The 144,179-nt window shown below is 32.4% G+C and overlaps 4 protein-coding genes across 6 annotated transcripts; 2 read left to right on the forward strand and 2 right to left on the reverse strand.

Annotated features, from left to right (window-relative positions):
* Positions 1–34,878: 34,878 nt before the first annotated feature.
* Positions 34,879–44,760, forward strand: LOC134714530 (F-box only protein 7-like). 2 transcript variants are annotated; one of them, XM_063575845.1, is made up of 10 exons: positions 34,879–35,039; positions 39,361–39,901; positions 40,132–40,297; positions 40,731–40,802; positions 41,485–41,574; positions 41,978–42,030; positions 42,827–42,950; positions 43,398–43,435; positions 44,021–44,207; positions 44,485–44,760. In XM_063575845.1, the coding sequence occupies exons 1-10, from the start codon at positions 34,921–34,923 to the stop codon at positions 44,664–44,666; spliced, it is 1,572 nt and encodes a 523-aa protein (XP_063431915.1). In that variant the 5' UTR covers positions 34,879–34,920; the 3' UTR covers positions 44,667–44,760. The 2 variants fall into 2 exon arrangements, with proteins under 2 accessions (XP_063431915.1, XP_063431925.1); XM_063575855.1 differs by having other exon boundaries at positions 34,879–34,981.
* Positions 44,761–49,325: 4,565 nt separating this feature from the next.
* On the reverse strand, positions 49,326–59,253 carry LOC134714555 (pre-rRNA-processing protein TSR2 homolog). The gene is made up of 6 exons (XM_063575905.1): positions 59,011–59,253; positions 53,556–53,646; positions 53,053–53,144; positions 51,369–51,506; positions 50,711–50,843; positions 49,326–50,003 (listed from the first exon to the last, which is right to left on the reverse strand). Exons 1-6 carry the CDS (start codon positions 59,083–59,085, stop codon positions 49,939–49,941), a joined length of 594 nt encoding a protein of 197 aa, XP_063431975.1. The 5' UTR covers positions 59,086–59,253; the 3' UTR covers positions 49,326–49,938.
* On the forward strand, positions 59,105–71,805 carry LOC134714539 (kelch-like protein 12). Of its 2 annotated transcripts, none has more exons than XM_063575868.1 (10): positions 59,105–59,196; positions 61,143–61,269; positions 61,668–61,851; positions 62,166–62,282; positions 62,661–62,822; positions 63,324–63,494; positions 66,198–66,306; positions 68,541–69,157; positions 70,744–70,905; positions 71,434–71,805. In XM_063575868.1, the coding sequence occupies exons 1-10, from the start codon at positions 59,180–59,182 to the stop codon at positions 71,571–71,573; spliced, it is 1,806 nt and encodes a 601-aa protein (XP_063431938.1). In that variant the 5' UTR covers positions 59,105–59,179; the 3' UTR covers positions 71,574–71,805. The 2 variants fall into 2 exon arrangements, with proteins under 2 accessions (XP_063431938.1, XP_063431948.1); XM_063575878.1 differs by lacking the exon at positions 59,105–59,196 and adding an exon at positions 60,671–60,840.
* A 2,167-nt stretch (positions 71,806–73,972) lies between these two features.
* LOC134714548 (eukaryotic translation initiation factor 4E type 3-like) lies at positions 73,973–87,696 on the reverse strand. Its single transcript, XM_063575892.1, has 7 exons — positions 87,497–87,696; positions 86,325–86,397; positions 84,648–84,742; positions 83,765–83,825; positions 83,430–83,496; positions 81,718–81,873; positions 73,973–78,105 (listed from the first exon to the last, which is right to left on the reverse strand). Exons 1-7 carry the CDS (start codon positions 87,652–87,654, stop codon positions 78,047–78,049), a joined length of 669 nt encoding a protein of 222 aa, XP_063431962.1. The 5' UTR covers positions 87,655–87,696; the 3' UTR covers positions 73,973–78,046.
* Between the last annotated feature and the right edge of the window lie 56,483 nt (positions 87,697–144,179).

Consider the following 144,179-nt stretch of genomic DNA (forward strand, 5'->3'; position numbering starts at 1 on the left):
TCGATTGATGTGTTTGAACTTTTGATTTAGCCATTTAAAAAAAAAGAGTTTCCTTTGTGACCTTTTTTATTTCATTGATAAATTGAAAAAAAGCGATCTTGACCAAATGACCATTTTCAAATCGTATATTGCAGTCAATGTGTATTTATTGTCTTGTTATTTTAGTAAAAATGTCAGAACTTATCAAATATAAAAAACATAAACTAATTGTTAGGTTTGTATGTTCAAAAGGTATTAAAAAATAAATGAATTAAAACGATAACTTGTTTGATTTCTAAATGATCATTTACTGAATAAAAAGAAACATCACGAAACAAACGTCTTTACATTTTTATTTTCATGATAAGAAAATTCATCTTTCGTTACGTTTTTTCCAAAACTCATTTACTTTTCCATTTATAAATATTAAATGAAAACTAAAAAGAAAATTTAATGTAAACATCAAATACTAGCTGATTAACATCCCTTTTACTTAGTAGACATAAATACTTATTATCCTACTATTTTATTATTTTCTCTAATTTTTGCTTGTTTGAAGATTATATTGTATTAAATTTTATTGATTTCCTAATTTTATAACTGTTTATATCATAAAGCCACATCACCATTGCACCTGACCCTTTCAGAATTAGATGTTAGCACCACTTAAAAGATGAGAATATTTCTTATCAATTATAACCTATATTTACAGATATCAATCTGCGAATCTTTGATTTTAACATTTCCCACAATTAAGATATGTAAAAAGTCATCGCTGAAGAAAAGTCTCGAGGACGCCATAATTAAATGGTCATATACTACAAAGAGGATATGCACCTGTTTGAAGAACCCCTATAGTGGAGGAATATATTGAAAACTGGCAACGACTTTGTATATTTACATATGTACGCAACAACGTAAATATTTACATGGGAAGCCTCCCTCGTGTATATTTTCTCTCGGTAAGAACCTGTAGATTGAAATGTCATTAGTAAGGACAATTATGCTTACTACACGATTTAATAAGCATCAAACATCAATTAATTTACCAGATATGTATCTCACATTAATTTCCATTTTCTATATATCATGTTCAGATAAGCAAATTACTTAAAAATTGGTTGTGTCATGCTTAATTAGATTTGAATTTATTTTTCTTATGTCTTCGGATTTGCCTCTTTGTTTGACATATATGTAAGTCAAAGGGGGACAAATCGGTATATATTTATATACATAGATAATATTTCTCCTACAAGGTTAAAACAACAAGCGTCGATTTTAAATTTTAAAAATATGCAATATATACATAACACACAAAAAAAACACCGTTTCCTTTCTTGGAGACAGATTAAACTAAGTAAGGATGTTTTCCTTGAAAGTATTTATGTAGACTTTACTTTATGCGACTGTCATACAAATAAGAGGTTTTTCACACCTTTTCTACATAAAAATATGGCTGTACCAAGTCCGGAGTATGACATTTATTTTCATTCGTTGGCTGTGTTTGAGCTTTTGATATTGCCATTTGATTAAGAGCTTTCCCTTTTAAATTTTCATCGGAGTTCGGGATATTTGTTATTCTACTTTTTATTATATGCCATGTATATTGTCTGATTTAAATATTCTATTGTTAAACCAAACAAGCAAAAACAAACCAAACATGTATGATTGAGACACTTAATTGCAATTGTTTGGAATTTATTGTGGTATAAGTTTGATTTTCTCGAAAAATTGAAGATTTAAAAGGCAGACTTTTAACATCACACCAAGCCTTTTTGATGTGACTATATTTAACTGTATGTAACCTGGACTTCCTGTCCATGTTTTATTTTTTTTCCAGTTTTACAGAACAGTCAACTACTAGTTGTGGTAATGCTAATGAGTCTTAAATGGGAACTAGTAAAAGAAAAGAACCACAATGATCAAGAGGAAATAATTAAATACGTCAAAGTCTTGAGATTTGATTGTTATATTTTTATTTCACGATGATGACAAAGTAATTTACTTAACTAAGAAAAATAATACAGTTGACATCAGGTGTGTAAAATGTCAAAAATATCTCTAACGGTTTTATAATAGATAGCAGCAACGTCTTAACAAGACCTTTAAAAGGTAAATCCTAATAAAAAAGCATGGCTTAATTAATAAGGATTTAAACAATTAACAGATGAAGTAATCTAAATCTAAATGATGAGGGACTTTCCTCGGAGTTCAGTATTTTTGTGATTTTACTTTTTACTAACAAATGATAAATAATAAATAATAAACCATGTTACCAAATGTCAACATGATATTAATTGAGTTCGCAAGAAGTAAAAGATACATGGCTTCAAATAAATTATCCTATAACTTTCCTTTTCTTCCAACCTGCAACTGTTATCCAGCTCAAATTGAGATGATATTCAGATCGTCTCACAATTAAAAATTTTGATAAAGTCTTCAACAAAATCACCAAGATTATAAGTTGGTAAGTCAGACGCATGTTTCTGGTATCTTTACAGCTAGTGGTCAAACCAAATACAAAGTTGAAGACCATTTAAAACTGAAATTGCGAAAAAGTTGTGAAAAATAAGGCTGCGAATTATACCATAAGGTTATAGTGTTTCGAATAATTTATCAATTTATCAACAGCAAATAAGTTTACAGAAAATTAATATATCAAAGATATTTTATGTCATCACAAAGTGCTGACTTTCAGTCTGGAGATACCAACGGGAATAAAAAAAAATCCAACAGCACTGATATTGACCAAGTTATTATGAAAGCTCGTTAATGATACTAGGTTTATCATTTGGTGCTAACTTTACGTCTGCATCAGATTCATAAGTGGCGCTCGAATAAAACAAGTATGAGAACAACTTTTAACACGATGTTAAAAAGCATAAAAACTCGAAAACTTGCAAACTTGTGCTCAATCCAGCCTTACAAATTCATGCTACATACGAGAGGAAGGAAATCTTTTTAGAAAAACGCATACAAATACCAAGATTTATCATTTTATACGCGAGACACGTAGTTTGTCTTTAAAATTTTATCGAATAAAAAACAGTTAGAAAGGAAAAATAAAGTACGAAGTAATTAGTAATCAAAAGTATCAGGATTATAATTTTATACGCCAGACGCGCGTTTCGTCTACATAAGACTCATCAGTGACGCTCAGATCAATCTGTAAAAGATCAATCAAGTAAAAGATCAATCAAGGTCTTAAATTTCGAAAGTTTAAACTGAATACTGCAAGGTTATATATTCCTTGTGAAGAAAATGTATTCATAGTATTTTGTAAAATCAAAGATTTGTAAACATTTCATTTATGATTATAACCAGATCAATGCTAAATCATGCCAGAAGAAGGTGCTGACATTTCTTAGCTGGTCCCTCGAGGAGAAACCCCCTATTAGCAGTAATCGATTCAAAACTCTCTTTTTTTTAAATGAAGATATTAGAAATTGATATAGATATATCAAACAGAGAAATATATTTATATTCCACGACGTAAGTTGGAATACAATCGCACAAGACCATAGCATCATTAGTTGTATTACAAAGACTGTAAGGTTGGAAATGAACTGATGAAAAATCACACCTCTTTATGTCCAGTAGATACAAATTAAGATTAACACTAATTAAAAGCAGGACAAACTAGTATGAGTTCATAAGTTATCATCAAATTTTATAGTTTTCTAATTAACTATCATGATTATATGGATACCTATTTAATAGCTTTCAACATTTATATCGTAAGATGCCAACTTCAATGTTTTTGCAGTTCCAGCGTAGAACCGGCTGAAATACTCAAGATAATCAATAACACAGACATGGGAACCAAAATTTGATTAACACTAATAGAGGTATTCAAATTAATACAAAAGTGAGAAACATAAAAAAATCCTTTGCTATGAATTCAAATATCTTAAACATTTGAGAAACATCGAGATTCCACCCTTAACGCCTCCCCCCTAGATCACAGGAAAGACCAAACGTTTTTGTGGCATTATTTTTTCGTAATGTATCCTTATCCGATGTATGAAAAAAAAGGTGCACTGCACTGTGTTGCCATCCAAATGCCAGTATATATCATATATATAGTGTAACTATACATCAGCCCATCAAACATGACGTCATCTGATAAATAATGTAGTATGCCCTAGTCGGTCGTGGAGCTCTAATACCTTTCGTTTGCGTTTTTTTATTTTGATTTGCGCAGACTCATTTAACATTTTGTCGTGTTTACATGTCAACTTGAGGGAAATATCAGGGTAAATATGGTTTGAATGTATCAACCTTTGGAAAATTCAATATAAGGTGGCTCTCACATGTCTCGGCACTGATACTAATTGGCTTTTGAAGTTATTGGCTGTTACCATTCCTGGTGAAGGTCAATCTAGGAAAGCATGTTTGGCGTATTAAACTTACGAACGTTATGTGTATGTTAAGTTAATCACTAGGTCGATACCGTTACATATGAACTATTAGGTCCAAATGGTATCGTAGTTCTCTTAAATTTGATACGTATCCCTCAGTTTTAGCTTGTAACCCGGATTAATTTTTTCTCTATCGGTTTATGAATTTTGAACAACGGTATAGTTCTGTTGCCTTTGTTTATGTGTCATCAGCGTAATATGCAGTGCTTCTATACGGACTAATTATATAACATAGAATTCTAAAATTACCCGTTTGTGAATTAAAAAGTTACATCATCTGCATTCAAATAATTGAAACAAATGCGGCTGTGAACTTTCAAGATAGTATTAAGTTTTTCTTCTTTACGGCTGGCATATTTTAATTCCAGCATGCAAACGTTTTGAAAAAAGCTCTACCCCTTTACCTAAACAAAGGGTGGTTCTAAAGGATATATTCTGTTGACACAATTTTAAGTTTGGACATTCTGACATCTCATAATACAAGAAAGGTTTTCGAAATAACACTATATCTTACAAGACACTAAATACGCGTTCAAAAGTCGTTAAGTGTAATTTCGTTGAAGAATTATTTAAAACATTTGACAATGAATGAAAACATCAGACAAATCGGCGCAAAATATTTTGAAGCATTTTGAATTTAAAATACATTTTGTATACATACAAAAGAAATTACAACAAAATATGGTTAAAGTTGTGAGTTCAAACAGTAAAATGTCATTTCTAGCATTATTATCAAGAACAGACAATTTTTATGCTCAATGGTAATAACGTATACATATGAGATAAAGATATCGGTTACATCTCTCAAAGACGTATCAATTCAAAGGTTATAGGTCATCAGAACACTTTTGTTATCGTTTCTGTGCCGTCATTTTACATACTTATATCTGTAAATAAAACGTCAAGATATTTCAGTCTTTGTTTGAAGGGTGTCAAAATATGAAATTGCTGATATAGTTACTGAATGGTTAGGTTAAAGGTGATAATTTCCCGATCAGTGATAGGAAAACTCATATTTTAGACACTACGATTTACGACCACCCGTATAAAACGTGTCGTTCTTTATTAATCACGGTCCTTTTGTTTTCAGTTTTGGTATAGGAGTATTTTTTCAAGCGAATATCCAGACACTTCTTAAATATGACCTACCGTAATGTCACCTTGTTTTAAATTCAATTAAATATAAGCATATGGATTAACAGAGGGGTTAATTAGGTTGAAGTCGTTTCAATTCTTTATGTCTTTGTTTAGTCTTTATACGTCATAAATATGATCGTAATTGGTACTATTTGTAATTATTCACCGTTTTAACCCCTATGTTATATTAGGAAACATGCATTATTGGTTTTTCTGTACTTGTTTATACCCGTTTCTAAATATAAGCAAGAACGTGAATATTATTTGACAAACAATTCGTAAACATTGTTGTCACTGACAAAAGAAGACCTTATTTCTTTAAAGTGCAATTAAACAATATGGGAATGTAAATAAGAGAATGGAATTGTAATGTGTTAAATGGAGACATAAAATGTCGATAGTACATGTAACAACATAACATACAAAGCGACACACAAATTTAATAACATGCTCACACTTAAGCAATTGACAAAAATAAAACGAAAATGAAAATAAAATTATATATACTTCATTTGTCTGAATCTCCAGATTAACCTTCATTGAAAATGCTCCAAGTCAAAAGTTATTTACTTAAATACTTGTTACAGCACATGTTACGAAGAGCGGAACTTAAAATAATAAGTAGTTCACCTTAGTTTAACTTTGCATTAAGAACCTTAGTTTTCTGAAACTTTCTTACTAATTTATAAATGTATTATCAACGGAGAATAAAATCTAAAATAGATATGTAATGAATTATGCCAGTACCAAAACACAGACTATACTGAGGTATATCTTGGAGTATATATCAGTCAACCAACATCAACATCGCCAAGTCCTAGAAATCGAAAAGAAATTAACACGAAAGATTTATCGTTTACAAATTATGGTAACTAACAAAAAGGTGAATCGCTACTCCAAGAGAAATTAAAAGGGGTGCGTTGACAGGATAGGCATCTCCTGATATTCATGTATCATTCCCACTCGGTCAACTTATTTCTATATAAAACTACATTTCTCTTATAATGCCGACTACTTGAAATATGAAATAAAAACTATAATACAAAATCAACTCAAAACTGACCCCAACAAACACTGAAATAAAGAACCGAAGCCATGCTTTGATTATAAAACATTTGTTAAAAGATTTTTGATATTGAAGCGTGGTATCGCTTTTTATTATGTCGTCTGCCTGCAAATAAATCAGTTAAATCAAACGAACTGTATAATATCATTATAATTGACACCTACTGGTTAGTTAACTGGACATCAAATACATCTTGGTGCCAATGTTTGCAAATAATATGTGATCATAGGACTGACCAATTGATGTCAAACGGCGTGTTATTTATTACAGGAATATTAACATTTTTAAGTTAATAAGTTGTGTAAAATTTTTCAACCGACGAAACACAATTTTCACAGACGTATCTTTTGTATTAAAAAACAAACAAGAACAAGGCCAGAACGCGTATGACAAAGAGGCGGCGTATAAGTTTATCAAACTAATTACTACCAAGTTATTGTATAAAAATCTTGGATTTTTAAGAATACATTTTTTTATATTGAACTTATTTTAACTAACTAAGAAAGTACTCTGTAGCAGTATATATTCACGCTATGTTTGTATCATCTTTAAAGTTATATTTCTATATCACAGAAAACAACGAAATGTCATAACGTCGTAACTACAATATTCTTCCCTTTCATGAATGTGACCTACCGAATTAAGGATGTACTTAGGTGAGGTTAGGTGAAAATAAATAAATTAAGAAGTTAAAATTGATACTATAAGCTGGTAGAGGATCAACTAAGGATAAAAATAAGTTAAAAATATTGATAGGTCATGGACCTCCTTTTCGAGATATTCGAGATTTAAAATATGGCGGGAAAAGGCTGACTCTGACTTTTACCTTATATTTGCACTGGTATTCTTAGGTCTCAAAACTAAAGAAAGAGAATTAAAAATCTTCTAAAATTTTGGTAAATGACCTTTCATGAGCTTTTAAGTCTAATATGAAAATATAAATGGGTATTATGGGGCAAAATATTTTACATTGTATTGTATTGAAAAACACCAAGGAGTCCAAACATTTGACACCAATTCCAAAACCTCACCTAAGTACATCCTTAAGACTATTTACCGGATTTGTTATCAAATAAGCAACACGACTGGTGCCACATGTGGACCAGGATCTGCTCAACCTTCTGGAGTACCTGAGATCTCCCCCAGTTTTTGGTGGGGTTCGTGTTGATTATTCTTTATTTTTATATGTTATGTCATGTGAACTATTGTTTGTCTGTTTGTCTTTTTCATTTTTAGCCATGGCGTTGTCAGTTTAAGTATGATTTATGAGTTTGACTGTCTCTCTGGTATCTTTTGTCCCCCTTTCTTATACCGACAACCATAAATTATCTTTCCCCGAAACTTTACTTATCACCAAATTTGAACTTATATGAGCAACATGACATGAAAGGTGTAGGATCTTTTTATCCTTCCTTATCAACATGACATGAAAGGTGTCGGATGTTTTTTATCCTTCCTTATCAACATGACATGAAAGGTGTAGAATATTTTTATCCTTCCTTATCAACCGAGATCACCTTCAGATTTGGAGGAGTTCGTGTTGCTCCGTCATCAGATTTCTATGTGATTTGTGGACAGTAGTTTGTCTTTTGATGGATTGTGTATTGTGTTTGCAATGACATTTCAGTTCGTGTTCGACTTGTGAGTTTGAATATTCCTTTGGTATAGTCTGTCTCTTTTTTTTGTGTGTGGACACACAACAATCATACAGTTTCCGGGAGTTTGGGTTGACCTATATACATGTGTATAGAGGAGTACAAGTAATTGTTCTAATCATTTTGCCTAACTTTATGGTTTGGATTGAAATGGAATTACTTATTATCTTCCTTTTTGATGTGGTTTGCTAAAAGAAAATTTGACTTTTTACACAAAATACAAGTGAGAGGTTTGGCTAGCTTTAACACTAGGTCTTTGAACATAAGAAGTGTCTGTACCAAGTCAGACAGATGTTATCCATTCGTTTGATGAGTTTGAGCGTTTAATTTTGCCATTTGATTGTGGACTTTTCGTTTTGTATTTTCCTCGAGAGAGCGTTTTTTTGTTATTTTCCCTTTTCCTTCATTTATAAGTTAATAATTATTGCTGATTAATAACCTATTTTTTTATCTTAAGATTTCCTATACCAAGTCTGGAATATAACAGTTGTTTTCCAATAGAACATTTATATGTATGTTGAAGTTCCTCTTATATAATTGATGTGTTTCCTGCAGTTTTGATTTTTGCCCCGGATTTGTATCCGCTGAATCGATTTATGACTATTGAACAGCCGTATACTTCTATTGCCTTTATCTATATATTTAAAATTGTATTAATGGTCCACAAATTTCTCTTTAAAATTTTAATCCATGTAGTTTAAATGTTATATAATAGAACATTCAATAACTAGGACACTCTTATAACAAATAAGACGATATCAATATTACTGTTAAAAAAAAGTCAAAAGAATGACCCGCAACACTCTAGTTAAAAGAAAATTAGAAATACAAATTGATACTCCTATACCGCTCTCCATATGATACGGATAACAAATAAAATAGAAAATGAACAGTGGTATTCTATTGCGAGGAATTTGAGAAAGTTTGAATAAGGTTTTTTTTTTTATTGAGAAGGGGATACAAATGTCAATGAAAGTGTTTAGGTTTGATAAAGTCAATATCATGCCAAAGAACGCCCTCAAAGTTAAATAAGAGAGATGAAAAAGTGCATCATTGGATAACAATACTGTGAACATTTTACCAAATTCTGTGAAACTGTTCAGTGGTTACCGAAAAGACGAATGAATAAACCAAAACCAAATCTACCTAAACTATTCCATCTTTTGTCAGTTTTGTTTACCTGTTCTTTAGTAGAAGCTTTTAATTGAATACTATAGACTCATGTTTCAACTACAGATGACTTATTCATGTCGAAGCTAAACAGTTGTAATGCCATGGCAAATACGAAGTTGAACAGCACTGAAACCCAAAAGTACCAAAATTATGTCAAGTTGGATTTTGGGTTTCTCTATCTGAGATGGAAAAACCTGATGATTCTAAAAATCATCATTATATGGACTGAAAATTTGAGGACATGAAGTTGTCTAATAGTATGATATTGCATTTCAATCCAAAATTGTCAACTACTGTTATTGATACTCTCTAGGATGAAAATTCTACCAGTAGTGGCATCTACCGTTTAGCTGAGAAAAAAACAGTGCGTATTATTTCGTGTCCACATGCGTTTTACGTTACATAAGAAGCATCATTGGCTCTCGAATTTAAACAGTTAAAACAATTCTACAACAAAATCCAATACGAAAACAAGATTTTCGAAAATACGACTGAGGTTATGATTGGGGAAGAAAATCCTAAGTGGTTCGAATAATTCAACATTCGTTAATCAGCAAATTCGGTGAAAATAACTATTTCAATGTAATGATATTAAATGTCCATACAAACTGTAGAGACGAAACCGCCACCAGCAGTGGCATTAACCATATAGTTATAGGCCAATACCGCGCTCGTATCTAATCGGTTATACGTAAGTTAAAAAACAATGAAATTCAAAATTCCCAAAACTGTGTACAATCTGGTGAAGGACATTAATGCATAGGTGAAATAACTATGTGTTTTAAATAATCTGATATTGAATTAATCGTAAATTGTCAGAAATTAAACCTTTTATAGATATTTCTTGCAAATACAAAAATGCCTACTATATAGTCCATTGATGACATCCTCAGGTACGGAAGAACAGAACTTATAATAAAGTTCGGGCATCCCAGTTTTTTCCAATTATGTGTCTTTGTTTGTTCACAAATCGTTGTCAATGTAATGGAATTTGATGCGACTGTCATATAAGTGAGAGATTTAGAAAGTTTTAAAATCAGGATTAATCCTCCATTTTATACATAAGAACATGCCTGTACCAAGTCAATTAAAATATGACACTTGTTTTATATTCGTTTGAGCTTTAGCCATTTGTTTAATGACTTTCCGTTTTGAATTTCCATCGGAGTTCAGTAGTTTTGTTATTTTACTTTTCATTATAAAAGCAAATAGTCAACCATTCGCAGAAAGTATAAATCGAATTAGTATACGAGCACATGGATTACAAGGTTATAATTGCACTACTCTATTGACGTTCCTATGCACCAAAATGCAATCCAGTTTTCACAGAAGTTAGGTGTTATACGTTATGTATAATGATTTGAAAATCATTGCTCTTTTTAATTACGTCTTTAATGTATATTTGTCTCTCGAAAAATTTCTAACTATTTGCAGGTGGTAAATTCTGATGATTTTGGTCACCTGTTTTGCATATTTTAAAGAGAGGATTCATGAAAAATATCGACCACTATGACACTTGACCACAAGCAAAGTATTTTGTACCATAGTGAGAATATATATTTGAATAAATCTTTTTTTGCATATCGAATCAGAACGAAATGAGTGTTTCCATTAATAATTTATCTTTTAGTGATAAACATCATTGTATTTTTATTTATTCCTTAAAAGCACAAAAATATACTGATTTCCTATAGCACATATGTTTCAAGTCACAAACTGTTTACTTTAAGCTGTTTTAGAAGTGCTGATTTTGTTTAATGCATTCTCCATAAAATGTTTTGCTTGTAATATTTCTTCTTTTTAAGGTTTAGACAAACAATACATTAGACAATGCTATTAAATAATATCAACAGTGTCTTTGATAGTTAGTGAGAATCATTGCTTGGGATCATCAGTATAAAATATTAAGACATTTTAATTGTTACTAATGGTAGTTTGGAGTCTTCTGATGTTTGATGGAAAAAGAAATTGTACAAAATTGCCAACAAATGTCGATTTACTTTATGACATAATTTAATTGTCTAAAACGACTGGATATAAAAGCAAATTTCTATACTGCAAAATCTGTTAAGATCTGGAAAACAAAACCCCCAAACCCATATCATGATTGCATTATACATCAGTTAATAGGGAAAGTGATATAGTATTTTCCGGATAGGATGAGTTAAAAGATTACTAGCTTATCAGAAATCTATATCAAATATATTACTGCCATATGAATGGCTGAAAATGTGGGTTGGACGAATTATATTCGATGAAATATTGTTTCCTTGTTTTATGGGAGACACAGCATGCAGTGGCTAGAAGCATTTAGGGGATAGAAAACATTTGGATATCTTTGTAAAAATCTCAAATACGTTAATCGTCCGCCGTCCTGCCAGAACTTATTATAGTGCGACGACGCAGACAAGATGGCCGCCCGAACGGCATGATGTACAAATATGGTGACTTTGATCTTACATTCAATATCATGAAACTTGTCTAATTAAATTTTCTCTCCCTCTCTCATAACTAAGTATCACGAAGTTGGGCAGTAAATGTGATCATTTGTAATTGAGTTAATGCAATAGCCTCTTTTGGGAATTGAAATTTGTTTGCTTTCTCTTTTGTATAAACTAGATACAGCAAAATGATGATCATGGGAATCCCTATCAGGTCGGCTATTCATCTTAGTTGTCGCGCTTATGTACCATACAATTTTATTGTTTTTAAACAAATATGGACTTATGTGCATTAGAAATCATGATAAAGTGATGGATAGAATAACTAAGTATAAAGCTACTGTTTTACGTCCTCCGTTGGGATACTGACAACAGCTTCTTATGAACTAAGCTCTGATAGCTCTCTGATAAATTTCTAACTCTTTGATCTTTTAAGTAAAGCTAATTACAGTCAGTCATAAATTTAAAACGAAGAGATTGTGAAGCTATTTACTCGTTTTTGTTTTTTCTGAGGAAAGATAAATATTGGTGGCGACATAAAAATAAAAAATATAGGAGTTAACAAGATTTTGTTTCTGTAAAAAAACAATTGAAGTAAAGAGATCACGGGAGTATCTCGTTTAGAATATCGACGCCAACTAAATAATACACGGGGGCATCGTTTGATTTTATTAATATTTTCTAGAAATTTTATTACATATTTCTTAATGGTATAAAAGTGCTATTTTCTTAAAAATGTTATATTTCAAAATTGTAGAATATGTCTGCATTTGTCGCTTTTATGGTCCATACAAAAGTAGCCGTGACGTAAAACAAACATATAAAGTTGCATATCGATAGTCCTTTTACCCAGGGGACTTGAATCAAATATTGGCATGCGTACCGTACCTGCTCAGGGTCTAAACCAAAGTATCCATGACTTAAACAAATGCATAACGATTAAATATCAAAAGTTCTCTCACCTATAGAGTTATTTGAAAAAAATATCGGCATTCATATATATATTTATACTTATGCACTGTTGAATTATTTCGATCTGTTTGTTGTACACATGTATAGAAGACTATTATTTTATTGCCTCGACAAACTTATGTTTTATTAAGTTTGAAATCAATCTTTAGACATTTTTTTTTGTTCGAGCTGTCGTAAGAGTAAGTTGTAGACTCGACTCCATTAACGATTTTTACAGTACAAACTATACAAATCCTTGGCTGCATCAATAATCTTGGAACTAATTTTCAATATGTTTGATTGTTTTATTGAAAAAATACATACATAATGTTTGCTAGTTATATTTTCAACAAACAATCGGATTTCCAATGGAAACCAAGTGTGCTCCTCTAGTCTTTCTTTCCCAATTGTCTCGTTCTCGTTTCAGGCAGATTTTGTTTATACAGAAGCTTCATATCAAGATAAGAAAAAATGAAGTAAGCTAACAATATCCTTTAACTTCACTTTCCACTTTATGGATAGTTTTATAAAGTTTAAACGAAACGATTTCGAAGATTTTTACTTGTTTTTGCTTTTTCCAATAGAATTTATATAAAGTCGAATTTCGGTTTTGTCATTTTCAGTTATTACTTTATGACTATACTAGTAATTGTTTCATTTTCAGATTATAATGATAATATCAGCACTTGGCGCAAGGATTAAGCAGCGTAGGTATAGTTATAAGCTTTATTTATATAAGTTCATTATACAGGAAAAAGACTTACTTAACCTTGTTTGTCTTGCGTAAAATATTATCACAAACGGCTGATCTTCATATCAAAGTAACCAGTGTATACGTATACAATGAAGACGAGCTTTCTTTCGGTTTAATATATATTTCTGATCTAAAAATAGCAAACACTTTAAGGCTGTTGTCGCTTCAGTTACTAGTAATTTGTAATCTTTATTTTGGTATCTTCTGTTAATTTGTTGTTTAATAATAAAAAAAAAGGGATAAAGTAGATATTGCGTTGAAGAAAAATATAAAGGGTTACAAAATCCTTTGTTAGTTAATGCAGTGATTAATTCGGACCCACCACAGCAATAAATGCAACTTTCCTTTGCTGTATATTAAACACCCACTTCGTCTGAAAACTTATCTGATTTTAAATACCAATCCAAATTTAAGATTATGTACAATAGAATGCAATACTTTCTATTGTAAATTATTAAATCGTACAGACGTTGCAAATATATTTGAAATTAAAGGCCGATTCTTCTAACTGAATAATTCGGTGCAGTCACGACATTCTATATGAAAGTATAATATTAAATATAAAAAGCCTGAGTAATTATGTATTATTTCTCAACAACTTAAGATAGATTGCCTTTTTGCATGCCGAACAGTGACAGAACTATCTTCTTATTAAAAGTCGTTGGATATTACTCGTACCTAATCACGATACTAGAAAACCTCGGTCGAATGCTTCCATTCGGTGATTAGATTTTATCACACAACTTGTACAAATTAGTTTGATCCCATATTTCTCCTTTTATCATTGGATTTTCATCCACTTAGCAACACCTTCGATCACCTTCATCAAAATAAGCGTAATTACAAACCCGTTTATTTACCCGGGGTAGATGAAATCACGCGAGATTTGCAGTTGCAACATGGCGAACAAAGCTATTGATGTCGTATGTGTAACAATTTGACATTGTAAATCTTACAGATTTCTATCTCATTATTTCATTTGTTTGAACAACACACGTAATCAGATGATCGTTTCACCAGAACATCTAAGTAAATCTAGATAGTCAGCAAGTTAAATGTTTTCTTATATCATCATTTGTACAATATTAGACTTGACAATTTAGATAATAATTTGATAAAATATCTTGAAATTCGATACTTGTGGATGAAGAAGATAGGAATTTTTTGTAGATGATATTTTTTTAATTACTGTGAGAAATACTGCCATTCAAGCTATAGGACTGATATATAGTGTAATAGTCCCTGAGTGATTCAAGTCAAAGTAAAAGGCAAAATGTTTACAACTGAAATTGTACAAAAACATGATTTGCCCGACTGGCGTGAAATTTGAAATAGTCTGAAAGATGAATTTTATATTAAACCGATAATATAAAAGTAAAGTCCGTTGTAAATGTTTAAATGCATGACAAGTCTGTCGATTTATAAAAACGACCGGGTAGGAATCCATTTATGTGTATATCCATTGACATGACAAACTACTCAACGGGCGCAGTTAGCGTTAGTGCAGACACGGCATGCTTTGAAAAAAATATTTGGTGCTTTTTTTTCTTTTGGCCTCGGTTCTAATGTGTTTTGGTATTTTTATTGTTTCTTTTCTGTGTCGTCAAACTGCTGCTATTCAAAGTATTATTTTTTTTATATACAATTAGCATTTGATAATAATTTTACTTTATAATTCAATATATAGTGGTAAATATAACTATTTTTCATTTATACTCTGCCCACGTCAGATGTGGCTTTAAAACATTTTGTGATAATTCTTATAATGTTCAAATATATATATAACTTCAGAAGACTAATAATCCCTTTGTATATATATATTACTGCATTCATTTATGTATATGTAATGTACAACATTTTTTGAAATAAAATATTTTCTTAAAGTAATTATATGTTAAATAGTTGTATCGATAAATATTTTTCCTAAAAATAAAATTCTATTTCCGACGACAATTTATTTAAAATTGATGTGCTACAACTATTTCACAGCTATTTAAGGCGCTAACATTATTTCTTTATAGTTGGAAATTAACTGTTAAAAAATATTTTTTTTGTGAAGTGTGGTCATTTTAAGGAAAATGTAACTGACATAATGACAATCTTGACCTCATACAAAATAAAACGTTTTATAAAGATATCTTAGCATGCAGCCGATTAAAAACGAATTCAGAATTTATCAAAATTATATGGGCGTATTAAGAAATAGTTTAAGCGTGAAATTTTATGGTAATCTATTTGTAACAACAGAAACGATTCCTTTATAGAATAGTAAAATCTTCCGCAAGTTGCAATACATATCGAATAAATTGTTAAATGATTAAAGAAAATTGAGAGCGCTCTCATTGAAGTCCAATCGACTGGAAATCCAGGTTCTGTCCGAACCGTTACTTCTCTAGAAATACAGTATTGGTGACAAAACGTTGATGCCGATTTTCCGGATGGACACACTAACACTGATAAGTCATGATGGTGGATTTTCACCACTTTTGGAAAAGAGAATCCCGACAGAATTCAAGAAATAGCATTTAGATTCCGGGTATTACAGTATTATAAACACCGATGCCTATCGATAATACCGCCATCTGTACACCCTCGGATCCCATTCAAATGGACATGTAAATCGCATAATTATACATTTTATATTCGATAATAATTGTTTTCGAAAATAAGATTTTTATCACAATAAATGTTCATCCTTGTGATTTATGGAAGCAGGGGTAATTAAATACGCAAATAATTAGCACACGTAATGACCTTGAGTGGTGTGGGAAAAAATATTCATTTCAAATTGAGACAAAAAGGTATTGTTTCGAAATTAAAGTTTACAAATATAAAGAATCTCTTTTGTTTAAAATGACTCCGCCTAATCAAATTTTAAACGTTTTGAAAAATATATTTTTTATCTTTAAGTCAATCTTTCAAAAGAAAATACGTGTATATTTGTTTAACTGTTTTACACTTTATCGCTATCTATTGAATGAAACAATACCAAAATATTTGCTAAACAAATATATCTTTTGATAAAAGCAAATGATACCAAAAGATAAGATCAGCTTCAAAAACTGACATTCATGCGGAAAACCGAAGCTTGGATTTAATTTCTGCTACAAGTTTCAAGTTCCACAAGGGATTTTAAAGGAGCTCACTAAAATACCTCTTATTGTTACTAAAACGCCACCCAAGTAATCAAGTTGCATTTTAGAAATGACTTGTGTTATGATTACACATGATAAAATCGCTTTGATATTTATAAAAAGTTTAAAAAAATTAAAACGATTCTTTCTATGCATTGCACAAAAAATCGTTTTGAATTTTTAATCGGAAAATCAAAGTCTGTGCGTCTCAAAACTTTTATTAATTGTCTCGTATTTAAAAAAAAATACACTGTTTTATTCGCAAGAAATAGTTTGTTAATATATGTACGATAAAAAAAACCGAAAGGTTAAGGTCTTCATCGATTTTAATTGAACCCTTCAAATATCACAAAGCGTGTTATATGGTTCTCGGTGCGAGGAATACAACAATGTATACAAGCAAATAAACAGATGGATGTACATACAATATTTCATTAGCTAAAAGCATCCGTTTCAAATATGTTCTTACAACATTTACAGAAAGTGGAGAATCACCATCAATTTAATTTAATTTACAATTTATTGCATTGATTACCAGGTCATCATCATTTATCTTTGGCGACACAGTATTCTGAACATTTTGTTACTTTGATTAGAGATAAAATTGCATCTTTTATAGAACAATGAAATAATGATAATCAAAGTCATTAGCTTCCTATAAAGGTCACTATCACTACCCTGTCTCTGAATTAATTGTCGGCCTTGCAATGTACCCCGTTATGAACAGTGTCATAGCCAACAAAAGGAGTATCAATTTTCTAGAAGAACATTAGCACATCGTTATGCTAAGATTTAATTAACGTTCGTTGCAGGTGTAATAAAATCATTACTCTATAACATAATTATAAATTTCTATGTTTGGTTATTTACATTTTTATATCGTTAAAGTCAATTTTAAACAAGACTGGCACCATATAATATGGCGAATAATCATTGTCCCGTTCCGCACAAATAGTCAGTGTTTGAAAATACTATATGTAATGTCTGTGTGGAGGAAAAGTGATTGTATAAATAATTAATTAATTAATGAAATAAAAAGTAAAAAATGGTAAAGATTTGATTTTTTAAACGAACAATATAATTAAAGAATCACCGCATTATTTGAAGTCATGTTACTTAACCAGTATTGAATGCTATCTTCTTGGTATATTAAATTATATGTTCTTTTAATAGACAAAAATAATGATAGTAAAAACATATTCAAAACTATTAGGAGAAGATTTGTGTTTATATGCATGCTAATAAATTGAAAAACCCGTTTAGTTTTTTCGCATTAAAATAGCGGATTTGTAACTCTTTCTGTCAGAGAAACGTGTTAGGGGGATTTAATTGTTTGGTCTGTACGGTATAGGCGACGACTGCTCATTTATCAACACAGACCCCAAAGGGGATGTCAGCTAATAACCATTTAACAGTGGAGTGTAACGTACCATTCTGGGCTTATTTTACCGATGTTATAATTATGATGCTGTTGTGTCGATGACAGAACGTGTAATTAACAATGACTATTACGATGTAGGAGTCAACAGGAATAATACGACGCCACACTGCTTCCATCCCGCCCCTCCCATTAACTCGTTACACTTTTCTTTTATGTTCTGGTACGACTGACGACGTTAAGGGAGGACTGCTCTTTTACCGGAATGTCTTAACTAAAGTTTGCTGTAATAGTAACACGATACATTGAACAAGAAAAAAGAAAGTGTGGTCCGTCACCTCTAGGTACAACAAACAGCCCAAAGACTTTAATATGTTGTAATTTTATCGAAGAGTCTGTTTGTTTTTCATTTTGTAACTTCATTTCGTTGTTTGCCCATATGTCACTGTTATGCGCAAAGAAAATTGTAATTCATATAACTTTTGTTTTTTTTATGAAAAAAAAAAAAAAAAAAAAAAACACAGAAAAAAGTGTTTACTCATAGTATATAAAACAAGGCAATCAGAGTGCATAATTATAAATCTATTTTCATGGATATTAAAAGTTAGAAGAGTTGAATTAGAATTAGACATGAAAGTCCTTTCCTCAGATGACCATGATAACGTAACAATTCTCGTCAATCTCGTTATGGACGAGAAAGCATCATGGCTCCACGCTTAAGTTTGCATTTCCTTCATCCTTTTATCTTTTTCGTGATATTCAAAACGTATGGCAATTTTATTATTGATATAGTGCATGTTTATGTAATAGTCCGGCTATTAATCCTTTACATCCACGTTTTTAATAAGACTAAATTGCATTGTACATACGTCGCTATAAAATCTGTTTTGGAGATAGAATTTCTGTTAACACGCTTTGAAACCGTTAATTGGTGTAACAATGACGAGCTTAAAGTTGTCAGTTTTAAATTCATCCATGAAAACAGAAACCTATGGAGCAAGCTTTTATTTGGTCTGATGATGGCGCTATGGTTCTTGATCTCTGTCAATATTTCAACCTATAGTCCGTTTACACAGTGAGAAACCTGATGATAACGTCTTAATGTTCCCTCTAATATGCTTTAAATCGCCATCAGATTGTATAACCAGAAGCTATTCTATAAAATTACTTTACATAACGTACATTTACACGTAAATTCGTAATTTGTAGAAACATTAAGACACAAAAGACTTTACAATAGGGTAAAAACAGTTTATTGTTAAACATTTGAAATCCGAGAAAAGATGTCTCATTACAATTATTTCTATATTCGAATAAACATTCTTAAATCATACTTTTTTACAATTCCAAAAATATTCAAACATTGAACAGCATTTCATATAGCAATTAGAAAGAAGTATATATCCTACATTTTACAAGTCAAAAACTATTAGCAGTCAAGTTTTATATGAGCGGTAATATGAAAAATAGAATCACATGCATGCACTTTTTGTAAATTTATTATTTCATTTCAGTTTAGTATTAAGGTTCTAATGTACAAAACCAGGACAAGAAGGAAAATCTAAACGTTTTCAATTAATTTAATTTATTAAAATAACGATTTATCATATTCCGAAGGATTTTACCTTGGAACGGCGCGGTGCGATTGCGCTTTGTATTTCTACAAGATATTGGCGTTTTCTACAAGACTGTTTCACTCGGTTTTAGTTTGTTATCCCGATTTTGTTTTTTGTCCATGGATTTATGAGTTTTGAACAGCGGTATACTACTGTTGCCTTTATTTAAACAATACATTTTATTTTTTTCTGTTTAACTTCTCATGTTCCCTATTGTCCTCTCAGCGTTGCAGTCATTTTTTCCCTATCCAAACCACATCACATTTTTGTATTTATATAAAGTTTACATTATGCAGCTAAACTGAATTAAACGATTCTAAAGGCATATAGGACACTTTCGGCCAGCAATCAGTTTGTGCTGTATACCTATAGACAAAAAAATGAACAAATTAAGATCACACAAAAACACTTTACAATCAGCGATTTCTTCCACATCTCAAATAAATATTCCAACTTCTCTTGTATAATTGTTGACCGAATTGCCAGTTGGTCAATATATGCTTTTGTTTGGTTTAGTTGACGGATTGCTGTTTAAAGAAACGTTCAAGAAGACAACACGTTACAGATTTAGATGAGCAAATTTGTTCATTGCATTGGATAGGAAATGATTCTAGACCATTTGTGAGTGTGATGGTTGCTAGACCATTGTACTTGTGGATAACAATAGAAAATACATGGTTATGTTATTTCTGTCAGATGATCTGCAACTTCACAACGTATAAAATCCTTTCTAATTGACATGTATACACTATCTAGTCAGACTCTTTAACTTTGAAATCCATATTTCGTGACTTTGTCAATATTTACTAGATATAACAAGGAAATAATACTTTAATTGACGTAGGCCATGATCTACAACTTTATAAGAATGTACTACTTAACTAAGTCTTACTTTTAAATGCATGGTCAATTTCGAACAGGTATGTTTGAATATAAAGCGCAAGCGTCCATCGTGTTATATGCAAACAAGCGCAAACGTCCGGTTCTCCTTTGAAATCGTCAATCATTTTTTTTTACCTAGCATGCTGTTAAATGCTATATAAAATTGTTTAACCAATGGCTTATTTTAGGAGAGTGTCCAGTACCAATTTATCGTATCAGTATATCTTTATCAGTATATAATTTCTCTTAAGTATAAAAAGCTTTCTCAACATCAGACACAACGTGAAAAAAAAGTGTACACAACGTAGATAAACAAGAATACACCATAATTTACAAATTCATGATGGCATTATACAATGAGAAGACATGTATCTACAAATAATACAAAATTTATTAATTACATACATACATTAATATACTATCAAGAATGCAATGTCTATATTATAAGTCTTTTCGTCGGTTTAAATTCATTTAAACAGTATTCAATTTTTCTAAAGATATCAAGATATCCTTATTTAACTTTACATCGATATTACATAGGTCAACAAAAGTAGATAATTTTATTTCTTCTCCGAAAAAATGTAAAATCACCATAATACTGAACTCCGAGGAAAACACACTAAACAAATTGCTAACAACTGTCATATTCCTGACTTGGTACAGGTATTTTCTTATGTAGAAGATGGAGGATTTATCCTGGTTGTATAGATAGCGAAACCTCTCACTTGTATGACAGTCGCATCAAATTGAATTCCATTATATTGAAAACAGAACTTTCTATAAAACATGCATATACGTATATTTCTCTTCGACAAAGTGTAAAACATCAGTACAACGCTAACCACAATATTCATTCAGAATAACTATATGCTTACTCATTCTCATTCATCGTTTTACAAGTTGTTTCGTATCTATATTTTAATCTAATTTTTAAGCATATTGGGATGTTTCAGGTAAGGTTGCAGGTTGGTACCTTTTCAAACGTTTAAACCCGCTTCATTCAGGAATATGATGTTTAGTGCTTGTCGTTTGTTGATGTGGTTCATAAATGTTTGTTGTTTCTAAAATAAACTATGTAGATTAACCCCCTGGTTTTCCTGTTTGAATTGTTTAACATTAGTCCTTTTTGGACACTTTACAGCTTGCTGGTCGATGTGAGCCAATGCTTTGTGTTGAAGGCTGTACACACTATAATAGTTTACTTTTATAATTGTGACTTGGATGGAGAGTTGTGTCATTGGTACTCCTACCATATCTTCTTCTATCTATTTAAATATTATAATGCTTCACGTGCGCTTATTTAACACGATCTTACAGAATATTCTTACAAAATGATGTAAATAACCAGGCATATCATGCCGACATGAAATTGGCATGACCAACTCTTCTACAAGTAATGATTTTATCTTGTTAATTTATTATCTGATTGCTAAATTGATATTTAATTTACTTTTCGGTCCAAATTCACAGAAGCACTAATACATATAAATTACATAAAATGTGTCAAATATTAGCCGAGAAAAGCCTTATTACATTTTGACAGCGCACATGGTATAATTTGAACATTTCAAAGATTTATAGAGAACCATCAGAACATTACGTAATTATAGCGTTCTAGTATACAAAAACGAGCACTTGTTCAACAATCACAATTAATTTAACTTGATTAATTAATTTAATTATTTTTAGTTAATTGTGCGTTATGACGGATTGTTTTGAACAATTTGTAAGGGACACTGAGTAATTTATTACCATCTCCTTGACTATTAATTTAAAGTTCAAAAATCAAATTCAGTTGTAATGCGAAATTGATTGGTTCCCAACAATTACAGAAAACTACGACTTTTAATAACCTCTTTTACAATGTTTCCATTATGAAAAATTATAAAGCAATTCAAATATGATTTTGTTGTATTGTTCTAATGGACAATATTGACTAGGGTAGAATATTTACCGAATGACTAACAAGGTGTGGTCTTTTGGCCTTAACACGGTGTGTACCAGGTACTTATGATGTGTCTGCCCGATTCACTGTTGTTTGGATATAAGCTCTCTAAGTATTGAGTAATTTTGCTTGTCTTTATTATCAAGTTTGTTTTGTATCTTTAAACGACCTTTCTTTTATGATTTCATATCTATAAGTGAACGCTATTATTCTTCAAATCTAAATATTATTTTTAGGTGCATTTTTTTTAAAGAACGAGACGGTACCACGGCCTTTTTTTAAGACCTGTCAACATGTATTTTTTTTCTAATAGTTTTTATGCACTTCCTCACATGAGCCCGAGATCTCTGTACTAAGAAAAAGAAAGAATAAACCTGTTGATACTCTTTGTACATCTACATTCTTTGGTAAAGGTTTGAAGTCTATATTTGACAAACTTGTTAGATGAAGTCACGTTTGGCACATATCTATTCTGTTTTAATACAAAGAAAACTTAGCCTTGTTTCGTTGTTTAACCATTCTTTAATTAAGTCAAGAATAGCATATCTAAGTGTTTACTTATTTGCACTAGAATATTCATGGGCAATGTTAAAATTAAAAAAGATTGATTTAAAGTGTATTTTTTTATGGTTAATATTTTCAATGCAGTAACAGCAACTTCAATACTGATTCCTTGATATCGGAGGTATGTACAGGTTCAGTTTTGTAATTGACTGCTCCTTAGGCTTACATGTAAAACAGCTGATCTTTCAAAATAAAACAATAAAAAATGCTTCATAGAAGAAAAAAAATCATGTTTAGATCATGTATGTACTAATGTGAAATTGTGTTTTAATCGAAAAAAAACGGGGGTCTTGCCACGAAGAATAAAAAGTTACGCAATCCTGAAGTCAAAACATTTTTTTCCTACTTTCTGTTTGCTATTTTTACTAGACCGCACCACTTCCAGTAAACATGACATCCTTCTACTTTCCTGGATTTATATCCCCAAAAAGATGCAAGATTTTTTTTAAAGTCTATATATATCTTTGAATTTAGCAAGAACCTATAATCAAACAGAAAAAATAGAGTTCAGAAAAAAATGCACTATTTTGTTTCCCTCCATGTTTTAACTATGCACCGGAAACTGATGTTGTAATACACGACTGGTACCTACAGCAGTATATCAAAGTATAAAAAAAACCACTAAACCGACTTAATAAAATTGGGGAATGTGTCAGGATACAACATCCCGACTGATTTTTATAGTTCGTTCTTATTTTGTACTGTTATACCACTGTCCCAGGTTAGGAGGAGGGTTGGGATTCCGCTAACATGTTTAACCCCGCTACATTATTTATGTTTGTGCCTGTCCCAAATCAGCAGCCTGTAATTCAGTGGTTGTCGTTTGTTTATGTGTTACATATATGTTTTTCGTTCATTTTTTTTACATAAATAAGGCCGTTAGTTTTCTCGTTTGAATTGTTTTACATTGTCTTATCGGGGCCTTTTATAACTTACTATGCGGTATGGGATTTGCTCATTGTTGAAGGCCGTATGGTGATCTATAGTTGTTAATGTTTGTGTCATTTTGGTCTTTTGTGGATGGTGGTCTCATTGGCTATCATACCACATCTTCTTTTTTTATATTAACTCATCAAATGGACAAAAATACAAGTGGGCGTGGCCGAGTACTTATACATCCCGACAACACAAAGACACTAGGAACAGATCTGAGAGTACTCGCAGTTATCTGGAAGCTAGTTCAAAGCCACTAACAACTATTTAAAAATCATGCATCTAAGACTAAACTATCAATCCGTACACATCCAACATCCAATGGATTTAGTGTAAAGACGTAAACAAAAGTCTGAGAAAAACATGACCTTGTGCAATGCCAAGTTACAGGTATCGACAGATTGTAGATCCATGAATGTGTATATGTATATAACATACTAGTAATATTTAATTAGTTTCCTTTTATTTACTGATAACAAAATCAATATTTATACCAATAAAAACAATATTCAATTATCCTATTACAGTGTTGAGCTGGTAACCTGTTAGAATAAAAAATTTTAAAAGAGCGATAACTTTACAAGGATCATTTCTAAATTTCCAGGCACGGTTGACAACATTTCCTTAAAATTGAGGATGTGCTATCCCGTTTGAAATAGGCTTTCTACAGGTACAAACAAACTTCAATATTTTTTTTTTTTTTATTGAGTTAAGTCTGCCAATTGATATTTTATCGTATGTTTTTCTATGTTGTGATGTTATGCTATTGTTTCAGAAAAGGGGAGAAGGTTTGGGCCCATTAAAACGTTTAATCCCGCTGCAAATGTTTGCACCTGTCCTAAGTCAGGAATCTGATGTACAGTAGTTGTCGTTTGTTTATGTAATATATACGTGTTTCTCGTTTCTCGTTTTGTTTATATAGATTAGACCGTTGGTTTTCCCGTTTGAATGATTTTACACTAGTAATTTTGGGCCCTTTATAGCTTGTTGTTCGGTGTGAGCCAAGGCTCCGTGTTGAAGGCCGTACTTTAACCCATAATGGTTTAATTTTTAAATTGTTATTTGGATGGAGAGTTGTCTCATTGGCACTCACACCACATCTTTCTATATCTATTCAAAACCAAATCTTTATATCTATGGAAAAATTTAGTAAAGGTTTTAAGTAATTTATGGTAACGATATCCCTGGCTTATTAATTAACCAGTAATACATAGATTGCGTTCGTTAAACCAGACACGGGCATAGCGAACGAGCTGTGAAATATAAACACCGTAGGATGGTGCCAAAGGAACATCACCATCTTAACATTGAAAATTAACAATAGGGAACGAAAAATCGTCCATTTTGTCGTAAATTTTAGTGTGGAGTTTCCCGTTTAAAACCGAAATATCTAAATCCAGGAAAGGACAGTTATTGCCTGTATATCATGAACAGTTTATATAACTGTACACCACAATACCAAAACACGTTATAAAAAAGTTAACACAATATGATACAAAAGTAAATAACAAACAGTCAACATAATTACACTTCAAAGTACATTATAATTTGCCTTCAAGATCAACATTGTCGTCATCGTCTTCCTACTTCGTTGTCATCTGCGTCATTATTAAAGGCAACAACAGCAGTACAAAGAAGAAGAAGAATGATAATACAAAAAAAATGGAAAGGATATGTCAGTGCACTTTCAGGAAACATAAATTTATCATAATCTGCATTTTTTCATTATTATATTTTTGTTTTTGCATATGACTAATTTGCTAATTTAAAGATTCTATTTCTGAATTATTATCTTATTCAAACATAAATAGTAATAAATGTTTGTTCTAAAAGGGTGTTATTTGCACTAAACGTGTATGATGTATCTAGTTTATTAACTTGATTTTTGGAGGGAACGGTAAAATCATGCATTAAAATGCTCGATTGTCGTGATATTTTATTCTTGTGATGATTAAAGGGACATTAAATGCCGGGCAATATTTAATTTTGGTTTTGCTCACCGACTGAACCTCGGTTGACATTACAAATTTCGATCGAGAATTACATGTTCTTGAAATTAATACTGGCGAGTATGAAATTCAATATGTTTTAAACAATAAAAAAAATTATGAATCAATGTTATATAAGAAAACTGCAAATATAATTTATATGATTCCGCGATAACAAATGTACTGCTTATGTGGGGAAAGAAAGATAACTCTATTAACTTATTGTCAATCGCTATACTATCGTGCAGTTTATTATTGTAGTAAACTGTTAACGATAGATTTAGAAATCGCAAATATAAATGAAATTGCTTATTGTTTCTTTAATTCTTCCTCCTTGAGTAAGATGTATAATCGAGTAATAGCATGTTTGCGTCCTTTCATCAAATACTATAATATTTTAAATTCAATTGCTCTCGTCGTTAAATGGTAATGTGATTACCAATAGAGTTTTACTTTAAATTTGATTTCAATCACGGTAACTTTTCGTGTATCTAGTTATAGATCGAATCGACTCGTTTTATATGATTAATACAGTACTGGAATTAAAATTTAGCTAATACTTGTAAAAATATCAAATTAACAAGAGCCAAACATAACTGTACCTTCTTTATCTTTGGCAGCCTTGAGATTTTAACAATTGCTAATGTAAATTAAAATCAGAATGATAAGTTTTGGGATGTTATGTTGTGCGTATTTGTTTTTTTTTATTTTGGTTTGTTTTGTTTTTCGTTGTTTTGTATAATTTCTCCTGTATTTTTTCGTTTATGAGGTAAAAAAAAAGTCACAGTCTTCTTATAATATGCGTAGCCTGAAATTCCTTGTTTAAATTATTGTTTTACCATTAAAAATTGCAATTGTAATTTTAAAATTTGTTGAATACTACTTTTCGCACAGTATTCATCCCTTATTTCACAATTTAAGTTCAACATTTGAAATCCTAATGTAAAGATTTCTTGAATGGGTATTATATAGCAATACCTAATAATTATTAAACAAAATTATATGGATAAGTTCTTAAGAAATAGCAATGTATGCAGTATTTACATACAATCTACACAAATCGAAGTCTATTTTACAAATGGCCTCGTTGTTTTTATTTCTGTTAGTGCAATAGCTACATTAATTGTCTTCTCATATTGCAGGCATCGGGTTCTGAATTGCATACAACGTTTCCCCAAATTCCAAAATACCGCCAACTTAAAAATACCACTTTAACTACCATTTAAATAAGGTTAAGAATTTGACCACTGATTTTCTTTGATGAGTTTAAAACATGTCAAATAAACTTCGCTAATCTATTCAAAGCGGATTATCAAAAATTAGAATGAGCTACGCATGTTAAAAATGTTCTCCCCATATACGCAAGTTTCGGTTCTAAAACTCTTCTCTTTAAAAAGCTCACCATGTAAATCATATTTTGATAACATGATGGTCTATTAATTTGAGAGTACACGAAGGAAAGTGTGACCATTCATTAAGATGAAAAAAATAACTTGAGAACTTGATGGTTATCAAAGTTGAATTAAGAGATAATATCGAAAAAAGTGTTTGATATTCAAATTTAAAGGGTTAAATAACTTTGATCATTTATACCCCCTAATCAGTAACCGTTTTACTTTCTATTATTAAAAGATGATATCTGCACCAAACTATGCCAATCTTGTCCTAACATACCCTGAAGTATCTATAAACAAGTTTCGGTAAAAACAATATATAACCCATTATTGCATGGAAGTTATTGCAATTGTTTTCTTAGACCTCCGGGTAGAATAACACTTTTTGTGTTTGAAATTGTGTATAAACAAGACTTTTGAAATTTTGACAATATCTGATAAATATTTTCGCATCTCTTTAAAGGTTATGCAATTGGACAACATATTATTCTGAAAACATTTGTAAATATAAATGAAGACATCAGCTTTATGTAATTGTGACATCAATCAAAAGAGAAGGAACAGACATGAACAAATTGAGGAATTTTGACATTATTGAATTTCGTAAAAAAAAATTATGATCGGTTTATGATTAAGATCTATGTGATTAAAGCAAACATATCTAAACGATACGAATACACATGCATGCTTGTTGTATTATACTGAATTTCCAGGCATTCCACAAAAATTACAATGAACTGTTTTATGCATCCCATCTTTCAATGTTTTTTTTTGTTTTTGTTTTTGGACAATAAAGTGAAGTTACAGGCTACTGCATACATTAAACTGCGAAATACTCATGCAGTAGCAGTAAGAAGGCAATACAGTGAAGTTACAAGCTACTACATACATTAAATTGCCAAATACCCATGCAGTAGCAGTAAGAAGAAGATACACTGTATATATGCAGGTTTCAAATTTTAGCCGTTAAATTTTGATGTTAATAAAATTGAGAATGGAAATGGGGAATGTGTCAAAGAGACAACAACCCGACCAAAATAAAAAAAAAAAAAAAACACAACAGCAGAAGGTCACCAACAGGTCTTCAATGTAGCGAGAAATTCCCGCACCCGGAGGCGTCCTTCAGCTGGCCCCTAAACAAATATATACTAGTTCAGTGATAATGAACGCCATACTTATTTCCAAATTGTACACAAGAAACTAAAATTTAAATAATACAAGACTAACAAAGGCCAGAGGCTCCTGACTTGGGACAGGCGCAAAAATGCGGCGGGGTTAAACATGTTTGTGAGATCTCAACCCTCCCCCTATACCTCTAACCAGTGTAGAAAAGTAAAAGCATAACAATACGCACATTAAAATTCAGTTCAAGAGAAGTCCGAGTCTGATGTCAGAAGATGTAACCAAAGAAAATAAACAAAATGACAATAATACATAAATAACAACAGACTACTAGCAGTTAACTGACATGCCAGCTCCAGACTTCAATTAAACTGACTGAAAGATTATGATTTCATCATATGAACATCAGGCACAATCCTTCCCGTAAGGGGTTTAGTATCATACCATCATAACATATATGAGAAGAACATAACCCGTGTCATGCCAACAACTGTTTTTAGAATAAATGTGTTTAGTTCCGACGCAAAGACCTTATCAGTGACTCAATATTAACGCCAAAATATGCAATCTTTAATGACTTGACAACAGTATCGTAATTATATCCCTTCTTAATAAGTCTATTCAAAGGTTTTGTAAGTTTATGAGGTGAATACTGACACCTTTGTGCTTTATAAAGAATATTTCCATAAAAAATTGGATGTGAAATACCTGAACGTATAAAAAGTCTGCATGTTGAGCTATATTTACGAATGATGTCTTTATACCGATGATAAAATTTAGTAAATGTTTTGACTAGTTTGTGATATCGAAAACCCTGGTGTAATAATTTTTCAGTAATACATAAATTTCTCTCGTTAAAATCTAAAACATTGTAATATATATGTTGTTCGACACAAAGATTTGTATAGTTAGACTATACAAATCCTTGTTCGACAGTACATACTACATAGTTTTTAAAAAAAAAAATTTTTTTATAAAGTATTCTATTAAATTCTAAAAATGTATTTAGCTTCGCCAGTGTAAACTGCTGGTCCCAAACACGGATAAATAAATAAATAAATTAAGAAGCCATCATGTTTTAGAGTGACGCCAAGTCATTAAAGAAAATTTTACATCCCATGTAGAAAAAAATGTTGAAATTGTGAGAGTTTGGGGAAAGAAAAATTAATATTTTGGATATACGTATATCATAACTATAAATAGCTTAAATTAAAAAAAAATATGTTGTTTTTAGAACTCTTAAGTTAAGAAACGATCCACGTTAGATGAATCCTTTGCATGAATTTGTTCTGAAAGGGTAATAATTTAACATTTTATTAATATCTTTCATTGATATCGACATTGTTTTAAATAAATCAAACATTACTATTTGTATGGTCTGCGATACTCTAACGGTCCTATACATATCTTCCCTACTTATATATGTCAGTTGCATTGTACAAGATCATTATGTTCTGTTTCATGATGACGTCTGTGTATCCGCACAATCCGTTCGGTGTGTTCTGGTTGAAATTGTAGTATGGAAGAAACATTGTTTATTTGTTTGATATAACAGACAGCCTAGATGCATGATACAGCAGGATTTTTCAGATGCATTTTTAAATTCTGACAATTGAGTTTTTATTAAAAAAAAAAGTCAATGTTAATTCCCTAGCAACTGAAAAGATCGAGACGGCAATCCAATTTTGAAAAAAACAACCTGCGAATTCTATTGTTATGCGACTTGCATTGTGTATGACCATCCTTTCTTTTGAGTTTGTCCATGGTATGCCTTATTGAGAGATACTTAGAAAAAGAATCAACACTTTTAATCAATTTTATTAAATTTTATTCAGTATACTAAATTGTCCACACCGAGGAGCAACTGACTGTTTGACAACCATTATAAACATTACTGCAAAACATACTACCGTATGTTCACCTTATTAGGAAAACATGTATATATACATTACTTTTATTTGATAATGTCAAACAGAATAACAGTAAACGTTTGATGGAAATGTGTTTACACAACGGGAAATAATATTGCCAATTGTCTACAATGTATTATTTGTATCTCAGTTTACAATAATAATAATATTTTATTCAAGCAAATACACAATATATACGATACATAAAGACAATACTAACGCATATAATATATGGTAAAATATATTTATGAGTGTACTAGTATCCTTAAGTACATAGAAAAAAATTCTAAATGATGATTTTTTTTTCAGGGATAACCCATGACTTGAAGCTGTAAAGCTTTTTTCCAATGGGGTCCCTTCATGTAAACGGCTTATATATAGTTTCGACATATAAAAAAATGATAACACGCAAATAACTTCAATAATATTAATAATTTGATAATGTTACTAGCCAGTTGGTGTAACTCGACGAAACTAACTTGTGAAATCCATGTTTTAAAAGACCACAACAAAAAGCCAATTACTATTTTATCTTTTAACCTTGAAGGATTCACATCAAACAAACTATATTTAGAAAACTTGTCTAAAAAAGCCGACATTATTTTTATGCAAGAGCACTGGGTACATAGTTGGGAAAAAAATAAAATTGAAGACTTTATGGACAATTTAAATTTTATAAGTCACATAAAATGCTATGATGATGAAATTATTATGGACCCACTTGAACGTAAACGTGGGCACGCTGGGGTAGCCATCTGCTACAAAAAAGACATTGCAAATTGTGTGGAAAAATTAAATGATGGTGGAAATAGAGTAATAGCTATCCGAATAAACTCAGCAAAGCCTGTTATTTTAATTTGTGTATATTTGCCAACTCGTGGAAACAAGATTACGAGAGATGACTACATAGCTGTACTTGAGCTAGTTGAAATTGTTTTAAAATATAGACAATCATCTGATAGATGTAAATGCGTCCTTACATCGTAGTTCTATAAATGTTAGAGATAATGATTTTAAAAATTTTCTACTTGAAAATAAATTGAAAGTACCAGCTATGTGTCCTGTACAAAATACTTTTTATCATTTTAACAATAGGGACGAATCCCAAATTGATTATTTCATAGAAAACAACGAGATTGTGGAACTTTACATAACATTTCAGAGAGAACCTCTTAATACATCCTGTCATGACCCTGTAATGATATTAATACATAGAGATATGAAGGCTGTTAAGACACTTAATAAAAAAGTACATGTTCACAGAATTAAATGGAACAAAATGGATACTTCTGAGTATGAGAAATTGGTTGACATTGAGATGAAAAAGAAGATAAATGAATCTGAAACTTTAATAGTAAATAATATAAACTCATTTATGTCATCTATATGTAACACAATAGTTTCAACAGCAGAAAAACTGCAGCCAAGGAAAAACAAGTCTCTTAAGAGGAAACGTGAATGGACACCTCAAATGTCAAATCTCGCTAAAGATGCAAATTTCTTTCATTGGAAGTGGAAAATGGAGGACAATAAAAACAGGAACAGTGAAAATTATAGAAAAATGAGATCAATAAAGAAAAATTTACGTTCTGTCCAGAGGAGGCATAAAGCAAATAAGCTTCAAAATAAAATGGCAGAAATAATGACACTTAGTGAAACAAATGACACTTAGTGAAACAAATGACAAACAATTTTACTTGTTGGTAAAACATCAAAGAAAACAAGGATCCTCGTCTACCTCAATCTTAAAATATAATGACAATGTTGCAGATTGTGATGAAGATATATTGGAAACATGGGCTGATTATTTTGAAGATCTTGCCACCCCAGTTAATAACCTATGTTTTGATAACGAATATAAGACTCGTGTTGAAAATGACAATTGTTTATTGCATGAGATTTATTCTACACATAGAGACCCAATACAGATGGTAAAGGAAGGCGAAGTTTTGGATTGCATATTATCTTTCAAAAATGGAAAATCTCCCGATGAGACAAGAGTGACTAGCGAACACCTTAAACATGGAGGTCAAAATCTTATATACATACTAACAATCATTGTGAATTTCATATTTCAAAATATACATATTCCAACTGTTCTCAAGAATGGTATAGCTTGTCCAATTTTTAAAAGTGGTGGTAAGCTAATAGACAATCCTAATTCTTACAGAAAGATCACTGTAACCAATCCTATAGGAAAAACTACATTTATCTAGAAACAGCAAAACTATTTGTAAAATCCAAAGTATTTTACAAAAAGGATTTTCCGAAGGAGAGTGCCCTGCGATAGCTGGATTAATTTTGACAGAACTATTAATTGAGGCTATTGAAAACAACAAAAACATATTTTTTGCCTTAACAGACGCACAAAAAGCATTCGATATAGTTTGTCATGACGGATTGTTTAGAGAAATGTTTAAATGCAATATAGTTGGTGATAACTGGCTACTTTTTAAAGAATGGTACAACAACGTTCAAACAAAAATCAAATGGCAAGGACAATTTGCACATACTTTTCCAGAATTGCAAGGGGTTAGACAGGGAGGTGTATGGTCCCCTGCTGCATACAAAATATTTATTAACTCTTTATTAAAAATTTATGAAACTGAACAACTAGGTGCACGTATAGGCTCAGTTTACTGTGGAGTCCCGGCAACGGTAGCAGATGATGTGACCCTTGTCTCTAATGATCCGTTTGAATTACAATCTATGCTCGATATCCAAATGTTTCATGCAAATAAACAAAGATACATTATCAGTAGTTCTAAAATCATGTGTTCTTCAAAGAAAACGCAATGAAACTCACAGCTGGAATATCAATGGTCAAACTCTGAAAACTCCGGATACAGCAACTCATCTGGGAATTAAACGAGATAATGGGTCAAAAACTGGCACACAAGAAGTTGTACCCGACAGAATTCAAACTGCACGCAAAACTGTCTATGCTCTAATGGGTGCTGGCCTCCATGGCCTTAATGGTATAAATCCAAAAGTGTCTCTTCATCTAATTAACTGTTATGTAATTCCAAGGTTATTGTATGGATTTGATGTGATTTGTTTGTCAGCAAAAGATATTAAAAACCTTAGTACTTATTTCATTAAACTTATGAAACAAATACAGCACCTACCAGAAAGAACTGCTAATACTGGTACTCTATTGCTACTAGGTCAGATCCCAATTGAAGCTGTTGTTCATAAGCGAATGTTATGTACCTTTAGAAACATTGTTGCGAATAAAAACTCTGTGGAATATAATATTGCCAATAGACAATTAGCTATCAAAAGCTCTAAGAGTTGGTTTATAAGAATTGTTGAGCTTACTGACAAATATGAGCTACCATCTCCTCATGAGTTATTAGTCAATCCTCCGTGTAAATATAAATGGAAAAAACTGGTATCGAAAGTTGTTATTTTTTTCTGGCTGGACAAACTAAAAACTGAAGCCAAAGATAAATCAACCCTAAATTTACTTAACTTTGAGGATACAATTATTGGCAAAAATCATAACATTTGGTTTAGCGGGGGAGCTGAGCCGTTTGCTGTCAAACGTTGTAACATAAAATCCAAACTCGCTTGTGGAACATACACACTTCAACAAGACAGAGCTAAATTTGGCAGGCAATCCGTTAGTCAAATTTGTCAACTATGTAAGCATGAACCTGAAGATCGTGAACACTTTATAATCAAGTGCAAAGTATTGGAGGAAGTAAGGTCTCCGTTCATCGACCAACTCAGATGTTATATTCAAGACATTGCTAGTGGAATTCTATTTGATTTCAGAGTAATAACAACTTGCTACAATTAACAATTGACTGCTCGAAGTTTCATTTCTTAACAAATCAACAACACGTACACATTGAGAAAATTAGTGCTGGATTATGCTTTAGCCTACATCAAAAGCGTTCATCAATGTTAGAATAGTGAACAAAATGCCTGTGACATGGAAATTTAAAGGATTATTAGAAATGAGAACTGTAACTGGGTAGATAAATTGTTGGTGGGATATGTACAGTGTACAAAGTATTGGTTCTATATATTTTAACTAACCGATTTTTATCAGTGCACCGTTGTTATTGTGATCGTGTATATGTACAATATGAAGTGACAATTCATGGATTTTAAATAGTTAAATTCACACTGACAAAGAACAACAGAGCCAGTGGTTCATCTGATAGAGGTGACAAAACCAGGATAGGTAAAGGTAAAGGTTATATGTAAATAAACTCATCATAGATACCAGCACTAAATTTGTATATACGCCAGGTGCGCATTTCGTCTACAAAAGACTCATCAGTGACGCTCGAAACCAACAAAGTTAAAAAGGCCAAATAAAGTACGGAGTTGAGGAGCAATCGTTTTTCGGCCAAAGGGGGGTAATTCAATTAAAAATTGCAACCGTTTGTAGCACAAGGGAAGTAATCCAATACAAAAACTTAGCTCTCCAGTTTGAAACAACGAAAGTTCACAACCAACAACAATGATGAAAATTAGAATTCGAAACCGCAAAATCACGAAGTCTATAGACATAGATAATGAATGTAAACTAAATGATCTCCGTCAGTTTATTTTTGGATTGTTTGACAACACTTTTCCAAGGTTAACTTTTTATGTCATTCCTTAGATTGTTCAGTTTTGATCAGAGAGTTCTTACACAAGACAAGTTTTTCCCCTGCTGATTGCTGTCATGATTATTTGGTCCAGGGTTCGATTCTGACTCGGGGCCTGGAAATCACAGTACATCATAAGGGTAATTTTCACCCTCCCACGAGGAAGGCGTCCCTGAAAAAATTAAAAATAGCCTTGCCAGACGTCATAATTATTTCGACTACCACACACATTTATGGTACCAAGACTGGAGTTTAAAATAGAATGGGTACTTCAGGGCAACATTTGTTCAAAGTTGTCCCCTTCTTTGATCTGGAGATCAATTGTCTGGTATCTCTCCTGTTTATCTTTTTCCGCCAAGTGTCCCGTAAGTTCTCTCAGAGTACTTTGGCTTCTTCACTATAATAACAGACTTCCCAGTGTCCTACATGTAGCACTCCCTTTCTGTTGGGTGGGAATTGATTTTCCTTGTAAAAAAAATGTCGTAAATATACCTTAGTACCACATCTCCGTTAATCCCAAAAGGGAGTGTATAGGATGCCGCTGTACCCTCAAAGCTGTTGGGTTCTTCAGATAACAGAGGCATTTACCAGTACATGCATACATATTTGTGTTATAAACATTTTTAACTGATGCACTAAGACTAGGTATACCCTCACTTAAATTTTTTTTTCGGAAAGTATTTTTTCTACTTGTCTACTCTTTCTATGATTAAAGTAAACCATTTGTCCTGTAACCTGAGAGAATGGTTCTTATTAGAAAATCACATTGGTCTTTGGAACTCAAACCCAAGATCTCTGTCTTTCTTGATATTGATATGGTACTGTGACACATGGTGATAAGTCTACATGCCCAACTCCCTCCCAACAATTGTTTGCAAAAGTATTCCCAGTCATGTCAGTCAGTGCTCTAACCAACTAGGCAAAGAAGTACAAGTTTAGAACTAGCAAAAGATCTACTATGCAAGTTGAGCAATCCCATCACAATCCAATGTGGAAATATTGTCTGGTAGTGCTGTTAATATTTAATTTACAGGTTCTGTATATATATGATAATCCAAAGTTTGAGCTTAATAAAAGATATAGATAGGTTTCAATGTGACGTAATTCATCTTATCGCTATTTAGTCCAATCCTGAAAAAAACAGTCACTAAGGCAACTTCCTGTTTGGGTAATAAAGTGTTGCAGAAACATAAATCTTCAGCAAATAGATAAAGGAAGAAAAAAGTTTAAAACATGAACATTTAAGGATTTATTAGTTTTATATAATCCTTATTTTTCAAACAAAATTACTGGTTTCAAATTTTTGCACTTAAACCTCTGACATGGAGACAAAAAGGAAGTAAGTCTTGTTCAAATTATGTCCATTAGAATTAAACCTATCTATAAAACATATATTTTCCTATAGACAACGATTATGAAAAATGAGATTTCATTTTCCGCATGGGTGCTCAGCAGATTGTACCTAATTCATAGTACAATATGTAGTACTAGAGATTGGCAACTAATCATTATCTTGTTTGTTATGTGACAAAAAATGGGATTTTCTTTATTAATCATGCCATGAATCATTAACTTTAGTTGGTGTAATTTGTTCACTTAAGGTGGTATGGGAGTCTAAAATAAAAATGATAGAATTTGTTCATACTTTGTCAAAATGTAGTATCTATTGATACATGTTCAAAAATATCATAAAAATGATAGGTCACCGCGCATTTTCTCAAGCTACAGGTTGTGACAAAATGACAAATTTTATATGGATTATACAGGATAAAACACCATTTTGGGATTAGAAACTAAACAAAATGATAGAATTGTAAAATAAATTAGGAAAAGATTGCTTTCAGACAATGCTTTGAGAATATCAAAAGAAAAGATAGGGTCACCGTACGTTTTTTTCGGCTAAGAGACAAAATAGGAAAATTTCATGGAGTCCTTCAGAAAATGCACTGTTTTAGAGTTACCTCCCCTTAAAATTGCCATTTGAAAATATTAAAAAAAATATAAAAAATAATCTACACTTGTAAAAATTAAAAATATTATTATTTTTAAGTTATATTCTTATAAATTGGTTCTTTTAAATGAAAATTCACATTAAATATCTGCATTCCTGCATAAAATTTTACTAACTTGATAGAATATATGGACCTTAGATTCTCTGTTTTTTACAATCCAAGATGGCGAAAGACACCCATACCACCTTAATTTGACCTACCTTTGCACCCTGTAGAAAACAATGGTGCCTGGTCAGACATGTTTCAACTTACATGTACCACATTTTGTATTTGATGCATGTTTAAGTCGGGAGCCTGTTCAATGGTTGTCATTTGTTGTTATAGGTCATATTTGTATTTCATTTGTTGCTTTGCACATAGATCAGATCTTTAATTTCTTGTTTGAATTGTTATTTTAACTGTAAAAAAAAATTGGTCTTATATTGGTATCACGTTGTCATCATCATTGTCATCCTCGTCCAAAGACATTTGGTTTCAGTACAATAACTGAATAAATAAATAGAAATCTATGAACTTTATTAAACACAAGGTTTATAACTACAAAAGAAAGGTTTGGATTGATTTTGGGTGGTTATGGTTCAAACAGTTTAGGAATTAGCGGCAACAAAAGGGGAAAACAAACTTGGGTGTCCTGGTTAATAGTCAATTACTAAAGTATAAAACAATATTGTAAAATCAGTGTAAGAGAGGTAATCCAAACACAAAATTATATTGGATTACAAATATTTGGGTAAAATATTTTTTTTTGGAGTCTGGGAGCTGGGGGTCAATTTGCAACAGCATAGTGTATTGTACAAAAGCAAAAATATGAATATAAAATCAAACCACATAACCAATTCAAGTCCTTGACTACCATAACTACAGTTGTTCTGTGTCAGAAACCTATTATGTATCAAATATGTAATTATAATACAAATTCAGACCTATATCAAGCGCAAATATTGTATAAAATTGAGAAAGGAAATGGGGAATGTGTCAAAGGGACAACAACCTGTCCATAGAGCAGACAACAGCCGAAGGCCACCAATGGGTCTTCAATGTAGCGAGAAACTCAAGCAACAGGATGTGTCCTTCAGCTGGCCCCTTAAAAAATATGTATACTTGTTTAGTGATAATGGACGTCATACTAAACTCCAAATTATACACAAGAAACTAAAATTAAAAATCATACAAGACTAACAAAGGCCAGAGGCTCCTTACTTAGCATGCTTAGGACAGACACAACATTGCAACAGCGTTAAACATGTTGATGAGATCTCAACCCTCCCCCTATACCTCTAGCCAATGTAGAAACTGAAAGTAAACAAATAACAATACGCACAGTAAAATTCAGTTCAAGAGAAGTCTGAGTCCCATGTCAGAAGATGTAACAATAGAAAATAAACAAAATGACAATAATACACAAATAACAATAGACTACTAGCAGTTAACTGATATGTCAGCTCCAGATCTCAACTAAACTGATTGAAAGATTATGTCTTCATCATATGAGTATCAGGCACAATCCCTTCCATTAGGGGTTTAGTATCATACTATCATAAAATATATGAGAAGAACATAACCCATGTCATGCCAATAACTGTTTTAAAAAAAACAAATGTGTTTAGTTCCAATGCAAAGACCCTATAAGTGAATTATTATTAAAGCCAAAATATGCAATCTTTAACGACCTGACAACAGTATTGTAACTATATCCCTTCTTAATAAGTCTGTTTAAAGGTTTTGTAAGCTTTTGAGGTGAATACTGACATTTTTGTGCTTTGTAAAAAATATTGTCATTTTAAAAAGATAGGATGTGAAATACCTGAACGTATAAGATGTCTGCATGTTGAGTTATATTTATGAATTATTTCCTAATACATGTTATACAGATGATAAAATTCAGTAATTGTTTTGACTTGTTTATGATAAAGAAAACCCTGGTGTAATAATTTTTCAGTAATACATAAATTTCTCTCGCTAAAATCTAATATGTTGTTACATACATGAGCAAATTGTACAAGTTGAGATATATAAACACCATAAGATGGTGACAAAAAAAATGGATAATTAACAATAGGAAATGAAAAATCATCTCTTTTATCATAAATTTTTGTATTAAGCTTCCCAGTAATGCTATAAATATCAAGATCAAGGAAAGGGCAGTGGTTTCCCATATTTTACAGTTAATAAAGTGTTGACTGATAAGTGATTGAAGAATGTGAAAATGATGCATGAGAAATTAAAGTCTATTCAGGCATGTCAGAATAGAGAGAACAATTTTGATTTATAAATATGTTAAATATATTTTTTTTTTAGGGAATATTTTTTTAGTTTGAATGGTAGAGATCCTATGACAGGAGCTGACACTTCTACAGAAGAAGATAGTCCGTGGAATAATGATGATTTAACACTTAAAGACTGCAGTATTGTTGGTGGGGATTTAATACACATTGTTTCTTTAGACGAGGAGGATACTCCAACACATAGTAGTAAACAGGAAAAAAATGTTGCTATGGAAACAGATCATTCAACTGGTTTTAGCTCTAAACCTGACAATAACAAACCATCAACTAGTGGTAACTATGGCAACAGTTCACAAATATCCGAGATTCCTTCATCAGCAGCCTCTGGTTTCTCCTATAGTGAATCAGATGTAGCTATGGAAGAGAAACCAGTAGATCATGCCATTGTTAACAAATGTTTATCAGAGCCATTGTTATGTAGAGACAGTGTACAGGGAGCAGTACCGCCATTACTGGTTAAAGTTTATATAGAAAGTGATGTTACATCGACGCATGAAGCTCTGGTTATTGTTTTACATATTCTTATGTTAGAATCAGGATACATACCTGTACAGGTAAGGGATAGAAAACCAAGCATGTCAAGTTAGGCAGTAAAAAGCTATTAACTAGAGTTGAATCATTTAAAATATGACAAATTAACTTTCTATTTAAGGTTGCCATGGCAATAGATCATCAGGTAATATACTTTTTGAGCTCTGATGACCTTCATATTCATCTTATCAGCCTTTGCCTCAGAATCATAGTTTATGCTGCCATCAAGTTCATTTATTTTTTTCTTTCAAAGACCTCAGACCAAAGCACAGCCTCTGTCAGATCAGATATGATAAATGAAGATTGGAAGAGAGGAGCACCAGCAAGTTATACATTAAAGTACACACACAATAGTTGTTCTGATACAGATATATTTACACTGGTGTGTTTAAAGATGGGTAAATTATTGATTATTCATGGTAAGTGTTCTGATACGGATATATGTACATACTCACCAAATGTAAAGAAACTTATACACAATGCTTATTACCACAAAATACAGATCAGTTTCGAATTTTGGTGGTGTCACTTTAACAATTGTAGAGTTATGTCCCTTTACAAATGGAAAAAATGCTAAATCTTTTTAGTTTCAGTTTTCTAACATAATTTACATGAAGTAAGCATTAATCAAATGTTATGAAACTTATACACAATTTGTATTACCTCAAAATACAGATCAAGTGTGATTTTTGTTGGTGTCACTGTAACCTACCATTCTTCAGTAATGTCCCTTTATAGCTTTATATGATATCCAAGCAAGAGCATGATCTGTGCCACATGGACATAATCCTCATTATTTTTTTTAAATGTCAATCAATCTAAGAATTTGTAAAGAGTGTAACTCTTTTACAGGTAGATCACCAGATAAAGAAGATATACCATTGAATATTACATTTTGTGAATTTATACAATCCATTGATGGAGGTAAGTACACAACTTTTGTCTAAGCTGAGGAGATCTCCCTCTTTGAAGGTTTCATAGGTGTATGAAAATAGTAACTACCTTGTTAAAAAGAAGAATTGCCCTGATAATGGATATTCACATCTTTCTACAGTAAATGCTCACTTATATGAAAAAATCTATTCATAACACTAACAGCTGAAAGTTTTTCGTGTCATGTAGGTCACCATGAGAAGAGGATACTGATTTAAATAGTTTGTTCTTATGTTGTACTGTTATCACCACTGTCAGAGGTTAGGGGAGGGTTTGGATCCTGCTAACATGTGTAACCCCACCACATTTTTATGTATGTGCCTGTCCCAAATCAGGAGCCTGTAATTCAGTGGTTGTCGTTTAATTATGTGTTGCATATTTGTTTTTCGTTAATTTTTTGTACACATGTTAGACTGTTATTTTTCTCATTTGAATTTTTTTACATTGTCATTTCTGGGTCTTTTATAATTGAATATGCAGTATGGGCTTTCTTCATTGTTGAAAGAAGTACGGTGACCTTGATTGTTAATTTCTGTGTCATTTGGTCTCTTGTGGAGAGTTGTCTCATTGGCAATCATACCACATCTTCTTTTTTATATTATGTAAGTAATAGGCAATTTATGTAATCTATTATAATATGTAATAGCTATTTATTCATCTATTTATATTTCAGAAATAAATGAAGTTTATAAGAATTTACCAAAGCTGTCAATGATTTTTAAAGATAATATATCATTACCACTGCTACAGACATATAGGCAAAGTAAGTTTTGTGTCTGTTGGGCCAGTGATATTGTGCATAACCTGTCATATTCACCATGAATAGAATCCTTCTGGTACTTAGTAACTGAATTAGTCTCCATGAAGTTTATCAAAACATAGGCAAAAGTGGATGTTTTATGGATACACGGGACTGCTCCCTAATTGTTGTATATTTATGTAAAATTATTTGTTCAAGATTTTAAATTCACTTTAATAGTTACTATGTATAAAGTTATAAATTTTCAAGGCTATAAATTTTTATGGTGAAATTTAGTTTGTGGAAATAATAAAAAATGCTGCCAATTCTATAACAAATACAGATAGTTTAGAGCTTGTTTAGAAATCTTCTTTTCATGTTTCAAAGGAAAGAGAAGGTATATAAAATTTGTTTTGTTTATTTACAGATCATGGATTTCCTGTATTGAGTGGCATTATGTCATTAAGTCACGAAATTAAAGTAAGTTCTCCTTTGATTGCCTCAATAAATTTAACAATTTAGGAAGATTTTTGATTGCATAAACACATCGTACAAGTTAATTCATACCTAGGACTCCATAAATCCAACGACCTGAAATGGAGCATCCACATTAACAACATTAGCAAGAAAGCCATTGCCAATCTGGGCTTTCTTAGAAAAATTTAAGGAAAGTACCAGAAGCATGTTGAAAAGATGCATACACATAGCCAAAACATTTGCTAATTGTGAAACAAACAATATAATAAAACGACACGCAATAAACAACACAAATGGGCTTATAGTGCCAGACAGCAATAAGCCACAATATAAACACCATCTGCCAGATAAGATAGTGCCAGAGAGCAATAAGCCACAATATAAACACCAGCAGCCAGATACTGTAGTGCATGCTGATTCTGAAGAGGAATTTTAAAGACTGCTCTACAAGAAGATCACCCATAACAACGTTGCTCTTCTTCACCCTGTCCACCGTGTATAAAAGCCTTAACAGGATTCTACAATAGCCTTTTTCTCTTAGAAATAACAAAATAAAAAACAAAAACAGCAACAAAATACCTGGAAATATGAGTAAGATTCACAGAAATGGTGGGAAAAGATGCATGTTCAATCCTTATTAGGTATATTCTTATATCTTTTGGCAAAATTTTCAACACAGTTTATCTACATTTTATGAAAGAATAGTTTTATAAGTATTTTGAAAAGGTCCATATTTGAAAGAACTATTTAATTTTCATTAATTTAAAAGAAATTACACATATTTTATTTTTCTATATAGTTGACAGTTTTTAGTTTCCTTGATGTGCCAAGCACTGTAAGAATGATGGATACATGTAAAGATTTCCAACAGATTTGTAAAGATAGATATTTATGGCGGAGACATTATCTCAAAGATTTTGGAAGTATGTACAAAAAAGAACCTTGTGGTAATCTGTGTGTATTTACCAGAATTTATTATCTTGTTGCCAATTCCTATAAAAATATGAACAATTATCTCTAGCCCAATGCAATTGTACTTTGATCATGTTTCACATACTTGTAAACACAATGCATTTCAATTTACAATGAAATATTTGACAATGTTTGAGTATGTAAAAATCACCCCAAAAAGCCTTTCACAAATATGGCAAATATTACACACAAAAATATTCTTGGGGAAAAATTCCAAATTGTTTGAGAAGATTATTGGTACATGGACGTACACATTTATTGTTTCAGACATAGTCCATAGAGTTGGGAGGGGGGGAATGAAAATCTACATTTCATTATAAAGATCCTCCATGAAATGTTCTCAAATATACACTTTGAGATGAGGAAAAAAGTAAAACTTTGCATATTATCTGTTGTAGATCGACAGAATAATGATTTATCTCAAGATTGGTATACAGTAAGTATATTTATTTATGGATACTATCTGTCAAGTATTCCTTATTAGCGCAAGTATCATTATTAACATATAATGTTTTAAGGTTGTATGGGGCTTAAATATTTTTAGTTTCATTTATACAAATACACTGATACTTTTATCTTCCAAAGAAATAATAATAAAAAAAAAGATTAAAAGGGAAGGTAACTGCAATTATTTAATTCAAATACATTCTACTGTGGTTTTGATGTTTTGGACATTCTTAAACATCATTAGCTTTAAAGTATTAGATTTTGAGTGTTCCTGATGAAGTTAAATCCAGAAAGTGCTTCAAATGCAAATGATGTATAAAGTTTTTTTGTCATGAACCTTGAACAAAAAAGAGAAATGTTTATTTTCATTAAACAATCTATGAAAAAAAAAGTAATATCTAAAGTTAAGTTGATATGATAAATATTGAATATAGGTGATGAGCACATGAATTATTAAAATAAAGTAAATGTTTGCTGCATTTAAAAATAACAGTTTTTTATATGACATTTACATTTATATAACTAACTAGAATATGAAATCTATACCTGTTTACATGTATGTATCTCATTATAGATCTATAAGACAGAATTTCAATTACGGAAACAAAGAGAAAAAGATAGACGTAGATTTCTAAGTCAGATGACCTGTATCGTGCCCCCTGTATTTAGACCAGATCATGATCCAGGTTTTCCTAACCCACTACCGTTGTATCCACCAGGAATGATTGGAGGAGATTTTGATCTTTTTCCACAATTCCAAGGTAATTATAATACATTTTATGTCATATAAAAAACAAAAATTTCCTCTAGGAAATTATTCTTTAATTTAAAATGGTTTATAAAAAATAAGGCCATCTTTTTGTAGGAAAACAAGTGAAATCCTATAATGATTTGCATTGCTGTTGATAATCATCTATTGGTCTATGCCTTACATGGAGGTTAAAGGTTTGAAAATATAAAAACATTCAAAACTTTCAAATTTGTAAGATCATGATACAATTTTCAAAAGTGGACAAGAAGTTGTATTTTGTGTTGTAGGACCTGGTGGTGTTGGTGGTTTTGGTGGTCGGAGAAGTGGACACAATCCATTACAACCGTTACAGCCTAGATTTGATCCTTTAGGACCTTTACCTGGTCATAATATTCGACCCGGAAGGGGTGGCGGATTGAGAGACAATAGAGGAATGTTTGGACGAATGGGAGGACCAAGATTTTTTTAGACTCCCATCAAAAGTTGAAGAAAGATCAGTTACGATTTTGATATGTTGAATAATCTGTTAAAATTATACATTTATTTATAAATATGAAGTGCTTTTTTTTTTTTTTTTCTTTAATACATACAAAAGGAGACTAGGGATGCCAAATATATTGTACATGTCAATAGACACAACAAGCAGCAAAACCACTCATTTGGTAAAAAAAAAGACATACAAGGCAAATAACAAGAAGCAACAAATTGTTCAGACAGCAGATGGTTCAGGCACATAATTTGATTGCCGGCCAAGGTACAGACATACAATTAGGTGGGGTTACACAAGTATTACATTTGCACATCCTTGGTAAGTATCTAGCATTGTATAAAACTAGACCTGTTCAGGATGAAGTCTGTGTTGTGGTATCTTCTGATAGACTGGTACACTTGACAGGTCAATAGTACGGTATTTGATATGCAGATTAGTTGAAATGTCTGCATGACATAATTATGGCTTTCACTTTAATTGCATCTTGCGGCGGGGTATCATCAGTGAGCAGTAGCTCACAGTTTCACTTGTTTTGTTTATTTTCTTTGGTTACATCTTCTGACATCAGACTCTTGAATTATATTGTTATGCATTTACTTTTCTACATTAGCTAGAGGTATAGGGGAGGGTTGAGATCTCATAAACATGTTTAACTCCGCCACATTTTTGGGCCTGTCCAAAGTCAGGAGCCTCTGGTCTTTGTTAGTCTTGTATTATTTTAATTTTAGTTTCTTGTGTACAATTTGGAAATTAGTATGGCGTTCATTTTCACTGAACTAGTATATACATTGTATTTGTTTAGGGGCCAGCTGAAGGATGTTGGGTGCGTGAATTTCTCATTACATTAAAGACCTTTTTGTGACCTTCTGCTGTTGTTTTTTTCTATGGTCGGGTTGTTGTCTCTTTGATACATTCCCCATTTCCATTCTCAATTTTATCCACTTATAAAAAGGTAGATGCGATACAACAAGTGAAACTGCGAGCTACTAATAACTGATGATACCCCTGCCGCAAGTGGATAATATTAATAATGTAAAAATATGCAAGTGTTCGGTAAACAGGAAGTCGTAGAATGATGAATCTGAAAATGCATCACACGGTATAGCTGACTTATATAAATCCTGAAACCAAATTTCAGAAATCCTTGTATTGTAGTTCCTGAGAAAAATTTGACGAAAATTTTCAACTTGGCTATCATGTGTAAAATCATATAAGTGTTCGGTAAACAGGAAGTTGTCAAGTGATCAATCTGAAAACGCATCACACGGTATAGCTGACTTAGATAAACCCTGAAACCAAATTTCAGAAATCCTTGTATTGTAGTTCCTGAGAAAAATGTGACGAAAATTTTCAACTTGGCTATCATGTGTAAAATCATATAAGTGTTCGGTAAACAGGAAGTTGTCAAGTGATCAATCTGAAAACGCATCACACGGTATAGCTAACTTAGATAAACCCTGAAACCAAATTTCAGAAATCCTTGTATTGTAGTTCCTGAGAAAAGTGTGATGAAAATTTTCAACTTGGCTATCATGTGTAAAATCATACAAGTGTTCGGTAAACAGGAAGTTGTGAAGTGATGAATCTGAAAACGCATCACACGTTATAGCTGACTTAGATAAACCCTGAAACCAAATTTCAGAAATCCTTGTATTGTAGTTCCTGAGAAAATTGCGACGAAAAAATAAATAGTGTAAAAATATGCCAGTGTTCGGTAAACAAGAAGTTGTCGAGTGATGAATCTGAAAACACATCACACGGTATAGCTGACTTATATAAATCCTGAAACCAAATTTCAGAAATCCTTGTATTGTAGTTCCTAAGAAAAGTGTGACAAAAATTTTCAACTTGGCTATCATGTGTAAAATCATACAAGTGTTCGGTAAACAGGAAGTTTTCAAGTGATCAATCTGAAAACGCATCACACGGTATAGCTAACTTTTTTTTTTTTTTTTTTTTTTTTTTATCCAACATATATAATATACAACAGTACAGTTATCAAACAATAAGTTCATATATATAAATGTAATATAATACAACCTATTAGAAAATGTATAGAACTTGAAAATAACATTTTGTTTGGATTTTATAATTGTATCTTATTAAAAAGGACATACAAAAAAAAATAAATATAGAGAATTAATAAATAAAAGAATTAAAAGATGATTAAAGAAAAAGAAAAAAAAACAAAAGCAACAAAAAACAAAAAACCAATATAAAAAAAACAAAAATCATTTTGATGTCTGCTAATTTTTTCATAGTTGCTAATCCACCAAATTATCTTGGTAAATGCACCAAGCTTGATTAAACTTTTCAAAACATTTATTTTTAACTGATTTTTAATGATGCTTTATTTTTTCAATCAATGCTGTTAAACTTAATTCTCCTTTAAAATATCGTGTATTAAATATATATTGTTTAATCCAGAGAAAAATATTGTTTTGAGGGTCACCTTTGTACATTCGTGATAAATTTCCAAACAAAAAAATATCCTGTGTAAATGGTATACTAATACCGTTATGGAGAAACCACATTTCAGTTTGCTCAATAAATTGTTGTACATAATAACAATCCCACAGTATATGTTCAATTGATTCGGTATAGCTAACTTAGTCTTAGATAAACCCTGAAACCAAATTTCAGAAATCCTTGTATTGTAGTTCCTGAGAAAAATGTGACGAAAAATATTCATGGGACGGACTGACTGACTGACGGACGGACAGTACAACAGACTGACGGACGGACAGACAGAGGTAAAACAGTATACCCCCCTTTTTTAAAGCGGGGGTATAATGACAATAATACATAAAAAACAACAGACTATAGTGTAACAACTATTTTTTTTTTCTTGACAAGGTCTGAATTGAAAATCAATGTGCAACAACTTATTAAATCACCAAGAGCATAAATTTAGATTCTTTCATGCAGTTATGAACTAAAATTAATTTTTTTTTGCATGAAAAACACTGGGTCGGAGGAGAAAAAAAAATTAAAAATCAACATTTTTAATTTAATTTTTTTTCCTATTTGGCAAAAATTAGGGTAGGAGGGTTCGTAAAACTAAAAATAAAAAAACTACGGCCATAAGTAAATCAATATTAACGCCAAAATATGCAATCTTTAGTGACCTGACAACAGTATCATAACTATATCCTTTCTTAATAAGTCTATTTAAAGGTTTTGTTAGTTTCTGCGGTGAATACCGACATTTTTGTGCTTTATAAAGAATATTTCCATAAAAATGGGATGTGAAATACCTAAACGTATAAGAAGTCTGCATTTTGAGCTATATTTACGAATGATGTCCTTATACCGATGATAAAATTAAGTAAATGTTTTGACTAGTTTGTGATATCGAAAACCCTGGTGTAATAATTTTTCAGTAATACATAATCCCTATTCTGACTTCACACCAACTTTCAACATGTATGAAGTACAAGTGATAGAGATAAAGAAAAGTTTATGACCAGATTAAGGCAATGAGATGGAGATACCAATTCTCTGAACCAGGGATAAGAATCAAATCAAAATAGTTTTGGAACTTTTAATAAAGCTAAAGGCCGAGTTACAAGTCTGCCAACATATACTGCTCAGAAGGCATTTAAGTTAACTGGTTTCTTATAGTTCCAAAATAAAAGAATATGCAATTGGACACAAATGCCCCCTATTCTAAATATACGGCAAATTCATAAATTTTATGTCCCATTTATGGGCATAATGTTTTATGGTCTTGTTTGTCCCACTTCATGTTTAAAATTTTGGTTGAGGTAGTTTTTTTATAAAGTTGAAGTCCAATCAAATTGAAACTTAGTATACATGTTCCTTATGATTTTATCTTTCTAATTTTAATGCCAAATTAGTTTTTACACCCATTTTCACGGTCCACTGAACAAGATAGAAAATGATAATGTGGATGGGACATCAGTGTACTTGGGACACATTCTTGTTTTCATTTATAAAAAGACATCACTCAAGAACTGTGAATTTGACGACACACTTTTTGAATCTGATCTGTGTTTGGTGTTAATAAGCATTGTTTATAAAACATAACTTTTTGTTGAGGCAAAGTAAAGTTGAATGTGAAAACAAGAAATTTGGCAAACATTCCATTTACAAAGGGACATAACTAAGAACAGAGAAAAAGATTACCCAACGTTTGTTCATGCAAACTTCAAGCTTGAAAATGAAACCAAATTCAGGATGATGACAGAAACAGACAATGCCAAAACTTGTAAAACTCACTTCTCCCATGATCCCATCCCAAAGCTGACATCTGAATTTTCTCAAACTGAAAAAACAATTTGGTCATGAAAGTAATGTCTTGACATAGTCCTAGGACATGTGGCTTCATATCAAATATAATCAATCAAGTATGGCAATATAAAACAACTCTAAACAATAAGATCAAATGACAAGCATGTAATAAACTACTGGTCACCCTATCGTCTTCAAAATTAAACAAAACCCTCCTGATTACTTAACTGAGAAGAGGGTGCTTACCATAAAAAAAAAAAAAAAAAGACACCAAGTAAAGAGTATTGATATTAGAGTGACTAACAAGACCATATTCAGCTGACCTAATTGAAAGAAGGGATAACTCTTAAAGATATCTATAAAAAAATAAAGAAGAGAATACAATGGTTTTGTAAAATGGTTTAATTCATCTTAATGCATTTGATCTATCTTAACAGTATCAAACATTAACAATAACAAACAATACAAGATGTTCTCAATATTTAAGTTAAAACATACAGTAGTTGACCTAATTCAGAACATTGAAACAAATCAGTTGATTCCCAAATTACTCAGTTCTCTGTTTGAACTGCTAACAATAAATTGGATAAATTCTTACTTTAATTAACATGCATGATTTAATGCCAAACGAATTCAGAGAATAATATACTTGGTTGTCTTTCATTATAACAATCATTTCAGATAAAAACACCCAGGTTTAATACACTAATAAATGAGATAGCAATCTACTTCACAGACCAGAAAACATAATGACCCAATACTATGGTATCTAGAGCATTAAAAAAAGCACATTTCAATTGAATCAATAGCAGCCAACAATAATATTCCAGTATACCGCAAGCTGTTTCAATAACACTTCAAGCATCACATAAATCTGCAGAACATTTAGATAAATTTCATCAAATTGTTTTTAAATATAAAGCAGTGACTATTATCATTCATAAATATTATATAATCATTTCACATACATATCAACACAATGTCTATAATATACAAGTTATTTTCTTCTTTTTCCTTTGTGAATAGTTGTCCATCCATCGTCTTCCATTTCTGTTTCATTTGCTGAAAAAATGATGAATTTGTTATCCTGCTGGTAATCTTATTTCAAATTATTAACATATTTGTTTTTGGTGAACTCTATTTTTGTTGAGATTTATATTAGGTTATTGTGAATTTATTTAATATAAACATAATAGCAACAATTAACAACAAAGCACTCATTCTACCCTTTAAGTTAAGTTTTCTGTTTTTAAAATCTTTTTTAAATCCAGATGTAGTGGTTTCTAAATGAAAACTAAGACATTTGCATAAAAGCACATTTCATCTTTCACAGCTCATTCTCAATAAATCAATGAATTTAAATTCTATCAAATTATATGACTAATTTGATGAGTTATAGATTAAAAAAAATCTGTTAGAAACATATCCATATCAGATTTTGGTACCTAACACTACAGGGAGATAACTCTGTAAAACCAGCTAAACGTTTTAATTTCATTGTACTTTTGAGAAAATATTAAGCTTCTCAATGATCAAAATAAGTGTTTGTCAAACTGCTATCTATTCAAACATTTTTTTCCGAGAAAGTGATTCGTTCAAGTTTTCTGAAATTTTTATATTTTTTTCAAAGGGTTAGTTAATATTTGTCAAAATTTTATAAAAATTAAACGAGCCAAATTGATTTTAGTCAATGTGTTGGGTACCACCTTAAGTGGTATCATAATTCTAGATAATCTATTTAACCAGTAAATTACAGGATCTTGACTTACATGTAGTTCCATTTGTTATAGATTCTGATGAGACACCTTCTGACTGTGATGGTTGTGTTTGGTGATTTGATAAGTTCTGGCGGTGTGTAGAGTTTTGGTGATGTGTATGGCCAGTATCCATATCATCTTCATCCTGTCAAAATATCTTATTATAATCACGTAAAACTATAAATAGATTTACCAATAACATTTAAAATAGAAACTACATTTTAGTGACATTACAACCTTTTAGGCCATGGAAAAATAATTGATGGTTTCCCGAACCCGACCGGGTCATTTTTTTACCCCCGGGTCATTTAATTTTTCTTTGTTATTGCAGAGACAACTTAAAGTGTTGGATATATGCAAGATTATAGTTCCGCTATAGAAACAAAACATATAGATATAAAATTATGCATGTTTACAAAAAAAAAAAAAAAGGCTGTCTGCCGGGTCTTTAAAATTTTCCATGTTAGGGGAAACCAACAATTAATTTTCCATGGCTTTATGTTGATGTATAAATATGCTCATCAGTCGCTGCTACAAGTTTTGAGCTTATAGATTGGAAAAGAACTTTCACTATCCTAAATATTAAAATATAACTGTACTACATTTTACCTTAAAAGTTAAATATGACTGAGTTATCTAAGAAGTTAGTATATTTTAGTAATACACATACATTGTCCTCTTCATCATCACTAGGAGCTCTGGCACACTGTTTTAATGAGGGTTTTTGTAAGTGTTGTAATCTCTGTCGTACAGCAGGTTCATCTCCGTTACTACATAGTCTGTGAACACCACATATCATGGCAGCAATCTGAAAGGTCAAACAATTACCATATTTACAATGTTAGCTGCTCAGTTAAAATTACTTCATTAAAATATACTTTATTAATCTACCTGGCTGAACATTTTTTTAAATATCTTACAAACACTATATATATAGGGAAAATAGTACAAATGCTTAAATGTGTACAGACACACATGAAAACTTACATCAAGAGAAGCAGGTAGGAAGACAGAATTATATTTTTTTTGCTTCATGATTGGAGTCATCAGACAAAGTTAATAATTTACCATGCTCAGGAAACAGAAGGGGTGGAATACAATTAACTAATCAAATATTGAAATCAATTTTTCTTTCCTCATGTAATAGACCACTTTCGAGTTCATCAGTCACCGGCAAAAACTCGTCAATTATGCACGCCTTTATGACGTCATTTACCAGATAGAGGGGCTCGCCTGTATCCCTGGACTATTTACGTTCATCAAGCGTCTAAGTGATCGTTTTTGTGCAGGATAAACTAGAAATAATGGTTGCTCTGTAGGTACTTACTGACAATTCCCTAATGGCAGCAGTGTTGATTGTCTATTTTCAGAATTCAATTTGCCGAATAATTCTTATAATATAGAATTATAATTTTCCAACCACTCGCTCAACATTGTAAGGAAGTGACGACGCCCCTAAACGCACAGATTACGGTGATAAAGGTGCGTATAATTGACGAGTTTTTTCCGGTGACGGATGAACTCGAAAGTGGTCTATTACATGGATATGATAAAGGAATGTGAAGCTTGAGAAAATGGTTACAATTGTATGGAAAAATACCAGGACACCCTCCTAATAAACATCACTTTAAAATACCAGGACAACCTCCTGATAAACATCAATTTAAAATACCAGGACACCCTCCTGATAAACATCACTTGAAAATACCAGGACACCCTCCTGATAAACATCACTTGAAAATACCAGGACACCCTCCTGATAAACATCACTTTAAAATACCAGGACAACCTCCTGATAAACATCACTTTAAAATACCAGGACACCCTCCTGATAAACATCACTTTAAAATACCAGGACACCCTCCTGATAAACATCACTTTAAAATACCAGGACACCCTCCTGATAAACATCACTTTAAAATACCAGGACACCCTCCTGATAAACATCACTTGAAAATACCAAGACACCCTCCTGATAAACATCACTTTAAAATACCAGGACACCCTCCTGATAAACATCACTTTAAAAGAAATTATTTCAATTTGTCAGTAAAATACCCACTTCCTGATTGCCAAATAGTTCTCATACATAAACGGTACATGTTCTCAAACACTTTTTTTTCACAGAATTATTTTAAGTTTGGGCTGTAGATTATTTTGTTTTCACAGAATGATTTTAAGTTTGGGCTGTAGATTATTTTGTTTTCACAGAATGACTTTAAGTTTGGGCTGTAGATTATTTTGTTTTCACAGAATGACTTTAAGTTTGGGCTGTAGATTATTTTGTTTCAACATACTGATCTATTTCTTACTTATTTTCAAAAGTATTACTTATAAATGTGAACTTGATTTACCTCAGATAAACTACCATCATCTGCTATTGTATCAAATTCTGCATTGAGGATATCTGCTAGAAATTCTTCTACTTCATAAGGATCAAGGTTTTCTATTAAAAAAAACAACCTCATTATCAATACACCATCACACTAGACACATTGTAATACATTATCTTTATATAAAAGTAAATTAGTTTCGCAAATAGTACAGAAAGTCAATTGGAAAGTATGGCTGTTAGATTAAATATGAAAATTTTGTCAACAGAAACATGTAAATGTCATCATGTCCATAAAAAATACCACTTATTGAGAAAAATTCTGTCCTCTTTGTTTCTAAAATCTAAATACAATCCCATCAATGTTTTTAGAATTATATTTCTGTTTTTTTTTCACTATCTCACCTCATTGGAAGTAGATAAGGTAACATTGGTTGAAATTAAAGCGTTAAATTTTTTGCTAGTGAACATGTCTGAACAAATTCAGTAACTCAGCTTCTTAATTAATGTAAATAAATAGCTTACTATTTTCTTTGAACCACTGTTCTATTGCTAATACCATCCATTCAGCCTTTTCTCTGCTCTCACCTCCACCAAACCCATGCTCCACTGCCAACTATATTAGCAAAGATATAAACATGATAAACAAATGTTGGTTAAACATGATCAGTACATAAAATCAATATTAGTATAACATGTATAAGTTTGAACTGGAATTTGTACCTGTTGGAAAAATCTCATAAATTAATCTGCAATATCAAGCAATGTACATGTAGATTGCGACGTCCATACTGCCATGAAGTTCATAGGATGTACAATGTATCAGCCAATAGGCCCATGCCTTGTGAAGATGCATTGTCCATGTTTTGTTTAATTTACATAAATTTATTATATATTTACATGTAAATGTTTAGAATCACTTGTAAATGTATTATATTGTTTTGAGTTATATTTTTATGTTTTTTTTTGTTATATCCTCCTGTATTGTATTTTCAACCTACTAACATTTTTTTTCCGAATTTCCCTTTTATATGTTTGAACATAGACATGATAGACATGCCTTATATTTAGAGAGTCACTAGTATACATGGCATAAAATAATTGTATCTGAAATGTATTTCGATCTTTAATTTACTTTTTATTTGAGTTCATTAGATCGATTGCACCTTTGTTGACAAAAACAAGCGTCTTGTGTTTTCGATCTGTCTACATGATCTAAGATACAGGTCTAAAGTCGGAAATGACGTGTTGTACAAATCCGTAATTCATTGGTAATAAATTTGATACCAAAGTTTATATCAAAGTGTTAGAGGTGATCAAATTTTGGACTTAATGAATAAAATGGTTACATTAACAACTATAATATGTAAAATATTATTTTGATATTTTTTTTGGACAAGTTGTACACATTTGTCCTATTCCCCCTATACATTGGGTATGTATAAAATTATATTAAATGTTATAACCACAAATTAATAAGGCCTAAAAAAAAAGATATGTGTTTCTGATAACATCATTTTGAAAAATAGGGTCGGTAGGTCGGAATTTTTTTTGACATCGTAAATGAAATCCGGAAAACTATCATGGTTTTCCAAGTCCGGATCCGTAATTAGTTTCAAAAACCGGAAGTGTGTCATTTGCAATGTTTTTGAAGCGCCTGTTGTGCAAATTTCTTGGATTTTAACCTATTTGGAATACCTTTTGACATTAATAAAATGCTTTACTGGCTTTCTATGCAAGAGGAAGCAAGAGAGAAAAAATATTATGTCATCTATCAGAAGCCTGTGTCAATCAAAGCCTGAAAGGCTGTAAAAGCAATTGCTGCCATGTTTATGTTTTGGGGACTTTTTTTTCATCCACATATATTTAAGAATTAAACATGACAGGAGTGTTGTCTAGTGAGAATTAAGAAGGTTTTAACTTTATATCAATTAAAGACTTTAGCAGAAAGTCATTTTTAATATGTTTTATATTTCACAAGGAGACAACACGTTTACCAGGCTAAAGCCTTTGGGGTCAAATATACATGTGCTGAAACATATAACTCCAAGAGAAATTATAATGGATTATCCCCTAGTAGTGTTTGTAACTGGGCAATAATTTCCTTTATTGATTTAATTTTCATAATTAATTTAAATTTAACACTTCAGTAAAAACATTTCAACTTTCCAGACGCAAATGTTGAAAAACGGGAAAGAAACAAAATATTTTACAAGACATAAACATGTAAAAAATAAATATATATTTCAGCTGACTAAAAATATTTTCATAATGTTACTTTGTCATCATTTCTTAAAAACTAAGTCCCAAACATTATTGCTCAGTTGATATGTGTCATCCTCATGCGGTACGAGATAACTATAATTCTCGTGCAATCCCGAAAAGAGGGGCCATCACAGACAAACATGACATTAAATCGTCATTAAACGAACAAGAACAAACAGCTCTAAGTTGCTTTGATATTTATCCAATTTTCAGGAAACATTGTGAAAATGATCTTCAATATTTCGAAAACATGTGAAATAAAATTGCAAACACGGTGGACCGTCGAGGGTCAACAAACGCAGTAGACTCGTCCATTGGAAAGACGAGGATAATGGTTTTATCATTTGTCATGCATACCCAGTTTCATCTTCGCTAGATGACCCAGTTTTGAATATGATATCCAAAAAGGATGTACTTTTTTTAATCTATGAAACTAGAAAATTCCAAATTGTAAATATCTCTTCATCTGGACTTAATTGGCATCTATCACGTTTGGACGGGTCCATTTCATTAGTAAGGTGATCGATAAATCTTACGGAGTTATGACAAAAAAGGAAAACAAACTTATTGTTATGTGTTTTTAACAAGGGTTTCGTTCCTCTAAATTATTTGCGCAAACAAATCAACAAAATAGGTCAGTTAACTTTGTCTATTTTTAGATTACAGGTAATCATTTGACACTACGTATAACCTGATAACCTGTGTAGTGATTTTGATTTTACGACAAATTTATGAATGAACGACAATTTTATGAATGAACAATAGCACCTGACCTCTTTCTTAAAAAAACACCAATTAAACATATAAAACCGTATATTATAAAAGATAATTCAGTCAAATTTTCAATACTAAATCAACAACTGAAATGATTCCATATTTTGTTGAAACATCGTACGAACGGAAACGGAATCGCAGGTATAAAAATGCATTTTTTTCACTCGGACGTCTATGTTTTTTGATAGTCAAACGGTTGTCCCCCTAAATACAAAAATACATCTACAAGAACGTATGCTGAAACTTCTTAAATCCACTAACGTTGTTCAAAAGTTTCAAGCTATGTATTGCATTAGAAAACATACATTGGTGTTTAAGAATGACAGACCAGGAGCCTGTTTAACAAAATACTATGGCTTGATCTGGGCCGAGTCTCTGATCTGGGTCACAAAGATGGCCATATGCGACGGCATGAAAGCAATTGCTTTAAAAACAGGGTCGGTTGATAATTTTTTTTTTTTTTTTTTTGGAAGATCCAATAAAAAAGTTAGGGTCAGGGCTAAAATACAGAGTCGGTCGGGTTACCGGAAACACGGGTCTTTTTCTTCTCGGCCTAAATACTAATATAAATAAGGATATGTCCCATGGATGATGGATGGCATGGTTGACACATCCTATGGAAATCATTGAAATGTGGCTTGAAAGCATACAAGGGACACAGTTAGCTCCCATCAGAAAACCAAAATTTATCTCATTTCCAATTCAAAAGCAAGAACATTAATATTACAACACAAAAATTAGTCTGAGATTACTCTGATGTCCGACAGCTGTTATGCCAGACAAGCTGGGGCCGTGGGACGTCAGAGCTCGTCCCATATCAAAAAGTGGATATTTGCCCACCCAAAATAGATGCGCTGCCTTGTCGCTTCTGGAGCCGACTGGAGGCCTTGGAATTTTATAAATCGGGCATCAATCTCTTCATTTTTCATTTATCTCTTCATTTATGTAAGTTTCACCTACCTGCCAACCTTTATTTTTCTATATTTAAATAGTTTTCATAGTGACCCCTTCATTTCAGCATTTTGACTTTCATTTTCAAAGATTATCACGTGACCACAAGAAAACAGTGCAAATGGCCATATGTAACACCTCGTTCATTTACGATGCAATTACTTAAAGGTCCGAGAGCTTCTGATTGTTATTGTGGTCGGAACTAAATGCTGATTACCGATCTCCTCTAAAGGAGGTGAAAAAACGTGGTTGCTTGAAACTTCTAGATGTTAAACATCGATCTCCTATAACACAAATGTATAAGGGAGGTAAAAAAATATAAATATTTGCATATTTGAGTCTCGAGGCCACGACCTCTCTCGTAACTGGACGTCCATATTTGAAAGTAAAAGTCAAAATGCTGAAATGGAGGGGTCACTATGAAAACCACAGGTATTTGGGGAATGGACCCCCCTTTTTTTTTGGACCTCACTAAAATAAAATTTTGGCGTTTTTTTTATTCATTTACAATTTTCTACAATGTATAAACATATATCAAGTCTCAACAATCCATTGCTAGTCGATTACAATAATTTTTTTACTATCCATACGAGCCCCAAGTGAAAAAAGAAGAAGGTAATTACCTTCGATGAATGACCTACTTTCACTTTGGAGGATCAGGTCAGGAAATCGATAAAAAAATCATATAAAAACTCACTTACTTTTCATATAAATTACATCCCTAGATTCCTGAGACATTTTTCTCCACGTTTAAATAGGTCACATGGTGATCTGCGGAGGTTTTGTGTCTTGTTTTCCGAGTTTGTTCTACAATTGTCGTCCGTTTGAACCTCGATTCACGGAAGTGAAAATACAGCGACATCTGTGTGGTCTTTTGCTATGTTGAAATAACTCCGTATGACTAAACTGTTCCCTGTTTTTGTTTACCAGTTTTATAGATAGGTTCCGAATGCAATGTAGCTATAGGAAAAGGTAAGAGATATTCGAAAAAAGTAGTTTTGCCGGTCTTTTACAAATTAAAGAAAAAACAGTTAACAGGGAACAGTTTAGTCAAACGGAGTTATTTCAACATAGCAAAAGACCACACAGATGTCGCTGTATTTTCACTTCCGTGAATCGAGGTTCAAACGGACGACAATTGTAGAACAAACTCGGAAAACAAGACACAAAACCTCCGCAGATCACCATGTGACCTATTTAAACGTGGAGAAAAATGTCTCAGGAATCTAGGGATGTAATTTATATGAAAAGTAAGTGAGTTTTTATATGATTTTTTTATCGATTTCCTGACCTGATCCTCCAAAGTGAAAGTAGGTCATTCATCGAAGGTAATTACCTTCTTCTTTTTTCACTTGGGGCTCGTATGGATAGTAAAAAAATTATTGTAATCGACTAGCAATGGATTGTTGAGACTTGATATATGTTTATACATTGTAGAAAATTGTAAATGAATAAAAAAAACGCCAAAATTTTATTTAAGTGAGGTCCAAAAAAAAAGGGGGGTCCATTCCCCAAATACCTGTGATGAAAACTGTTAAAATATAGAAAAATTAAGGTTGGCAGGTAGGTGAAACTTACATAAATGAAGAGATAAATGAAAAATGAAGAGATTGGTGCCCAATTTATGAAATTCCAATGCCCCCAGTCAGCTCCAGAAGCGACAAGGCAGCGCATCTATTTTGGGTGGGCAAATATCCACCTTTTTGATATGGGACCCCACGGCCTCAGCTTGTCTGGCATAACAGCTGTCGGACGTCAGAGTAATCTCGGACTACACAAAAATATGACACTCTTTATCTTAATACTAGTATATGTCTAATACATGTAGATGTATTAATCAAACTTGAAAGAGAACTGTAATGACTATATAAATATAATTTAAAAATATATGTATGGTCACTTTTTAAATGATCTTTGGTCATGATTCGAACCTGTAAACTGCATGAATTACAAAACTACTTAAAAATCGTACATATCAAGCATTGTGTACCTTAAGGACAGTCCAGCTGTCCAAAATTTGACTAAGTGAAGTCTCAAACAGCGTGGTATTCGCCGAGGTTGCCATTCCAAATAATTTGGAACCCCTCTAGAGTCTTCAAAATAAAAATCCTCCGAAAAATGTCAACATCCGGTTTTTATAGCTGTAAAAAATTGTGAAAATGACTGGAAAAAAGAGGTTTTTACTGAAATTTTGCGTTGCATGTTCATCAGTTGTTGTATTTTTATTATTTGCTGATATTTTCCCCACCTTGGATAATTCGAATTAAACAAAATTTTATGTAAAAGCGATGGAGCATCTGAATACCTACAAAATATCTATCAACAGCAACTGTACACCATAAACCCTTAAATGCAAATTCAGTGAATGAAATAAAAAAAAAATCTTTCCCATCTAATTGCATTGTGTGACTTTAGTTTCATCTCAAGGTTGTATCATATTGAAATTTTGAATACAATTAATGTAGCTATTTTTACAAGGAAAAAAATACTTAAATAATTATATAAAGAGTTTATTTTAAAGATATATTTAAAGTACAAAAAAAATTTAAAGTACAAAAAATGAAAGCTATTTTTTTTTAATCAAAGTGATATAATACAAGTAATTTAGTTCTAATTATTGTTGGATGTAGGAATTATTGCCTTGTTTTAAGAAATAACATTATTGTGAACTAGTATTATAATTCAATTCAATTCAATTCAATATTTTATTGGAAAGAGCACAATAGAGGCGTGATCCAAATACAGACAATTATAATATTAAAACAACATATAAATGAAATAAAGATTCATGTAACAAGTCATGAGCCAAACCTATGTATACAAATACATTATAGACTGATATTGATACCATACTTATATTTCAGTATTATTATAGATTTTCGTATACTTAAAACCACACAATACAAGATATTTATATATATATATGTATATGCACAAACTACTGTAAAAGATTATTATCTGATGAAACGGTATGGTGGTCTCTCAAATCAAGAGCTTCTTCAATATACATAAGTAAAATGAATAAGTTTTCTTTAAACTGAAGCACTGATTTCAAAGGGAGATAATTTTACAACAAAATAAAAAAAGACACTACTTTGACAAGTTATAAATTTTGATTATCTACTTAGGTGATAAAATAAGAAAAATATAAATGAAGAGAAATTACTCATAGAATTTTTCAATTTACAATATGTTACATTTTGTAAATTTTAATACCAGTTAAGTGACCCAATTATAGCATATGATACATTTATAATGAATGTTATGTAGAATTTCCATTTAGTTAATTTATGCTATTTAATAGCTGTAATAGCACCTAATCATGGCACGTCACACTTTGTACACCAAAGTAGGTCAAAAAAAATATTCATTTGAATTTGGCAGTTGTACTGGTTATTAATCCTACATTTTATTGCAGTAAAAAAATTTCTGTGTCATAAAACATATGTCTTGGGTATTTTACAACATTTGGGATTTTTATAGAAAAGTTTGTAATCTTCAGGTTACATGGTGTCAGACTAAACCTTGTACACAGATAAAATAAGGGGAAAAATTTGATTGGATAACTTCCAATGATGGTTATTTTCTTATATGCAATGAAATGATATTTGACATTTTTTGTATAGTACTGGACAGGATAAAACTTTGCTCATGCCAAGTATTCCTTTATTTGAAACAAAGATAAATTCTGCACATTTTTTTGAAAAGTGCAAATTTAACCAAGACTAAAAGGGGAAAATCAATGGTGGTATTACACCTAATATCATGATTATTGTCTTTTTGTAAAAAGTGCAAAACAGAAAAAAACAAAACAATCCAGGTACATTGTATTTATTAAATATGGTTACTGGTTAGGCACATATGATATTATCTCCCTTTCATATGTTTTTAACATTTATTACTAAATCACTCATTTAACAAATTTATAGTTTTCCTTTTTCAGATCAAATAGCTATACTATATAGTTTTTTACTAGAAAATTTCACCTGAAAGAACATGTTATGTCCTATTCAAACCCAGAAAACCAAGTTTAAAGAAGATTTTATAAAAGGATACACATTTTGTAGTTTTATTATTTGCTTTATAAATTATGTCAACGATCTGTTTATGTTTAATTTTCAGAGAAAATTTGGTTGTGAAAGCTACAGATAATGGAATAAAAATTAACAATAAGAATGTGGGTGGACTTGTTCTGGATGGATTCTACAATCTGTGGAAGGACAAGTTATTGTGTGATGTTAAACTTATGGTAAAACTACATGTATTTGCCTTATAGACATTACAAGTTAAAGTGATTGAAGATTGGTCATTATCCATGTTAGACACTCATGATAATGAGTAATTATCTTTCATAATGAAACCCTCTCATGGTCATATCCAGATTCATATCTCATAAAATGTAAGAGATAGGAAATTTTTTATATTTGTATATTCATTAACATTCATGTGTTTTGTATGGAAGTTGCATAAAGCTTGTACAGATATAGATTCTTTTTTTTTTATTAGAAGATCAAATATAGAAGTTATTGTACTTATGAATAATTAACATCAGGAAAAGTATATATCATAGGTAGGCTAAGCCGAAACATCAAATAAATTCATTGCAATGTGTTACACGTAAAAAAAATTCTTTATTTTTTATTTTAGTGTCATAATGAAGAAATCTATGCTCATCGTTCCATGCTGTTGATCTACAGTGACTATTTTAAAGCAATGTTTACTATAGGTTTATCAGAATCATCACAAACCATGCCACAGATACAGTTAGACGAGGCCTCACCTGAAGCTTTGAAATCTCTATTACTATACATGTATACAGGATCTTTGTCTGGTAAATAGTTATGTTAGTATAAATGTTACAATGAGAAAACCTTTACCATGTTTACTTAATAAATCATTTGTCATCTCGAAATTTCTGATGATTCTAAAATCTAAATAGTAATCTCCCCATTATTCGAATTTACACCGTACAAAGTATAAACATTTAAACATGCATTATAGTTTTTGATGGAAAATTTGATTTATTTTGAATACCGGGTATATAGCATTTTAATATTAACTGAAGTAATAAAGAATATGTAGTTTTATTTCACTATTTTTTCATCTCCATTTTGTTGATCATGTGCCTTACACTTTGTTTTACAGTAACCAATGACACATTACAAGATTTGATTGTATTAACTGATTTACTGCAAATGAGAGATGTTAAAGAACAGTGTTTCCTGTACATGGAGAAAAGTTTGGATGTCACCAATTGTTTAGGTTTCTGTTTTATGTGTTTTCTAAATTGAATGAAGTAAATGTGGAAATTGTTGTATCACAAACAGTACATATTTATTATAAATTGTTGTCACTGGATGTCTATAACAGAGTTTTTAAGTAAAAGGAAGAAGTTATGTATGCTGATACTGAAATCAGATGAAATATCAGTCATAGAATAAGTAAATGAAAATTAGATCAAAATGAATCGTACATATATCAAACATTCACAGTTTTGACATTAATGATACTTTGAGCCTGCTTTTATGAACAAGTGTACACATTTCCTAATCTTCTACATTTATTGTATGTATACTAGGTATGTTGGACTGCAAAGCTTTGTAATATTTAACATAACTAATGATTTTGTTTTTATAATAGGTATGTGGGACTTTGCAGAGACTTATGGCAGTACAACATTGTTAGTGAAAGCTATTTCCTTAGTGAAAAGAAGATTTCCTGTTATAGTACAAACCGAAGAATTCTTAAATATTTCATCAACAAGACTTGGAAGAATTCTCAAGTTTGAAGACTTATCATTAGGTATGTATAATTATAGTGAATAAGAATCATACCTAGAAGTGATAAATACAAAAAAAAATCAACAGGTTTGCAGGAAGCCTCAAGAGAAATATTAGACATCTAAAGTACAGACCATGTGCATGTAAATTTAAAATTAATAAAACTACTATAGAAAAACATAGCATTTATCTTGTGGATTGATTTACCTGATGCTTCCAAATTTACCATAAGAAAGACTCCTTAGTATTTAGTTTGATACTACAGACAAAATAGATTTTCTGCACTAGAACACTTATAAAACAATATTTTATATATTGTTATACATTGCAAGTGTAATAGTTTCTGAAAGGTAAAACATCTGTCCAATTTGTCTATCTTATTGATGGTGGGGTAAAATTAAAAGTGTCAAATATCTTCTGACCTACCACCCTTACTTAACATTTATCAACGTTTATTTCTTGAACAATTTTAAAACAATATGTTTCTTACTTTATGATGATTTTTTTGTTTGTCTACCGATAGGTAACAATGGTGAAGATGATGTGTTTAAGGGTGTTGTCAGGTGGTTAGAACATGATGTGACAGAAAGGATATTTTTTTTTAAAGATATGTTAAAGTTGGTCAAACTGATTCATGTCTCCTCACCAGTTATCAATGAATTAAAACAAATGATGTTTATGCAAGAAAATCTGGGTAAGTTAATATGGCAGGCTAGTTCACATTCAGATGTCATGTACAGTTTTAGTTTGTTATATCTCTAATGATTGATCAATTTGTGCATTATCTCCCTTATGTCAGACCAGTTAGAGATCTCTTGATCAGTTAGGGTAATTTAAGTTTTAGTATTATTTCTCTATCATTGAACAGTTATGGTGATACAAATGTATCTCCCTTATATGCTAGACCAGTTAGAGGGTTATTTCTCTTATCCTTGATCAGTTAGGGTGATTTATCCTTTATATCAGACCAGTTACAGGATTATTTCTCTTATCCTTGATAAGTTTTAGTGTTATTTCTCTATCATTGAACAGTTATGGTGATACAAATGTATCTCCCTTATATGCTAGAGGGTTATTTCTCTTATCCTTGATCAGTTAGGGAGATTTATCCTTTATATCAGACCAGTTAGATACTCAACTAATCGGTTTCCTGTTAAAATATTGGTGTCTTCAATCATTATATAAAATATATCTTCTTGAGAACATCATTGGGAAAATTAAGATGGCATCACTGACTTAGCATATCATATATAGCTAGTGAATACAATTTATTTAATTTCAATGCTTGTGCTGAATTGTAATTTAAAATGCCTCCAAAAATATGTGGGCTATACCTAGGCGTACACTATAAACTTAACATATCACAATTTGTAAAGAGTTTACATTAAATAATATTGATTAATTATGGTGTGTAATTCCTTTGATCAGAAACTTATTCAGATGTTTTTTTGTCTGTTGAACAACAAACCACAAAATGTAAAATACAAATTTTTGTGTTTCTGTATTGTATATATGTAGGACTCTAAAGTGCAATGGTACTCTAAAGTGCGATGGTCACGCTAAAGTGCGATGGTCTACGCTAAAGTACGATGGTGTCTCACGCTAAAGTACGATTAGTTGTTTGTTCGCTAAAGTTATACACCATCGTGTGATGGACTTGCAAAGTTTAGAAGACAAACCACGTAATTTCTACTGAAAAGTTTAGTTGAGTGTAAAAAAATCTATATTTCCTATAAATAATTTTTAAAAATTCGGGCGTAAAAAATATTTGAATTATTGGTGTTGCTTGCCATCCACACAGTCTATCACCATGATCACTGATGTGAACACCACCACTTACAGTCGTCATTGTAAATTACAAATACAAAAAAAAAGTATAATGGTCGACTGCAAGATATAAGTCCTTCTTCCAGAACCCAAAAACAAAAATATATTTGCTTCAGCTGACGAAGTCCGATTTGGTTTAAAATGATTAAGTCATGGACATTTGGTCTACAAGATGTTAATCAAACTTAATATTCTTAAAATTTATCTTATGGCATGTACATTTTTGGTTTGTATAAAAGACTGTAAACGTCATAATCCAAATGCGTTTCTTACGTTTATACTTTGGCTGACCATCACACTTTAGCGTGTGAAGGCATCGCACTTTAGCGTATACCATCGCACTTTAGTGTGACCATCGTACTTTAGCGTCCCCATCGCACTTTAGAGTCCTACATATATATTCCTGAGCGAGTACTGTACCATTTGGTAAAATCAACGAGTACTTCATTAGTTATTGTTTACTGAAATTCACATCACTAGTTATCTACCTTATGATAGATAAGTTTGATTGTTATCTTCCCTAATCATTGATCAATTTAAGTGTTCTCTTGCTTATCATTGACAGTTTATATGTTATTTCCATAAGCATTCATCAATTTGAGTGTTATCTGACTTAGGTTAGACCAGTTTTTGTGTGATTTACCTTATGGTATGATCAATCAGTTTGAGTTTTATGAATATAAAGTACTAAATGGGGGCCCCATTACCGGCAATGCTGTTTTTAGCAATTATGTCCTTAAAAGGTGTTTTTAATAACCTAATTATGGAAAAACTGCTGTTGTCTAATTGGAGCTCGATATCTATTTGTGATTTTACCGCACTTAAATATATATGGTCCCATGGCTTTTCTAGGTGATTTTTTTTTTTTTTTTACGATACCTTATGATTTTGAGGTAAATTTTCCATAATTTTAATCAACATTAAAAAAGATTCCTACCCTTAATCCTATACATTTAAGGACAAATATGTGCTTGCATGAAACTTTATTCATAATACTTTCCAGAAAAAAAATACATAAATGATATAACAACCAATCATAGAGGGCCATCTATTTTTATCTCTATGCTATGTTTCCTTCATAAAATGGCTGCGCCCAAGTAATTTTATTTGGTGCATTGTAACCTGATCTTCCTTATGTTTGAGTGTTATCTCCCTTACGATTGATCTGTTTGAGTGTAATCTCCCATATTATTTTTCAGATTGAGTGTTATCTCCCTTATCATTGATCAGTTTAAGTGCTTTAACCCTTATGATAAACAAGTTTGATCGTTATCTCTCTTGTGATTGATCAAGTTGAATAACATTTGTACTTTGAAAACAATAATTACTTAACACAAACCTTCTCCCTATTAAACTGCATATCAGGTCAAAGTTAGCTAGATCTGAATGCACTAATTAATTATCACATGAGAGATCTAGGCTCATTTGAACTGCTACATTGATATATTTGTTGAAAGTGTTTTCTGTGTTGAATTTTGATTTTAAAGTGATAAATAAATGATAATAAGTGTACATGTACATTTAAGAGAACCATGTATGTAGTAAAAAGTAACTTTATGATATTTTTCAGATATAATGACATCAATTAATTTCCAAAGAAGTACTGATAAGGACTGTCTGCCACGTCACCCAATACAATGTATTTATGTTGTTGGGGGTTACCTTCAATCTAGAACAGGGTAAGGAAACTAAGACATAAACTAGACATGTTAAGCTCTCTCCTTAAAAAGTGAGTTTAGTTGTGCCATTAAAAATGCTAACAGAGATATAAATAAAAGAAGCTTTAGGATATACTCTATGAAATAACAACCAAACGCCCAAAACACAGTAATCAGATGTCTATACAATAAGCCAAGCTGTTAATCATCATCAGTAAAATTGTAAATAGATAGAAAACATCATGAATATGTAAATATTTGATGCTAAATTATTATAGATATATCCATAAACACCATATTCTACAAATATCAGAATTGACAACCACTGACAAAGCTCCTGACCACATGAGTTTGTGACAAAAGACAAATTTAAACAATTTTAGGTCTTACCCTCTCCATATAAACTTAATCAGTTTTAATAGTAACAAAATTTACATAAAAAAGTCAAAATAGGATAATGTCTATACTTTAAACAAAAGATACAGTGAAAGAGATAACAAAACCCACATCTAAGCCAAATTATCATATTGTATAAAGCAATGCTCACGGTTGCTCTTATCAAGCCAAAAGTACTTACCCAACCGAAACTTATCACAATGGGATATAAAACAACAGGGGACAAAATATAACAAGGTCAATGAAGGTGAAACACATGTAGAAGGCTTTATGTAACCTCATCACTGAACTTTAGGCACTTCTCCATATTCAGTCTCAATGCATTAGAGATTCTAGTGGATCTTTTAAAAGTATTCAAGGACCATTATTGTGTCAATATGAAAGTCTACAAACTGTATAAAGAGATATTGGAAGATGTGGTGTGAGTTCCAATGAGACAACTCTCCATCCAAATAACAATTTAAAAAAAAGTAAACCATAGACTACTTTCATGGTGCATACTTTCTGCAAGCAGTGGACTGCTGGTGTCTGTTTGATAACTATGGAAGAGTCAGTAATGCATAGGTAAGGCATAGGTTCAGGTTTGAGGTCTGTCTTTGGATCTTCTGCAGTGAAAAGTAAAATTACAAAAATTACTGACCTCTGAGGAAAATTTAAAACTGAAAGTCACTAATGAAATAGCAAAATCAAATGATAATATACATCAAATGAATGGACAACAACTGTCATATTCCTGTCTTGGTACAGTCATTTCAAAAGTAGAACATTATGATTGAAGCTGGTTTATAGCGAATGAGATTTTTAACAGTTGTTCATTATTGAAACTTGTGTTCCATGTTTTTAATCATTAGATCCTTCTAATAATCCTTAGTGTTTTATATTTTGAAAATTGTCTTCGTATTTTATTTGTACACAGCTGCCAAAAAAAAAATTTCCGATCATATATTGGTATCACATTGTCGTTGTCGTCCAAAGCATTTGGTTTTTGCACAATTTCTTTAGTATAAGTAAATAGAAATCTATGAAATTTAAACACAAGGTTGATGACCACAAAAGGAAGGTTTGGGTTGATTTTGGGAGTTTTGGTCCCAACAGTTTAGAAATGATCTAAGGGGCCAAAAAAGGGCCCAAATAAGCATTTTTCTTGGTTTTCACACAATTACTTTAGTATAAGTAAAAAGAAATCTCTGAAATTCAAACATAAGGTTTATGACCACAAAAGAAAGGTTGGGATTGATTTTGGGAGTTTTGGTCCTAACAGTTTAAGGGAATTAGGGACCAAAAGTGTCCAAAATTGAACATTTTTGTTTGTTTAAATCAAAAATTGAATTATTGAGGTTTTTTGATATGCTGAGTCTAACCAGAGACATATATGTGTATATATGTCTCTGGTCTAACCTTGTGTTTAGATTTTTGATTAAGGGTCCAAATATAAATTTAGTTTGATTTTAACAAAAATTGAATTCTTGGGGTTCTTTGATATGCTGAATCTGATCATGTACTTAGATTTTTTATTATGGGCCCAGTTTTTGAGTTTGGTCGAAATTGGGGTCCAAAAATAACTATGTTTGATTTCATCAAAAATTGAATATATGGGGTTCTTTGATATGCTGAATCTTACCTTGTATTTAGATTTTGGATATTGGACCAAAATAGGTAAATGTCCATTTTAAAATTTTTAAGTTCTTCAGAACTGTATCAAGCTTGAATGTTGTGTCCATACTTGCAGCAACTGTTCAGGGTTCGACCTCTGCAGTCGTATCAAGATGTGCCCTTTTATTTGCTGATTATTTCTATGACTACAGAATTGTAATTGGGAAAGCAAATTCAACCAATTAATTATTTAATATTACTTTCAGTCCAATGTGTCCAAGATTAAAAACTGTAGAAAGATATAACTTCAAAGACAATGTATGGAAACAATCTGAGACTTTACCAGTGTTAGCATCAGGGGTACAAGTTTTTAATATTCATGGGAAATTGTTTACAACTTCATTTGAAATGAGCCATGGAGATAGTCTCATGCCATATGTATCTTCTACCCCAGGTTTCTATGAATATGACAATATACAAAACATATGGAAAGAGGCAAATGATTGTTTTGCTCCAAGTGCTGCTAAAGTTATACATGACTGTTTACAAAAGAGTGGATCTCTAGCAGTTTGTCCAAGGACCAATAAAATTTATATTATGTCAGAAACAGATATTTACTGTATTGATAGTACAGTTAATGATGGAGAGGTAAGCTTCAGTGAAGCGGAACAGCTACCAAGTCTTCAAGAATTAGAATCTTACTCAAATCATGCGACTGTGATACACAAAGATCATTTATATGTGTTAGGAGGGGACAGAAGATTATCAGCATCAGAAATATTTCCTGTGGCTTCTGTTTTTATGTTTGATTGCTCTGAAAATAAATGGATCACAAAAACTAGTATGCAAGAACCAAGAGCTAGATTTTCAGCCGTAGTCATGGGTCAGTGTATAATAGTTATCTAATATAAGAAATTGGCTTTTTTGATATTGTCTGTTTCAGAAGGGGAAATAGGTCTTTTATTGTGTAAAAATGATTATGATGTGAAGACTATTTTTTTTGCCAAAATAAGGAGAAAGATTGGTAATGGTCCTTTTTGGTCCTATATATTAAACTCTATATTTCAGAATGACAACATTTATACCCCACAATCAAAATTTGAACTAATGATTGACAGATTCTGACATTCTAAAATGTATGTACACAAGTACAAGATTTTCTAGTAATCATTAAATCCTGTGAAACATTTTTTTCACTTTCTAATAAAAACTGCTTTTTAATTTTTGTTTTTATTAAAGGTTCATAAAACTATTAAAAAAGTTAACATCAATTGATATCAAGTACACAAGTCAAATGAAAGTACCAAACTATTAGCCGAAGTTTATAACATCATCTTAAGTACAGATTTATTTAAATTTTATGTAGTTTTTGGTACAGTATAATATCAGTTAATAGACCATTAACCTTAATGACCAAACTTTAATTTTTCAGATAAGCTGATTTGAATCAATAAACATGCTCAACATTCTTCTTTTTTCCTCCCAAAGGGATAAAGTTAATATAAGTTTGATTTCCCCATTTATTTGAAAGCACTTAGTATAGTTTAATATTGGATTACAGTAATAACAAAAACTTTTAATCCACAGTTTTATGTTTAAAATGACAAGATGTGAGAATAAGACATTCTGTTAATTCTAATCTCAAGCTATTTCAAAAGGAAATGTTGATATTTTAAAAATTACAAAAACTATATGTGCACTCTACAGCAGGAAGAGATTAACAATTGTTACTAATCCAATAAAGTCACTGTAATTGCTGAGCAGACAATTTGTAAAAATATTACCATCATGACAAACTTGATGGTAAATGCTTTTCAAAATAAAGGTATTTGTCTAGAGGAGCAAAAATCTGAAGAATAGTAACATTAAACATATGTTAAAGGTTATTATTTACAACAAGTCTGTTAATGCTTTTATTTAGCTGTTGATTGTTAGGCCCTTTGATAAATAATAAAATTTAGAATGGAAATTGGGAATATTGTGTCAAAGAGACAACAACCTGACCAAAAAGCAGAAAACAGCCCAAGGCCTCCAACGGGTCTTCAACACAGTAAGAAAACCTCTCAATCAGAGGCGTGCTTCAGTTGGCCCCTACCAAAAAATGTGTACTTGTTCATTGATAATGGATGTCATACTAAACTCCCAAACATATAAATGAACTAAAAATACAAAAAAATACAAGACTAACAAAGGCTAGAGGCGCCAGACTTTGGATGTAGGGTTAAACATGATGTATGTATATGCAAGTTATTGATCGGTCTACTATAGGATCCAATGATTATTACAAATGTTTGTTTTCATAATTAGAAGTTATAAAAATGCTAAAGAAATTGGATTTATGTGCATGATGTCAGTGTTTTTCTAACAAAAAGTTTGAAGGATGTAAATGAATAAATGCTGTTGGAAAAACTTTGTATTTTAAAAATATTGAGAAGTATAACATTACAGTATCCTTTGTCTTTTCTTTAGATGATTCTATCTATGCAGTAGGTGGATTCAATTCAAGACGTTTACGGTCAGTTGAAAGATATGACCCAGTTACAGACAAGTGGAGATATATTGAGAGTATGAATAAAGAAAGATCCCATTTCAAATGTGTTGTTCACCTTAACAAAATTTATGCAATGGGTGGTGAGTTAAAATTATTTATTCTTGATTTACATATTTTTGTGTTTAGTTGTCTTTTTAACCTTTTTTTTTTAACTAAATTTTATTGTATTTTCTTCTGCCAACTTTTGAAATTATTGAAATTGTAAAGGAATGTTTTGGACTTCTAAACAATATCATCTCTCAGTTGGTATGTACAAGGTTATCTGTGAACACTAGATTACTTCTTCTTTAGTTCGAATTCAAGAGCCAAACAAGTAACCTCATTATACCTTTTCTTTTTGTATTTCTGGATTTCATTAAGAATTAGGTTTAGTGGACTTGACAAAGTACAACATTCTTTTGGATAATAAAATTTGCGCATTAAATTTTCTTTTTAAAGTTTGCAAGTTTTCATTTTCCAAACATGCCAGATATCAGCAATTGGTCAAATTGTACAGTTTTGCCTAACTCGGATAATTGTTCGACATATTTATCAGTTAACTGGTAGTTTAAGTAGATGTTTGAAGTCTTTTCTATAGTTAACCGTTGACAACACTATTTTCTTTACAGGCAAATCGTACTCCAGGTATGAAGGAGGAGCAAGAAAAGTGTTGAGTAGTTGTGAAGTTTATGATCCTGAAACAGACATGTGGACATATACTACACCGATGAACCAGGCCAGATGTCTTTTTGGGGCTGAATTGTTTTGATATACAAGTGTCTACAATTTAAACTATAAACTTTCTACTATGATGGTATAATAGCTTTACACTATGTCTATGGGGAGATAACTAATTGTCAAGTTATGATGCAATAAGTTTGCTGCATATATTTACCTGGACCTGAAATAAGTTCAACATTGCATGGTGTTTTTATGATATACGATACAATTACTTATTTTTAATTTTTGTCTAAAAATGGCTGTGAAAGACATAAGTTTTTATGTATTTTTTCCAATTTTATTGTTGAAAAAACAACAAAAATTTAATAAAAGTTAGAAAAGTACATAAACAGTGCAAGAGATTTTAATGATTTTCTTAGCTTATATAAATAATGTCTTAAAAAGAGCTTTAAAAGAGGGACGAAAGATACCAAAGGGACAGTCAAACTCATAAATCTAAAACAAACTGACAACGCCATGGCTAAAAATGAAAAAGACAAACAGACAAACAATAGTACACAGGACACAACATAGAAAACTAAAGAATAAACAACACAAACCCCACATTTTATCAGTACATTGGATTGAATATTCTTTGAGGTGTCCTTGAGTGCAGGGGATAGTGTGTTTCGAAGCTCAGCCAGGTCAAACAAGACTTTAAAAAAGCCGTACATTGACCTATAGTTGTTAATGTTTTGTGTCTTCTGGTCTCTGGTGAAGAGTTGTCTCATTTGCAATCATACAAAATCTTTCTTTTTGTATATTTAAAGATGTTTTTTGCTGCCTCTTCACTAATCATGTGGAATTAAGAATGCTGCTTTTTCACTAACCATGTGGCATTGAGGAGTCAGACCGAAAAAACATGAAAATTATTTAAAGTTCAGCTGGACATGTACACATTACACATCATCTATACATCAAGTTTTTGAAAAAGAATATTGGCACCATGAAGTATGGAATGATAAAAATAATGTCAATGGTAATAAATTAAGATTTTATAGATTGTTTAAAACTTGTATTGGTACGGAGCCTTATGTAAAGGTAGTTAATAATAGATGCCACCGACGTATTTTGTCACTATTCAGAGCTGGTTCGTTACAACTTAAAGTTGAAACAGGTCGATATGCTAGACCACCAGAACCTCTACAAGACCGTTTATGTATTTTTTGTGATAGTAGCCAAATTGAAGATGAAAAACACTTTCTTTTTAATTGTTGTTTTTACTCTGATATCAGACATGAATTATATGCCAAAGCCTGTCTTTTAAATGTTGATTTTGAGAATTTATGTGATGTTGAAAAACTTCGTTATCTTATGTGTAATGAGAATATGGTTCCTCTTTTAGCTAGTTCCCTTTATCATATGTTTTATCGACGAAAACATGTCATCTAGAAATTATATATGTTTTGTTATTTTTAATTATTTTTTTTTTTAATTTACGAAATACATTTTAAATGTATCAAAGCTGTCCTTTTATGTATGTATTAGATGTTTGTTTTAATGATAGTGTCTCATAAGTCGTTTTCGGCTGGCATCCTTTTACATAAATGTTGGGTTCTTATGACTTTATGTGTATATATATATATATTGATATTGTAATGGATGGTGACACTTTAATAAAATAAATCTTATCTTATCTTATCTTATCATCAATTGTAATATAGTTGATCTATAACTTAGAGTATCTGAGGAACTAATCTCATCATGAAAATTTAACTTTGATAAACCATGAAAAGAGGGAATATTGATGTGTACTCAAATGGCCATGCATGTATTCCTTGCAATGATTCTATGTACCAAATATGATCAAATATAGTTTACCTATAACTCATAATTGGAAAGAATAGAGTGATAAAAAAGAAGTTTGTATATTGTCTTTGAACAATGAAAATGAGGTCAAGGACAACTCACATATCCCAGATGGAAAGTTCAGACCCTTAAGCATCAGTATAAAAGCTCTTATTTAACCTAAACCTTTATGAAATATTTGGAATTGGACATTAAGCAACCAACCATCATACAATCAATCCTGCTCTTCTTACCATAAAAAAAATAAAAGCTTAATACAAAAGTCTCCACCAGATGTCCCTTTGTCTCACGTTGTAGCAGGTCAGACAATGAAATAATCATTCCTTTGATATTTGTTACGTCAACTGAGCATGCATGAAAGCGTATAAGACATGGATCCATAGCGGTCTCTGAATTTGGTTATTTTCTCAAAATGTGACTTTTTTCTGTGGAAAAAAGATTGTTTCAAAGACATATTTAGGAAGTGCAAAACACTACATCCATACTTCATATCACAAATATTTGTGACTTTGTATGGTTTCAGAGTAGACGCAGCTGAAGGAAAATGGTCTCTTCCTTTAGTATTATAGATGGTAGTAATATGGAATAATTATCTGAAATCAAATTCAGGATTTAATTCAATAAATAAACAAAATAAAATGACAATTGAAATTTTATTTTGCCTGATGAGATACAAATAAAAAAAAGACACAAACAACATAATAAAAATATAAAAATAAAACAAGTTTTGTTTTAAACAAGCACCTTATTCAATCACCATTTAAAAACAGTCATGAAATATTTGCATCTGTGATGGACATTTATTCAATACATATTTCATTTAAATCTTTTTACAAATTATTATATATTCATATTTGGTTGGATTATATATCATATTTAAATAAAAGGAATTGTCTTCTTTAAATAATATTTCTGTGGTGTTTGATGGTTTTGATTTTTGCTATGTTATTCTTTTAAAGCATAGTCAAAGACCACCTTTCTTTATTGCATTATTCAGTTGAGCAAGCCTTATTGATATATGCTCCAAATCATCCTTATTCATATTGAAAGCTTAAATTAAATATTAAGTGAATAAACGAAAAAACACAAAATACTGCATTCATGGACTGTCAGAAGTCTTTACTACTAAAGCTGAACAAAAATAAAAAAAAAGTAAATTTTCTTTAATAAGTTTTTTTAATTGATGATAGTTGTTAATGTTTGTGTCATCTGGTCTCTGGTAGAGAGAGTTGTCTCATAGGCAATCATACCAAATCTTATTTTTTGTATCTAAATGATGATTTGTTTCAGAGTTTTTTTAATCCTCTTTTTAAAAAGATATTTAAACAAGTAGAGAGGGTATACATGTACAAAATTTAAAAATTTCAGTAAAACAAAACTGAAAACTGTGAATAAACACCATTTTTGCTTTGTTAAAAGCAATGAAATTGCCTTATTACTATAGGGTTTAGTTGGGGATGATTTTTATTTCAGAAAGATGACTTTAAACCACATTTTCCTTTTTTATGTAACCTGAGCATACTAATGTGTTCGTAGAAAATAGTAATAAGTAATACCTGAGAAACACCGTTGAAATTTCCCTTTAATGACTAAGTAAGCATGAAGTTATTTTTGAAATTGCCAAGTCATGGAATGAGAATGTCTACCTTTTGATAAAATATTTCAGTGACATACATAACAGTATACTGATTTATCACATTTTTCATGCAAGTACCACAAAATGGCATCCTCTCATATTTCAATTTTCTAAATATAGACACACATATATCTCTAGATATTACTATACAAAACATTGTTTACCTCTAATGATATATATACCATCTTTTTTATTCTAATATAAATATATATCACTTATACAATCCAACAGAAGTTGTTTACAATTTTACTTCTTCAAAAGCCATTTTTGTTTTTTCACATACATCAGAAACTTACAAAAATCAAAATAAAAAGTCAATGCAGGTATTTGCAAAACAAATAAGCTACAATTTCTTAGGTTTTAAATGTAAAAATTGCAGTGAGAGAAATTTGGATAATTGATGAAGATTTAAACAAATTTACCTAAAACATTTACAGGTATAAATTTACTTCAAAAATCTACTTAAATCTCTGGTCTTGTAGCGTCCACCATAAAATTGATGATTTGTAGATTTGTTTTCCCTTCTAGACAGAGAAAATTGTAGAAAAGATAAACAATGAAAAAAAATTAACGCTAAATAAGAATAAAAATTACACTTGATAAAGGTTATGTGTCTAAAGCACTTTACAAGATGAGGAAAAAGTGAATGTTTCTTGTATAAAATACTCTTCAGCCCTCTACTTCAAATTCATTTTTGATATTACAACTTTAAATAAAATGGCAAAGAATTTTGCGTACAACTATTTCCAATACTATAAAATTGTAAAAAAACAATAATACAACTATACCAGTATATAAATAGAATATAAATGATAGAAAACAACACAAGCACAGAATCTTCTGCCTCAGAGAAGCAGGGGTAAAGCTTTTAGCACACGTTACTAGAGAAAAAAACAACAAGATTATGAAAACTATAAATCATAACATATAAAGTTTGGAATGAAAATGTTTAATAAAATGGAAATTCAATGATCTAATAAAAATATTAAATAAGTACAAATGAAGTGTTATTACTTTATTCACTCAAGAAAAATCAAAGCATCCTTCATGCTGTGAGACAGCTAATGAGAGGCCAAAATATAAAAAATACCTGTATTAAATGGTTCACTTCCTGGCCTTTTATTTATCCCACAAAATAACTACTTCAAGTTTCTATCGGTACTTTTGGTAATGAATTGTGACAAAGAAGTATTATAAAAGTAAACACTAAACACTCTTTTTTTGTTTGACCTCTTGACTCTTAAATCTTGCAACTCCTCTAAAATGTTTTTAACTTTTGTAGATATTATTCCAGTATAATTTTTTTATTTAAATAAAGCATAATCAATTACTCAATAATGTCTTGTGGAAAGTTACCTAAAACATCTGAATCATCTCCATATTTTTTTATTGTAAATGTCAACTGTTCTTCATATTAGATTCCCGAGATGAAACTGTAACCTGTAAAGGATTGCCTATTTTTAATTTGTGAGACAATTTTGTGGATTTCATTTTGAGACTATGTTTTACTATACAAACTGTGAAACAGCCATTTCAACTCAATTTCAAGCCAATTGATTTTTCTCCAAATTGACTGATTTGTTCTTTAACATGTATAATATATATCATTCAACTGGCATGTATAATACAAGGACATAAAATATTTGTTCAATCCTCTATTTCATCAGTATTTGGTTAAACAAGATTTTGTGTTTAGTGCCTCTTGGGCCCCTTACATTTGGAGTCAGGAACAGACAACTTTCAAGGAAATAAATAAGCAATATTGAAAAGAAAGGCCGATTTAGATTGATAATAAAAATATTTTTTTTTTAAATGAATAGAATATTTCTTAAGAACATATTGTATCAGTGACAAATTATTTCTATAAATCCAGACATAGTTAAACAGTTCAAAAGGTTTTTCATAACAGAACAAGTAAAGAAAACTTAACAAGTGCATTCATATTAAATTGTATTAAAAAAAAACATATTATGAAAAAATGGAATATGCCAAAAAACAATGTATTCTGAAAATGTGATAGCTTGTATTTCACATTTCATCCTTTATATGGTCAACATATAAATAAATAAAACTACAAATATCATACTAAAAGTCTATCAAAAATGCAGTTATTCTATAAAAACTCACATTTCTATCATTCCATAAGTGAAAGACATACATTTTAGTTCATTGTGGCACAGAAAAAGGTTAACTATACATGTATGACACTGCTAATGAATGACTAACTACAATGTGCATGATGACTAGGAAATAACATGTCTTCTAAACATTTATTTGATCTGGGGAGAACTCCTGATACAACAATCACACTATTAGTACAAATACTCTCATAATCATGAATAAAGATCCAAATATAGAAGTTGAAAAAGCCAGAACCATTTATTTCATTCTATTTCTCTCTATCTAGTCAAATATAGAACTGATTATAAACCAACTTAACAATTGTCATAACATTAATGTCCCATTTTCTGTTTTTGTTTTTCATAACTCAGTTCAAAACATAGTAGAATATGTAACTTACTTTTTGCCTTATACTTAAATTAATTTGGACAAAACTTGGTGCCACAGACAAGTAAAAAAATAAACAACACTTTGTAAAATTCTTAAAATAATCCTCTTTTAAAGATAAACATTTGTGCCATAAATACAAAAAAGTTTTACATATATATGTTGCTATAAGGACATGATTATAAAATCATATACAAACTTCATAAAATACAGTTTAATTTTTAAGAAGGGTATCTACATTGATACCTACAATTTCCATAAAAAATTGACATATATAAGTGTTTTCCTCTTTCCTTTTATCTTGATTTTATAAATCTGGCAAAATACAACTAGCTATAAACATGATATAGAAGAAGTGTTATTTCCTGAAGGTTTTGATCAGGTTCATTCTTAACTTTTGAGAAACATGTATTCTTTATCATTCATACTAAATTAATGAGTTCTAATTCTCTCACAATAATGAGGTCATTCAATCTTCACTATTACCACATGTTGACTGGTTATGACATAATTTGTGAATGCTTGGGGGAAATAACTTTGACTTTCTTTGGTTTTTCTTTCTTTCTTTTTCATCCTTTCCAACTTGACTTGTGTTTATCACCTTCAAATGCTGAATGTGTCTGAAAAGCTGAAACAAAAACAAAACTTTTACAACAACTGATTTGATAATATTATTTTTAAACTTTCACAATCAAGCATTTTGAAGATGAATGTGATTTGTTAATAGACTTAAGGCCACGGTTTTTTTATTTGTTGGTTTACGGATCCGCCGACCCGATTTTTCCGATTTTCAGAATAAAAATAAATTAGACTTTCATGCTTTTTTATTCCCGCCGACCCTTATAAATGCATTTTCCTTGAAATATAATTAAAATTTTCTTTTTTTATGAAATGAAATGCATTAATCATTAACAAAGTTGATAACACTTTCTGTTGTGAAAAATAAATACTTCCAATTTACGTTTCTAAAAATAGACAAACTGACCTTGAAATTTTTTTTTGCGCAAATAATTTTGCGGAACAAAACCTGTGTTTAAAACCAATTACAAAATAAGTTTGTTTCCCTTATTTGTCATCAGTCCGTAAGATGCATCATCTCAGAGAAATAGACTTGTCCAAATGTGGACAGGTGGAATACATCAATTAAAGTACTGAATATTAACAAATCATTTGAAATTTTCTTGTTTCATAGATTTTAAACGAAAACCAGATGCTTCGCAGGGCGTAGCTTTATACGACCGCAGAGGTTGAACCCTGAACGGTTGGGGCAAGTATGGACACAACATTCAAGCTGGATTCAGCTCTAAATTTGGATTGTGATTAAATAGTTGACACAGCATAGGTTTCTGACACAGAATGAATGTGTTCTAATGAATTTATTTTTTTTGTTTTCTCTTAGAGCAATTCACTATGCTGTTCAATATTAACCCTCTCAAAAAAATGTTTAAAGAAATTTTCTTTTAATTTATGAAATTTCAAATAAAAAAAATTGAACCCAATTTTTTTATCACATCCCCCTTTCCCTTATTCCAAAACTAATCTCAATTAAAATATTCTAATGGAGTTTGCAACAATAACTACTCATTTAAATACATCATAAAATATTAAGATGTAAAAAAACTGCTTGTTATCACTGAATGGTAAAGATTATTTAAATTTATCAGTTGGTAGTAAAAAGTAAATATACATTGTATATTGTATATAACAAAGATTTAAGTTGATTCTGGACAAAGAAAGATAACTCCAATTAAAAAAAAATCTTGCAATAAGATATTTCTTGCTTACTATTTTGGACAAAGAAAGATAACTCTAATTAAAAAAAATTTTGCTATTTCATAATATTGTGAAATTAGATATTTCTTGCCATTGCACAATACTGTGCAATTGAAAAGACTTGCTATTCCACAATACTTAATATGATAATTTTAGATCCTGATTTGAACCAACTTGAAAACTGGGCCCATAATCAAAAATATAAGTACATGTTTAGATTCAGCATATCAAAGAGGCCCAAAAATTTAATTTTTGTTAAAATCAAACTTAGTTTAATTTTGGACTCTTTGGACCTTAATGTAGGCCAATTTGAAAACGGGACCAAAAATGAAGAATCTACATACACAGTTAGATTTGGCATATCAAAGAACCCCATTTATTCAATTTTTAATGAAATCAAAAAAGTTTAATTTTGGACCCCGATTTGGGCCAACTTGAAAACTGGGCCAATAATCAAAAATCTAAGTTCATTTTTAGATTCAGCATATCAAAGAACCCCAAGGATTCAATTTTTGTTAAAATCAAACTAAGTTTAATTTTGGACCCTTTGGACCTTAATGTAGACCAATTTGAAAACGGGACCAAAAGTTAAGAATCTACATACACAGTTAGATTCGGCATATCAAAGAACCCCAATTATTCAATTTTGATGAAATCAAACAAAGTTTAATTTTGGACCCTTTGGGCCCCTTTTTCTTAAACTGTTGGGACCAAAACTCCCAAAATCAATACCAACTTTCCTTTTATGGTCATTAACCTTGTGTTTAAATTTCATAGATTTCTATTTACTTATACTAAAGTTATGGTGCGAAAACCAAGAAAAATGCTTATTTGGGTCCCTTTTTGGCCCCTAATTCCTAAACTGTTGGGTCCTAAACTCCCAAAATCAATACCAATCTTCCTTTTGTGGCCATAAACATTATGTTTAAATTTCATTGATTTCTATTTACTTAAACTAAAGTTATTGTGCAAAAACCCAGAATAATGCTTATTTGGGCCCTTTTTTGGCCCCTAATTCCTAAACTGTTGAAACCAAAACTCCCAAAATCAATCCCAACCTTTCTTTTGTGGTCATCAACCTTGTGTCAAAATTTCATAGAATTCTATTAACTTAAACTAAAGTTATAATGCGAAAACCAAGAAAATGCTTATTTGGGCCCTTTTTGGCCCCTAATTCCTAAAATATTGGGACCAAAACTCCCAAAATCAATACCAACCTTCCTTTTATGGTCATAAACCTTGTGTTAAAGTTTCATAGATTTCTATTCACTTTTACTAAAGTTAGAGTGCGAAAACTAAAAGTATTCGGACGACGACGACGACGACGACGACGACGCCAACGTGATAGCAATATACGACGAAAATTTTTTCAAAATTTGCGGTCGTATAAAAATTGATCATTGGGACAAAAACCGGATTGCATGACAACTGATTAACCCGATTTTGTCATGTTTCCAGTGGACGAGTCTATTCGTTTTTCGACACGTGTGTTGAAACTTATTTTTGTACGACATTTTTACATTTTTTTCTATATCAGTTTTTGTGCTTGAAGATCATTATTCACCAAGATTTCTGGAATTGATTGAGAGCTACCCGAATCTGTTTTTCTTGTTTGTGAAATATTATAACGATTTAATTTCGTCTTTGTCCGTGCAACCCCCCTTTTTACAGGAAATTATTAAACGATGTCATGCGATGTTCATGATCACTGATCAATAATCAATAATATTTCATCGAACTTAATGTTAAGAAATGATGACAAAACAGCATATAAGACAAACATTTTGTTAGTAAGGTGAAATATATATTTATTTTGCAATTTTTTTCAGTTTTCAAAGATATTTTTTTTCTTTTTTTTCCGACCGACCCGACTTTTTTATGGGAAAAATCCGTAAACCAACAAATTAAAAAAACGTGGCCTAAAATAAGAAGTAAGTAAAATGTCCTTAATATTTCTAAAAAAATAGAATTTTCCCCGAGTTAAAATTCCAATGGATTGATATAAATCTATTTTGTCAAGATTAATTTTAAGGTTTATGTATATAAAGCAAAGTTTTTTATATGTTATATTTTCGTTGGTGTTAATTTACCCAAATGGGCAGCTTTTCCTGTATATGTGAATCGGATAACCTCTTACATCGAACCATTAAACTACTATACTGAAGACAACTTACCCTTAAATTCTTTATGTCATAATGTATTGTTATAACGTCACAGTAACAACCATTTATTTAATGACATCATTCATAAAAAGCAACTTGGTTTGTCTTTATAAATGGATTATATTGTGTACCTTTGTTGCAGTCTTACTGTTGTCTTTATAAATGGATTATATTGTGTACCTTTGTTGCAGTCTTACTGACATTTTCATCAGTTTTCTCTAAAAAACTTTTAGTTCAAATTTCATATAAGCTGTAAATTACTTCAATATATACTTATAAATCATGTTAATATATATCGTATTTACCTTTATAAAATATGGCAGGAAAATGAACATCAGGTAGTAATTCTTTGACTTTATCTATAACTGTTGCTTGTTCATGTAATAAAGCTTGAGTGTTCCAGATTTGTAATATATCATCTCTTTCTCGTACACTAATACTCATACCACTTATTTCATCACCTGTAAGTATCATAAGTACATTGAAGTGTGCCAGCTACAACCTCGGGGCAGAGAGACCCATTAGAAGAAGCCGTTGGATTAGGAACAAAATTGGCCAAAATGTACAACAAAGATAATCTTTTAAACAAGAGACAACACAGACGAAGAATCAAGGTCTAGCATCACTTAAGGTTAAAACAATTTTATAAAACTGTCTGTAAATTTTTTTAATTTTTTTTTAGACCTAATGCAAAGAACATTTTAGTGCTTGCAAAATTTTCATGAAAGATTATACAAAGAATACCTTAATCTGTCCTTTCACTAATACATGAATTTAATTAAACACCATTTATATTGTTGGAGACAATAACATAACTCCCTAAGACTTTATGAGTGGCTTGGTGGCCAAAGTGGTTGAACCACTGCATCGCTAGCCTGTCAACACCAAGGTTGTGAGTTAGAATCCAGCATGCTGCAGGTGCGATGGACTATAAATATTATTGACTAGGAATCAGGATTGCCAGTTTTCCTACCAAAGGTTAGTGGTTTTCTCTGGGCAATCCAGCTTCCTCCACCAAGTAAAATTGACCGCCACTAAAAAGCACAAAAGTCCTGAAGGTGGCATTAAACATGAATCATTTTTTTTAGGTATTAACCTCTGTTCCCACCAGTTACCTTAAAGTATAGGATAATCTAAATAATTTCACAGACCCAAAACATAATGCCCATAAATGGGGCTTAAACAAGAATGTGTCCAAAGTTCACAGATACCCCACTCGCACTATCCTTTTCCATGTTCCATGGCCCGTGAAATTGGGTAATAATCTAATTTGGCATTAAAATAAGAAAGATTATACTATAGGGAACATATGCACTAAGTTTCAAGTTGATTGGACTTCAATTTTATCAAAAACAACCTTGACCAAAAGCTTTAACCTGAAATTCCCACTTTCATTTTCTATGTTCAGTGGACCGTGAAATTGGGGTCAAAAGTCTAATTTGTCTTAAAAATTATAAAGATCATATCATAAGCGACAAGTGTATTAAGTTTCAAGTTGATTGGACTTCAGCTTCATCAAAAACTACCTTGACCAAAAACTTTAACCTGAAACTCAGACTTTCATTTTCTATGTTCAGTGGACCGTGGAATTGGGGTCAAAAGTCTAATTTGGCTTTAAAATTATAAAGATCATATCATAAGCAACAAGTGTATTAAGTTTCAAGTTGATTGGACTTCAGCTTCATCAAAAACTACCTTGACCAAAAACTTTAACCTGAAACTCAGACTTTCATTTTCTATGTTCAGTGGACCGTGGAATTGGGGTCAAAAGTCTAATTTGGCTTTAAAATTAGAAAGCTCATATCACAAGCAACAAGTGTACTAAGTTTCAAGTTGATTGGACTTCTGCTTCATCAAAAACTACCTTGACCAAAAACTTTAACCTGAACGAACGGACGCACAGACGGAATAACGGAGCCACAGACCAGAAAACATAATGCCCCTCTACTATCGTAGGTGGGACATAAAAAGAAGACTGAATAAAGAAACATATTAATTGTTGAAACCTATTCTATACCTTCAGCTAAACAGTCAGAAAACTGTTCTCCAATTGCTGCTAATAGAAGTTCCTTCCATACTCTTACCTATAAAACAAAACATAGACACACAATATATATCATATTCTTACAGATAAAAGTAATACTTTTTATTTAGTGTGTAATATAGTGTGATGATCATAAAATTAAATTTGTTCAAAATTCAGTATTTCTGAAACTAATTATGATCACTTATTACACAGCTGCAAATGTTTAAATGTTTAGTAATAAATTGTTGTATCATGGTCACTTACAATTAAGATTTCTGGCAAGCATTTTAAGTATATAATCCTAAACTGATACATTTTGTACTTACAGATTCAAACTTGTGACATTTTATTCTCCAGTTTCCACCATTACAATTAAATTCATCTTCCCTGTAAAAAAAAATTGATAGATTTTCAATATAACAGAAAAAAGGTACTGGACCAAAGCCTCAAAATTGGGGATCAAGCTTTTAAAGTTAACTTTTTGGAGAGCAGCATAAACCGTGAATATGCAAGAAAACCAAAAAAACTGGCATGATAACCTTATGATATTTGTGACATAAATTTAACATAGTGTAGGAATGGTGCAATAATAAAACCTCTTTTTTTTTAAATTCTTCATAATCATCATGATCATGTCCTATTACAAATATTACAGAAACTACCATCATCAATCTTGCATAAATTTATTTTCTACTATTGAAGAATTCCAATTGTTATCATGGTTATTGCAAAATCAATAGACCACTTTCGAGTTCATCCATCACAGGAAAAAACTCGGTCAATTATGCCTGTATCATTGCACTATAAACATTCATCAAGTGTCTTAGTGATCGTCATTGTGCAGGATAAACTATAAATAATAGGTGTTTTGTAGGTACTTAATCACATGTCCCAATGACAGCATTGCTGATTGTCAATTATGAGAATACAATTTGCGGCATAATTCCTAAAATATAGATATATAGTTTTCTAACCACTCGCTCAACATTGGAACGGAAGTGATGACGCACCTAAACGCACAAATGATGTTCACTAAAACCTGAGTTTTTGACAGAAATGCATCCAACTCGAAAGTCGTCTATTGAATTTTCACTGCAATTTTAACTGCTTATAAGTGCTGAATTTTGACCTTATTGAGATTCAAAGGGACACAGATAAAACACTAGATAATGGTGTATGGAATATAAGACAAATCATAATAATACAAACCAAACTGGTCTTCTTTCTTCCCTCATTAAATGATAAGTGTATCTGACATTCAGCTTGTCAACATCGGGTATGTTGTTATAAACACTCCAGAAACCCTTAAAATAACAATTTAAACAATTAAAAAAAAAGAGTTGTTTAAATTGTTTTTGCAATTAAAATGTTGATGGAAATTAAGTCTTTACACTTTTCACAATTTTTCCAAAATAGATATGAATTAAGTCATGTAAGTAAAGTGAATTGCCTAGCTAGCTGGGAAGTACATTGAAGTATATCAAATTAATATGGAAACAATATTTAAAAAATTTCCTATTAGATAAAAATAGTTTTCAAACTCAGAATTGTGTGCGTGCAATGTCATACATGTAAGCCAAAAAATACCTTTCAACATGATTAATATTGGTGAAAAAAACCCTATATAAATGATGATGATGATAGCCTTTTATGTACAGATGCAAATATTACATGTATATCATGACAAAATTACTGTGATGTGACATGAATATGACCCCTACTTTGTACTGGACTGAATTTAATTTGAATTTTGATTTCTAGCGTGTGAGTTCACAAGGCTCCAATCAGCACAATAACATATTACCCAAACAGGACACATTACCCTCACCCTCCAATGCTTGACAAAAGCAAGCAACAATGAGACCACATCTACATCTTCCTAAGTATACCAACCTGTACTGTACTGACTATGTATGACTTCCTAATAGACCAACCCATACTGTACTGACTGTGTATAACTTCCTAAATATACCAACACATACTGTACTGACTGTGTATAACTTCCTAAGTATACCAACCTGTACTGTACTGACTGTGTATAACTTCCTAAATATACCAACCCATACTGTACTGACTGTGTATAACTTCCTAAATATACCAACCTATACTGTATTCTAATGCAATTTGGATGTAACAATTTTTTTCATTGGCTTAAAGTTGCCGTCAAATCCACAGTTGACCAGGCGTAACTAAGGAGAGACCCACCATTTTGAATTGATGAATCAACAAATGTTCGATTACTACTATATAATCGAAAATAAAACAACACCTACCTCGAATTTGCCGTTTTAATGTAATTTTATCCAAATTTGAAGCGTACAGGTAACGTAATAACCTCCAATTTGTAAGTTTTCATTTGTATGACGTCACGTTTAGCCATGACGTCTTTGTGCCAAAATCATTCATGAAGTTTCACGGATTTTTTTTTATTTGACAAATTTAGACATTTTTTCAAGTTTTATCGTATTTTTTCTTTTTGTAATGCATTAGAATCGGAATAACAGTACTGTAGTTGAAGAGTTGCCACCATCAATTTTGATTTGACGGTCGCAAATCTCCGTTTTACTGTCTCTGCTACGCGTCGCCAGTAAAACTGCATTTGCGACCGTCAAATCTACAATTGACGGTGGCAACTCTTCAACTACAGTACTGTCATGACTGTTATTCCTTAATTGACTGTGTATAACTTCCTAAATATATACCAACCCGTACTGTACTGACTGTGTATAACTTCCTAAGTATACCAACCTGTACTGTACTGACTGTGTATAACTTCCTAAATATACCAACCTGTACAGTACTGACTCATCGTCTGACTGTGTATAACTCCCTAAGTATATCAACCTGTACTGTTCTGAATGTGTATAACTTCCTAAGTATACCAACCTGTACTGTACTGACTGTGTATAACTTCCTCATGGTAGCCTCATATTCTGCTACAGTTGTACCAGGAATTGATCTGAAGAAGAAAGATTATTATTTTAAAACACATTAATTTTGTAATTCTATCAGTTTGTTGGATTATAAAATTTGTAAATTCAGAGACAATTTACCAAATCGTTAGTTACTTTACTTTTGGGGACCCTGTTTTGTAGTACTGTAAATGAAAATGCAAGTTAGGTAGGCACAAGAAGAGATGGGTGAGGCAAGGGTACAAAATGACATGTAGTTTAAGGCAAGAGTTCCTTTTTAGGGCTAGGGTTACATAAAATGTAGGTATGGGTTAGGTTTAGAGACCAGGCTAGTTTAATATAGCCCCTTTCTGGACATGAATGGCCCTCTAGGTCTAGTTGTAATTACCGGAAAAAAACTCGTCAATTATGCACATCTTTATCATATGACGTCATTTATCAGATAAACAAATGATAAAGGGGATCGCCTGTATCCCTGCACTATAAACAATCATCAAGCATCTTAGTGATCATTATTGTGTAGGATAAAGTAGAAATAAACTTTGTTCTGTAGGTATAGCTTAGAATCACAATTCGCTAATGACATCAGTGCTGAAAGACAATACACCTTATCGCTATTTCTCCGTCATTTATACTGTATATCAGACAGGTTCCCGTAAAATTTTGACGTCATAAAACAAAATATCTGAAGCCACAATGGAAAAGTGATTGTTGTATGTGTCAAAAGTTAAAGCGGTCCCGTATTACTATTAGTGATAAAGTGTATTATGAGAATTCAATTTGTCGAATAATTTGTGCAATATAGCTTTCTAGTTTTCCAGCTCAACATAGGAACTGAAGTGACAATGCCCCTACACGCATGAATGATGTTCACTAAAACCAAAGTTATTGCCAGAAATGCATCGAAATCGAAACTTGTCTATTGACACCGACAGACACAAAGAATCCAAATTTGAAATAAAAAAGTTGATGACACAAGGATATTTTGTCATCAGTGTCGTCAAATTGACTCTTCCCAATGGTGATTAGTTTAAATAGTTCAAAAAAATAAGTAATGAAACATGTGTTCAATCTGAAAGTAATGGTAATTTTCGTTAGGTGAAGATTGGGTAGTTTTGTTTCCAGAGGAATATTATTATGTTTTACTTGTCTAGCCAGAATGTCCATCGTGTATTTAATGGAATACCACATTCCTCTTGTGAATGTATTTCACTGAGGGTTGAACGAGGTAGATTTGGACTTCCCACTGGCATTGTTTTGATGGAATTTAAACCATCGAAACTCTTGATGCTCGAGACCGCCATGACAGCATTGGCGAAGTCCAATCACGTGATCAAAATATTTACGTCTTGATCTTCGGCGTATTATTTTCTTCGTATAGGAGCTTCCTCTATTTAGGAACACCTCTATTTTATGATTGAAATAAAGTCCTAGAATAAATGTACTCGGGCATTATTTTCTATTTCTGTAACTTACCGATTTTTCTATTTGTCTTTTTTCATTCCTTTTTTTTACTCAGATCAGTCAAATATGCATAGGTTAGTTGTAATCATTACAAATATCAGCATGACTGAACACTTTAAACCGTTGTAATGGAAATATAATGCGAAGGCATATATATTATAGAGCTATTGGAAGAAGCAGTGTTGCCCGGAGAGAAGCTCTGGCTGGCTTCGGTTGGAAAAGTTACCATCTAGTCATCAATTTAGATTGGAGTCGAGCACACCTGACACGTTCTATATATATGGTGGTTTATTTTGGACTCATTATCTGAAAAGATCAAGGAAAAAGTTAACATCAAATATCAAAATATCAGGGACATTGAGAATATCACACGAACTTTATGCTATGGACTACATATACAAAACGAACAACCCTGTTGAACAAGAGATAAATTTGCTAAAATGAACTATATCAGTCTATCAAGTGAAAGTAGGAGTTTCTTGGTTTATGGTGTTACTGTACAGGTATTATTACTTTAAAAGTTTAAATGTACAACTGTAAATAATGTACATATTTAATACTAACCTAAATAAATCCCATTGGGAGTGACCCTTAGAAAGGGTGAACCTACCAGACAGGTAACAGATAACAGGTAACAATGCTCAATACCCTCAATGTTACCGAGTTCGACTACTCCTCTTATCCATCGTGCCCCCTGTACTGTTTTCCTGGCACGATGGACTATAAAAAAACCGGAAAATAACTTATAAAATCCATGTGAGACTGGCTACTATTACACAGTAGGGTACCCACTACCAGGCTAAGAGGGGTCCGCTGCAGCCATGCTCCGGTGATTCCCTATATAATCAACCTATTATTCATATTAAAAGGGGACCGGGCCCCTTCTCCCCCTAAATCCGCATCTTGACGTGGATAAGAAACTAAGTATGACTAAATTGTCAAAATCCCTATGGATAATCATATTGAATATTAAACAGACTAAACAAAGGCTTTATATAATCATATTTCTTAAAACATTTTCTAATCATTTCAAACTATTACCTTTCTTTCTTTCCAAATCTTCACATCCTTTGTAGAACAACGACACCGCTACACTATCTTTACGGCATGTAGAACAAAAACCCACCACCATGAATGAACGAATACATGTACGTACTATATATATATAAACGAGTCTAAATTGAAAACTACGTTCAAACCTATGATTGCGTTGGATAAAAACCGCAATTTTTATACGTGTGCATGTAAACAAATTTCGTTGTAGAAGGGTATAAAACAGCACAAACAACATTTTCCAAAAGACCAAAAAAAGTGAAAAAGTATAAATTAACAAAACGCATTTGACTAACAGGTCGAACAACTGATGTTCTTTAACCCTGCTGACTGCCATTGGCGATTGCCAAATAAATTTGATCACAAGATGTAACAAAATGGATCTTAATATAAATTTAATACTAAACAGAAAAAAATTAACTTGTGGCCACGATGTTTTGCCACAAACATACGGTGTCAATATTTTTAGTACACCAGATCCGGATTTCGACAATAAATGTCTCTTCAGTAATGTTAGGGATCGAAGCGGTATTTGGAAGGCCATATAAAAAGTACTCTCATTTTTAGATCGGCTCTTGAATTTTAAGAGTTAGTATAGGATGAACGGATCATAGAAACCGGAGGGAAAATATGATACAAGCCCAAACAAAAAAATATAAACGAGTCTAAATTGAAAACTACGAACAAACCTATATATATATATAGTACGCCGCTAGATTAAAACTGACGTGGAAAGGTAACATATGGCCACCGAAAGCTCTTTTTTTTGAGAGCCCAGGTGGTCGTGTGGTCTAGCGGGACGGCTGCAGTGCAGGCGATTTGGTGTCACGATATCACAGTAGCATGGGTTCGAATCCCGGCGAGGGAAGAACCAAAAATTTGCGAAAGCAAATTTACAGATCTAACATTGTTGGGTTGATGTTTAGACGAGTTGTATATACATTATGTACACAGCCATGTATCACCATCATTTGATGGCGATCCGATGGATACATCTGTTGTAGGGTTGTCACTGACTCAGACGTACTTATGAATATAATTATTTTCTGTGACTGTATCTTACATTAATTTGTAGGATCCTTTACTATAGATAATTTAGCTGATCTGTAACAATAACATCTTCATGCCTTATATATCATGTACTGTAGTACGCCGCTAGATTAAAACTGACGTGGAAAGGTAACATATGGCCACCGAAAGCTCTTTTTTTTGAGAGCCCAGGTGGTCGTGTGGTCTAGCGGGACGGCTGCAGTGCAGGCGATTTGGTGTCACGATATCACAGTAGCATGGGTTCGAATCCCGGCGAGGGAAGAACCAAAAATTTGCGAAAGCAAATTTACAGATCTAACATTGTTGGGTTGATGTTTAGACGAGTTGTATATACATTATGTACACAGCAATGTATCACCATCATTTGATGGCGATCCGATGGATACATCTGTTGTAGGGTTGTCACTGACTCAGACGTACTTATGAATATAATTATTTTCTGTGACTGTATCTTACATTAATTTGTAGGATCCTTTACTATAGATAATTTAGCTGATCTGTAACAATAACATCTTCATGCCTTATATATCATGTACTGTAGTACGCCGCTAGATTAAAACTGACGTGGAAAGGTAACATATGGCCACCGAAAGCTCTTTTTTTTGAGAGCCCAGGTGGTCGTGTGGTCTAGCGGGACGGCTGCAGTGCAGGCGATTTGGTGTCACGATATCACAGTAGCATGGGTTCGAATCCCGGCGAGGGAAGAACCAAAAATTTGCGAAAGCAAATTTACAGATCTAACATTGTTGGGTTGATGTTTAGACGAGTTGTATATACATTATGTACACAGCCATGTATCACCATCATTTGATGGCGATCCGATGGATACATCTGTTGTAGGGTTGTCACTGACTCAGACGTACTTATGAATATAATTATTTTCTGTGACTGTATCTTACATTAATTTGTAGGATCCTTTACTATAGATAATTTAGCTGATCTGTAACAATAACATCTTCATGCCTTATATATCATGTACTGTAGTACGCCGCTAGATTAAAACTGACGTGGAAAGGTAACATATGGCCACCGAAAGCTCTTTTTTTTGAGAGCCCAGGTGGTCGTGTGGTCTAGCGGGACGGCTGCAGTGCAGGCGATTTGGTGTCACGATATCACAGTAGCATGGGTTCGAATCCCGGCGAGGGAAGAACCAAAAATTTGCGAAAGCAAATTTACAGATCTAACATTGTTGGGTTGATGTTTAGACGAGTTGTATATACATTATGTACACAGCCATGTATCACCATCATTTGATGGCGATCCGATGGATACATCTGTTGTAGGGTTGTCACTGACTCAGACGTACTTATGAATATAATTATTTTCTGTGACTGTATCTTACATTAATTTGTAGGATCCTTTACTATAGATAATTTAGCTGATCTGTAACAATAACATCTTCATGCCTTATATATCATGTACTGTAGTACGCCGCTAGATTAAAACTGACGTGGAAAGGTAACATATGGCCACCGAAAGCTCTTTTTTTTGAGAGCCCAGGTGGTCGTGTGGTCTAGCGGGACGGCTGCAGTGCAGGCGATTTGGTGTCACGATATCACAGTAGCATGGGTTCGAATCCCGGCGAGGGAAGAACCAAAAATTTGCGAAAGCAAATTTACAGATCTAACATTGTTGGGTTGATGTTTAGACGAGTTGTATATACATTATGTACACAGCCATGTATCACCATCATTTGATGGCGATCCGATGGATACATCTGTTGTAGGGTTGTCACTGACTCAGACGTACTTATGAATATAATTATTTTCTGTGACTGTATCTTACATTAATTTGTAGGATCCTTTACTATAGATAATTTAGCTGATCTGTAACAATAACATCTTCATGCCTTATATATCATGTACTGTAGTACGCCGCTAGATTAAAACTGACGTGGAAAGGTAACATATGGCCACCGAAAGCTCTTTTTTTTGAGAGCCCAGGTGGTCGTGTGGTCTAGCGGGACGGCTGCAGTGCAGGCGATTTGGTGTCACGATATCACAGTAGCATGGGTTCGAATCCCGGCGAGGGAAGAACCAAAAATTTGCGAAAGCAAATTTACAGATCTAACATTGTTGGGTTGATGTTTAGACGAGTTGTATATATATATATATATATACATAAGTACGTCTGAGTCAGTGACAACCCTACAACAGATATATCCATCGGATCGCCATCAATGATGGTGATACATGGCTGTGTACATAATGTATATACAACTCGTCTAAACATCAACCCAACAATGTTAGATCTGTAAATTTGCTTTCGCAAATTTTTGGTTCTTCCCTCGCCGGGATTCGAACCCATGCTACTGTGATATCGTGACACCAAATCGCCTGCACTGCAGCCGTCCCACTAGACCACACGACCACCTGGGCTCTACAAAAATAAAGCTTTCAGTGGACGTGTGTATTTACCTTTCCTCGTCAGTTTTATTGTTACAGATCAGCTAAATTATCTATAGTAAAGGATCCTACAAATTAATATAAGATACAGTCACAGAAAATAATTATATTTATAAGAACGTCTGAGTAAGTGACAACTCTACAACAGATGTCAACCCAACAATGTTAGATCTAAATATGCTTTCGCAAATTTTTGGTTCTTTCCTCGCCAGGATTCGAACCCATGCTTCTGTGACATCGTGACACCAAATCGCCTGCACTGTAGCCGTCCCGCTAGACCACACGACCACCTGGGCTCTACAAGCCGCAGTGCAGTAGGGAGACGTCTAAAGTAGTTTTTGATCCAGAAATTTGCATATGAAGCCTCAAAATCTGTAACACGGAAAACTAGGGTGATGTGTTTGAGAAAACAGAGCACTGACATAGACTGCTTCTGCTTGCAGGAAAAAGATTGTGTTTCAGTTCCTTCTGTGCTATACATTATATGGTACTAAGAATTAAAAAAATAAAATAAAAAATACTTGAACTCAAGCTTATCTCCGAAATTGCCATCCCGTGTCAAACATAGCAGACTCTACACGGTGTTTCTGTACCTTAATCAAATTTTAAATCATGCACATCACTTGTTTCAATGGCATGATGTGTTAGCTGATTGGAATTTTAAAACGGTTTTTGTTGGTGTAGTTTTTTATCTTCGAATATGTTGTGGATTCAACCCTTCATGAAGTTGTCTGTCTGAATTGTATTTTAACCCTTGGTACAGGTTGACAATAACCGATATTTCGTTGACCCAGTGGTTAATAATTTGTCTTTTTATTTGATCTGCATTATCTAGCATGTCGAGGACCATGCAGAGGTTGTATTTGAACATGACCTTTTGTACTTCAATATACCAGCTGTGGTTTCCGGATAATTTTATAGTGAGTTGTCTGCTTGCTGACATATGCTACAGAAGAATGTCCCCATTTTGAAATGGATTAATGTGCATCGACTGGTAGGATGCCTGTTAGGATGTAGACTGCTGGATCAGGAGTACTCATGGGGACTAAGATAATTTATTTGAGCATCCTTTTCTGGAACTTCTCTAGGGTTTCCAACTGTGCTGATTTTGGTGTCAAAAGCTACATCCAATAGAGTAGTACTGGAGATATGAAGGACTTAAATACTAAAGTAAGTGGATAAAGCTTTCAGGATCTAGTCCGTTTTCTCCATGTTATCCACTACCAAACAGGGCATAAGCACTTCTTACTGTCTTGACATTTTCTTCAACATTGAACTCGTTGATGGTGTTTTTCTTATTCCCAGATGGTTTGATTTTGTGACGTTTGGTTTGGATATTTTCATATCTGGTATTGTTCTGGCTCACAACTGTTCTTGGTTGTTTTAGGTTGGATGTGTATTGCATCACTCTTCTGGAGTTGGAGCTTTTATCCGTCCATTCCAGCGTAGTCGGCAGATACATATATTTGTACCTGCAATGTTCAGGTGGTCTTTTCCCCAATAATGCTATGTCGTCTGCGCATGCTGTGGTATTACATAGGACATCCCAATTTTTCATTCAAGGTTGATTGCTGTAATCTATCCAGGAGCGGGTTATCATACACCTTATATAAATCAGTGCAGATGATTCCTCATTGGCGTACACCTGGGCCTTTGGAGAATTCGTCAGAAATCTCATTCCTTCCCATTTGATGGCACTATTTGATTGCCAATGAATACTCTATATTATCCACCATAGAGTGTCATCGATACCGCAATGAAAGAGTCGTCGAAGGAGGTGACTGTGTACCACTATATCAAATGCAGACTTTGCGTCTAATAGAACCAGCTCAAACTGTTGGTTGCTGTATACACTCTCTCGATAAACTTCTTCCAAAACCAGAGATGCGTTCAGTGGTGACGATTTTGCTGTGAAGCCTCGTTGGGGGATTTTGATCTTGAAGGACTCTTCGTTGTATTCTGTCTCTGATTATTGCCTCTATTATCTATTACCTCAGTCTGTAGTTGACAGCATAACATCAGTCCCCCTTGTTTTTGAAGACAGGAGTAGTTAGTCCTTTCTCAAGTATGTCTGGATGACAGCCATGTTTAGATACAAGGCTGATGAGCTGTAAAAGTAGTTGCTGTAGTTTTTCTCCTGCATATATGAGGTGCTCAACTGTGATGCCATATATGACAGCAGAGTTACCTCTGTTTAGTGTCTTTACGGCCTTCGTAAGCTCTTTGTTGTTTGCCAAAGGTGTGTCCTTACTTTTTACCATGTCGTTGATTAATTTGATTTCGTATTCTACCAGTTCGTAATAGTGATGGTTCTTCAGCTGGGATGATTTTTCTGCTGATGCTAGATTTCCAAAATGTTCAGCAAAGCCGTCGATTACTTGGTCACCAGAGTATAATAACAATTGTCATTTACATGTAGATCCCTTCTCCCGGCCCTGTTTCTGCTTTTTACCAGTTTGTGGTACTGCTTTCTGTTTCGCTCCTTAGCCTGCTCAACTTTCATCTGCTTTTTAAATTCCTTTCTGGTATTAATTCTGTCTTGATATGACTTGTCAGCTGGGTTTGTGGGCTTCTCATTTCTAATCTATACATCATAGCATTTTTTCCATCTCTTTCAGGCTACTTTGATGATTGGTGTACATACTTTTATTTTTGGCTTTGCCTTATATCTTGATTTCTTGGACGAGCTCTCAGTTGCTGCTTTTGTTAGCATTTGGTACAACCTACTGATTAGCAGATTGACGTCCTTTGCTGTCTCAGCTGGGCTTTCTGATATCGTATCCACCTCCTCGTTTATAATTGCCAAATATAAATATTGGTCTACTTTGTACCATTTTATAGTTGGTTGAATTTGTTGTAATTTGTTGGTATGGTTTGTACTAATTTTTGGTATCCCTATTATAAGTTCACATCTATTAACAGGGTAATGGTCGGAGTGGTTACTAATGACATCCTACAAGACCTCTTTCTCTGCAACCTGCATATATCTAGACTTATGAAGGAAGTAGTCAAGTTCGGAATATTCCTGGCCATTTGTCTTAATAACGGTCCTCCCAGTATTCTCGTAGCCTAGACTTTAGTCTGCGATGAGTTGTTGTAAGTACTTTTCCGCTTGTTTTGTCTTTCTTCATTTCCCAAATCTTCGTTTAGGTCTCAGCAAATTACAATTTCATGCGTATCTCGGTATTTTATTATGATCTCATTTTGTTGATCAATGGTATCCATATATTCATCTTTATACTGTTTCTCTCTCCTGTTGTAGAAAAATACACTGATAGTAAGAGTAGCAACCCCTCCATGTCCCCTTGGTAGAAATATTGGTTGTATTGGGTCAATATATTTATCACAACCTGTTGCAGCATAGTTGGTATATTTGCCGATTTCTTGTAGATGATGTAATTGTGCATGAAAAAGCCAGTGTTCTTGAAGCAAAATTATGTCGTTATTTTCGATTAGGTCATGCAAGGCGTATATGTTTGATTTTGCGTTTTGACAGTTGAATGATATTATTTTCAGAAATGGTCTGCATACAAAACCCCCATTGTGGGTTCTGGTTTTGTTGAGGGGCTCTTGATTGTTGCTCGTTGTCGTCTGTCTGGTACTACAGTGCCTATTATGTATATCATGGTTGTTGTTTGGAGTGTTGTTGTGTTTGTGGACGTGTCCAGCGTACCTTCGATCTTTAACTGGTACGTGTCTTTTATCAGGGGTGTGTGTGTGTGTTGCTCTGGGTTGTAGGGTGGCAACTTGTCTTCTATTGTTTGGGTTTGAGACTCTTAGTGGGATGGTGCTGCTAGTGGATCATTTTGCTGTACGGGGTTACATATTAATGTCATTCCGTTTAACATATGATATACATGTTGTGAAACATATGATATACATGTTGTGATTGGATATGTTGGTTGGTAAATGTTGGATGTTTTTATTTTTGTTGCCATTTTTGGTTGTTGGTAGTCCTGTCTGGTTTTGGATTGTTGACTATGCCACACTTGGAGATGTATGTTTTCATCCATGATGGGGTTAGTTGCGTATGAGTTGGATGTTGTCTCGTCTTTAGGATTCTCATGGTTGTTGTTGTGATGGTGGTAATTACTGGGTTCACCTTCACTTGTTTTCTCATACTGTTTTGCATTTGTAGTCGTGTTATCAGTGCTCAATAGGCCCGTTGCTACAGCGTCAATTTCTGCCTGGTCCATCACCATTGATGCTAGTTTTTCATGTATAGTCATCATTCTGTTATTCAGCTTCTTCTGCATTTGTTCAAAGAGACCGGCCTGTTCTTTTCTACGTTTCTGCTTATGGTCAGGTGTGCTACTATTTCCCTGCTATTCACCCAGGTGCCGTCTCATTGTTGTTACCAACGATTCAAGTTCGAAGCTGCGCCGGGCTTCCAAGTATTGGACTCTTGTTTCAAGCTGTATCGCTTTTGCCTGTACTTCTTTTAAAGTTTTCCCCCTGAGTTTGAGTTGCTCTTCAGCTTTTCTTAGTTTGAGCTCTTTGTCTCTCATGTCTGTCGCTTTTGTAACTATTTGGTCTTGTTTACCTTTTTAAGTGCTTTTGTAGCAGGAGCATCTATGTGTACATCTGCTGGACACGATATTGTCTTTGTGTTAGCTTGCTGATTTGTTGGCTCGGATTGTGGCTTTCCAGTTATATTCGTCTTCTGTTCCTAAGGTGTTTCTCCCAATTTGGCCTATGTTTGATGTTCATGATTGCTGTTAACCTGGGTAATGCTGGTCTATACATTGGAAAAAGATTGTTTGACCATCGTTACATACTAAACAGAACGAATGGGCTATGTTTTGTCAAATCTCACAGGAGTCAGCAGTATCTTGTATTACTAGTATATTTTCACATATTCCACATGTTTCGGCTTCTTATTCCTCTTCCTCTCTTACAGCACCGGCATCTACCAGTATACTTAAAGCGTTGTTACAACAGGTTGGTAGAGGGAGCTGCTCATAATGGTCGTCAGTTGGTCTTGATGTTTGGACGGCTTCTCCCTAAGCTCTATTTTCATTGCATAAATTGCATGTATAGTTGTCATCTTTCTCCTCCTCTAATTGTATCTCCACTATTTCCTGGGATGTTATCTTCTGGCATTTGTAATGTACCCAGTGCTTTCCTGTTGTACAATCAGAGCTACCTGTTTTACAATTCGTTTTGAATTTTATGCATTAAATGCCATGGTTAACGCATCTATCGCAAGTGGCTGGTCTGATTTTGGATCCAACTGACTTCCAGTCTATCTCTTATGAGGTTGTTCAGGTGGGCTAAGTTGTCCTTGGAATTGCCACATTTAGCATTTTGTGCCATCTGTCCTATTTCTATAAGGTCCACATCAACAAAACGGTTTTGGTCTTTTCCGTTTACCAATATCTTGCTCTTGGTGTGGTAGGAATTAACAGTATAACACTAATCATTGTTGCTGTACTTAAAGTTGTGTTGTACAATTATGCTGTTTGTTTTTTCTCTTCTTGGATTAGGATATTTATGTTGGATGTTAATGATATAGTCTTTGGTGATCTATCTCTTGTTTGTGAAGCTGCCCCTCTGCTGACTTGCTGATTGTCCCCCATATTATTGGATGTATACAATCAGTGGAGAGGTACGTAGTGGATAATCCAACGGTCAACAGCTATCCACTGACTGTGTACAGGCCTTGACGGGCTATATTTTATTGATGCTTTAAGTATATATTCCTAGTGACGTCCCCCTTTTCCCATAAAAATTGTATGTTATTCGACTCTACATATTGCTGATGAAAGCCATACACACTAACAGAAATGCTAGCGGACAATACATGATCAAGGCATTTTGATACAAAAAATGAAAACAATATGGCAATCATACCACATCTCTTTATTTGTGTAAATATTTTTTAATAAAAGCAATACTGCATTTAAGTTTTCTCTAGTTTTCAATAAAAAGAACTATATTTTTTATCGTTCGCTCTGAAAAATTTTTTCCCCAGAAATTTAAAATCAATTAAAGAATTGATTTGAAACAAATAATGCGCCCTTTAAACAAAAGATAAATGGCTAGTACATAGAGACCACAGCAAAGAAGAAACAGAAATGTGAAGTTAGGCATGACACGGGTTATGTTCTTCTCATATATGTTATGATGGTATGATACTAAACCCCTTACGGGAAGGATTGTGCCTGATGTTCATATGATGAAATCATAATCTTTCAGTCAGTTTAATTGAAGTCTGGAGCTGGCATGTCAGTTAACTGCTAGTAGTCTGTTGTTATTTATGTATTATTGTCATTTTGTTTATTTTCTTTGGTTACATCTTCTGACATCAGACTCGGACTTCTCTTGAACTGAATTTTAATGTGCGTATTGTTATGCTTTTACTTTTCTACACTGGTTAGAGGTATAGGGGGAGGGTTGAGATCTCACAAACATGTTTAACCCCGCCGCATTTTTGCGCCTGTCCCAAGTCAGGAGCCTCTGGCCTTTGTTAGTCTTGTATTATTTAAATTTTAGTTTCTTGTGTACAATTTGGAAATTAGTATGGCGTTCATTATCACTGAACTAGTATATATTTGTTTAGGGGCCAGCTGAAGGACGCCTCCGGGTGCGGGAATTTCTCGCTACATTGAAGACCTGTTGGTGACCTTCTGCTGTTGTATTTTTTTATTTTGGTCGGGTTGTTGTCTCTTTGACACATTCCCCATTTCCATTCTCAATTTTATTAGTGTTACATACCACTCAGAATCCAGAAAAAAAATCGATTTGCACCATATTATAGAAATGAGTATAGTCTAGTATTAATATCTTGATCAGTTGTCGAACTATTTATGATAATAGATTACAAAACACGTTAAAATTTGACTCGTAAGATAAGGCGTCGCTGTCAGTGGACAGACAACTTTAATTTTAAATCGAGTGAAACAATATAAAGATAATTCTAAATTGATTTCGCGGGTCTAATTTTTAGATGCCCTCCTTCAATGTAATAAAAAAATGTATTTTACTTTAGAAGAACGTCTTGAATTATAACTAAGATTATTTATGCATAACTCTGTTTCAAATTGCCTTTATCTGTAATTCTAATATAGCGTTTTTCTTTCGATTTGGAAACATAGAAATTAAATTAAAATTAAAAACAACACGTTTAATCGTTTAATAATTTAATGCGTCCGAAGCGCTCTTCTGGATTTACCTTTATCAGGAACGCTCAAAGCCTAACATAAATTATGTTTATTGCTTTTAATTTTAATTTTCCTCCAAGTTTTTGTGATTTTACTTTTGTCTACTTTTCATCAAATTGTGTAAGTATGCATTGCTTAATTTGTTGATAGTGACGTTATATCAGTGTCTTTTGATATACACGTTGTAAAAAGATGTTGATATTGACATTTGGATAATAGCGTTGATATTGACGTTGTAATAAGGAATGTTGATTTTGACGTTGTAATAAGTTCTGTTTAATACTGACATTGTATTAAGGCCTGTATGTTATTGACGTTGTAATTAGGTCTATTGGTATTGACGTTGTAATAAGGTCTGTTGATTTTGACGTTGTAATAAGTTTTGTTTTATGTTGACGTTGTATTAAGGTCTATTTCATATTGATGTTGTAAAACAGTCTATTGATATTGATGTTGTATTAAGGTTTGTTGATATTGACGTTGTAAACAAGTCAATTATATAATTTTTGTGTTTTTACTTTTTGATATTGAGGTTTTAGTAAGGCCTGTTGATATTGACGTTGTAATAAGGTCTGTTTAAATTGGCGTTGGAATAAGGTATTTTGATAGTGACGTTAAAATCGAGTCTGTTTGATACCGACGTTGTAATGAAGTCTTTTGATATTGGCTTCGTTTTAAGGTCTGTTTATATTGAATTTATAATAATGTCTGTTGATATTGAAGTTGTAATGAGGTCTGTTGATATTAATATTGTAATACGATCGGTTGACATTGAAAATCGTTATATTTCGTGGTTGTTCATTCCATACAAACTAAACTTAATTATCAACAAAATTAATTAATATTTACGTCGAAATAAGATGATGTTGATATTGACAATGGAATAAAGTCAGTTGATATTGATATTAAGTTTGGTTTGTTTACTTTGACGTTGAGAAAATCAAAGAATTTCATGTCTCAAAGCTACCATTATATATAGAATACAGACGAGTTATTCATCTGTTCTTATATAATAAATGGGAAAATACAGAATTTCCTCATTTATTTTCACGATGTTTACCATGGCATTTAAAAAAGACAATAAATTCGAATTTGAATGCTTCGAGAAAATAACAAAAAAGTAACAACATTCGTATTAATTCATTTCATTTTTTAAGAGATGAATATAAAATCCCACGGCTGTCATTAGTGCTTTAAGTAAGGTAAAATCTTTGTAATCTATAAAGACATCTGAATTGATAGATTTTATAAAGAGTTTAGAGAACCATATTGCAAAACAATGTATTAATGTGTGGGCTATATTCATTATGTTTTAGTGCACGTAGGTTGTAAAATATTTAGCACTTAGAGTTCCAAAATGGATCAAAACTGAAACTATTATCTTAAATGTTTATATGCAGCTTTTTACAATGTAGACAATTCAGACATATTAGTTTTTCCACCATACGCGTATGGTCATGACCATGTATGTATTTTCTCGTATAGTCCGGGTTATTTACTGCATGAGAATGAATGTCCAATAGGTGTGGCGTAAATATGATTGTCTAAAAATTTTGACTTAGTCAATCATAAGATTATTGTTGTTTTCATCGCATTTGTTTAAGGAGCTACATGGCACGGATTTCTGAAATTTTGTTTCAAGGTTTATATAAGTCAGCTATTCCGTGTGATGCATTTTTGGATTCATCTCTCAACAACTTCCTGCTTACCGGACACTTGTTTGATCTAACACAAGAAAGCCAAGTTGAAAATTTTCGTTACATTTTTCTTTGAACAACATTACAAAGATTTCGGAAATTTGGTTTTTGTGTTTGCATCAGCCAGCTGTACCGTGTGATGGGATTTCCGATTCATCACCCAACAACCTCCTATTTATCGAACACTTTGTTTTACACATGATAGTCGAATTGAAAACTTTCAGCATATTTCTCTAAATGACTACAATACAGGTTTTTCGAAATTTGGTTTCAGGGTTTATATATACCAGCTTTACATTGTGATGCCTTTTTAGATATATCTCTCGACGATTTCCTGTTTACCGACATATTTGTGCGAGGGTATCATAAGTGAGCAGTGGCTCGCAGTTTCACTTGTTGTTTTTTCTAACTTACTTTGTCGTTTAATTTTTTTTTTTCAAATTAAAATTTCAGTAAAATTAAAATACAATAACAGTAAGATCGTATGCTCAGAAGCAAAATTACGTGCAATAAATGGAAATGTGAAGATATTAGAAGAATTGTGGTTCTGCGGACGGGTGGTTAATAGCAGCAAGATGCTTTTAATTAAGTCTACCAGTCATTTAAACATTCAGTTAACTATTTTTCCGTGGTCGGTTCAAAGAATGATATGTGTATCCTGTGAAGGACGCTTAATTTCATACGAAAACATACCTTTATGGTCTAAATACTGATATGGTCTGGACCATTGATAACCAAACGAGTTTAATACTCATATGGTCCGACCGGACGCGTATGGTTTATTTATGAAATATCTGTGTCACAGATGACAACGTGTATGATCCAAATATCGTAACCACCATCCGGACCTTATTTCCCTCTGTTTTGATCTATCAACGGATTTGTAATTACGCAGGAGCAACACGGAGGATGATATATTTTGACTTATAACCCTTCCGGAGCACCCATGTTAACCACGGCTTTTTGGTGGGGCTCGTGTTGCCCAGTTCTTTCTCGTTCTACTATGTTGTGTTTATGGACGTGTTCGTCTTTCGTAGATTATTAATGCCATGGCGATGTTTTTTTATTGTTGAATTTAATAGCTGATAATTATGAATTTCAAAAGAGAATTGGATACCGCTTTTAATTCAATACAATAAGAAACGACCCGGTTTATCTCCTGAGTATTTATACTTTTTTCTCAACATATATTTCTTACAGTAAAAATTGTCTTTATCCTAGGGATTTTCGATTTCGCAGTCTCCACTTCAAATATATGATACAGGCATTTTCTCAATCGAGGCATTTTGTAAAATGACTTAATTTTCAGGCAATTTAGAAAATGCATAACCTTGACAGGCATTATACAAAATGACTAAAAATACCTAGTCATTTTGTTAAATGACTAAAATTTTGTAAAACGACTGAAATTTTGTGGCAAAATTCCACAAATTGCCTGCTGAGTTTGAGGCAATTTGTAGAATGAGGATATGTTGTCCGACCGTCTGAAAATGTCAGGGCTGATAGATCTTAACCTAATGAACTTGTTAACCAACATGTCAGATTTGCTCTAAATGAATTATATGTAAAGATATATTAAGCCAAAAACTATATTGTACCCCTCTGTTTCATTTATAGCCATGTTGGCTATGTTGGTTGGCAATCTGGGATTATGTGACAGATTTTTTAAACAAGATACTCTAATGATGATTGAGGCCAAGCTTAGTTAAATTTGACTTGATATTCCATGGGAGAACATGATTGTGAAAGTTAACAGACGAAGTCGGTAGACAGCCGCCAAGTGACGAGAAAAGCTCACTTGGTACCGTTGGCTAGAAGAGCCCGAAATTGCAGAGAAAAGAAAAATAATAGTGCGTTGACGGGAGAAGAGTCCCCAGCTTAAGAGGGATCTCCCGTCATAGGCAGATCTGCTTCGGTCCGTTAAAAGCTATAAGTCAAAAGATGCAAGTTAAACGAATCATGATAAAATACTTTGATATTTTGGGGAACATATGAAAAAGAAGATATGCATGTGTGACGTGTATGCTTTTTGCAAACATTATGTTGCCTAAAGTTTAGTATTTTATCAGTAAAGGTTATGAAAGAGCTTAAATTGTGAAGATCCAGATTTCTCAAAATGTGATCTGACTGGTTAGTCATATTTTACGCCAAAAACAATTTGCCAAAAATCAGGAAAAATACTGTGTACAGTTCTGTCATCCACACATTTTGAGAAATTAAAATAAACAAAAAACAAACCCTTCAAGTTCTGTAATTATGCGAATTAGAATAATTCAGTAAAATGTATCCTTGATTATTTAGCTATTTCTTTTTTTTAAGTCAGTAATTATCATAAAACTGCTCTGTTGGTCAAAGCTTTAAATTCTTTTTCTTAACATTTCATTCGATAAAATAATTTCAGGCATTTTGTAAAATGCCTTTCAATTTTTCCTAGCATTTTATAAAAATGCCTAGAAAATTTAGTCATGTTGTATAATGACTGAATCTTGCAGGCATTTCCGAAAATGCCCGTAACATATATATATACATAGAACGGCTTTACATATTGCAAATATTGTGTCAGGAACTCTGACTATACTTTGATCAACAAACGTGTGGAATGTTTGAGTACGATTCGAATTTATGATGGAATCAGTTTGACAAAGAAACGTGACAAGATGTTCTGTACATTATTGAAGAATCAGAACCCCCCAGCTTATATTTTGTAATTTGATGAACTGAAAAATAGCTCTTTTCATAACGCGCTATAAAGGCAGATTTCTATTCTATTATATGCTAACTTTACAGGTATAATATGAAGCCATTATTTCATTAATTATGGACTACATTTTAATCATTATATGAAAGCTGCAGTTATTAAAGTTTATCACGAATTTTGTCTTTTACTAAGCGGAAATGGTTGATTTCTGTAACTGTAATTACCAGTGACATTATCTTCTAAACAGGCATCATCAACCTCAACTATTGTAAAATTACCACATCAAACGATAGAAGAACTGAACAAATTAAAGATTGACAAAAATAGACAAAAAATAAAGGTCATAATAATCAAGCCAGCACAATAATATATTTTATAATAAGGATTTGAGACGGATGAATACAAGTAGACATCCTGATGATACAGTATATGTTAATCATATTTTACAGGTAAAAAAAAAATATGTTGCTGCTTTTTATGTGCAAAGATTCAGAAAGGCCTTTGTCGAGAAGGACTTAACAGAAAGATTCAGATCACACGTGTAGGGTCAGATTTAAGCAAGGTCTTTGTTAATAACTATTTAAGACTGCGACTGTTATATAAAATCATATTAGCCAGACATAACATATGTAACTGACCATCCTACAACTACAGCCGTGTGTTATCCGACAATGCAATCTTGAAAAGCAACAAGTGGTTTTAAGTTGATCTACCCTATGTGTATATGTATTAGACAAGAAAAGTAAAATCCCCAAAAATACTGAACTCCGAGGAGGAAATTTAACAGAAATTCCTAATGAGTTAATTTGAAACCACTGGGTCGATGACACTGCTTGTGGATATTTATTTCCCAGAGGGTATCACCAGCCAAGTAGTCAGCACTTATGTGTTGACTTTAGTTATCATTGATATGTTCATAATTATAAATTAACTGATAACAAAACTTTGAATTTTTGAAAAAAAACTAAGGCTTTTCTACCTCTGGAATAGATTACCTAGCTGTATTTGGCAAAACTTTGATAATTGTTGGTCCTCAATGCACTTCAACTTCGTACTCTATTTGGCCTTTTAAACATTTTTTTTATTCGTGTGTCACTGACGAGTCTTTTGTAGATGAAACGCGCGTCTGGCGTAAATATTAAATTTTAATCCTGGTATCTATGATGAGCTCAAACGAATTGATAACAAAACAAACAGTGAACATTTTACAATTGACAAAGGTTAATACAGAGATTGATAAAGGCAACAGTAGTATTCCGCTGTTCGAAAGTCAAAGAACTTATTTTTTTTAGATTAATATATGTACTAAATATATACTGAACGACTTTAGAAAAGCAACACTAGATTATGTTTGTGTTATTTTTGAATAAATGTGTCAACGTCAAAAGCGTTGACTGCCTGTTACTAACGCCAAAATGATTGTTAGAAAGGTAAAAAAATTCTGTCTGACATTTTTTGGGTGCTGTTTTACAACTTCTGATTTTGTATTTGTTCAACCCATTAATTGGTTTTGGCAATTATGCGGTTGGAACTTGAGGGCTTTACATGTTTTCCTTCAGTCAATTCTTTGGCAATGCAGTTCATGGGAAACATTTATGGCAAGAATCTGTACTCAATGGCACTCGGCAATGTGGTTTTCAGTTGACGTTGCGTCCGTAAACATGATTGGCAAATGACGTTGCATAATCAAATTCTGTTGATGTTTCATTGTCACTACACGTTGATCTGTTCGTTGATGGCTAGCAAAAAATCTTGTCTACTTGTATCGTTGTCGGAAGGACAGCAGAACGAGTTTCTGAAGTCAAACGGTATGGTTGCAGCACATTTATGTTTTCATGTTTGCAGTATTCTTAAGGGCTAATTCAGTTCTTTTTTTTTTTTTTTATCTCGCAGACTTGGCAAAATGGAGATGCAACATTTAAACAAAAGTCCGTAAGGCAAAGGATTGAAAAAACTGTTTCACAAAGCAAAAAAACTGAAACAATCTTTCATGGGACCAAAATTTCGCTTTAAGAAATTCGTGCGACTAAATTCGGTATGTTCAATAACCACAGGTAAGTCAGATTTTGAAATTTTCGTAAGGAGAAAGAAGCATGATAAGCATGAAAAATAGTTGTAAGAGAATCAAAAAAGATTCGGTAAAAAAACCCAACAAAATGAGTGTTGCGTTTCTAAAGTCGTTCAGTATAGAAAAAAGACCTCTCAACAATTTATTGTCTAACAAATCTTTGATAGAACTTAAATTTGTGGAAAGAAACTTTAATCAAAATAAAGAATGGAAGCTCCGACCCTAAGCTGTATATTATGCATGTCAATATAAATACCATCTGTGCTGCAAAAATAAATTGAATACAATTACATTTTTTTTTTATAAAAAATACGAATTTTGCAGAGTTCCCATGCAAACCTTGGGAATAACTAAATGTAATGCAAAATTTGGAGCCAGTAGAAACCTCAATTCGATTCATGTCGTTTGGGGCCCGTACGCTCTTTGGTTTGCATGAAAAGTAATAATGTCTATTTTTTGGTTATAGATACAGCATATTTTCGCATCGAAATTTATTTTAGAATTCATATGTAGGGATTTTTTTTCTTTCAATAAGGTCATATCTATATTAAATTTATTGCAGACAGGCAAATTTAATTCCATAAAACAATCATTTCTCAGCTTCGATGTATTATTTTTAATACTTCCCAGAAGTTCATATATATAAAACACATTGTGAATTATTTTTTTAGTTTTTTTTTTCTCTTTTTATTGAATTCTGCCATTTATTAAGAGCATACGGTACAGTTACATCGGAGGTAATGACGCTGCTAACGTAAAATGTTATTTTCGCGACGTCAATCTGTGACATATCGGGAAAGATGCATTTTTCGACTTATTTTTATCATTCAAACTGAATTCACTTTTAAACAAGTTCATGGACCCCTCTTTTTTAAAATCACATAAGGTTTGATTACGTATGAAGATCATTTATACATATTTTCATGAAAAAGTCAATAATGCATTTTTTTTTAAAGGACAAGGTCCGGTAAGGGCTGATTTTGGCCTCAAATTTCAGGTTCATCTAACGAACGTTTTTTGACACTTTTTAAACACTTAAGTGTCTATTTCAATTGATTCGATTAGTTAATGTGTAAGATTTAAACGGGTTTAGTCTTTAAAAGCGCTCTGATTTAAGCTTAAATATGAAAAATCTATCAAATATGCCAAAAAACGTCACTTTTCAGATGGTTTTTGTCAAAAATGAAAGTGGCCGTAACCGTGTTCATCCTGAACTTTTATATATGTTTTGTATTATCATGTAATAAAAATTACATTTCAATATTATCAATGAACACGAATGCGGCCACTTTCATTTTAGACGGAAACCGTCTAAAAATTAACCAAAATGCTAAAATTTTGAAGATTTCAGTAATTAAGCATGACTTAATGATGCTAGAACCCGATATTTGTGCATTGTATTGTCAAAAACAGCGCATATTTATGTAGCAGAAGCATTTTTCTTTCCAAAATATAGCTTAAAGATAACATTTTCACAATTTTCAAAAAACTTTTTTTTCAAAAAGGGGTCTTACTGGACCTACTCCTTTGATGAATTTACAGCAAAAATGACGTTTTTTTCTACATTCATTTTAACATTTGAAAAATTATAGTCAATGATGAGTCTTATGTAGACGAATCAAGCGTCTGGCGTACTTAATTATGATACTGGTACCTTTGATAACTAGTTATTTCTAAACAAAAATTTAATGAATTTAGAGGATACTTATATAAAATAGAAATATCAATAATTTAACAAACAAACAGCTTGTGTCTTTAAAAACAAAAAAAGTTATGCATTAATGTCGGAATAAAATATACGTCCACAAATCCGAATTTTGAGCAAGCATCTGAAATTTCTACTTCAATTTACTCAAAGAATACCACACTAAGGTATATGTTTTTTAATTGCATAATTGATTTTAGCAGGTAAAATAGCATATTTGCAAATTTCATCAAAATTTCATTATGGGATCAAAACTGTGTCGTATGCCCTAAGTAAAGCTATTTATAAAAAAAAAACCAGTCCGAAGTCTATTATAATGATGATTCAGGATACAAAAAACGCAGCGATTTTTTAATTTTAACTACTAATACAATTGGAAAATATGAAATTAGTTTATGAAAATCTATTTGTCTGAGATATTATATATAATATCGTCAATATCTGTTTTAAAAATTAATAATAAATAAGAACATTTCAAACATATAAAACACATCTTTTGAACGTGAACGTATCTATGCATTATCTATCAATCAGATACTAGTACAACCTAAATATTTTGACTATGGGTGAATTTATATAAAACAAACCCCATAAGAACCCCGAATTCATCAGCTACTTTTCACCAAATACCACTTGGTGGTAAAACAATTATAAATCAAATTGATCCTCTTTCATCGAACAATTACCATAGGAAAAATATGACGAAAAAATATCAACAGTCCTTGAAACATAGGTAGATCATTACGAATTTGATTAATTGGATAACAGTATCCTTTCAAAAACATAATTTCCTCCAGCATTATTACGATTTATATATTGACATATTTCTAGGACGAAGACGTTTATGCACCATAAATTCCGAATGAGTTATGTATATATAAGTAAAGATGCTCTAAGAAATAAAAAAAAAACAATATCAAAGTTTAAACAGCAGCGGGAAGACATCAGTCTTATTTTTAATTACTAAACAATCTACAATGTTCTATAGCTGCTTAATCTATTAAATCTTTCTATTTCTACTCTTGAAGGGACTTGGGTTAAGAAAATAACATACAACAATATTTCGCTTAGTCGGGTTGTAAAATATCTATTAGTGTGGGGGCACATTTTATTTATTAGTTTGAGTGCATGTCGGCTTTTAAGTTTTAAAGTCTTAGAGCTTCTTTATGGACATGAAAGATAAAACTCTTAAACATTATGTATGTACATATGAATTAACCTTTTTGTTTAACATGTTTAATATCTATTTTGTCTTAAAGGAAAATAGTTCTTTGTATGCATTAGTTACAATATTCTTTTTTTATATTTCAAGTCTCTGGATCCTTTTAAAAAAGGTCTTCCGACTAAATATGATCATAAGTTACGTTGAAATGTTCATGAAGTTCTAGTATTTTTCTCATAAGGGTTTTTTGTGAACTGAGTCGTTGAATACTTGTCAATTTCACATTCAAATGACATTCTTCATCAGATTATCTAGGGTAATACATGACCGACCCCACAATTCAAGTATAATTCGTGTGAAATTACTACAAATTATCGACATTACTAAAACCCTGACCGTTTTTGGCACAACGTTTTGAGCTTTTGGTCCTCGATGCTGTACTTTTGTATCTGGGCGTCACTAGTAAGTCTTGTGACGCACTTCTGGCGTATTAAATTTTAAACCTGGTGCCTTTTGTTAGCTATTATTCGTGTGTTTCTTTGTCAAATATGTTCTCCTATTTATTTGTATTGTACTCCTGTAATGTTGTGTTGTCATTTTAATGTTATATTTAACATGGCCATTAAAGATGGAGGGTTGGCATGCCACACTAGGTTCCACCCATCATTTTTGTCTTTCGAAAATATCCTGTACCAAGTCAGGAATATGGTCCTTGTTACATTAAAGTTCGCTTTTGTGTGTGTTACATTTAAACGTTTTGTTTCTTTCGTGTCGTTTGTTTCCGTTTATATTTGAGTGTGAACTCACATTATTATAAGACATGTCACGGTACTTTTCTATCCCAAATTCATGTATTTAGTTTTGATGTTATAATTGTTATTCTCATCGGAATTTGTCTAATGCTTAGTTCGTTCCTGTGTGGGTTAATGTTGTGTCGTCATTCTTCTCTTATATTTAATGCCTTTCCCTCGGTTTTGGCTTGTGACCTGGACTTGTTTTTTTTTCTATAGATTTATGAGTTTGCACATCGGTATACTCTATGTGAACGGATTACCTTACCGACCTCTTCTTATGAGTCAGAGTAAAAAGATCAATGAAGCCAGGTCATTTAATTTGAAATTACGATACCCTTATGATGATCATGGTAGCATACGCTATATTTTTTTTTTACTTCGGAATACCTTACGGCTTATTTTATTAATAATGAACCAAAAGTTAAATAAAGGCAACAGTGGTATACCGCTGTTCGAAAATCATAAATTCATTGAGTGAAAACAACTTCCATTTTCCTGGCTTGGTACAGGACATTTTAAGAACAATTGGTGGGTTGAACCTAGTTTTGCGGCTATCCAAACCTCGCGCTTTTATGGCAATGTTTAATATAACAATAAAATGACAACATGAGTACAGTATAAATAAAGACAAGAACATGCATGATAGAGAACAACTACCAAATAACATTACAACAAAATAAAGGCAGCAGTAGTAAACCGCTGTTCGAAATTCACAAATCGGTGGAGAAAAAACAAACAAATCCGGTTACAAACTAAAACTGAGGGAAATACATAAAACTATAAGAGGACAACTACGACACAACAGAAACACAACATTAAAATGTAACACACACAGAAACGGATTATAATATAACAATGGCCATTTTCCTGACTTGGTACAGGACATTTAAAAAAAGGTGGTGTGTTGAACCTGGTTTTGCGGCATGCCAAATCCCGCTTTTATGGAAACGTTAAATCTATAATACTAAAATACAAGGTCCAATTTGTCAGCCGTCATGGGGTAAAAACGACAAATCAAAGAATTCAACTTTAAATATAGCTAATATAGGACAATGGTGTTGATTAAAAATTACACCACTCCAGACCCTTTTGTTGTCCACATAATAGACAAATTTCGAGTTAATTCATTCCTTAAATTTTCGGCACTTAGTTTGTACTTAAGTCATGTGATTCAGGGGCATGTTCATTTCTGGTAAAACGAAAATATCCTTCAAACTTCAAATGTAAACAATTTGAAAGGTTGTCTTCAAAAGAGAGGCGTACGTAACCTGTTACTTTTATAGAAAAGAACATCTGGTTAAACTTTGTGATCTTGCATTGGAACTTAAATTGCCTATATTGAACGTTGAGAACGACGTGGAACCTGACACCACCATTTCAAGTTTGACACTGGTTATTGGGGGAGAGGAGGTCATAGCTCCTGAGGTTTCGAGTATTGTGATGTCCGCTGATCTAAGATTTATTCCTAACATTGAAATTGGTGACATATTGGTATACATGCTGTATTGTTGTGGTTGGTCCAGTGATAAACTTAAGAGTTATAAAAGGGACAATGGTTATCAACTATTCCAGGCCAACCATATTGATTCTGTAAAGATTAGTCCTTAATGTGATGTTAACTGTTATTATGTTGGTGGTACATGCATTCCAGAAACTAGACAGAAGAATCACCATATGTTGTATGGGTTTTGGTAAGACCTTCTCGTTAAATTGTTTCTGGCGGTTGTTCTTGTGTTGCGTAAGTGTCTCCTTGTTGCATTGAATCTTCTTTCTAGTTTGTTTAGAATTTTATTGTTGTTCAAGTTGTTCAAGTTGTTCAAGGTTCAATATATTTTCAACAAGGTTGCCTTGTGTTCAGTTGTTTTCATGAATTAGATTGCATACAGGCTACCAGGAATACTGTTGGTGTTTTCCCTTCTCTTTGCATATACCTGTATGGAAAGGTTTAATGTTTTATCAGTGATCTCAAAAATTGCCTTGCTCTTTTTCCCTTTAATATATTGATTTGAAGCATATAAAATGGTTACGGCATATTAACCATTTAACATGTTGAATGGATTGACTGCTTCTACATGTACATGTGTATTTCTGATTACATGTAGTTCATGTTACACATTATGTAGCTGATTCATCTTACAAAGTTTTAAATTGAAATTGTCTCTTGATAGCCTTGTTTTAAAGCTAGAAGACCATGAAGACAGTTATTTTACCAATTTCTTAACACTTGGCAATTGATAGAAACACTGAAGTGCACTTTAATTTTAAAACAGCCATTTATGTGTTTCTTTCACTAGCCTCATTATTTCACTAATTTGATTGATTTCTGTATTTTGAAAATGCCAGACATGATGCGGAGTGTCCAATATGTTGAAGTTGTAGAACCAGATGTAGCAGAAAGTGGTAAAATTTATTTTAAGTTGAGTAAACAAAAAAGTAAATATGTATTTTAAACTTATTTAAATTATATACATTCATCCTATTCTTTCATTCATTTTCAATGTAAGAATTTGACTTAATATGAGAACTGAAGTTGCTGTCTAGTAAACTTTATAGGACACTAAGATAAAAAAAGTCATGAACGTACTGAACATGCGGTTCAAATGCACAGAAAAGAAATGACACAATACCGATATACACCTAGCTGTAGCGTTCAACTTCTTAGTATTCATTGCAAACATGTTTCTATTATATATGCAGTTTTTTTCTTCATTGTAACATTTACCAGAACCAAAACTTTATTCCAACCCTAAGAAAACTAGTCTTTGCTCTTTCCAGCTCCTGGATGATGAGAAATTGTGCATACACAAATGATATAAAATTATACATCTAATGAATAATGTATTAATTCAATCAGTGCCAAAAGTAATACCTTTGTCTCTCCGTAAACACTTTTCTGGAGTCTAGTCACTTTGTTTTCATATGTTATTATAAGATCTATTCACCTTTTTTTCACTGAGTGTATCTAATTAAACTTGTCTTGTCTGGTAGAATTCAATGCAAGGTGTTTGCCAGTTGCACTTTAAATTTCAGAGGTAATGGGGCATGCAAGTATTGTATTGCGTTGCTGTTTTCCATTGAAAGTTTTAGTGAAAGGCACAGAGACAGGTACACACAAGCATGTACAGATGTTGTATGCATATGGGATAAACCAAAGAAGAAATCAGAGCCAATGGAAATTGATGAAATGGAAATTAGGCGGGACACTTCAACAAAGCTTAAAAGAACACCCATGACCAAAAATTACAAATCCGCCAGTACAATTGAACATCGAAGTATTGAAAAAGACTTGTATAAATTGTTTTCAGGCACAGACTCCCTTGTGTTACAAGTCCTCGACCCGTCAAGTGATGCATCTGAGGATGAAGCAGAGGCTTTCTGATGCTGTATCATCTTGCTTATTGTCTGAAGGGAAATCTTCAGACGACATAATTTCTAAAATTGAGGAATAAACAAGGGGGCAATCAGACAATAATGCATGGTTTGAGAATATGAAGGATAGGATAACAGCTTCTTTGTTTCATTCTGTCTGTCATTTTTATATTTAATGATAAACCTACAAACTACATTTTAAAGAAATTATTAGGGCAGGAAAAAAATGTTGTCATGTCCTTCAGTTAACTCTAGCAAAAGGAATGAACCTGTGGTACTTTACATTGAAATGTATAGGACAAAACACAATAATGTTGAAATTGACAATTGTGGTCTTTATGTTTGTACATAATTTCCGTTCATGGGAGCCACCCCTGACGGAGTAGTGTCTTGCAGCTGTTGTGGAAAAGGTTTATTGGAAATTAAGTGCAGTTTAATGCTTCAAAATGAAAAACCCTCTAGATGCCTGCTTAGACAGTCATTATCATGTGAACAAAGATGGGAACAATTGTCTAAGACTGAAGGATTCATCTTCATGGCATAACCGAATACAAGGTCAGATGGGGATTTGTAAAAGTTAATGGTGTGATTTTGTATTTTTCACAAAGAAAGGTATTGCAGTTGACAGAATTATTTTTGACAAAAATCAATAGAAAGACATCATTGTAAAATGGAACAATTTTCCAATAAATATGTTGTACAATCTGTACAATCTGACTAATTTACCATTGAATGACTATACTGTAAAAAAAAATATGCAAGTAAAAGATGCTGTCAATCAAAGTATAATTATTTGCTTAAACATCTTTAAACTTTAATTTTACAATGTCCTCCTTCACAATTGAAAAAAAAACCTTGTTTTTTTTAATTTATTCAATTTTCAAAGCTTTCAACACAATCAAGACTGTACATGTACCTTAAATTTAATATGATGCATACAAAAAAGTATTTCAGTTTTGTTACATGGTAAAAATGAGGAAGAAAATTAAACTTTTAATTTTGATGGTACACCTTAATATAAAAGCAAATCCGTATTAAAGGGTATAATTGAATTTCCACGAAAGGTGATTTCAATAATTGTTCAATAATTTTTAAAGATTATATCTAGATGGTTTGTTGAAAAAGTTAGACAAAAATCGATTAATGAAAAGTAAGACAGCAATCAATAAATATACTGCTTGAATGTACTGTATGTACGGGCTTGAGCTGATGGTGTTGTCGGCTTATGAATAAATATCTCGGTACAGTCAATTATATATGTTGTTTTAGGAAAAGTTGTTCTAAATGATTTTGGAAGATATTTTCTGACTTTTTTTTTGTAGAATTTGGCCACTTTAATAAAGGAGTAAAAACAGTATTCATAAACTTGATCCAGGTTGAAAAAAATTGTGAAACTCTTGATTTGAAATTCCAAAACTATCTCCCAAAAGAAATGAAGGTAAAGCTAATCTGATTTTTTAAAGTGTACTTAGAAATTCATTGTACCGAGACAGGTTTCTTGAAGGACCATTTTTTTTGTGTTGAGCTTTCTAACTGGTATTTTGCATCATGATGCATTACTTCGTGTCCTCTCTAGTACTTCAATGATGGTGATGCCTTGTCAAGTATAGCTGTAAAGAAAATAGTATTTGTCAGTCTATGGCCTGACTATAGATTCTAAATCTTGAAAATAAGATGAAAGAGCCCTACAAGTCAATTAAAATACATTGAACTAGATCAGAGGTGATTCTATGGTCGGGTTGTTGTCATTCCCCATTTCCATTTTCAATTTTATGATGTGTTACACTTTGTCTTTATGTGTTGAACCTGTTAAAAAAATAAGTGAGGATAATGAATTTTGCTAACACAGGCTCATATGGAAGTGATAGCTTTTAAGTATCTATATAGAATGATAAGTAGGTATAGGTCAATGATACAGCAACACAGTGACCAAATAAACTAATAAACATCTACAGGACAACAATAGATAGTCCTCAGTTATATTTTTTGTTATTACATGTACATACCACATGGTCTTCATAATTTTTAATCATTTAAAGCATATTTACAGAAAGATTAATAAGATTTGCCAAGAATTATGTTGAAATGAAATTATTTTCAAATGCTCATGGAAGTTTTTTTTATATTCATGATCAGTTGAATGATTTGATTTGAGTTACAAACAGTATAAAGATTCTCACTAAAGTGTATTTGAATCCTGGAAATGCGAAAATCTTTCAAATCTGTTTACTGCAAAGATGATGAGAACCCTGAAATTGTATATGCTTTAAATGTTTGTATTTACCAAAATTTTTAAGAAGAGCCATTACTGAAGGAATGCCAAGGTATGATGACACATTCTCGTCTGTTGACGTAATTTTGTCTACAAATTCAGCAGTCAAACAAGATTTGTCTTGTCTTGACTAAATTCCCCTGGTCAAACTTTATCTGCTTTAAGTTAGACTTTATTTCAAATATATTATTCATCGACAAATCTGTTTTATTCTTACTGTCACAAAATGTTGAATGATATGAAATTGGATTTATGTACTCATGATGTAAAGGCATCTCTGAAAAATATTGTATACTAAATTAAATCTTTTAAGTTAATCCAAAGAAATTTGCCAATAATTAACTAGTTCCGGGTCGAATCCGATACCTATAGTATATTCACCTGTCACCTATTACCGTATCTATACGTTCCGCATCGGACGGGCGCACCACCATACGGTGTAATAAGGATTTTGCTATATACACGGGTCATAACCACAGGGTTGACCCAACTAAATTCAATCATTGTCACAATGTTCCATATTGTAGTATTTTAATCAGTATCAAGTAAAATCACAAAAAGACTGAACTGAGAGGAAAATCTAATCGGAAAATCCATAATCACATGGCAAAATCAACTAACAAAACACATAAAAAACGAATGGACAAGAACTGTCATTTTCCTGACTTGGTACAGGCCTTATCAAATGTAGAAAATGGTGGATTGAACCTGGTTTTATAGCGCTAACCCTCTCACTTTGATGACAGTTTCATCAAATTCCGTTATATTTACAATGATGCGTGAACAAAACAGATATAATAAATAAAACAGTCAAAATATGGGTACAGCAGTCTTTCTAAGATGAAATATGAATACTAAAAAATCTGGACTTAAATTAAGGCGTATAGGTACAGTTTTCAATTTATTAGCCAGCAAGACGTCAAAAAATCAACTTTATTTTTAACTAATATAGCATAATGCTGTTGATTAAAAAATAACTCCATTCCAGGCCCTTTTGTTTTCCAAAAAAATGATTTTATCAATAATTGATAAGTTCCAGGTCGACGGGTTCAAACATTTAGATTTAAAAAGCAGAGAAACTGTGAAAATCATATAATCGGCATGACTTAATCAGATGACAAAACCATACTTTTGTAAACAGTAATTTTTTATAAAATGACTATTATAATAAATATATACATGATAAAACCGAAATTGTGAATAACTACAGAATAAAAACGGATATATAAAACAAAATAGTTCATTACATAGAAATTCACAGCCGAATTTGTCAAAGCCATCAACGCACAAAGTGACGTCACATTTGAATTTCTAAAAAATTTCACAAAAATAGGATAGAAATAGGATAGAATTCAAGACTAGAATTGGAATACTGATACAACATTTATTAATAACTATGAAAATTACAATACTAATTAATATCAAATGGGAATAGTAATTATATAATTAATTGTATTATCTAGCTATGTCGGTGTTTCTTCTTAATTAAAGTGTAAAACAAATATATCGTATAAATTTAGTTGATCCAAACTTAAATCGAATAAACGAACTGGGTGATTAATCATCTTTACCGTACCACACGAATACAACAGAACAAAATAAGATATACAACTACAAACGATAAGAAACTTGACAAAATCCGATGAGGATAATAAATATAACATCAAAACTAAATACATGAATTATGGATAGAAAAATACCGTGACACGTCTTATAGCAATGTGAATACACACTCAGCAAAACAGTCACAAACGGGAATAAGTCACGTTCGGTAAATATAAGATCAGACGACGAAATGAGAAACCACAATCTAACACGTGGTGAAACTGTTCTCAGTTTGGACAAAGACACATCATATGAATCAACCAATTTGTGATGGTGTCAGTAAAATTTACAGAGTGTCATCTGTCCTCCTCATAACTTTTTTGGGGGAGTTTCTGCTTTAGGAGCACACTCCTGTATATTAAGTCCGTATAGTGTGAACATGCACGAGCATAACGTATCAATTGAGATATATAAACACAATACGACGGAGCAGAGGGTATGTTACTGCTCAGAAATTGGAAATTGATATTTCGGAAGTTGAAATCATCCCGTTTGCCATGCATATATTTTAGTAGGAACTCGTCTATCTGTGTCAATATTGAGGAAAAGATCAAGGTATGAAGCAGTCCTTCTATCATTAGTATTCTTAATTTCAAGATCAATGGGAAATATGATATTTATCCGAGGGCAAATGAGTAGTTTAAAAAACTGAACATTTTTTCGTAATACGATCTGGCGAATTTCAAAAAAATTGTTTCAGATAATCTTTTAAATGTGACTGTTTTTCATCAACGGAATATAAGAATCTCTTGAGTATAATTATATCTATCTACTTTACAGAAAGGTTAATAAAACTCATGATACAAAAGTCCCTTTGGTATCTTCCGCCTCAAAAGAGCAATACGTTCACATAAGAATGTAATCAAAACTATGACATTTGTTCTAAATAGTAAATTATGAATAAACCACTTAACCTTTTCATACTGGCTTTCATTCGTTAATCCCTTCTTTATGGCATAAATGTGATTAATTCTTTGGATAATTGTCCTTAATACTATCAATATGATTTTACTATCATTTTAATTGGAATAATTAATCCTCTGTATAATACTCGTAACACTATTAACACGACATCAATGTCAGTTTACGTCAACATAATATGTTCTGTATAATATTCTTCACAAGAATGTGTTCAATGGACCGTAAAAATGTGGAAAAATCTCTAATTTGACATTCAGATCAAAACGATCATATCACAAGGAACATGTGTTCTAAGTTTCAAGTAGATTGGACTTCAACTTTATCAAAAAATTAGCTCTACCAAAAACGTTGACATGACGCGGGGCAGACGGACGAAATAATGAACGAACGACGGCCGCACAGACCAGAAAAAAAATAATGCCAATAAATGGGGCATAAAAACTTTCCCTAAGATTTTCCTCTTATTATTTATTCTTTAATCCTTGAGAGCTGTATAACTGAAGAAAAAATATATTGCAGAAACAAACATAATATTGCTATTCGTTGATTTTTACTTGAAGTACCAATGATTATTACTGGCATGTAAATGGATCCTTCAAAACCTTTACTAATTGTATTGTTTCATCATATATATATAACATCTCCATGCCTTATATATAATGTACTGTAGTACGCCGCTAGATTAAAACTGACGGGTAAAGGTAACACACGGCTACTGAAAGCTTTATTTTTGTAGAGCCCAGGTGGTCGTGTGGTCTAGCGGGACGGCTGCATTATGCAGCGCAAATATCCTTTTGAAGTAAGTTTCAATATTTGTGTTTGGTGGTACATATATATAATGAAACAATACAGTTAGTAAACGTTTCAAAGGATCAATTTTTGCACGTAATAACTATTGGTACTGTAAGTTAAAATCAAGGAATTGCAATCCATTGTCAACACGAAAAGATGTCGGAACATTTTCAGCTACTTCGGCTTGTCTTTTATTTTGGCAGGACATATTCCTTACGATATCCATGATATACTTGAGAAAGCTCTAAAACAGATGACTATATTGATTTTGTAAGTGCATCATCATGTTGATGTGATAAGAACCAAGTTACGGTTACTAAAGCAGAGTTAAACACCCAAACGTCAACATATTTAGTCACCATGACTCCTACTCAGACTCGCTATGCATTCCAAGTTTCCGTATCATGCCATTGGCCTTCTCTTGGATTTCAAAAGAAAAGTTTTAATTCTTCCAGGTTGTTCATTTGTCTTGGAGTAAAAGGATGGTATTAGTATCGCTGGTTTCTGTAGGTTTTATATCATTACTCAGCTCCTATTTTATATAAATATAGATATTTTTTAATCGGTTATCAAAAGAGACTGATTTCATAATTTTGATCATATACATTTTTTCACTTGAAAGATCTATATTCTAAGTAATCATGTTGGTTTGAATGTACTCGAGCGTAACGAACGACCTTTAATTTACATGCAAACCTAGACCCAAACTAGTGCATTAATGTCTTCTGCATCGATAATCAAAGGTTTGTTCACTGCTTGAGTAATTGTCCTTACAAGTTAATATTTGCACTTGCTTAAAAACAAAAATAAATATGAAATTACTTTTGACAGTTGAATGTGTGATACGTCATTGAAACAATGAATTAATTAATTTCTCGTTCTATTTTGTAAGAAAGTGTCAGTTTAAGCCACTGTTCGTTAGTTATCTCCCACTTCCAGGTCATATTGATGAGGAATATTCCATAAATAATTAGGTATCATGTTGGTGACGGTAGCAACTGCTTTTAGAATAGATCCTTTCCTGATTAATTTGACACATCTGAAAGTCGTTGTTTTTTTAATGTGTTCTAGCTTGATTGTATTGATAGATATTTGGTTCCTTAAATTCCATTTACTACTCACATTTGTCTTACAGTTGCAATAAAACTAATAAAATTGAGAATGGAAATGGGGAATGTGTCAAAGAGACAACAACCCGACCAAATAAAAAACAACAGCAGAAGGTCACCAACAGGTCTTCAATGTAGCGAGAAATTCCCGCACCCGGAGGCGTCCTTCAGCTGGCCCCTAAACAAATATATACTAGTTCAGTGATAATGAACGCCATTCTAATTTCCAAATTGTGCACAAGAAACTAATATAAAAATAATACAAGACTAACAAAGGCCAGAGGCTCCTGACTTGGGACAGGCGCAACAATGCGGCGGGGTTAAACATGTTTGTGAGATCTCAACCCTCCCCCTATACCTCTAACAATGTAGAAAAATAAACGCATAACAATACGCACATTAAAATTCAGTTCAAGAGAAGTCCGAGTCTGATGTCAGAAGATGTAACCAAAGAAAATAAACAAAATGACAATAATACATAAATAACAACAGACTACTAGCAGTTAACTGACATGCCAGCTCCAGACTTCAATTAAACTGACTGAAAGATTATGATTTCATCATATGAACATCAGGCACAATCCTTCCCGTTAGGGGTTTAGTATCATACCATCATAACATATATGAGAAGAACATAACCCGTGTCATGCCAACAACTGTTTTTAGAATAAATGTCTTTAGTTCCGACGCAAAGACCGTATCAGTGACTCAATATTAACGCCAAAATATGCAATCTTTAATGACTTGACAACAGTATCGTAACTATATCCCTTCTTAATCAGTCTATTTAAAGGTTTTGTAAGTTTCTGAGGTGAATACTGACACCTTTGTGCTTTATAAAGAATATTTCCATAAAAAATTGGAAGTGAAATACCTGAACGTATAAAAAGTCTGCATGTTGAGCTATATTTACGAATGATGTCTTTATACCGATGATAAAATTTAGTAAAAGTTTTGACTAGTTTGTGATATCGAAAACCCTGGTGTAATAATTTTTCAGTAATACATAAATTTCTCTCGTTAAAATCTAAAACATTGTTACAAACACGAGCGAATCGTACAAGTTGAGATATATAAACACCGTAAGATGGTGACAAGGGAACGTCACCATCTAAAAACGAATAATTAACGATAGGAAATGAAAAATCATCCCTTTTATCATAAATTTTAGTATTCAGCTTATAAAGCTTGTAGGACCTTAACTATTTTCTCTTCTCGCTTCGGCAGATACAACAAACATTTTGCACGTTCATACTGTTCTTATTTAACGTAATTAGAGTTAAAAAAGTCATTCATAATATAAAAAAAAAATCAGAAATAAGGCTGAATTTAACATCTTAATTAAAAAAACCAAAACAACATTGCATGAGATATTTGGTAGGTTTTTGTTTTTATTCTATTCTTATAAAACACTATTTTGATGAAAACAACATCAACTAATGTTCAGATGCAGCGTAACAAAGATAAACTGTGTGAATAAGTCTATTAAATTGGCTATTCAGTGTTTGGATTATTTTGTAGTTTATGAGCCTTATAGATTTCAAGGCTAGAAAAACAAAAGCACAAAGGGGAACAATGAAAAAAATAACACTAAAATAAAAAGAAACTTAGACATAAAGCTGTCAAAAAAGATTACACACTAAACCAAGAATTCATCAAAGGGACTCCACTAATAAAGCTGCGTAAACTCTGATGCTTTTGGAAGAAGAATTACTGTTTCACAATTGAAACCCTGCGTATTGTTTTTCTTAAGTTTTAGAAAGGTTAATAGATGCTTGTGGTCTCATCTGATTATAAATCATCAGTGAAATATCTAATACAACGATAAGATGTAATTGGAATTTCTAAAAAGAACCACCGACCGCTTTCGGGACAAAGGATTAATATTACGATAAAAAAGACAAAATGATCCAATCATGAAAAGGCATTTAAAAAACTTACATTCGTAAGGGTTCCGCAGAACCCAGTGACTCGCCTTCTTTTGGGTGCCACATGTGGAGCAGTATATGTTTATCCTTCCGGAGAACTTGAGATGACCCCAAGTTTTTGGTAGCCATTATTTGATGATTGTAAGAAGATTCATAAAAAGTTATGTAAAATTCCTGGATGATTTGTGAATGTTATAAATGTTTATAAAACTTCACCTACAGACTATATACAATGTTAAATGGACGAACAATAATATTTTGGACGCCATCACCACCACCATCAACGACGACGGATTGTAGGATCGCCATGTCTCGCTCATACGACTAAAGTCGCAGACTCGACAAAAAGCAAATCACATTCTATTTAAAATGGTTATAATTTACATGCAATGGAAAGATGAGCGGTTCCTAGCTGCTTCAGTGTTATCACTTTTCATGCCGCTATAGATACTTTAACAGTCAGTGATTGAAAATATAATAATAAATATGTTAATAACGACAACATGGACGTTAACTGTGGCTACAGGTTGTACTATTGAAATACAGCTTTACAATCCAAGCATCTCTTGGGGAGATATATGATATTTATATATAGTTTGTTTTGATAACGTATTGACATAACACTTAGGAATGTTACCACTAGTCTAAGCAAACATTATTTATCGTCCGCCTTGACTTCTGAGGTAGACCCAAAGTTAAGGTTTAAATAGAGGTAGTCCATTTTTTAGTAGCAATAAACAAAAGAACTATGTTAATTGGACATGCTTTGATACTATATATGCGCTTGAATTTCTACTTGATTAAATTTTTGTTCGCTTTGGAGATTCCGTTTATCGTCAAGTAATTAGAATTCCAATGGGAACTAACTGTGCACCACTTATTGCGGACCTGTTTTTGTATTGTTATGAGTTACAATTTATGACTTAAATTAGCAAAGACCCATCAAAACAACATTTGATACAAAAATTTAACAATGCTTTTAGATATTTGGATGATATATTGGCTCTCAATCATGACGTCTTGATTATGTATACTAAAGAAATTTATCCTGTTGAACTTACTTTAAATAAAGCTAATACTAACAATGACCACTGCCCTTTCCTCGATCTTGATATCTATATCATAAACGGGAAGCTTAATACAAAAATTTATGATAAAAGAGATTTTTCATTTCCTATTGTTAATTATCCATTTTGAGATGGTGCCGTTACCTTGTCACCATCTTATGGTGCTTAAATATCTCAACTTGTACGATTCGCTCGTGTATGTAACAACGTATTAGATTTTAGCGAGATAAATTTATGTATTACTGAAAAATTATTACACCTGGGTTTTCGATATCATAAACAAGTCAAAACATTTACTAAATTTTATCACCGGTATAAGGAAATAATTCGTAAATATAACTCAACATGCAGACATCTTATACGTTCAGGTATTTCACATCCAATTTTTTATGGAAATATTCTTTATAAAGCACAAAAATGTCAGTATTCACCTCAGAAACTAATAAAACCTTTAAATAGACTTATTAAAAAGGGATATAGTTACGATACTGTTGTCAGGTCATTAAAGATTGCATATTTTGGCTTTAATATTGATTCACTTATAGGGTCTTTGTATCGGAACTAAACACATTTAGTTCTAAAAACAGTTGGTGGCATGACACGGGTTATGTTCTTCTCATATATTTTATGACAGTATGATACTAAACCCCTAACGGGAGAGATTGTGCCTGACATCGGACTCGGACTTCTCTTGAACTGAATTTTAATGTGCGTATTGTTATGCGTTTACTTTTCTACATTGGCTAGAGATATAGGGGGAGGGTTGAGATCTCATCAACATGTTTAACCCCGCCGCAAGTCAGGAGCCTCTGGCCTTTGTAAGTCTTGTATGTTTTCAATTTTAGTTTCTTGTGTATAATTCGGCGTTTAGTATGATGTCAATTGTCACTGTACTACACGTAGTATACATATTTTTTATGGGCCAGCTGAAGGACACCTACGGGTGCGGGAATTCTCGCTACATTGAAGACCCATTGGTGGCCTTCGGCTGTTGTCTGCTCTATGGTCGGGTTGTTGTCGCTTTGACACATTAACCATTTCCTTTCACAATTTTATTCATCATTTAAGTATGAGTTAAAACTCGTAGAAGTGAGAGACATATACATGCAGCACAACCCTACAGTTTGACCTTTGAAAAAAATAGTTGTGCATATAAACTGCCTTTCCAGGATATATATTTAAAACTTTATAATATTTATGCTAAGTTTAAGTCTTAAAAGTAGTTGCTAGGGTACATTACATCGTCTTTGTGTATAGAAATGCAACAGAAAGAAATTATCGTAACGTTCAAACAAGTCATTATTTATAATGACCAGTCTGTTAAAGAACAAATTCCTGAATATTTTGGTAATAATAAAACGAGAAAAGCTGACAAGATAACATAGGACTCTTTTTTTTATTTTATTCAGTAATGAACATAATTGATATACGTATACAACACTTTTATGAACATTTTACTCCTAACAACAACCAGAATAACCGTATTTCTCATTTCAAACATAAACCAACAGAACTCGCAATTTTTTTTTAGTTTTGTCCGAGAGTAAAGCTGCTTAAAATATCGATTCTGTTTGACGTAAACGTTACATTGAGGCTCTGCAAAAGTAAATCACCGATTCACCAACTAACTCCATTTTTGGAAAATGGCATCTGTCACAAACATAAAGATCAAGAAACTTCTTTACAACCAGAACCATATACATTGAATGTTCCATCTATGTACTGGCTTTCAAAACTGCACAGAGCACCTTAAAAATATAGATTTATTTCGTCTTTAAGCCATTGTTACACTACTTAAATAACTGTTTAGTCTACTTACTAGCACACATGGTACAATTAAAACTCTGATAATAAATTGTTCAAATAAGGCTTTGAAAATAGTGGAATTAGTTTCTTTGAGAGCGTAAAAAATGCGTGGCTTTTCTACCTCAGGCAAAGATTACCTTAGCTTATTTGGCAACAATTTGGAATTTTGGATCTCAATGCTCTTCAACTGATTACTTTATTTGCTCCCTTTTTTTAAATTGTTTTGAATTCGGGCGTCACTGATTAGTCTTTTGTAGACGAAACGCACGTCTGGCGTATATATATATAAAGTTTAGTCCTAGTATTTATGATGAGTTTATTTATTGGAAGTACTTGATAAATTGCATGCATATATTTGTGATTTGAATATGTTCATAGTTTTGATTGGTCTACCCTTTATACCACTTAACCTCAAGATCTTGTTAAGAAAAAAATCACATGACTGATTAAATCGTTATTTAAAAATTAGAATGCGAATATATCTATATTACTAAATTAATGAAGTTGAAACTGGGTGTCGCGTTTTCTTCTTTCATATAAAATCCACTTATATTATTTTACATCACAAAGGAGAAATTGTTAGCGCAGTTTTCATTTCAAGATATTTTGGGGGGATATTCACGACGTTCGGCTCTGGGCTACACATTCACTTGACGCTCTCAGCAATTAAACATCAGATTTTTAATTTGATTTTCCGTGGGATGGGGCTGGAATTGTCATGCGCACCTAGATTTTTTTTTATCATTCAATGTTTTCCCTATGTGTTTAGTACACAAAATGTATTCCAGAAGCTTTGAAGGGATTGGCAAAACTGCAAAAGGTGATAGACAGATTGTTTTTTGTATCAATTTTTGGTCAGGATATTTAAAAATAAAATAAAATCCCTATCAGTTTCACTCTATATGTAACCAATTAAAGGTTTTTATAAACACATATTAAATGTATCAATACAATGCATCCAGGGTATAACAATGACATATATTCTTTGCAAAAAAAAGAAAAGGAAGATTACAAATATACTGAACTCAGAGGAAAATGCAATCGGAAAGTCTCTAATCACATGGCAACATCAAATGACAAAACACATACAAAACGAAAGGATAACAACCTGTAGATAAATGCAATCGGTAATCTTCGGGTCAATCCGCTTCTCATACCTCTTAGATGAGAACACGGAATCTGCCGAGTAGTGAGGAATGATATCCTATGATTAAATCACAAACGCCAATAGTTTCTGTCGGGAAGACTATTCTTAAGGGTGGTATTTCGTCTGTGACCTGCTTCAATAATATTTAAGATCTTAATATCGCCAAACACCAAGGAAACACTATATACCAAATTAAAATTGAGAATGGAAATTGGGAACCGGAGTATATTTCGCTGGTATATATATGTTTGGTTAAACTCTTTTTTGTCATTTTTTAGTAACAACAAAAGAATTATGACAAAACGAAACTAAAAATTGCATAATTCATCAAAGGTCAATTTTACCAGAAGCAGTTGGGACTTTTATTTTTTATTTCTTTCATCATCAACCTTGAAATTTAGAAAAAAAACGTTACAGGTGAGTACAGATGCAATGTCTAAAGAGTTGACGATCGTATCCGCGTGGTCATTGTCGTCACGAAGGAACTCAATAATACGCATTTGATTAAGTTTATGACTGACCACGGACATAATTATATATATATATCAATTTCAAAGATTATTAATACATAAGCCATACACAATCCTGACTTAAGGATCCTATTTTATTGTCGAAAGTGTATACCGTTAATTATGATTTGTCAACGGTATTAAATAATTGAAATTGTAATGATTCCTTCCACCTTTCATGGATCATGGGTGGTAAATTGGATGGTGCATTGCACTGTCCAGTTCTCATACGATTGATCTTAAACAACTTGTATTTTTATCGGATGCATTGCATTTCCGCCAATTTAAAAAAAAAAGTTTTTTTTATTTGCGCCAAAAAAGAAAAAAACTATACATTTGTGCCATTTTACAGGTAACATAACGGAAAAGTTTAGAATATCAATGGCTTCATCGTGGATAGGATTTCTTTTAAGCATTCCCCTTGGGAAACTAAGTAAATTCGTCCTTTTTTTGATAGAATAAAGGCAACAGTAGAATACCGCTGTTTAAAACTCATAAATCCATGGACAAAAAACAAGATCGGGGTAACAAACTAAAACCGGGGGAGACGCATTAAATATAAGAGAACAACGACATAACACTAAAATGTAACACACACAGAAACGGACCGAGCATCAGCAAAAATTCCACGAGAACAACAAATATAACATGAAAACCAAATACATGAATTTGGGATAGACAAGTACCGTCACGTCTTATCACACTCAAAAATAAGAGAAAACAAATGAAACACACACACAGAAACGAACTATAATATAACAATGGCCATATTACTGACTTGGTACAGGTCATTTTTAAAGGAAAAAAAATGGTGGATTGAACCTGGTTTTGTGGCATGCCAAACCTCGCATTTTTATGGCCATGTGAAATATAACATCAAAATGACAACACAACACCACAGGACTAAAATATAAATAAATCGGAGAACACAATTGACAAAGAATCACTCCAACAACAGCCAACACATGAATAAAACAAATAATAGTGTTTACATGTTTGGAGTGTCCATATGGACTTTGTCAAGTCTGAGTTAGTTGACGCAAGATTTATCAGAATTATTGTTTCATGTTCGATTCGAAATGTTCTCGAAGTTAGGTATTTTTTGTGATTTTAATTTCCAGGACTTATTCTAGGAAACTTTTATTGACATGACCCCTGGATACACTCTTCGATCTGTCCAACGAGTTACTAAAGTAGTATTACTTTTTATACTCAGTTTAAAATACAGTTGAATTGAAACAAAATATGGTTTTTACATTAAGAAATGACACAAATAAATATCTGTGATAAAAGTACCGATTATAATATACTTATAAGGTTGTGAGCAATTAAAAAAAATATTACATAAGTACTTTTCTTCCTTCTACCACCCTCAATGTTACGTTTTTTAAATCATTGACTTTTTTTTTTTAAGTATTCTTACTTTTATTCTGATTCTTGTCTGGAAGAAATTATAAACACTTTTATATTTAGAAGATTTTCTTTTGTTATCTCAGTTTCACAGAGACATAATTAAATAGATTCTAATCCAATATGTCATGTAATTTGAAAACTGTTAAAAATTTGGCAAAAATAAATTGCTGAAGCCAAATGGATTCATGGAATGTCATTAGATATGATATTAAAAATCCGACGGAATTAACTCAGTGCAAAAATGTCTCCACACCAACGCATATTTGTAGTATTATATATCTAATCAAGCTTTGGTATTGTTGTATTTCCATTCTTAAAGGCATGAAGAAAAGTTTACACTGAGTTTTATCATACAAGGTAAATAGTTATATTTTAATTATTGTACATTTTCATAGATAGCATATGTATTTCAAATACCCTATAACAATGGCATGTTTGATGTAACAAAATTATACTATGAATAAAATTTAAAGATACAATTCAGTAAGAAACTACAGTCTAAAAAAAGTTGATTCTTACTTTTTTTTTTTATATACTAATTTAGTTTATCAGAAGGGAAGTGAAAAAAAACAACGTTTTATTTCTACTGTTAAAATTGGTTATAAAAAACAATGACTTTGTTTGCTAATACGGTGCCTAACTGAACCTAAACATGTACCCAAGACCTGCATTTTGTAAGACATTTATGTCGCCTGTGTTTGGGTCTTTGATGTCTTGTTTTATAGTTTCTTTATTCAATATCGTGTTTTAATACGTATTTTTATTCTTTAGGAAATAACATGTTGTATTTATAAATAATTTTCTCCAGGAAATACTTATGCAATTACACATGTGTTTGTCATATTTTGTTTAGTATACTATTTAATTGAATTTATATTTGAAAAGTTGAAACGCATTCATTCGAGTAAATTATCGGATTGTATAAAAAATATAGAGACGATAATATTAAAGTAACAATCTAGGTCACACATTGTTTTGCGTCCTCTTCGCGGTCTTTGCGACGCTTCATCGATTAATCGACTGAAAAGAGAAAATTACCACGAATTTGGGGTAACAAAGTTATCGACCAGTCTTTTGTTGAATTATATAGTGATTAAAGAATTTCAGAGATTATTATGTAGTTAAAAAAAAAAAGAATTTCAGAGATTGTAAACGGGGTATGATTCTGGAAGTATTTGGGCGATTGGATCCTGTCAAGATGGAGAGAATTAATTTAAAATTATGTTTCTAGTCCAATACGGTCTGCACACTGGATTTGTTTTTAAGTAACCAAGGATACGATGTTTTGAAACTCCGAGGAAAATTCAAAACGGAAAGTCCCTTATCAAATGGCAAAATCAAAAGCTCAAACGCATCAAACAAATAGAAAACAATTGTCATATTTCCGACTTCGTACAGTCATTTTGATGGTAATATTCAACCATTTAACTTCAGTGAAAAGGGTTCATATAACTTCTTTAAAGAGTATTATTTGAGTCTAGATCAAGAATAATCATATTATAAACGGAGGACATATTTTTCCATATTAATTATGTTTTTTTTTTAATTGAATTGATTAATCGTTGCAAAAATACCTTTATTTATAATGCATTAATTTACAGATGACGGAAATATCAATCATGGTTACCAAGTTGATTGCTGCATCAATCACGTTACAAGTAGTGGCATCACTGTGTGCACGACAGCGAACTATTCATACTATACAATATCTTGACTGTCGACCAAAGAGAGTCTTATCCTTCGCTTGTTCTGGAACATGCAGCTCATATTCAAAGCCATCTTCTTTGCAGCCTGGAGAATTTGACAAACATTGTGAATGCTGCCAGGAGAAAGATACAATGACTAGACAAACAAGAGTTATGTGTCCTAATGAAGAAGGAGACACACCCTTTACGTACAAAGTAGTATCTGTGTCTATTCCTGTGTCTTGTATGTGCCAACCATGCTCACAATTCCCGTTGTCTAATGCTCAAAGTGAACCAGATAATATCCACGAAAGAAAGCGAACAAAAAATAACACATACATTGATTTGCCGTTATAGATCACTGCACTCAAAGAAATGTTTTTGAGAGTGTACATTTTGAGTAAATGTTTGCAAAAAAGTAAAATAACAATGTATATATGTGTGTAACTACAATTATTTGACAATGATTATCTATAATTTATTCTGGTCAATATTTTTGTTGTTCATACCGACCGTTCTCTGCATTAGATAAAACTTGAAGGAAGAAAAGGATGATGTGATTTGAACCAATTAAAATGTGTAGAAATGCAGTGGTTTTCATGATTAAACAAATCCGAAAACTCTCGATGGACAAACATGAGATATTTATATATTTATACAAATTGTAGTTTAATAAGAAAATTGTCCTGGAGACGAGCGTATTAGCTTCGATAAGACAATTTCCGGAATCCATTATGGAAATTTGTTAAAAGAACTAAAAACAAATCATGTAGATATATATAAACTTATAAATTTTAATAAAAACGTAATTGAAAAAACTATATATTTGTTGTCCTTGGAATCACGAGTTGGTTGACCGTTATGGAATAACCGTTTCACAAATGATATCGGATATGTTCCTTACGTCATAACTACAACCCCCTTCCCTTTCTTGAATTTGACCTACCGAATTAGACTATTTACCGGATTTGTAATCACATAAGCAACACGACGGGTGCCGCATGTGGAGCAGGATCTGCTTACCCTTCCGGAGCACCTGAGATCACCCCTAGTTTTTGGTGGGGTTCGTGTTGTTTATTCTTTAGTTTTCTATGTTGTGTCATGTGTACTATTGTTTTTCTGTTTGTCTTTTTCATTTTTAGCCATGGCGTTGTCAGTTTGTTTTAGATTTATGAGTTTGACTGTCCCTTTGGTATCTTTCGTCCCTCTTTTGATAGTTAAGATATAAAAATATGGTTGCATACAGTTTTCAGGTTACAAAATTGAAATTATAAATACGCAGTAAAGCTATGTAATAGTATTAAGATGGGTAATTGTATTGCATTTCTTCATATTGTTTCATAGCTCGACCATGGATAACATAATGATTCGTTATCAATTTAATATGAATTCCTACGAAAACAAATAAAAAAATTTATAAATGCCTACGCAGTTGTACTTACCTATCCATCTTTCGAAAGCTTATTATTTCAAATTAAGTTTGGTATCACACCAGTACGCAGTATACAAAGCGAATATGACGAAGTTTTAAAATAAACAATATTGTATTGTATTATTGGTACTAACATGCTTTATAGGTGACTTATAGTTGTTGGTTTATGTGTCATTTTGGTCTCTTGTGAAGAGTTGTTTCATTGGCAATCATACCACATCTTCCTTTTAACATTTATAATATATTTTGTACAATTCCACGTTGACATGATTAATATAAAATATGTTTCCAACTTCCTTGGGTATAGAATAAAACTGAGAATGGAAATGGGCAATAAGTTAAGAAACCAAAGAGCAGACATCAGCCGAATTGGTCCTCAGCTGGTACTTAAATGAAATTATGTACTAGTTCAGTGAAAATTGACGTCACATTAAACCATGAAACATATAAATGAATTAAAATTATTAACAACATTCAAGACTAAAAAAAACCAGAGGCTAGTGACTTTGGACAGGCGCAAAACTGCGGCGGGGGTAAAATAGTTATCAAAAGTACCAGGATTATAATTTTATACGCCAGACGCGCGTTTCGTCTACATAAGACTCATCAGTGACGCTCAGATCAAAATAGTTAAAAAGCCAAATAAATACAAAGTTGAAGAGCATTGAGGATCCAAAATTCCAAAAAGTTGTGCCAAATACGGCTAAGGTAATCTACTCCTGGGGTAAGAAAATCCTTAGTATTTCAAAAAATTCAAAGTTTTGTAAACAGAAAATTTATAAAAATGACCATATAATTGATATTCATGTCAACACCGAAATGCTGACTACTGGGTTGGTGATACCCTCGGGGACGAAACGTCCACCAGCAGTGGCATCGACCCAGTGGTGTAAATAGTTATCAAAAGTACCAGGATTATAATTTTATACGCCAGACGCGCGTTTCGTCTACATAAGACTCATCAGTGACGCTCAGATCAAAATAGTTAAAAAGCCAAATAAATACAAAGTTGAAGAGCTTGAGGATCCAAAATTCCAAAAAGTTGTGCCAAATACGGCTACGGTAATCTACTCCTGGGGTAAGAAAATCCTTAGTATTTCAAAAAATTCAAAGTTTTGTAAACAGAAAATTTATAAAAATGACCATATAATTGATATTCATGTCAACACCGAAATGCTGACTACTGGGTTGGTGATACCCTCGGGGACGAAACGTCCACCAGCAGTGGCATCGACCCAGTGGTGTAAATAGTTATCAAAAGTGCCAGGATTATAATTTTATACGCCAGACGCGCGTTTCGTCTACATAAGACTCATCATTGACGCTCAGATCAAAATAGTTAAAAAGCCAAATAAATACAAAGTTGAAGAGCATTGAGGATCCAAAATTCCAAAAAGTTGTGCCAAATACGGCTAAGGTAATCTACTCCTGGGGTAAGAAAATCCTTAGTATTTCAAAAAATTCAAAGTTTTGTAAACAGAAAATTTATAAAAATGACCATATAATTGATATTCATGTCAACACCGAAATGCTGACTACTGGGTTGGTGATACCCTCGGGGACGAAACGTCCACCAGCAGTGGCATCGACCCAGTGGTGTAAATAGTTATCAAAAGTACCAGGATTATAATTTTATACGCCAGACGCGCGTTTCGTCTACATAAGACTCATCAGTGACGCTCAGATCAAAATAGTTAAAAAGCCAAATAAATACAAAGTTGAAGAGCATTGAGGATCCAAAATTCCAAAAAGTTGTGCCAAATACGGCTAAGGTTATCTACTCCTGGGGTAAGAAAATCCTTAGTATTTCAAAAAATTCAAAGTTTTGTAAACAGAAAATTTATAAAAATGACCATATAACTAAAAATGTTTCGTGAGATCTCAGCCCCAACTTATGCCTCTTAACCAATTTAGAATTAAGAAACACATAGGAATATGCACAGTTAAACACAGTTCAAAAGAAGTCCGAGTCCGATGTCAGAATAGGTTACAAAAGAAACTAAACAAAAAGACAGGGTGCAGTATATTAACAAAGGACTTCTAGCAGTTATTGACTTGCCAGCACTACAATATAACCAAAAAAAAAAGGACTACTAGCAGTTACGGACATGCCAGCTCCAGACCTCAATTAAACTGATTGAAAGATTATGTTTCATCTTATGAAAATCAAGTACAATCTCTCACATTAGGGGTTGAGTATCATGCCATCCTAAAATATATTAGAAGATCATAACCCGTATCATACCAACAACTGGTTATAGAATAAATGTCTTTACTTCCGACGCACAGACCGTATAAGAGTATCAATCTCAATACCAAAATATGCAATCCTTAATTACCTGACACTAATATCGTAACCATGTCCGTTTCGAATAAGTCTGTTTAAAGGTTTGGTTAGCTTTTGAGGTGAATGCTGACATTTTTGTGCTTTGAACAGAATATTTCCATAAAACATTGTATGTTAAATATCTGTACGTATAAGTCCGTCTTCACAGCGAACGCCACGTATAGTTTGATGTGGTTCACATTAAATTTGTTTACATTTATGGACTTGTTTTTATTTTCTTTTGTTACATCTCCTGTCATCGGACTTCTCTTGAACTGAATTTTAATGTACGTATTGTTATGCTTTTACTTTTCTAAGTTGGCTAGAGGTATAGGGGGAGGGTTGAGATCTCATCACAATATTTAACCCCACCACAAGTTTGCTACTGTCCTAAGTCAAGAGCCTCTGGCCTTTATTAGTCTTGTATGATTTTTTTAATTTTAGTTTCTTGTGTATAATTCGTTGTTTAGTATGACGTCCATTATCACTGAACTAGTATACATATTTTTAAAGGGGCCAGCTGAAAGACGCCTCAGGGTGCGGGAGTTTCTCGCTACATTGAAGACCCATTGTTGACCTTCGGCTGTTGTCTGCTCTATGGTCGGGTTGTTGTCGCTTTGACACATTCCTCATTTTCTTTCTCTATTTTACTTGTTTAAGCTACGTAAACATAATATTTGTTCACTTTAGTAAACTATATGTCATGTAAATGTTCATTATATAGAATCGAATTCACCCCCTTGAAGTAAAATGGTTTGATGCCTTGCAGAACTTCAAAGATACTAAAGTTGTCTCTATTACGCAATGAAAAACGTAGGCTGCAGCAACGTGCTTACAGACGAAGAAGGATTGACATGTTTTAAGGATTACTGAATTTTATCATTTCTCCTGTGAAGAAGTATTTGGCCAAGACAACTGAGGGAACATGTTGTAAATGGGGCATGGAATTAGACTGGTGTTTGTGAAAACTTTACTCTTCAAGAAAACATTCAATTGCTTGTCCAAGGAACTAGAAATACATATAGAGAAAAGAAGCATGAGTTTTAGGCGAAGCATAGCTGTTAAAAAAGGGCTGTAATAACTTTATGGTGATTAGCCACAAATTCTGAATACACTAGTAGAACAATTTCATCCCTGTTTGCTGTTTGGTGGTCGAGATATTGCACAATTACAAAATGAAACTTGCAGTAATATAACGGATAATTCAATGCTAAAGTTTATAACAACTACGACTTTGGCTTTAAAATAATAGTTTGTTGTTTGAAAATTAATGCTTTATTATCTATAAGTGCATTTAACCGGATCTGAGATACAAGTAAAAAAATACAATTTATAATTAACGTATCTCTCTTTTTAGCCATGCATTTATGCGTGAATCGTTGATGAGTACCTGAGTAAAGCCAGTGGCAAATATTTCTGTGTACGTCCAGCCGATTCGTGAAGACATTTGAAATGAATTATGTGTTTGGCAATAATAATGTTTTGAGTCTTGAAAAGGGATAGTAAAGCTACCTCAATTTGATTCAGAACAAAGAAAATTGATCAAGTTTAGATAAATAATTAGGCAAATAATTCTTTATAAATGATTATTTCATTCCAAAAAACCTTTCTTCTTTAAATACAAAGGAACGTCACCATCTACAAAGTAAAATCACAAAAATACTGAACTTAGAGGAAAATCAATTCGGAAAGTCCATAATCACATGGCAAAATCAAATAACAAAACGCATCTAAAACGAATGGACAAGAACTGTCATATTCCCGACTTGGTACAGGCATAAAAAGGGTAATGAACAATGGGAAATGAAAAATCATCACTTTTATTATCAATTTTGGTATAAAGGTTCCCGTTAAAGATATAGATATCAAGATCCAGGAAAGGGCAGTATTAATTGTTAGTATTAGCTTTATTTAAAGTCAGTTCGGCTGGAGAAATCTCTTTTGTGTACAGTGTACATACTGAAGTTGTCACTATTTAGAGCCAATATATCATCTAAAAAAGAGGGACGAAAGATACCAAAGGGACAGTCAAACTCATAAATCTCAAACAAACTGACAACGCCAAGGCTAAAAATGAAAAAGAAAAACAGAAAAACAATAGTACACACGACACAACATAGAAAACTAAAGAATAAACAACACGAACCCCACCAAAAACTAGGGGTAATCTCAGGTGCTCCGGAAGGGTAAGTAGATCCCGCTCCACATGTGGCACCCGTCGTGTTGCTTATGTGATTACAAATCCGGTAAATAGTCTAATTCGGTATGTCACATTCATGAAAGGGAAGGGGGTTGTAGTTACGACGTTAGGAACATATCCGATATCATTTGTGAAACGGTTATTCCATAACGGTCAACCAACTCGTAATGGCGTCCGTAAAATTTACGAAGGGATGATTTCAACTTCACCATTTGGAACTCTTGGTTTAATAGCTTCCTTGTGAGCAGTAACCCTCTATCAAGATAACCATGATAGGAAATGCACGGGAATATCGTATCAATTGGGAGATATATACCCCGTATGCAGGTGCTGCTGGAATGTTGCTACTTAGAAATGGAAAGTTCACAATTGGAAAGCTGAAATCATCTCTTTTGTCGTAAAGTTTTGTTTTCAACCGACCCTCATTGTCAATTTCTAGATGCAAGTCAAGATATGAAGCCGACTTAACTGTATCTGTAGTATCCTTTATCTCCAATTCGATGGGATAGATACATTAAAGTGTTATTAAATTTTTTAATCAGATGTTGTTTCGATTGGTCTTAACTGATTTTAGACATAAACTCATCACAATACAGAAACAGGTCCGCAATAGGTGATGAACAGTTAGACCCCATGGGAATTCAGATAATAAAATCAACGGTACCAATTTTGCTGCACCAGATGCGCATTTCGACAATTCATGTCTTTTCAGTGATGCTCGTGGCCGAAATATTTGAAATCCAAAGCATATATAAAAGATGAAGAGCTATAATCCAAAAAGTCCAAAAAGTATAACCAAATTCGTGAAAGGAATCAGAGCTTTGCATGAGGGAGATACATTCCTTAATTTATAATAATTTCTAATATTTTGTAACAGCAAATAAACTGACGATATACGGAATCTCCATAGCGAACAAAAATATTATCTAGTAAAAATGCAAGGACAGTTATAGTATGACGCTCATATTATAACAATTAAAAAGCCAAACAAGTATTAAGCTGAAGAGCATTGAGGACCCAAAATTCCAAAAAACATTGTGCCAAATACGGTTCAGGTAATCAACTCCTGGGATAAGAAAATCTTTAGTTTTTCGAAACAATTCAAAGGTTCTTATCCCAAACAGAAAACCCTACCCGTATTTGGCACAACCTTTTTCAACTTTTGATCATCGGAGCTGTACAACTTTGTACTTTTTTTGACTTTCGAACTGGCCATCAAAGTGCGAGGTTTGGCAAGCCACAAAACCAGGTTCACTCCACCAGTTTTTTCCTTTAAAAATTTCCTGTACTAAGGCAGGAATATGGTCATTGTTATATTATAGTTCGTTTCTGTGTGTGTTACATTTTAACGTTGTGTTTTCTTGTGTCGTTTGTTTTCTCTTATTTTTAAGTGAATTCCCATTACTATAAAACGTGTCACGGTACTTATCTATTCCAAATTCATGTATTTGGTTTTGATGTTATATTTGTTATTCTCATAGGATTTTGTCTAATGATTAGTCCGTTTCTGTGTGTGTTACAATTTAATGTTGTGTCGTTGTTCTCCTCTTATATTTAATGCGTTTCCTTCAATTTTAGTTTGTTGTCCCGATTTTGTTTCTTGTCCATGGATTTATGAGTTTTGAACAGCAGTTTACTAATGTTGCCTTTAATTCTAAGAATTTCAAAAAACTTTGAGAACTCATACAAGATATTGATTTCACTGTATTATACTGATTCACCCTGAAAATATTTTCATAATGGTCATTAGACTTAACAGAAACTTACATATTGTCATATAAATTTAACCTAATTTCTGTGGGCGATATGTGTTACAAAAGAGTTTCAATGAATTAAACAGAAACACTTAAAGATCTGTCACGATACCAAACTCTCAAGATTACAATAAAAACAAATTAAAAATCAAAGGATATAAGACAACCATTAAACGAATTCCTGATTATAGACAGATAAATGAATTTCTGATATGTAAAAATTGACTTTGTTAAAATTTAAACTCCCTCATTTTAGTCTCAATTACTGAACTAACAAAACGTACAAAAAAAACCCTGACATACGAAATCAGTGCACAATAATTAGATATGTATCAAAGTTACTGAAATCAAGGACGGCCATTAATTATTTATTGGCTTCATTACCAGCTCACCTGGCCCAAAGAGCTTTTCTCATCACTTGGCGTCCGTCGTATGACGTCGTCGTCCGTCGTTAACTTTTACAAAAATCTTCTCCCCTGAAACTGCTGGGTCTAATTAAACCAAACTTGGCAACTATCGTTATGGGGGTATCAAGTTTTAAAATGTGGCCGATGATAGGGCAACCATCTAAGATTGCTGCCATGGCTAAAAATAGAACGTAGGGGGTAATATGTAGATGTTGACCATATCTCAACCCGTTGTTGGGTTGCTGTCCCTGAAATTGTAATTTTAAGGGCATTTTGCCATTTTTTGGTTATCTGGAATATTATCATCATAAACTGTTAACAGCAATAATGAATAGCAAAGTAAGACCTAAAAATAAGTTGAATAAAATCAAAATGGTCAATAGACTCCTTAAGGAGTTATTGCTCTATGCAGTAAATTTTTAACAATTTTACAAATTATTGTACTATAATTTTGTCCTTTCTTTAATATGCACATAGACCAAGGTGAGCGACACAGGTTTTTTAGAGCCTCTAGTTTTAATAGTATACAGTGGGTAATAAGAAAAAACTAGGGCCAGTCTAGTGGTCAACACTACTTTGTGTTAACATGCAAAACCATTAATATGTGACTTTTCTATAAACTTATATTAATAAAATGTTTAGGTTTTCAAAATACTAAGCTGTTTCTATCCCAAGTTAATAAATTGCCGAAGTCGTATTTGGCACAATATCTAAAAATTTGCGGACAAAGATGCTTTTTAGTTTTGTATTTTGTTTGTATTTCCGACTGTTTTGGTTCCAGCGCCACTGATGACTCTAAAACAAACTCAACCCACGTCTCGCATACACAGTTTCAAGTCGGTTATAAAAGATGAGCATTTACTCGTCATTTAATGTGTATTTTCCTTGAAAAAAATCTAGAGGTATCCTAAAGTTTATGTGTAATGCAAAAAGTAAAATCACAAATATATGAACTCCGAGTAAAATTCAAAACAGAAAGTCCCTTATCAAATAATAAAACAAAAAGTATCCCGTGTTTATAAAGGTAGTGAACATATATTAAACAGACTGACAGAGATTTGTTCCCTCAAAGAGGAAATACCTTAACAACTTTAAAGAACTTATAAACTAAAAAGAGACAAAGGTATGGTTAACGATATAGTCAAATTCTGCCAACTTGCTACTGTCATGGGCATTAATTAACTAGTAATCGAAGTCATATACTATGTTCTTTTGAATAAATCACACGCGGCATTTATTTGAACAAACAAAAATAAAATGTTATGCCTACACAATTTCAATACAGCTTAGACTTGAGGATATTAATCTAGAATTTGACATATGGAACAGACATTTTGTTTTTTGTCGATGACCTATGTTGACACGATTTCCTAAATTATCTCAAATTATTAGGCGTTCTTATACTTCCATCAAAATCTTAGCCCTCGAGTAACACAATTCATACCACGGTAATAAACGTTTTTTTAATAAAGCAACTGGGGATATTTCCTCTACACTTTTTCGCAAATCATTCTGTATGTGGGTATCAAACATTGAAAAAAAGTTTTTATATGCAATCAACGAAATAAATTCCGACAAAGAATAAAAAGCATTACAAAGCAAATGAGTTTTTATTAGATTCGTGTGCAATTAATAAATATAAATTCCCACATAAAGAATAAAAAAATGACAAGACAAATGAATCTTTACACGCAACGGGTTATTTTAGTCGTGATCGTTGATTATCAATTCATATTCAGTGAAAGACTGTTAATTTAAGGGCACAAAAGGAAACCAATGCCACAAACAACTACATCTATTGAAACCTTAGGCCTGCTGTTCTCAAAAGGATTTTATTTTTAGAGCTTCTAGTATTAGATTTCAAATTAACAATAATATACACCGGCGTTATACACGGATAAAACAAAGAAGCAATGACCCTGATAAAAAACACTAAGGCAAAATCAAATAGGAAAGTTCCTTATAAAAGCTCAAACACGTTAAACGAATAGAATAAAACTAACTGTAATATTTCTGAAATGGCATTATCTTTATGTATTAAATGATGGATTAAACATGGTTTATAGATATAACCAGCTTAACTTCTCACTTTTATAGCAGTCGCATAAAATTAAAGGTGTTGATTTCAGGAAAGAAAACGAAACGTTATGAGAGTGCAGTTCACCGTGTTCTCAACAGATAGGTTCTGTTTTAACTGTTTATTCCAAATACACTGAGACCAGGAGCGACAAATACACATAAATTTACAAATAACCTAAATAGAAGCGAAATGAGTAGAATACATACAATGAAACATTTTTACAAACTTAACTGTATACTAAATCTATTGACCAGATCACAAAAAGTCCATGCAATCTGTTAAGTTTAAATAACCATGTAATGACATGAACACATTCGAATGCTAATGGATAGTAACTAAAAGTGTAACATATATCAAAAATAAATTCATATGTGATGATTTACAGAGAAAGCAGTAGTGTTTCAACCTTCCATAAAGTTTATTGATATTTGGGTTGATTGTGAAATTAATTAGAAATACATGGTTTTCATACTTCAATAACATCAGCATTGTTACAAAGCGATATGTAATGATTCCTATCAAGACCCGTCTTACAAAGCTAAAATGGGTCGACTGGGACGGATGGTGCAAAAATTTAGACATACTTGCAATTGATTGTTTGTTGGAAAGGATAAGAAATTTTAACTAGGCTAGCGAAAAAACACTTATGTGTTATCGAGACACTCCGTAATATACAGAGAGCGAAACATTATTTTTTTCGGAATGGAGCTGACAATGGAAATGGAAAATGTGTCAAAAGACAAAATACTCGACCTAACAAACAGAAGCCATTTATTAATCGACCCAAGTCCAAGTCACCTTGTTATACTAATCAACCAACCGAGGCCAAAAAAGCCGTGAATTTTAACTTTATCATTAATATAAAATAAATTACAATCTGCTTCTAAATGATTGATTGATATTTTATTGATTCAAGAGGCAAATATTTACCACATAATTAGGACGAGAATATAAGAAAGGTCTGAAATAGGGCCGTTCGGGATAAAAGTCGGACAAATGTGGTCTTCCACTGGAAAATGAGGGTAAATTTGGTTAGGGCTAGAAATATAGTCTTGCATATATAGTCTTAACGGTGCAGAAAAGCTGACACTTTCTTGAAAAAAAGATTGAATTTGACTTTTCCATTCTGATTGAACGTTGCTGTGTATATGCACATCTCGTAAGCCCAATTTAACACACTTTTGGGTTATTTCCTTAATGGGAATATTTCAAAAGATATACTACTAGGTACAACGTTTCTCTTCATTACAACTTTTTTTCGGATCTACAATAGACTTAAAACCTAAACAAACGATCCAAAATGTTTATTACGTAATGAGGCCGTTGTTAGTATTTAATCCCTAGACCCCAACATTTTCTGAATCAGAAATGGCGACAAAAATCAATTAGATTAAAAATTGAGATAGATTAAGGACAAATTGATCTAAACCTGACGTTTCGGTACAAAATAATGCTTGATTTAGGGTTATAACTTCCATGCTTTTTACATCACTTGGCGTCCATCCTCGTTATCTTTTACAAGAATATTCTCCTCTGAAACTACTGGGTCAAATTTAACCAAAAACATCATTTGGATATCTAGTTAAAAAAAGGTGTCCGGTGACCTGGCCAATTAACCAAGATTGACACCATGGCTAAAAATAGAACAAAGGGGGTAAAATGTAGATTTTGGCTTATATCTCTGAAACCAAAGCATTTAGGGCAAATATGTCAGGAGGTTAAATTGTTTATCAGGTCAACATCTATCTGCTCTGAAATTTTCAAACCATTCAGGTAATTCGTTGTTGGGTTGCGGTCCCTGAATTGGTAATTTTAAGAAAATTTTGCAGCTTTTGGTTATTATCTTGCATATTAATAGTTATCAAAAGTACCAGGGTTATAATTTTATACGCCAGACGCGCGTTTCGTCTACATAAGACTCATCAGTGACGCTCAGATCGAAATAGTTAAAAAGCCAAACAAATACAAAGTTGAAGAGCATTGAGGACCCAAAATTCCAAACAGTTGTGCCAAATACGGCTAAGGTAATCTACTCCTGGGGTAAGAAAATCCTTAGTTTTTCGAAAAATTCAAAGTTTTGTAAACAGAAAATTTATAAAAATGACCATATAATTGATATTCATGTCAACACCGAAGTCCTGACTACTGGGCTGGTGATACCCTCGGGGACGAAACGTCCACCAGCAGTGGCATCGACCCAGTGGTGTAAATAGTTATCAAAAGTACCAGGGTTATAATTTTATACGCCAGACGCGCGTTTCGTCTACATAAGACTCATCAGTGATGCTCAGATCGAAATAGTAAAAAAGCCAAACAAATACAAAATTGAAGAGCATTGAGGACCCAAAATTCCAAAATGTTGTGCCAAATACGGCTAAGGTAATCTACTCCAGGGGTAAGAAAATCCTTAGTTTTTCGAAAAATTCAAAGTTTTGTAAACAGAAAATTTATAAAAATGACCATATAATTGATATTCATGTCAACACCGAAGTGCTGACTACTGGGCTGGTGATACCCTCGGGGACGAAACTGTTAACAGAAATAATGTGCTGCAAAGTAAGACCTAAAAAAATAAGTCAACATAATCAAAATGGTCACTTGACCCCTTAAGGAATTATAGCCCCTTATAGTCATTTTTTAAGTTTTCATAAATTTTGTAGATTTTTATAAAATATTTTCCACTATATCTACTGAGCCGAGTTCATTATAGATACAGACAATTGTAAGCAGAAATAATATTCAGTAAGAAAGATCTACAAACACATCACCAAAACACAATTTTATCATGTATCCATCTGTGTTCTTTGTTTAATCTTCACATATACCAAGGTAATCGACACAGGCTCTTTAGAGCCTCTAGTAGTGCATATTTGTTAGTTTAAAAGTGACGAGAACAAACCCGCGAAATCGCGGGTATTTAGTACTTAGTTGAAAGTATTGTAATGTGCAGGGTGTACCCCCCTGACATATTTTTAATCTTTGGAAATCAACATTTCCATTTATTTTTCATGTTTTGCCAATTAACAAATTCTTGTTGATAAAGTTTGGCTAAGGCCCTTTGTTGTGTTAAGATATTTAGTGATTTTTCTTGTTGCAAGCCAGGAAAATTTCAATGGAAATATTTCATAATTTGTTAACTTGTTCAGAAGTTCAAAGTTAGTCATGTTTGTTGTTTCTTTTCATAAAATTCAAAGGGCATCGTATAAAAGTAAAAGCCGTACCATTTCCACGTTTAACTGCTGCTTTATTTTTTTAATGATTATCATTACATGTTTTAAATAAGAAGTAAAATAGAATTTTATTGATTCTCAGCTGATCGAAATCGATCGCCATGTAAACAAAGTCACATGACCGTATAGACGTCTAGGAATTCGTCTGCTATGTATTTCCTTGAGATTTTAGTATTTTTTGCAAGATCAGTAAACGTGGAAACATGAAATTCATTGAACAATTTTCTATTATAATTATGTATCTAAATGATATGAGTGTGTCGCCCTAGGGTTATTTTTGTACTAAGCCTGTTTACAATGTGATTACGCCATTTTTGTATCAAAGCGCTTTACCCCAAACCATGTTTTGCTTGCCCGATTAAAACTTACGTAATGTACGACGTTCTAACCTATAGTCCCGCTTTCCTTAAAGTCATAGCTAATAAAGGACAACACCCGGGCAAGCTGTTAACTCTTAAGTAACTCCAAATTCATGAAAGTTCAGGCAATTGCCCGGCTCAACTTGTCCCACCATTTTTGTTTTCATTGTTCCGGTTGGCTAATACATGTCACGTGACATATAAATTTTATTATATAAGGAGCACAGCTCAGTCACGTCTCAGTCCTTACAGCTGAACGGACGTGCTGGGTCAGCTCTCCTTTACCCGCTGTCTTCGATGAGGGTTTATTGCTAGATGGTCAACGACATACTACTAAGATGACAGAAACCAATCCATGCCGTACAGAGAGACGTAGTAGTTGGCGTACCCGCGTTAACATGCCTCCAAAACCATTGTCTATTATGGGGAGTGTCATGCCGATTAACGTCCGAGGGCTGTATCCTAGGCTGTTGGGTGATACGACCTTCATTTTACTGCCTCACGGCTTTGGTCCTGATAACGCTTCCTGTCATCTTTAGAACTACGTCCACGATTCATCTACCAGTACTCCATCATCGAGGCTAGCGGGCTGCCAAGCTGACCAAACTGGCCCTGAAAGCAGCCGTTAGTGAAGAAAAAGACCAAAATAGTAAAAAACCAAAATCTACTCACCAAAACCAAGATGGCGGCCTCCATATTGCGACCTCCACTACTTGTTCCTGACCCATGGCATCAAATCATTTAAAGCTCACCAAACGCCTTCGGGCACCGAGCCGACCGTGCGAGGGCTGAAAGGCCAGTCAAGGTCGTTAAACACTTCCATATATAATATGGCGAATAGCTGCCGTGGCGGGTAACTACAAATTCGAAAGTGACAATAGTTATAATTTTCGTAAAGAAATAACAACACAGCAGAGGTATGAATATTTATTGTAATTTTAATACCATTTTGTACTCAGCACATCAACCCACAGAATTTAAATGGAAAATAAGGATAAAACCCGGCTGTCAGTTCCTACCTTGTCCAGTTACCCCAGTGTGTTATTAATGTAATCCTGCAGTTATTCCCCATCACATCGACCTTTCTAACCATAGATAATTAACAAGGGATCATATATTAGGATTTTACTAGGATAAACTGTTACTTTCGGACTGACAT

This window comes from Mytilus trossulus, chromosome 1 (assembly GCF_036588685.1).
Source record: "Mytilus trossulus isolate FHL-02 chromosome 1, PNRI_Mtr1.1.1.hap1, whole genome shotgun sequence".
Lineage (NCBI taxonomy): Eukaryota > Metazoa > Mollusca > Bivalvia > Mytilida > Mytilidae > Mytilus > Mytilus trossulus.

Bases quoted from the DNA above. Each gene is read 5' to 3' on its own strand.
- LOC134714555 (XM_063575905.1), bottom strand. From the start codon at position 59,085: ATGGCAACCTCGGCGAATACCACGCTGTTTGAGACTTCACTTAGTCAA. The intron at 53,145-53,555 runs GTAAGCTATTTA...TTTTTTTAATAG, and splicing joins ACAGTGGTTCAAAGAAAATA to AAAACCTTGATCCTTATGAA. The intron at 51,507-53,052 runs GTAAATCAAGTT...TTGACCTTTCAG, and splicing joins ATGATGGTAGTTTATCTGAG to ATTGCTGCCATGATATGTGG.
- LOC134714539 (XM_063575868.1), top strand. The intron at 62,823-63,323 runs GTATGTATAATT...GTCTACCGATAG, and splicing joins GTTTGAAGACTTATCATTAG to GTAACAATGGTGAAGATGAT. The intron at 69,158-70,743 runs GTCAGTGTATAA...TCTTTTCTTTAG, and splicing joins ATTTTCAGCCGTAGTCATGG to ATGATTCTATCTATGCAGTA.
- LOC134714548 (XM_063575892.1), bottom strand. From the start codon at position 87,654: ATGGCGGTCTCGAGCATCAAGAGTTTCGATGGTTTAAATTCCATCAAA. The intron at 83,497-83,764 runs GTAAGTACAAAA...TTTGTTTTATAG, and splicing joins AATGTCACAAGTTTGAATCT to GTAAGAGTATGGAAGGAACT. The intron at 78,106-81,717 runs GTAAATACGATA...TTTTTGTTTCAG, and splicing joins TCCTGCCATATTTTATAAAG to CTTTTCAGACACATTCAGCA.
- LOC134714530 (XM_063575845.1), top strand. From the start codon at position 34,921: ATGATGAAAATTAGAATTCGAAACCGCAAAATCACGAAGTCTATAGAC. The intron at 39,902-40,131 runs GTAAGGGATAGA...TTTCTTTCAAAG, and splicing joins CAGGATACATACCTGTACAG to ACCTCAGACCAAAGCACAGC. The intron at 40,298-40,730 runs GTAAGTGTTCTG...ACTCTTTTACAG, and splicing joins TAAATTATTGATTATTCATG to GTAGATCACCAGATAAAGAA.